Raw genomic sequence first — 144179 nt, forward strand, 5'->3', positions numbered from 1 at the left:
ATAAAATTATCTTAGTTGGTAAAACAGTAATAGCCCGGCATAATCTAAGGGTTGCGGGTTCGAATCCCCGTCACACCAAACATACTCCCCCTTTCAGCCGTGGGAGCGTTATAATGTTGCGGTCAATCTCATTATTCTTTGGTAAAAAAAGTAACCCAAGAGTTGGCGGTGGGTGGTCATGACTAGTTACCTTTCCTCTAGTTTTACACTGCTAAATCAGGGACGGCTAACGCAAATAGCCCTAGAGTAGCTTTGCGCGAAATACAAAACAAATCAAAACAATAATATTGTCCCCCAGAGGCACAGTGGTATGACTGCGGACTCGCACCGTTAGAAACTGGGTTTCGATACCCAAGGTGGGCAAAGCACAGAGAGTCCAGTGTGTAGCTTTGTGCTTAATTTCAAACAAACAAACAAATCCATTGTAAAACTAAAATCTTAAGATATAAAACAAAGTTGAACTTATCGACAAATTTATAAAAATAGTTTTGTTGTTAACCATAAATTTAGGCCCTAAGTAAGAGAGGCCTGGGTCTGTTGTATCTTTGAGGCCCTGATTATAATAATAATAAAATCATGACACATGAGAACGAAATAAAACAATAATTAGTTCGAAATACATGTTAATCAAAATTTCAATATTCGTTATTTAACATGTATTTATTAACGTTATTTAACAAGTCGCGAAACTTAGCAAATGCGAAAATTATAAGTGTCTTAATTTGAGGCTACCTTGAGCTAAGGCCCAGATTAAGTGGCCGTACACTAAACGGTATGTCTATTGTGTCTAACATGGGTAATGTTTGTATGTTTTGAATTTCGCGCAAAGCTAAACGAGGGCTATCTGCGCTAGTCGTCCCTAATTTAACAGTGTAAGACTAGAGGGAAGGTAGCTAGTCATCACCACCCACCACTCTTTGATTACTTTTTACCAACAAATAGCGGGATTGAGCGTTACATTATAACGCCCCCACTTCTGAAAGAGCAAGCATGTTTGGTGTGACGGAGGTTCAAATCCGCGACCCTCAGATTACGAGTCGAGTGCCTTAACTACCTGGCTGTGTCGGGCTGACATGGGTAATGAAAACAGATGTCCAGCGTTATAAGCCTCCAGATTTACAGTTCAGCCAGTGGGAAGTGCTAAATTAGGATACATTATGTTTAAATATAGAAAACCACCTGTTTCAATCTAGTTGCAACTGATAGAACTATAAAACTCGAAAGCCATCTGTACATCACGCTAGGAATACTGGACATCTGGCAAATTTATTTTGGAGTCTACATTTGTTTTGTATGTTTGTAGGATACACATAAACGTTTGATATATATGTAACAGAAAAATAATAATTTCCAAACTGAGTTAAAAGTGTTTAATGTGTATCTTAACTTCAAGTAGATCACACACAAACATAGCTTAAACACGAGGTGATCGTCGCAGTTAAAGAAAAAGAAATCAATACGATCCAGTCATCTCACGAAGATTAAATCCTAAGCCAACTGAAACAAAAAAAAAATGTCCGAACGTGTAAAACGCCTTCTTTTAACATCAAGTTGTCAATATTTGGGATCCCATACAGCTGTTACTCTATTGAGAGCTGGATTTGAAGTAGTAGCTATCGATAGCCTAGGCTTCAAAGGTAAGTATATTAGCTAAAGTGTGACTTGAGATCCTGGTAATATTGTATATTTATCGTTGGCTGTAGTTACAGTAAGTGAGTTTATGCCAGTAATTTATTTCCACTTGAACCTAAAACTAATTTTAATATCAGATATTTATAGAATCTTTTGCAAGCAGTTTTAACCATAATGAGCTATATACCATTTCACGTACATGTTAAAAAACACATTAACGTTATATATATATACACAAACACATACTTATTAAAATACCGACTGTGAAAAGTTTCACGTCATGATATAATTATTCTCAGCAATAAAACGTTCCTAAACTAACGTATTAAAAATTTACAAAAATTAAGTATGGCAATGTCAAAAAGTACAGAAACAAGGTAGGGATGAATACACAAAACTAGACACACTCCCTAATACAGAAAACTAGACACACTCCCTAATACAGAAAACTAGACACACTCCCTAATACAGAAAACTAGACACACTCCCTAATACACAAAACTAGACACACTCCCTAATACACAAAACTAGACACACTCCCTAATACACAAAACTAGACACGCTCCCTAATACACAAAACTAGACACACTCCCTAATACACAAAACTAGACACGCTCCCTAATACACAAAACTAGACAAAACTCTCTAATACACAAAACTAGACAAAACTCTCTAATACACAAAACTAGACAAAACTCTCTAATACACAAAACTAGACAAAACTCTCTAATACACAAAACTAGACACACCCCCTAATACACAAAACAAAACTCCCTAATACTACAAAACTCCCTAATACACAAAACTAGACAAAACTCTCTAATACACAAAACTAGACAAAACTCTCTAATACACAAAACTAGACAAAACTCCCTAATACACAAAACTAGACAAAACTCTCTAATACACAAAACTAGACAAAACTCCCTAATACACAAAACTAGACAAAACTCTCTAATACACAAAACTAGACACACTCCCTAATACACAAAACTAGACAAAACTCCCTAATACACTAACACACTAGACACAAAACTAGACACACTCCTAATACAGGAAACTAGACACACTCCCTAATACACAAAACTAGACACGCTCCCTAATACAGAAAACTAGACACACTCCCTAATACAGAAAACTAGACACGCTCCCTAATACACAAAACTAGACACACTCCCTAATACACAAAACTAGACACACTCCCTAATACAGAAAACTAGACAGACACAAAACTAGACAAAACTCTCTGTACACAAAACTAGACAAAACTCTTTAATACACAAAACTAGACACGCTCCTAATACAGAAAACTAGACAAAACTCTCTAATACACAAAACTAGACAAACTCTCTAATACACAAAACTAGACAAACTCCTAATACACAAAACTAGACAAAACTCTAATACACAAAACTAGACAAACTCTCTATACACAAAACTAGACAAAACTCACTAATACACAAAACTAGACAAAACTCTCTAATACACAAAACTAGACAAAACTCTCTAATACACAAAACTAGACAAAACTCTCTAATACACAACACTAGACACACTCCCTAATACACAAAACTAGACAAAACTCTCTAATACACAAAACTAGACAAAACTCTCTAATACACAAAACTAGACAAAACTCTCTACTACACAAAACTAGACAAAACTCCCTAATACACAAAACTAGACAAAACTCTCTAATACACAAAACTAGACACACCCCCTAATACACAAAACTAGACACACTCCCTAATACAAAAAACTAAACAAAACTCTCTAATACACAAAACTAGACAAAACTCTCTAATACACAAAACTAGACACACTCCCTAATACACAAAACTAGACAAAACTCTCTAATACACAAAACTCCCTAATACACAAAACTAGACAAAACTCTCTAATACACAAAACTAGACAAAACTCTCTGATACACAAAACTAGACAAAACTCTCTAATACACAAAACTAGACAAAACTCTCTAATACACAAAACTAGACAAAACTCACTAATACACAAAACTAGACAAAACTCTCTGTGACACAAAACTAGACAAAACTCCACAAAACTCTCTATAGACAAAACTCTCTTATACACAAAACTCTCTAATACACATAAAACTAGACAAAACTCTCTAATACACAAAACTAGACAAAACTCCTAATACACAAAACTAGACAAAACTCTCTAATACACAAAACTAGACAAAACTCTCTAATACACAAAACTAGACAAAACTCACTAATACACAAAACTAGACAAAACTCTCTAATACACAAAACTAGACAAAACTCTCTAATACACAAAACTAGACACACTCTCTAATACACAAAACTAGACAAAACTCTCTAATACACAAAACTAGACACACTCCCTAATACACAAAACTAGACAAAACTCTCTAATACACAAAACTAGACAAACTCTCTAATACACAAAACTAGACACACTCCCTAATACATAAAACTAGACAAAACTCACTAATACACACAACTAGACACACCCCTAATACACAAAACTAGACAAAACTCTCTAATACACAAAACTAGACAAACTTCCTAATACACAAAACCAGACAAAACTCCCTACATGCGTAGCTAGTGAAGTACAGAGTCAATCGTACAAGTTTATGGTTATTAGTTACTGTAAGGCTTTAAAACATTATATTGAGTTAAAATTATTTTATTTAAACTGAATTCATGCAACTGACGATAATTCAACACTTAGTTGTAGATCAAAGCTATTCTTGGAAAGATTTAGTTTCTTACATAGTGTTTGCTTGTTTTCGAATTTCGCGCAACGCCACGCGAGGACTATCTGTCTAGCCGTCCCTAATTTAGCAGTGTAAGATTAGATGGAAGGCAGCTAGTCATCATCACTCATTGTCATCTCTTAGGTTACTCTTTTACCAACGAATAGTGGGATTGACTGTCATATTACAACGTCCCCATGGCTAAAAGGACGAGCATGTTTGATGTGAGAGGGATTAGAGCTCATGAACCTTAGATTAAGAGTCGAGCGCCCTAATCACCTGGCCATGCTGGGCCTACACTTAAATAACAACTTTTAATGGTTCTGTGTATTCACTCCTACCTTGTTTCTGTACTTTATGACACTGTCATCTCTATATCAAAGTTAATTTTTGCAAACAGAAAACAACAATAACTTGTTTTCCTCTTTTATTTTCTTAACAATTTCATTAAAGTAGCTTGATAAGTCAATATTTATTTGATTTTTATAATTCAATGCTAATATGTATTATTAATATCTTATTAGTGATGTTAATTTCTTCATTGCATTTATAAAATGACCTCAGATACTGATGTTATGACATACAATTGGTTATGCTAGATTATTAATCATCACTGGTCATAACCTTGACTTCCTGGGACTAAATAGACGAAAAATTATAGCTGCATTATTTCCATATTCATGTTTACATTTGTTTTAGCACTGTAATCTATACGTCATTTTACATCACAAAATGTCTCTTATTACTTATCTTGTAACAATTTTTCACCTTACTGAAAGTTAGTGCAATAAAATTTCATACTATGTGTATTAATTTTTAAACGCCTTCACTTAATACATAATTTAGGGGTTGGCTCCCTAAAGTCATCGATTGTACAGTGTACAAAGCATTGAGTATTTTACTTGTTATAGCCCTCTAATGCTCATCTGTTATTGACTGGTAATTCCAGTTTCGCCCTTTACTTAAGTTTCTTACAGGAATACCAGATTTCTGTAAGAAAGATAACATGGTTTGCAACAGAATTATGATTTGTTTTAGTTTATACTAAGCACAGTAGCACTTAGCAATAGACTGTTCCCAAGTGCTCGTAATATACTTTTTCTGTTGTACTGTAGCGAAAATTTCACACATTTTTTGGCTAGCATGGGTAAAAAATAAATATAAACACTTTGTCTCTTTAGCGTGTTCCCTGTTCTCCACTTCAGCAACAGTTTTCGGTTATACTGGGAATATGAAAAGCTGTGAAACACTCGATAATGACAGTTAGGTACTCAAATAAGGCTATAACTCAGCTTTAGAAGTTACTTGTAAGTATCGAAGAGTAATGAATTGAGTGTAGCATTTTTTCTCGACAATCCGTACGGTAGTTTTTCAGGCCTTTTATAACCAGCAGAAAAAGAAAGCTGGATTATATGAAAAACAATATTTAAAGCTCAAACTAAAAGTATTGTTAGGATCGACTCAGTAGGCTTAATATAATCCTAAAATAGACGTTAATAATCATGTAATGTATAAAACTCGTGGATATTCCGTCACGTATGGCAAAAATAACTTCCAATTTTAGCATATGAACAAAATGTTTAGTTGCTATTGTTATATTCCTTCCTACAGGATATACAAAATTAAACCTACTGTTAGCTTGTAATACTAGGTTTAAGCTCTACCCAAAATTTGTGCAATTTTATGTCTCAAAAACTTATCAAATCAGGCTTATCCAAATTATCTCTGAAAACTTAAATTTCTTCAGCTTATAAAATTATGTCTGTTGAAATAACCATGCAATATATTTTTATTGCTTTATAAAACTGGGTTTACTCAGGCGTAATGTTAGCTGATAAGTTTATAAGCGGGAATATTTCTAGACTCCAACATTTACCTCATAAGAAATACTAAGTTTTATATATAAAACTAGTTGTACATGGATTAAAAAACGTCGGTCCTATTTACACGCTAATATCACTGCGCCGGAATTTTACTCAAAACGTGTACTTTGTGTGTGTACTGTACTTAGCAGCCAATCAGTGCACCGCACGAATGTCTGACTGTGAAGTATCTTACTGCTGCAGTTTTGGAGCGTTTATCCGTCACTGAGTGATGTGTTCTTGAATAGTTCCATCCAAAACACTTTTCATTTAGATAAGTACAACACTAAAAGTCAAAATTCCGATAATAAAAAAAGAAATTCCGTGGGCTGTTCGGAGCCTTAAGCAATTAATGGTCTGTTTATATCTGGTAACGCCACTAGGTTTACAGAAATGAACAAACATTTCTAGAATACTAGTACAACCTAAAGTAGGTTTGATCATTTGATGTGACTATATTTTAAATTTATCTGCATTTTTACCAATTTAATCTTACTCTAAAACTTTCTAAATGCACAATACTTAACTTAGCTGCATTGTTTCTCTCTTCTATTATTATTATTATTAACTTTCTAAAACGTTTCTAGCTGTACATTAATCACGGGTGTTACATTCTATCTTGTCCTATCCACTCCAGCCCAGCATGGCCAGGTGGTTAAGGCACTCGACTCGTAATCCGAGGGTCGTGGGTTCAAATCCCCGTCACACCAAACATGCTCGCCCTTGCAGCCGTGGGGGCGTTATAATGTAACAGTCAATCTCACTACTCATTGGTGAAAGAGTAGCCCAAGAGTTAGCAATTGGTGGTGATGACTAGCTGCCTTCTCTCTAGTCTTACGCTGCTAAGTTAGGGACGGCTAGCGCAGATAGCCCTCGTGTAGATTTGAGCGAAATTCAAAACAAACCAAGCCTATCCAGTCCATTGGTTCTCACGCCTGCTAACAACACTAGTTGCGTCACTGACAATAACGCCGGATGAACTATTTAAAGCTGCTCCTTAACAAATATTAATAATTAAAATATTTCTAGCCGCGGGATACTGGTTGATGAAATGTCTCTTGAGTTTTTAAAGTACAAACTTTTATCTTAAGCTCCGTCATCTCTTGACCCTTTTGAGATCTAATTACAATTTTGGACTCAGGAGGTCAAACTCTTTCAATTGATGCATTTGACCACGCTTGAGATCTCATAGGTTAATTTACTCTTATCATGTCTAAAAGAATTTCAAATACCTCGGCTATTGAGAATTCCCTCTTGATTTTGTTTTTTTAGACACAGCGTTGCCGGAATGTCTGAAACGAGTAGAAGAAATTACCAGAAAAATATTCACCGGATTTTACGCCGTAAATCTTTTTGAAATAGACGAACTCAGAGCAATATTCCGAAAGGTAAGCTTATTGTCTTTCCTCTTAAAATTTATTATTCTTATTGTTTAATAATTGAGGTTTGTAAGCCTCAGACGATTTTATTTTTACAAGAAAATAATAATGTTAGTGTGAGTTGAGGGTCATTAGCATGTATTCAATATTATTCCTCCAAGACATTTTAATACTGGTGATTATTACTATTAGCACAGCTGAATTTTATGATGTCAATAGTGAATGCAGAAACAAAAATGTCACAACTTGAAAATTCATGTTTATATATATATTTTTAAGGTTTTATTGAAGTTAAACTATTGGATTATTCCACTTATTCATGTAATGATTTTCTTTCATGCAGTAATGTGCAAAAGTGTTAGGACAAAGGCAAAAAATTACTTTTCAGGCTACTCACAAAGCACAGTAGAAACTAAATCACAGATATAACATTAAGAGTTTATTAATCATTGTTTTTTGTACAACAGTACCTCAGTGAAAGTGCTTCAGTTTAGCAAACAGTTAATATTTTGTATATCCCCCTCTGCTTTAATAACTACAGAGTCTTTGAGGCATTGTTGCAACATATTTGACTAAAGTGTCGTTTAGAATTTTACTCCAAATATCTCTTTGAAAGTAACTTTTGATTTGTCAAGTTTTTGACCTATCAAAACCCAGATCTGCTCAATTGGATTGAAATCGGGGCTATGAGTGGGCTATTGGAATGACTACAGCAGCTTCTTTCTTAGCTAAGTAATTCATGAATAGGTTGGATGAATGTTTAGGGTCATCATCTTCTTGGTAGTTGAATCCTTTACCTGGGTGTATCATAATGGATCAGTATCCAATGGCACTCGCTGGTCCATTATTCCTTCCATTTTACAAATATCTTCAACAGTAAAACACTCCCAAACCATCACACAGTCTTCCCCATGCTTTATGGTAGGTGCTATGTGTTGAGGTATCTTTCTTTCGCTGAACGTACAACCTACGCTTTGAACCAAGTGTTTAATACCCATGTGGGCAGAGCACAGATAGTCCTTTGTGTACCTTTGTGCATACCAAAAAACAAACGATTGAGCCAAATATTTAAAACTTGGACTCATCCGTTCATAATACCTTTTTCCAAACACCAACACTCCAATTTTTTGTAATTTTAGGCAAATTTCGTGATGACGAGAAACTCAATTGAAGTAAAAAATGTATTCTCAGGACGGCTGTTATGAGTATTAAACTGACCGACCGTTAAAAATTCATTTACAAAATCTCTTTGTTAACCTGAAGATGACCTAAGAAAGTCGAAATGTTGTTCTGTACTTTATTTTAAATAAAATTTCAATACCCTTACGAGCCATCTTGAGAACACATTTTTAAGCAAATTTGTCTCTTGACAGCATTTGGAAATCGAAGTAAAGGTTTTCCTAAAACTACTTCACGACCAAATATTCCATTCTCTTCTTGATGCTGTAGATCTGGACACTTTTCTGTTATTTGGTACATTATCATTTATTTAATGCTTGAGATTAGTAGTAGTCTTCCTCCTGTCCTGAAGGCTACATAAACAAAGATACTTAACATCAGTATCGTCGAGTTTAGGTATTCTGCCTCTTTCTTTCCTATTTTAAAATTTACCAGTCTTGATCTCACGATCTAGAGTGAACTTGACAGTGACTGGGGAGCATTTCAAGTCTACAGAAATTTGTCGAAGAGTCCAACCAGCATCAAGTGAAGCTTTTATGTGAACTTTCTGCTCTACTGACAACTCTCTACGCTTTATGGGTCGTGGCATGACAACAAACCTTAATATATAGTGGTAAACACTATTTTTATCAGGGTTTATCACTGGAGTGCTATTGAACTGATTTCTTCTGGCATATACCTGTACCACATGCTAGGTCCTTGCTAGCTTCTTTCTGTATAGTTAAGACACTGAATTAGGTACCAAGACAGTTACTTCATAGACTAAATTTGATCACTTTGTTCATTCAGTCAGAAACTTTATGGCATCCCCTTAATACAAGTATATAGAAATTATAAAGAATGATAAGTATTCTTACCTTATTTCACTCAACTATCATCAGGGATCAGTGAAGTATTTACACAGTGTTTAGGTGTATACGAATTATCCCCAAAAGATAGAAAGAATGACAAAATATTCTCGTGTCCTAACACTTTTGCACCATACTGTGTATATATATATATATATATATATGTTTAAAAAGAGCTATTAACACTCCTACGAAAAGTGGGGCCTAATAGGCCCCAGAGCAACTTGAAAGGTTATTAATATTAGGCTAATAATTTTGTATTTAAATCAAATTGCCATTTAAATCCATTAATGAATGAATTAACGAGATTCCCACTGTCCCTACCTACTATCTAGCGAAACCACAGCCAGGGGAACGGGCTTGGAGAAATCAGGACTAGAAACGTCTTTTCGTAGGAGTGTTAACTCTGCATTATATACGAATACATTTTCCAAATTAACAGACTGTTTAGAGAGTGTTGTTTGATCAAAAACCATGACTCTGTGAATCTTAATTAAGAAATGTTTAGATTAGTTGATTTGTTAGTAAATTTAATATATAATGTAAGAGAAGCCTGTTTGTTTTGGAATTTCGCACAAAGCTACTCGAGGGCTATCTGTGCTAGCCGTCCATAATTTAGCAGTGTAAGACTAGAGGGAAGGCAGCTAGTCATCACCACCCACCGCCAACTCTTGGGCTACTCTTTTACCAACGAATAGTGGGATTGACCGTCACATTATAACGCCTCCACGGCTGGGAGGGCGAGCATGCTTAGCGCGACGCGGGCGCGAACCCGCGACCCTCGGATTACGAGTCGCACGCTTTACGCGCTAGGCCATGCCGGGCCGAGTAAGAGAAGCCATCCAGGATTGTATTCCAAACTGATCTCGTGAGATCAGGTCAGAGGTAAAGCTATGTTCTTCAGAAGTAGCCTTGTTTCTCATTTACTATTTGTAGACATTTTCTTGTACAACAGTAATGGAAGTTCTGTTGTTAATGTAATGTTATGTAGTTTTCATATAATTTTACACAGCATGCATCGTCCTGTTTTTGTGATAAATAACTAAATTATAAATGGGTTTTGTTATATTAATTTACAATGTATTTGAGGATTAAGAAATTTGTGAGTTTGTTATTTCCAAAATTTGATTTGTATTGCTATTATAATACAGAGTTATTGCACAGCTGAAAGTTGACTTTAAGCATATGTAGGATCATGATCTCATAAATCTCTTGTTTTTCTATAGCATCAGTTTGATGCGGTGGTTCACTTTTCACAATTGAGGGGAGTCCGTGAATCCATTCTTGCCCCTCTGAAGTATTATTCTGAAAATGTTGCTGGTCTACTGTCTTTACTCCAGGTAAGCTGAATTATGATATGGGCACTGCGTGTTAACTCTAGTTAAGTTTAGTTTCAGAGGTGGACACAGGATTTTGGAAAAAAGGGGTGTGAATCCAACTCTTGGGCTAGAATACAAGTTTAATGATTTATATAATTTTTTTTTTATTTTAGAATTTCATTAACTGAGTAACAGTTAATTCATAATTACGAGAAACTCAGTTGTAGTAAAAATGAATTCTAAACACGGCTGGTATGGGTATTAAAACTTTAATTAAAATAAAGTACAGAACAACGCTTCGGCCTCCTTAGGTCATCTTTAGGTTAACAAAGAAAGTTTGAAACTGTCCATTGCTGGGCACATTTCTTAGGGACGAGAGTGTGAACTGGCACGAGACTGTAGGGGGCGTTGCAGTTAGATGTCAGGTTATTAATTAATATGGATATAAAGGAGTTCCTTTCTATTGGTTTAATTTTGGTTTGAGTTCTTGTATAAACTTCCAAAACGTACTAAACACTATTACGTAATGTATTCTCATACCTAAAAGCCCAACAAAGAAACAAACTACTAATAACAAAGCCTTAGAACCACAAACACTATGGTGGATAAACAGTTTAGAAAAATGTTATATATATATATATATGTATTATATGACATATAAGGAGGGATAATAAGGACAGCCTTCTGTATAACAGAACATTTTGTGCTGCCCACCTGTGAGTATCTAAACGTTTTATTAATATTATAATTCTTTAGACTTACTAATGAGCCAATGATATATTGGTCACACATCAAATTAGACAATATTCAATTCTAGTAGTTATTGGTGGGATCCATTATGTACTTTATAAACAGAATGAAAGGTTTAATTCAAGTTTTTATCAGCTCTTCGGATTGTGTGCCTTACCAGTCAAAACATAAAATTACTCAACGTAATGTAGTCTAGCAATGCCATTGGTAATAAACGGTATCAAAATAGGTTAGTGATTTGAAGTAGTTATTTATAAAAAGGAACTAAAAAAACAACAACAGATAACGCAAGTGACAATTTTAAATTTGCTAATGTTTTTATTTATTTATTTTTTGCCTTAGCCAATTATGCTCATTTCCAGCTCTTGTTACCTCAGGTCATGCATGAGTTTAGTGTCACAAAGATGGTTGTTGCTAGCTCTGCTACAGTGTACGGAGATCCGAAATACCTACCTATTGATGAGGATCATCCCGTGGGAGACTGCACCAGTCCATATGCTAGAACCATGTTGATGACTGAGAACATTCTTCAAGATATCACTGTGGCTGAGGTATTGTTTAGTTTTTATATTTTGTTACTTTCAACACGGTTCGTGAACAACTCGAGTAACACAAAGCTGCCAACGGGTTCAGTAGAGTATTAGTTTGTTAGTATCATTACAAAATGGAGTTTACGACATTTAATGCAGGCTCATAGCTGGTTTTTAGCTTGTATTTTGACAGGTTACAGTTAATTAGATTATCTATTTGCTTGTAGAACACTGGCTTCATTACAAGCTAGCATTTAAGATGACCAATACAAGTTTAGGCGTGGGTAAGCCTTGACCTAATGATTAGCATATAGGACTGTTATATGTTTGGTAATAATTTTAATTTTTTGATTTTTGTTACTACTAATTTTCTGTGTGTGTATCTCACATAATTAGATTTAATTGATATTTATTTATTATCCAGATAAATACAGCCATTATCATGAGAAATCTTGACGGATTGATTTTTTTTATATACCCTTTATGAGGATGGATTAATAAAGGAAAAAAAAAGGATAGAACTGTGAATTTCAATAATCATGGTTCGTATCTTGTTTTGGCTTCGGGACAAGGACAGAAATAATTGTAATATAATACAAGTTGAAGTCAGACAAATTGTCAAATGGTTCGGGATCCACTAATCATTTATTACCTTTAGGGTCTGGGCAAAAAAAGGTGACCCCGTTGAAAATGTTGTTAATTTGTTATATCTTTTATTAGATAACAGAAATATATGTGTATAACTTTTTTTTTTTAGAAAGCACTCGATGACATCTGTTCAAATATGACCCCAGCTCCTAACTTTAACACTTACCTTTGTGAATACCTGAACTTTTCATGATTTTAGTTAAACATTATCATACTGAGTGTTGTGCAACTGTTGTAGTTCCTTAGATCTTCTATTCCAGTAGGTCTTCATGGAATATCAGTATGCGAGTTGTGGCATTAACAGTTGCATTTATTCTGAAGTAAAGTTAAACCAATTTACTTACGGACAGGCAGAGACCATTGAACTAATTTTGTGTCCTTTCATACTAACCCTTTGCATCTGAACTTTATTTAAGGTTGCTGTAGCAAAGGGAGGATTGGATACTTATGTCGTTGAGGACATTTTAATTTCCTTCGAAAACCTAACTGATATAATATCAAGGTTTCTTAGCTTTCTCAGTTTAGATTAGATTGCGTAGATTCTATTTATGAAGTCCTATTTGAAAGGTTCATGATTGCAAGCTCAGACAGCAACAAAATGGGTAAATTTTGCAGGAGGTAGTGGTAGTTGAATAGTTTTTCATGGCACTGTACATGAGTGTAATAAACAAAATTAAAAATACTAATTAATAGGAAATATTTAGTAACTTTGTTTCATTTCATTATTTTATTTATTGTACGAAAATACTTGTTGGAAGGTTTGTCAGAATATATTATAAATTATTAGTTGCTTCTTTGTTTCAGTTATTTTATAAAAACAAATTATTAAATATTTATGGAAAATTATTTAATATGAAATTTAATGTTTCTAATCTGATAAGAACATAAATCTATCAATTTTTACAGTTTTTAACACTTGTTAAAAATTACTAAAGCAATCATAATTATTATAAAGTGTGTGTGTGCGTTTTTTCCCCTAAATCCACCAAGGGGAATCGAACCGCTGATTGTAGTATTGTATATTTGAATACTTACCATTGTTCTGTCGCTGGACTGTTATGAAGAATTATAAATACGTCTTTACAAAAATCGATAAGTCAGTATATAAAGGTAAAAGTTTGGAATGCTATATCCGTTAACATAAGACACAAGAAAGCAATAAAACAATTTGACTTTCAAAAATATTTTTTAAAATTTACTTGGTTATTTTTATGACAGAAATATTGTGATAGTATAATAAACTAGTAGTGCTATATAATATGTTTTGTGTTGATATTTTTTTTACATAAGTTTCTCTTTTTGTTTAAATTAATAATGTTCCCCCCCTTTGTATAAACATTTTCGTTTTGTTTTTGTCTCTATTTCATGTTCTAGATTGATTGTAATCGAAATGTTTCGTTATTTACAGCATATTGGATTATTTAATACGTGAATAAAATTCATCTAATCTAAAATTAGCAATGAATGTTTTATTTAACTTTCCGCAGAGAAGGAGAAAACGAATACTAAAACTCATAGAATGTTTTGACTGAAATGTAAAGTTTGTTCCTTTGAAATGTTTATTACCGCCATTGCTATTAGAGATTTGAAGGAAAGGGGTTGATTAAAATTATAAATAACGTATTTAGTAAACGTTTCTGAACAAATCTTTTTGTTCCACAAGTGAGTCAGCGGTCAGTTCAAGAACTTACAACGCAAAAATCTAAAGTTCTGTTCCTCACATTGGACACAGCAGATAGCCTAATTGGCCTTTAACTTAAAATACACATCTTTACAGCACAAGCAGCCAAATCTTTTTAAAATTTCAGAACAAACAAACGAACAAACATGCTCTTGGTTGAATATAACACTTTAATTAGATGTTTTTGTTTGTCTATAGAGTTGGAATACCATACATGTCGTTTTGGTTGTTAACAGCGCTGGAATGTTATGTTTGCCGTTTTGGTTATTTATGGGACAGGAATGTCTCTTTTTCAATTCTGGAACGACTCTTCTCTGCAAAACTTTGATGTACTGTGGTCCTTGCATCATACCTTCTACGATATGTAAGCCTCCGACGCCATAGTAGCTGAAAAAACCCCAAAACATCTTTTCAAGGGATGTTTTACGAACTGATTGATGTGAGATTCTTGAAGTTTCTCACCTGGAGATCTGCGAACATACAGACTTCTTTGACCATGTACAAAAAACTGAGTCTCGTCACTGAATAACACCTTCTTCCATTGTTCTTGCGTCCAGTTCTTGTATTTCAGACCCCATTGATACCGATTTTCTTCATTGAGTTTGTAAGAAGTTGTTTTTTGACTGGTCTTCTTGCCCTTCTAACGCAATTTAGAATGACGCAATATTCCTCAAAATTTCTTCATATATCCCAAAAATATATCGACTGTACTGCAAAACACAGCTAATGACGCCGTCTGTGTGAACAAATGACTATTAAAGGAAATCTGTGGGTCCAGCGAGCCCTCACCGGCCGCCATGCTGAAAATATTGTAAAATGACCATTTGTTTCAATCATTTTACACAAGGACGTGTTTCGTTTTGCAATTTTACAAGGTCGGAATGTCTTACATTTCGTTTGTTTTTTTACAGGGATGGAATGTCATACTTTTACGTTTCTTCAGTGAAGTCGGTGCACACGAATCAGGAAGGATTGGAGATGACTCCAAAGGTCCACCTCAGAACCTGATGCCCTTCGTGGCCCAAGTAGCCGCTGGGCAACGTGCTGAATTACAAGTGTTCGGAGATACTTTTAATACAAAGGATGGAACAGGTAAGTTAAGAAAAGTAGCCACAGTTGATTACGATTTAAACTAAAACAGTTGTGCTCAGGTTAACAAACTGTTTCAATCACAAAAGTAATTAAATGTGAGATATTTTAGTGTACTTTAGAAGAGAGAAAACAGTTATCCAAGCTACTTTCAAACAAGTAAAAAGTTCATTTGTTATTATAAAGTATGCAAATAGTTGTATTGCAGTGAATATAAAAGACGGGGGTTACAGGGAGGAGTGAAAGTTGCTCACCCAATTTTTTCTTTGCCTTCCCCCCATTTAACCCTACATACATAGAGTTAAAGAACTGTAATGTTTATAACAAAAAAAAAAACTTCTGATGTTTTTCGTGGATTTTAGAAGTCAACCAGATATATCCTACAATAAGTGGTATTCATTTTAACGCTACTTTTTATATCATTACTACTTCTGCACTAAATAATTATTTAGTTACTTAAATAATGCTCGAAAGAGCATTAGTCGTCACTCTACTTTTAAAGGGACTTGGTATATGCCCTAAACAAACAAAATAAACTAGAATGATCAAGAAACCTTCTTATCTTTTCTAAGGATTATAAGTACTTTTGGGTTTCAAAACTCAACAGAACTTGTCGAAACCAAACGTTGGCTCAGTTTAATTTAGCACGCTAAAATCTGGGGAATAACGAGCCACTTTAAAGTTACACGTGAATATAAGACGTCCCCTTCCCAGTGGCGTAGCTAGGGGGGGCAAGGGGATACATCTGTCCCCGGGCGCAGCATCAAGGGAGCCAAATTGATGTTACATAATTAGGAATGAATTTCAGAATGAAATGTTTTCCCTCTTAACCAATTAATGCCCAGTGTCCCAAAAATGGGAGTTTCAACGTTATGTGTTGCCACAACTTGGTTGTGATTTGTTCACGTTATATCATAACTCTGTCTAAACGTTGCGAAAACGTCGGATTGCAACGTCACTTCCTGACGAAAAATGAACGTTGCTATGTAACGTTGCCACAACGTCGTAATTGGTCACATTTTTCTGTTAAGTTGTCTAAACGTTATTGAAACGTCAAAATTCGATCACTTCATAGCGAATAACCAACGTTGTTATGTAACACTGTGTAATCGTTGTGAAATGTAACATTATATGCTGTAAATCAGTAATCATAACGCACATTACACGGATACTTCACCGAACAAAGCCGGTAAATTGTCTCTTACTTGATCCAGTTTTTGGAATGATACCATGGCCTCAGCGCTCTGTCCTTCTGGAGTAACCGAACGGCTATAACAGATAATTGAAATGGAGTTTAAATGACTTTACCAGACCCCCGCAAGTTTGGTAAAGCTGGAAACGAAGCCGAGGAAATCTGACTGAAGTATCTAAGCGAAGCCAAGAAAATCTAACACTGGACTAGATTGTGAATAGAAAATCTAACACTGGACTAGTATAGCAGATACGAGTCTGGACTTTTCGCGCCTTTTAGGCACTGATCTTAAAATTGAAACGGGTGAAGGCGCAACGGCTGATTTGGAATCTGCCTTACCAAGAGACCAGACATAAAGGAACTGATGTCCACAACTAATGAAAATAGCTTGAAACAGAGATGCATTTTTATGGGAAGCTCTAATGATACAGACTTGGACGGCTTGGAGATGTTCAGTAAAATAATGGACTGCCGAATGCTACTCACGACAATGGCTGATGTTAAGCTTTCGACGCCAGAGAACCTGCTTCGCTTCATTGTGCAGTATGGGGATGATGTATTTCCAAATCTGAGAGTTGGTCTGCAGATCTTACTGACTGTTGCAACATCTATTGCCAGTTGTGAAAGTCTTTTAGTAAGTTAAAACTTATCCTGTCTTACCTGAGATCATCCATGGGACAGGAAAGATTGTCAGCCTTGGCTTTGCTGAGTGTGGAGCGAGAGGTTACCGACATCATAAATTTTGAGAAACTAATCGATGAATTTGCAGCAGCAAAGGCAAGAATAATTTCTTTTAAAGTTACATAATTACATCCAAAGCATCATATCAAACTATTTCTTTTACTTTATGTTAACTTTTCAGGTTACTCTATCCAAAGTAATGTTTTAAGTTTTCGTAATGTTATATTTAACTAATATTTTAGTATAAAATAATTCTGCATTAATTTTTTTATATGCATTCTTGTTTCTGATTATGTCTTCTGTTATTCAATTATATCTTCAAAGTACCATTGTTGTCTCAATTATTTCACTTTTTTCATCTCCTTCATACTCTAAAAATACGCCACGAAATGCAGGTTTTCATGTTCTAAAACTCATAAATTTCCGGGAAAGCATGATGGACCCCCTTATGGCTTACATTTTGTCACGAGGGGCGCGAAAACTGACTTTGTCCCCGGGGAAAGCCCTAGCTACGCCTCTGCCCCTTCCCCTACACACACAATTTTGGTGCTGGCGCCGACATTTTGATTCGGTCACTTTGTCACTCTTTTAATAATAAACTTCAATAGAAAAACAAAAGGGAACATTCACTTAATGTGTAAACATTACTGTACGACCATACCATAAGATGTCCAAAAATTAATATTTTTAGTTCCATATTCAGTATTTAAAGCAGTATCAGCACTGTGGGACACATGGTGTATTTGTGGTAAACAAATGACTAAGCATTATTTAATGTTTTTTTTCCTGGTATTTTTCAATTTTTTATAGCATTGTTATTCGTGCATGCTGAAATAAAAATGAAATCAGCTTTTTGTTGCTATTAATTCAATTTAAATCGGTCACTTTCTTTAGTGGAGCGAGACTACCTCCATGTTATGGATCTTGCCGAAGCGCACATAGTAGCAGTGAAGAAATTACTGGAGCCGTCTTTTAAAGGTTGCCGAGTGCGTTTGGATAAGTATTAGATTCATGCATCATTTACGTTTCACATTCTCTATTGTAACGGCAAGATTAACAGCAACTCGTACGTAAAATACATCGCTCATTAGATGTCAGCTGGGAGACTTCTTTATAAGCCTAACAAATCTTAAGACATTATTCCTTAATATAAGGAAGTAGGAAACTATGATTGGTTTGTTTTGTTTTGAATTTCGTGCAAAGCTACACGAGGGCTATCTGCGCTAACCGTCCCTAACTTAGCAGTGTAAAACTAGAGGGAAAGCAACTAGTCATCACCACCAACCGCTAACTCCTGGGCTACTCTTTTATTAACGTATAGTGAGAATGAACGTGACATTTTAACGCCCCATGACTGAAAGAGCGAGCGTGTTCGGTGCGACGGGGATTCGTACCCGCGACCCTCGGAATTTTCCTAAATATTTTCTGTTAAGAATAAAGTACTACTTTCTTCCTTCATGATTGTTAAGACTAACGTTTTCCCCCAATGTATCAATAATCAGTCTGAAGGCTTATAACGCGAGACTGTGATAAACTTGTAACATGTATATTGTATTAAATTCATAAAATCTTTTCTGTACTTGACCTAAAAAACTTACGTTGTACTAACCCTAAAATCTACATCTTACTAAAAATCTTACTGTAGTCCCCCAGTGACATAGTGGTATGCACGCGGACTTAAACGCTAGAAACCGGGTTTCGATACCTGTGGTGGGCAGAGTACAGCTACCTAAATGTGTAGCTTTGTGGTTAATTACAAACAAAGTATTCTTGTGAAATCTATATTTATTAAATTTCTGATAAACCTCACCAGTAAACCAAACATTTAGATAAAGTAAAAAATAATAATACACTTCAAATATGTTAATTGTTTAATTTTTCTTTTAAAAATGCATCAACTCCTCATATTAAAGTAAGAGGATGTAATTAAGGTTGTTAAAATACTTTCTTATTTCAACTTGGATTCTAGTTTGTTTGTTTTCTTTTGCTATATTCATCAAATCACCACATTATCAATGTGGTGATATTTTACAGCTCTTATCACTTTGACACTTAGTTTAAAAAACTGTATTTGGTTTGGTTTGAATTTCGCGCAAAGCTACATAAGGGCTATTTGCGCTAGTCGTCCCTAATTTAGCAGTGTAAGACTAGAGGGAAAGCAGCTAGTCATCACCACCCACCGCCAAATCTTTTACCAACGAATATTGAGATTGACTGTCACTTTATAACGCCCCCACGGCTGAAAGGACGAGTATGTTTGGTGCGAAGGAGATTCGAATTACGAATCTCAAATTACGAGTCGAATGCCTTAACCACCTGGCCATGCCAGGCCTAAAGAACTGTAAAACTTTCGTTTCAGAATTTAATTAAGACCTGTACACAGAAGGAACATTTTATGACTTTTGATTCAAGAGGTCAACATTAATTTTTTAAAAAAATGTTCGTGTAAGTTTCGTCTTGAATGGTGGCATATGTGTGTGAGATTCTACTACAAGTTTTGTTTAGAATATCCAGTTGTTTTGGAGAGAATTAGAAAATACTTCTATGTAAAAAAAAAAATAAAAAAATGATAGCTTATCTACAGGATGTCAGCAAAGGTGACTCTGTATGTGGAAAATATTTTAGCCATCTTAAAGATATAGATTACACAATGTAATGTTCCCTTGACTATCACATATAATTAGGCATATGTAAAGTAACATATAAGGTGTTCCATAAAGGGCGATAATTTTGTTTCACATTCCATGTGGTTACCATTTTGCCAGAAGACACAGATTTTTGTTTGTTTCTTTTTAGTGCAAAGCTACACAATTGAACACGGTTCATTTTTGAGAATCAAACTCCGGATTTTAGCATTGTAAGTCCATAAACTTACCAACCACCCACTGGGTATCATGTATCTAAGTTGCATACTATATCTGAGATCCTTGGTTATAGAAGGATGTTTATGATACAAGGGTGAATACTTAGGCCTTAAAACCCATTTTTCTACTATTGTTGGTTTTCTGAGCAACGGCCTTATTGTTTCACAGCACAGTTTCTACTGTAGGAGGCCCTTCAAAAACAATTGGGGTCAGTGTAAATCCCTTCTCTTTTTCACATGCTTTCCAAACTTTATTGTTGTGCATAGACGTTATTTGAGCGATCCAAAAGCACCTGAAGTCCGCTGCACTCGCACATTGTGATGAAACTGACTTGTTGGCTTGGCTATATAACTAGATCCTTCTTTACAGAGTTGGTATTTTTGGTAGTATTGTAATGTTTACCGTAGCAATTATCAAGATTTTCCATGTTTAACTTACCATTGTAGCTATAACGAAATATTTCCGGTTGTATGTATCAAATGCCAATCTACAGTTTTTGACACGTACTTTTCCACTTGACTATATAATTTGAGAGAAGTTTGTGTGCACTGTTCTTATGTCGTTTTTATAAACCTAAATCCGTTTAAATGAACCGTTATTTTGATTACTGTCCAAGGAAAGTTCCTACTTACGCTGTAATGAGTCGCTGCGTTCTTGGGTTATTCGCAGGGGCAAGCAATTCAACTTGTTTTCACTACCTCCAGTTTGCAATTGATAACTAATACTGGAGTAACCTTTTTCTTTTCTCTTGCTGAACCAGTTGTTCTTTTGGTTTTGTGTTTTTAAATTTTGCGCAAAGCTACACGAGGGCTATCTGCTGTAGCCGTCCCTAATTTAGTAGTGTAAGACTAGAGAGAAGGCAGCTTGTCATCACCACCCACCGCCAACTGTTGGGTTACTATTTTACCAACGAATAGTGGGACTGATTGCACATGATAACACCCCCACGGCTGAAAGGGCGAGCATGTTTGGTGCAACGGGATTCGCACCCGCGATCCTCGGATTACGAATCGAGTGCCTTAACCCACCAGGCCTTCTTTTGGTTTATCGATATGTTTCAACACAAACAGATATTCCTTTTTTCGATTATTTAAAATTCGGAATCTTGCATGATTTTACAACTGCGAAATAGAAAAGTTTCGTAGCGGAAAGTTTTGTAACTTACGCTTCCGCAACGAGTAAGTGTGAATCACTCACCAATCATCAAAACTGAATTGTAACAGCATGGTTAGGCCTTTTAACATGTGTAGTGACAGTCCATAGAAATGCCCATAACCAATGTGGTCGGATGTGAAATTTATTCTCATTACCAACAATAGTGACACCAATTCATCAATTTCATTAAAATGTTTATTTTATGTCAAGGAGAAACTATTTACAAATCTTTGACGACTGTTTTCCAGGTATATAACTTAGGAACAGGAAAGCCTAATACTGTACTGGAGGTTATAAAAGCTTTCGAAAAAGTCGCGGGAAAGAAAATTCCATACAAGATAGGAAACAGCAAGCCGGGTGATGTGGCCAAGTTGTATGGTGATCCGAATCGTGCATTCACTGAGTTAGGATGGAAAGCTAGCCGCTCTCTTCTTGAAATGTGTAGGTAGAAGTGAAACATTTCCTACTTTACCCCTGCTTATTCATTATATATACGAGTGCAAACGCTGATATTATTTCACGTTATTGAACCATAACCATTGAATGGCTGTGTTTAACAACTGTCTCAATATTTGCTTGTTTTATGAATGTCTGTATCTGTAACCTAACTTTTGAATTCTAAATATCCGTTTATTTTTTGAACGTCTATACACATCAATTAGCTCCTAGTTTTTCAGTATCCTGTTTATGAATGGCTACATTAACTGATATTGTATAAAGCCTGTCTGTTGACATAATTAACGTTTCAACACGAAATACTACACACATTACAGAATTTCACAGCCAGTCTGCTTAGTCACATTGAATGACTCCATTTTGTTTTACGATAGTTTTGTTGTTGTTTTTTCGCACCATAACTGCAGCATTTAAGGGACGTAGAAAGATCACATTTTGGTTATTAAAATTCAAATGTTTCAAATTGTTATGCCTGAAACTGTATACAGTTTGAAAGAATATCTAAAACTGTTTACAATTTGAAAGAAAGCCTCATTGTATTTATTAAGATCATTATTTCTTCAGTGCATGCAGCTTAAATAACCAGAGAACATGACTAATAAAACGCCAACAAATTAAAGATGTATAGATTGTACTTGTTGTTGAATGGCCAGAGAACATGACTGATAAAAAGTCTACAAATTAAAGATGTATAGATTGTACTTATTGTTAAATGGCCAGAGAACATGACTAATAAAAAGTCTACAAATTAAAGATGTATAGATTGTACTTATTGTTAAATGACCAGAGAACATGACTAATAAAAACCTAACAAATTAAAGATGTATAGATTGTATGCACTGTTGAATGACCAGATAACATGACTAATTAACAGCTGCTATCAGTCATGATGTTTAGTCTGTACTTGCTGAGGATATGACCAGATAATTTATTTTTAATGAATATCATGCAGAATTGCTAGAACGTATTTTAAACAGATCATGTTACATTCAAGGTAGAATTTCTTTGCTAAGAAAACAAAGCTCAAACTTGCATCATATATAAACAGTTAAAACATTGTACAAGGAATGAAGACTATTTCAGTTAATTGGAACAAGTATGAAAATATTTGAATCAGTTTAAAAGTAATGAATTACAGAGAACAGCATTGTTTGTATATTAGTTAAATGAGTAATGTTTTGATTTAGGTGCTGACATGTGGCGATGGCAAACTATGAATCCCCAAGGCTATGAAAGGAAACAATGAAGACAGTCCAAGGAAACAAAACAAGTGAGAGGAACAAGAGGGAGAGAAAACAGTTCAAAAGTTGATAATACTTGCACAAGAGTTGCATACTGTAGTTTAGTAATTACACGTATTTTACACAAAGTGGCTAGTTTCAGTTAGCTTCTATCTTCAATGCTCCCCTACTATTCATATTGATGTGTCAAAAAATTAAATAAGTAAAAGAGTTTAAATAAAAATCCTAGTAAATCACATTTTGTCAAAAGTTTTATGGTATTCTGTGAAACTTAATTGGATAAGGAATTACGTGTAAAAAGAAGTTTTTTTTGTTTTTCATCTGATGGCACCCTACATATACAACGGGTTAATTTTGGTATTTAGAAATACAACTATAAAAATCTACAAAATATTTTTTCTATAGGGTGTTCGGAAAGTCACTGTGCAGTTGTGAAAGCAGCGATAACAGCATTCATTCAGTCAATTTCAAGCCAGCAACTGATAGCGGTGTTTAGAAACAACATAAGAAGGATCCAAGCCTGTATTGATGCCAACAGGGGTCACTTTCAACATTGTTTATAATTGTCATTCATATTTACAACCTGTATTCTATATTGAAACATATCTGTTAATAAATACATAAGTGCACGGTGACTTTCTGAACACCCTGTACATTCACATACAAATTTGGACTAGGGTTAAGATACACTCACGCTAGAAATAATGATCTAGGTAATAGTAACATCATTAAAAGATGAAATTCTGAAGATCAGCTACTATCAGTTAGGTCAGACCATTGTTGACTGATCGAGATCAGACAGGACCAGGCCTGTTTTGGACAGTTTCATCTGTTTGAAATCAGTCTAGTCCAGTTTGATTGGGTCTAGTCTGATCTGGATGTATGGTGAGAAGCTGATTGCGAAATATTGTCTTTTCATGATGTAGACAGTTACTTTTGGTTTCATGACTTTTTAGCTTTATGCTATCAGTAAATTTCCCACATGTATGTCTACAATTTTCCTAATACATATGGAATCAGTGCAAATTAAGTTATGGGATAGGATTAATGATAACAGACTATTACTTAGTCGTTGAGTCTGAAACAATTCAAAGTATCAGATGACTTAAGTATAACTCATGCAAGTTCAGTTATAGAATGTTACTGTTGGTAATAAACAACAAATTCAGTTTTTACATGACAGCACAGAAGCTACAACTTCTATGTATTTACTTTCAGCTAAGCATCCATTTGTGTAATTATCCTTTGCTTTTCAAGCTTCAATCGAGTAGCCAGTTAAGAGCAATCATTTAGGTTACTAACTGCTTGTCTTCTACTTGGTAAGCAGTTCTAAATTAAGGATAGCTTTGCCTTTGTCTGTACCTGGCCATTTACCTCAGTCTCTTTATCATATCTGAGTTTGTTTGTTTTGAATTTTGTGCAAAGCTACATGAGGGATATCTGCACTAGCCATTCTTAATCTAGATTTGGTCTACTCCTTTACCAACAGATAATGAGCTTAACCATAACATTATAACACATCAATGGCTGAAAGGGCGAGCATGTTTGGTGTGACAGGGATTCGAACACGCGACTTACAGATTACTGGTCAAGCTCCCTAACTACCTGGCCATCATATTTGAATAAAAAAGTGTAATAAAACATATACATTTGAATACTGTGTTATTATTACCTTTATTAAACAGAGAAACAAGTAACCAGTGAAGATTTTTTATATAATTATTGTTTCTTGACACTTCACCTTGCAGCTTTTATGAAATGACCCTATTGAACAAAGCAGTTTTCTTGAAACTACTGTCAAAGTTCATAAGGTAATTTCTCCAAAGAACAAAAATGCAAACTGTGAATTACCAAAGAAATTATTATAGCATAATAAATTTCACAAGTTACTACCTGTTTCTATTTCGACAAAATGTGTTTCCTGTCCAGTGTAAACAAATTCACCTTGATTTCACTGACAGACAGTTATTATAATGCAAGACAAATCATGTTAGTTCTGGGACACCCAGTTGATCAATTTATTTTTCAATTTAAACTTAATTCACTATGATAAATACTCAAAAACAGAGCTTATATAAACCATATCTATGTACTATTTGTATTTCTTATTTTCTTCCTAAAAGGTTCCAGAATTCATGATTTTACAGGAAGGTCAGGAAGTTTTCAACTGGACCATATTGACTGGTTCCAGCCAGATCAATCCAATTCTGACAGGATCCAACCAAGTGTGTGAATATTTTGCAACCGAAAGGGCTTCTACATAACTCTCTAAAAAGTCATAAATGTTAAGTGGTATCTCACTACATACATAACACTAAGTAACGTCAAACATAATTTTGATATATGCCACTTCATATTGGGTGGTTGTCTTGTGTCTTGCTAATTCCAAATATTCTTAAGATAACATATTATTATGTGCAACTAGCACTGGTAAAGTTTTATGTCTAAATTCAACCCATGCCTTGGCTGAAAACCCTGATGCAAACTCTACATTTACAAACTAGAGGTCAGCACTGACAGCATGTAGCAATTCCTAGAATGATAACCACCAGGGTGTGAAACTTATGTTTTAACTGCACTTCTTGAAATGTGTCAGACACTTATGAGAACACTTACCTGTTTAAAAATTGTTGTTAAAAAACTTGTACAGATAGACATAAGCTGTTCAAAATATATTTCACCAAATAAGGAATGCTACTTGCAACATCTAATGCCACCCAATAGCACACTGTGAAGATAGCTAAAGGAAGTTTCTTCCTTTGGTTTTGTTACTGTTCTAATCCTATTGGCTGCTCAAACCAGTATTTCAAGCCATCTAATTTAAATGCTGTCAGTTCTAATGAAATGTAAAGTATAAAAATAAAACTGTGCTCCTGTTTTACCTAGAAATTCTTAATGTAACTTGCACATCTTGTGGCAAGATGAAAAGCAAAAGAAGCAAAGGTGTTTTTTTACATGAGTGAGTATGCTAAACCAAAAATTTGCTAAGTTTTGCAAAACAGACACAAAAGGACTCAAGTGCAAGTTGTTTATGTGATTATTCATCATGATATGGTCAGAACTTTTCTATTATAAATTCTAAACACCAATATTTAAAGGGACTTTGTAATCATGTAGGATTCATAGATTATTAAATATCCAGGTCTTGGAATAATGGATTCATAGATTATTAAATATCCAGGTCTTGGAATAATGGATTTATAGATTATTAAATATCCAGGTCTTGGAATAATGGATTCATAGATTATTAAATATCCAGGTCTTGGAATAATGGATTTATAGATTATTAAATATCAGGTCTTGGAATAATCACTTTTACAACAGAAACTTGTTGCATTCTTTTGATAGGGAGGATTAATGATAGGTCTTACATTAGCTAAATCAGAAATTGGAGTCAAGGTCTCATAAATAATTCATACCAGTATGTTTTACATTTTACATCAGAAGTTAGAGTCAAGGTCTGATAAATAATTCACACCAGTATGTACAACTTTGAGATCAGAAGCTGAAGTCAGGCCTGATAAATAATTCATATCAGTAGGTACAACTTTAACATCAGAAGTTGGAGTTAAGGTCTGATAAATAATTCATACCAGTATGTACAACTTTGACATCATAAATTGGAGTTAAGGTCTGATAAATAATTGGATGTCAGTAGCGTAGTATGGACAGAAGTGTGGATGCCAGTAGTGTAACATGGTTTGACCAAAATGGATGTCAGTATTGTTGTATGGATAGAAGAGTGGATGTCAGTACTGTAGTGTGGATAAAAGACAGTGAATGTAAGTACTGTAGTGTGGATAAAAGAAAGTGGATGCCAGTACTGTAGTGTGGATAAAAGAAAGTGGATGCCAGTACTGTAGTATGGATAGAAGAGTAGATGTCAGTACTGTAGTGTGGATAAAAGACAGTGAATGTAAGTACTGTAGTGTGGATAAAAGAAAGTGGATGCCAGTACTGTAGTATGGATAGAAGAGTAGATGCCAGTACTGTAGTATGGATAGAAGAGTAGATGTCAGTACTATAGCAGTACTTACAACTTTGACATCAAAAGCTGGAGTCAAGGCCTTTTAAATAATTCATACCAGTATGTACAACTTTGACATCATAAATTGGACTTAAGGTTTAATAAATAATTGGATGCCAGTAGTGTAACATGGTTTGACCAAAATGGATGTCAGTATTGTTGTATGGATAGAAGAGTGGATGTCAGTACTGTAGTGTGGATAAAAGACAGTGAATGTAAGTACTGTAGTGTGGATAAAAGAAAGTGGATGTCAGTACTGTAGTATGGATAGAAGAGTAGATTTCAGTATTGTAGCAGTACTTACAACTTTGACATCAAAAGCTGGAGTCAAGGCCTTTTAAATAATTCATATCAGAATGTACAACTTTAACATCAGAAGTTGGAATTAAGGTCTGATAAATAAATAATTCATACTAGTATGTCTTACTTTTTACACCAGAAGCTGGAGTCAAGGTCTGATAAATAATTCATTCCAGTATGTCTTACTTTTTACACCAGAAGCTGGAGTCAAGGTCTGATAAATAATTCATTCCAGTATGTCTTACTTTTTACATCAGAAGCTGGAGTCAAGGTCTGATAAATAATTCATACCAGTATGTCTTACTTTTACACCAGGAGCTGGAGTTAAGGCCTAATAAATCACTTATATCATTATATTCTAAATATATGACTAGCACTGTGGAAAGAAACCTTTTAAAGACACTTGCATGTTGTATGGTAGATGTTATGACAGATTAAACCTGACAGATTTCAAGTTTAATTTTGATTTGAACTTTACATTATTTCCAAGATGCTACACCATCAGAACAGATCCATATCTATTCTCAATTCACCTATCATGTTAATTTCTATTAGCTAGAATATGATAGTGATTGTGAAGAAAACAACATTAAATGAAGAAAATAACATACATTTTCCATGATCTAACATCAGACTATAAAAACTATTCCATCATAATTAAAATGCCACTATTTAAATACTGTATATCATTAAAGAAAAAGTTTTAGTACTAATGATATACTTTCAGGTGTGAATTTGTGTATTTTTAAAAGTTAATCCATGATGAATACCTACCAGCACGCATTATATTTGCTCAAATGAATTTCTAGCCTACATAATGGTCACTTAAAAAAATAAATAAGATGTCTAACAATCACCCCTTCCTCACAGTGAAGTTATGTGCAGATACATCATAATATGGCATATTACACAAGTCTATTATTATTATTGTCACAAATACAAATGGATTTACAAACAAGTTGAGTACTTGTTATTTTTTCTCACATATGACACTAACCTTGTACATTTCACCAGGTGACTGTCAACTTTCCAGATTTCCTATCCAAATCTACAAACCATCTGCACTTGTGGAAAATGGGCAAGTACCAAGAAAGTGCATGTTTCAGAAGACTGGTATTTCTAGAAAATACATCTTTAAGGATTTGTTTGTTTTGCATGCTTGTTTTTCAATTTTGCATAAACCCACATAGAGGGCTATCTGCACTAGTCGTCCCTAATTTAGCAGTGTAAGATTAGAGGGAAGGCAGCTAGTCATCGCCACCCACTGCCAACTCTTTTACCAATGAATAGTGGGATTGACCACACATTATAACACGGCCATGCCAAGCTCCATCTTTAAGGAATATAATACATTTTGGAAGTATATTCAAAATTGGAAATTTAAAAAAAAATATTACTAAAAAGATGCAATATTTTACAAACATTTGTATATATCTTCACAATGTAGCATTTAAAAAAAATGATGGTAATTTATGCAAAGAATCTCTTGAATAATTAATTACAATCTTATCAGTGAGATATCAATTTATATTAATTATTAAGAATTGAGGGAAACTGTAAGATCCACTTTGTAAAGAAAGAATACAAACTTTAAAAAAAATTGTAATAATTTTATGAATAACAAATAAGTTGATCAATCAATCTCTATTGTATTCCTAAATGAAAATTTTTCACACAAACAGCTCCAAACTGAAAACATAAATCGTACATTTATAATCCTTTCAAGGCCTGTCATGATAAAATCTACATACAAATTTCACTATACACATGGATTCCACAGGTTTGAATCTCTTGGACAGAAATGTAATGATTTTCAAAAGAAGATGAACTTGCAATCTAGTTGTTCATACCATTGTAATAAACAGTACCAAATAATCCACTAAAACCAAATATTATGTCATTACAGTGTCCAATGTAGAAATACCAATGGATGACTATCTGTTCAAGCATCCTTCTTGTTATGCCAAGCACAACATTGCTGGAATGCTACTGTTTGTTCTGCCTCCTATTACCTCAAAGTTTCAGTTGTAGAACTACAGCTAATCACAATCAACTAATCACAAACAACCGATGTTACGTCGACTGAGTAATGCTTTGGATAACCCGCTGGCCCCAGAACAACTCCAAATCAAAAGGTTCAAATTCTAGAAAGAAAAAAAGAAGCATTCTGTCACTAGTGGGAAAAAAATCTTTATTATCATTTAATAAATTACAAAATTACATAAAAGTCTCGAACATGTTACAGGGATGTCTTGCAGTGAATAATGCTGAAGATATTGGAAAAATATCTTGTTAAATTAAAAATAAATACACATTTCAAGATATTTACTTAAAATGTAACAAATGTTCTGAACCAAAACCTAATTTCATGTTAGAAAGACAAAATATATTTTACTTATTGACACTTTAAAGTAATATGAGCGACAACCAGTACTCTGCACACCAACTATACGTGGCACACATTTAAATTGGTAATATACTAGCAGGGAAAAAGCACAATTTTTTTTCAAATGAAGCAGAAGGAGCCACCTTCTTTTTCATAATTTTCCTTTAAGCTGAAATTGGAGTTACATTTTGGTTTTGAAAGTTAGATTTATAAACTGGCTTGATGTGGTATGAAATACTTGCACACTTGTAAATTTGTAATAAAAGCTGCAATATAAATTATGAACAGAACAAGTTTATGATGGGCACTGTTTGTCACTTTACTGATTCATGTTGCTACTTCTCTAATCCTAGCCCCACGTATCCCTTTAAAAACACGAGTTCTAAATTTGAATGCCTGGAAATATAGATTTCATTACAGGAATGCTTGTAACAGAAAGAATTTGTTCAACTGCGTGAAAAAAAAAAAAAAGGTTAGTCACGACATTTGCTTATTCATGTGTTAGCAAGTTATTTGTTTGGACATGACTACATATAAAATTTTCTATTAAACTCATCTTTTCACACAATGAAACTTGAGTGAATGCTGTTACTTTCGAATATATTATTATGCAAAAAAAAAAAGAAAAAAAGAAGCCACTTTGTTCAATTTATTTCATAAGCATTAAGTCAGTATATTGAAACCATCTTAAAATATGTTGGATTTTATTTTGCATTAATTTGGAAAATTATCAACATTCCATACTGTAGTGTTCCAAAACACTTATCACTCCAATTACTCCAAAAGAATTAAGACATCTTACAAAAGCTTTCAACGCTTAGTTATAATTGCAGGTTTGATTGTTTTGTCAAGCCTATAAGCTTTAATGATAAACTATGAACTACATTTCTAGGCTGGCATGTGAATTTAATCCCCCCCCTGTGCTGATTTCAAAGTCTGGGACTAGTTAGTTGTCAAATAACTGAAAGCCATCATCGTTATTGTTATGTAAAGTTCCTGTGAAATACCCGCATTTTAACTTCATACCTTTTTTGTTAAAGAAACATGAGGGCTTTTGAGTTATTTTAACAACTTTAAAAAACTACACAAACAATCACAACATAAGGGTGAAAAAAACTTGACTTATTATAATTCAGTGAAAAATAGGAGAAACAAAATACCATCAAATGGAAGAATTACTTTTGGAATGCTTATGACAAATATTGCCTTAAGTTAATTTAATTCTACTTTTTGTTTTTTGTAATATTCTGGAGCTATGAAAATGATTCACCCTTGTTCTAGGATACACAAGAAAACTCCATAATGCAGCCTCAATCCAAGTCTTCTGTTAAGCACATTGTAACAGGATACAGCAGGTTAAAAAACAACAGGTATTTTATCTACTTATTTAGCTTCTACATATACATTACTTGCCTTTATCAAATAGAATATTATGACATAATCAGACCATTGTACTTTCTTTCTCTAACAAATTAATTTACTTAGCTTTTTCAACTAAAAAACAAGTCTTTGCACATTTTTACAATATCCCTGTACATACTGCATTATCACAGGTTTAGGAAGTTTGTTTTTTTTAATTTTGTGCACAGCTACACGAGGGCTATCTGTGCTAGCCATTCCTAATTTAGCAGTGAAGGAATAGAGGGAAGGCAGCTAGTCATCACTACCCACTGCCAACTCTTGGGCTACTCTTTTACCAATGAATAAAGGGATTGACTGTCACCTTATAATGCTTCCATAGTTGAAAGGGCAAGCATGTTTGGTGGGTCAGAGATTCAAACCTGTAACCCTCAGATTATCATGAGTGCCAGGTTTATTTAAGTAAATGTATGATAATGCAAGAACTTTAGTTACAAAAAGCTTATACAAGTTTGACTGTTTTACAAAATATATTTTTTTAAAATCCCATCTACATTATTTTTCAATTTCCGACTGAACAAAATATATTAATAATTTTAACTTTTCTACATCCATTTATCTAAGCTTTGCATATTAATTTGGCATTTGTAGTTTGTGATTTTTATAAATGTCTTTAGTAAATAAATAGACACATAGGCTGGTCAAAGAATCCAAAGGCTGGTGCACAGCTATCTTTAATTTAGAAGTACTGGCCAGAAAGAGGCACTGAATCAGTAACACCCAGCAAACTGGACATATTTAGCAGCATATTATTGCTTAAAGTTTGAGATTTTTTATCTAAAGCCCAGCATGGTCACTACTAGGTCAGATTTTACATTTAAAAGTAATGTTAGAAAAATTTTTAAACCCAAATATGTGAATGTGCTAGAAAAAGAAAAGATCAAGGTCTGAATGTTTTTACAATATTTTTTAAACATTTATTTTACAAACGAATACATAAAAAAGTTGACAATAAACTTTTATAAAACATAAGAAACAGCCCCTTATTTATTTACATGTATATTTTCAAAAACTAGATCACTCCCATATCAGTACTTTACATTCTCAAACATTTAGTATGCAAAGTTATTTATTATCCACAAAGTTAAAAGAAGTTTTTTCCAAACATTTTATATTCAGAATACACAAATTGTCATTTTATATGCACTTAAACATTTTAAATAACACCAAAATCATGACAATTCCTTTGTATTTTACAGTGGCATGTGTAACAGTGTCAAAGATAATTGTTTAAATGAAAATAAATATACACGTAATTTAACACAGATAACAGAACATGACACTGATTTAAAAACTTTTGTTACGAGCCATGTATTGCTTTGAAGAATGTTGTGTGATTTAACATACTGATTTTGATAAGATATTTGTGATCTTGTTTTTTATTAAGTGGGATACTTCACTTGTTTTTGCAATTATTCAATTATAATTTTAAGACCACTAAAAACCCAAGAACATTTTACAGATGGGACTTCTTGTAAAGAACTATAGAGATTTACACTGTACATTTATTTTATCAACTGTGCTTATAACATGACTTATAAAGCAGCGTTTCATATGAAACATAAAATCAACTGTTACAGTTTATGAAAAGTCTAAAGCAATATAGAAATTCAGTAGATAATTTATTTTTAAATATGTTGTCTTCTAATTAATAAAAGCAAACATTCTCTTTTCTATAAAATCTAATAAAAAACAACAACTTAATATAAAACTGAAATCTAAGTATTCTAAATACATTTCAACATTATTAAACCTTCCTATGTTTCTTATCATTTCATTAATAACTAAAAAATAACAACAAATGACTGACTTTGTTTAACAACTGAAACACACTACAAATAAACACATAGCTCCTGAAATAAAGAGGAAATAATAAAAAAAATTAACAACTTTTCTTTTTACAATATTCACATTATTTTGTATATCCATTGCCAGAAAACAAAAACTAATAATTGGTTATTCAAAACTGAACCAGGAGATTCTAAGATATGACAAGCATATCATTTGGGTTGAAAGATGGATCAACACTGAAATCTTCATTCTTGTGTAGGATATTATACTTCACAACACTTCTCTCTTCACAGAGTCCCAAACATTACCTATATCAAGCACACACTGTAGAACACAGGAAGGCATTCTACTTACTTGGGAGTTGGCTGGTCGAATAGTTGTCTTGATAATACACCACACTATTCACTGTAGATAAAAACATGCTATTCTTACTCTTTTAAACTGTATAGCCAAAACTCGTAAAGCTTTATCACATAACTATAAACCAACAAGAAAAATGAAAAAGTTCCATATGAGGCTATTTTTTATTACAACTTTTCAACATTACTGTAGCAACAGTATTACAGTTTGTGAACAAATGTCTCAACCACTCAAAATTAAACTGCACAGATAATTTTTATGGGCTATATTCAGTTTCTGATTTTAAAATGCTTTTCACATTAATTTTATGAACAGTTATACCTGAACAGTAACATTCATATTTCTACAAGAATATTATCACAAGGGACATGAAGCAATGCCTGAACAATAATATTCCTCACGTATTATGAGATACTAAAACAATACTGTAAAGCCATGGTGGCTACACAGAAATGGTCAAATAGTAATATTCATATTTCTACAAGAATATTATCACATATCATACAATCACAGGGGACATGAAGCAATGCCTGAACAATAATATTCCTCACGTATTATGAGATACTAGAACAATACTGTAAAGCCATGGTGACTACACAGGAAAGGTCAAACAGTAATATTCATCAAGTACTATGAAAATACCAACACACATCATACAGTTCTGAGGGCTATACTCCCTCACTTATTAAATATTAAGCAAAATTGACATACTCTATATCCAACATAATTTTTTGTTGAAATTCTCATATAAGCCTGATGTATCCAAAACATCAGTTGAATCCATCTACAAAATCACACTCTTTATATTTTCAAATGTACACCACAATGAGAGTTCATAGGTAACAACCTCAGTCAGGTTGCATGTTTTGTTTACAAAGATATTAAATTTATCACCCTGATAATCCTAACAAATTATAAATAGTGTCAAAAAAGATTAGAACTATAGACACTTCAACGAATTTTACACAATGTATTCCACATACTGTCTTTGTAACTTAAAAAGATTTGAATAAAAAGTAACTCAATCTTCTCATACTTTGACACCACCATAATCAGTTACACATCTGAAATTATGAAAAGATGCAAATCACCTATGGGTCCTGACATTTTGTACACCCTGTAGATACACCCTGTAGTAGTAACTTCACAAGAAAAATTAAAACTGTTGACCACTATGGTGCTCATGCAAAGAAGCTTCAATAACAGTTGATGGAACACAACACTCATGAGAACATCTCCATCATGGAAATAATTAACTAAAATTTCAGTTTTTAAAAGGACCTGGCTATCAAAACATTTGAAAAGCTATGTCAGTTACAGTTGGTTTGATTGGATTGTACTGCACCTTCGAATAACAACAACTGTGTGTGCATTAATTCAGGGCTGATCAATTAACATACAATGCCTTTTGCTCATATAAACTTCTAGAAAAAGCACCTAGCACCTGCTAATGTTCCCAGTTTTTAATGACAAAAATGTTGTAGTTTATTCAAGAATATGAGAGCAAATAAAAACTTCTTTAACCCTCAACAAATTGTAACTGAAATACCTTCAAGAAATAATTTGTTTATAATCTTACAGTTGTGAAATATACAACTGTTTCTGTTATTTTTTGCCTCACCATCAAAATACCTTCTGGTTGTGAATGTGTAAAAGAAATAATAATGATGTCAAAACAAAGTCATGTGAAAATAGGCAGGGTAATGAACACTTGGGGACAGCAGCTAACAATGTTTTAAGCCAATAAAAATAACATGAAGACATCTATAATAGTTTCAATCAGTAATACCTGGGTAGATCATCTTCCCTTGGAGGTGTACTAAAAACAATGAGAGGGGATGGGATGCCAAGCTTGGCTACCTATGAGTTTAGACAATATTAGTTATTATTATTACAAATAAAATACCAGACATCTCAGTGCCTGTGAAGGGCCTTTTAAATATAGGGTTCTCTCTGAAATAGAAATTTCCATGGAATGGCTATTTTCACTTCTACACTGTGGTTTATATACTGTAAATATAAATATATATATACACATACACGTACATAAAGTGTAAAATAGATGTACAGTGTGTCCATGAAATTATCAAAGAAATAATACTTGGCTCGACAAAACTTTTTTTTACATTAAATTCATTAAATATTTTCATAATGTCTGTTTGATAGATAATTTAATATAATTCAATCACAATATTCATACAAAATATGGATCAAACACCATATTTCACTTAACTGTAATTTGTTTTTACCACTTAAACTAAAATATACATTTAAAATTTAAATAAAAAAATGTTGCCTGGAGTTGTCATACTAGCAGCTGCATGTATAATCAAAATCTAAATGCATTTAATAAAAAAATTTCCACTTTACAAGTTTGACATGTGACTAATTGACATTGCAGAAGTACAGTGTAAATTAGAGTTGGGCTCTTTACAAACAGAAGTAATGAAATGATAATATCTTAAGCAACAGAGGAAAAAAAAAAAAGAACAAAACTATGACTATACCTTTTCCTTCTGCACCTGGTTGTTTAGCAGCCTCATATTCTCGACTCACTAGTTTCCATGCTGTAATTTGTACGAGTTAGGTATCATAATCCTGTTCAAAGTGTTATATAAATAAACAAAAAATGGTTTGTTTTTTTCTGAATAATCACAATGAGTATACTCTAGGCTTGTATCAAATGATTTAGAGATGTTTAATGAAATGAAAATACTATCACATCCTTTAAATGTACATTGGACATCTGGTTACTAATATAATCCTTTCAGCACATTACTAACCTACAAAGTCAGCAATCAAGATTCATGCAGCTTAAACATTAAAAATGTTAGCAAGACAAATGGACTGCTTGCACAATAGTGTTTTGTGATAATGTCCAGTTACTGACCATGATATATTTGTTATGTATATATACTAAAATCAATAACACTATTGTGTGAAATTTCTTTAAAACTTTCAACGTTGATTGTTTACTCACCTGAACTAAGTGAGTATCAAAGACTACTGTTTAGAAATGTTTATTTCAACGTTTTGTTGTAGATTTTCATTTAGTATTTAATTACTTTTTTAAGTAGAAATATAAAACTTTAATGGCTGATTTGGTCATTCGTATATCTTGTTTAGTTTGGTTGTTTCTAATTCTAAGTACAAAATGGGTCATCTATGTTCAGTACACTATGGGTCTTGAAACCCAATTTCCAGAGTTGTAAGTCTGCAGCCTGTGCCACACAAATTTGCCTTTAGGTAATATTTATTATGTTCTTATGAAATAATTCCTAGAAATAGTTTTGATAGTAGATGCACAAATAGAATTGCTTCAGTATGCAATACCACTCATATATCCTAACCCAAGGTATCAACACTAACATTTTCCAGAAAACTTAGAAAAAAAGCATTGCTTTGGTTTACATGTCATATTACAATAGTATGTACAAGTTTGGTTTACATGTCATATTACAATAGTATGTACAAGTTTGGTTTACATGTCATATTACAATAGTATGTACAAGTTTAGTTTACATGTCATATTACAATAGTATGTACAAGTTTAGTTTACATGTCATATTACAATAGTATGTACAAGTTTAGTTTACATGTCATATTACAATAGTATGTACAAGTTTAGTTTACATGTCATATTACAATAGTATGTACAAGTTTATTTACATGTCATATTACAATAGTATGTACAAGTTTAGTTTACATGTCATATTACAATAGTATGTACAAGTTTATTTACATGTCATATTACAATAGTATGTACAAGTTTAGTTTACATGTCATATTACAATAGTATGTACAAGTTTAGTTTACATGTCATATTACAATAGTATGTACAAGTTTATTTACATGTCATATTACAATAGTATGTACAAGTTTAGTTCACATGTCATATTACAATAGTATGTACAAGTTTAGTTTTACATGTCATATTACAATAGTATGTACAAGTTTAGTTCACATGTCATATTACAATAGTATGTACAAGTTTATTTACATGTCATATTACAATAGTATGTACAAGTTTAGTTCACATGTCATATTACAATAGTATGTACAAGTTTAGTTCACATGTCATATTACAATAGTATGTACAAGTTTAGTTTACATGTCATATTACAATAGTATGTACAAGTTTGGTTTACATGTCATATTACAATAGTATGTACAAGTTTGGTTTACATGTCATATTACAATAGTATGTACAAGTTTAGTTTACATGTCATATTACAATAGTATGTACAAGTTTAGTTTACATGTCATATTACAATAGTATGTACAAGTTTGGTTTACATGTCATATTACAATAGTATGTACAAGTTTGGTTTACATGTCATATTACAATAGTATGTACAAGTTTAGTTTACATATCATATTACAATAGTATGTACAAGTTTAGTTTACATGTCATATTACAATAGTATGTACAAGTTTAGTTTACATGTCATATTACAATAGTATGTACAAGTTTATTTACATGTCATATTACAATAGTATGTACAAGTTTGGTTTTACATGTCATATTACAATAGTATGTACAAGTTTGGTTTACATGTCATATTACAATAGTATGTACAAGTTTGGTTTACATGTCATATTACAATAGTATGTACAAGTTTGGTTTACATGTCATATTACAATAGTATGTACAAGTTTGGTTTACATGTCATATTACAATAGTATGTACAAGTTTAGTTTACATGTCATATTACAATAGTATGTACAAGTTTAGTTCACAAAAGAAACTGAATAAGTAATCTTTGACAGACTCTTTCTACTAAAAGCATCAAAACCACATTGATCTGCAAAGATTTTTCCATTTCTTTTTTTGAGACTGTCAATGTTTTCTTGTCTATATTTTCATACAGTCTTCTAAATTTGCCACTATTGTTACCCCTCACCCCAGCACTAATTTCCACCTAACGACACAAATTTTGTAACGGATCAGCATCCACAATTTAGGTTGATCTTTTCATAGAGTTTATATTGCAAGCTCTAAACATATCTTATCAATACAGCAATCAATAGAGCAAGTAAATATTTTTTTTTACTGTACTATAACTAGAACACAGAGATATTACTAATATTTTGCCAATAGGAGTTCAAATTATTACAGGTTTCTCTAGTAACATTATTTTGTTGTTGTTGGACATACATTTATAACTGGTATGCATGCTTGATGTGGCACAGGATTGTATATTTTTGTATATTTTAAAGTTAATGGTTTGTAATATCCAGGTATTTTTAGAGGAAGACAGGAAAATTATTGCCTCATAATCTCCAAATATATATATATAGAAAGCCAAAAACTAAGATTATGAAAAACAGTCACTGAAAAATGAAATATTTTGTTGGTGCTCAAAGAGCTCATAACATCTTAATTTGAAGATATCAAATTCTTATATTAAATCTCATAAAAAAACAAAAAGAAATTTCAACTTTATGAGTAGCAGAAAAGAAAAGAACATGTGTGTACTTTAAGTTTTTTTGTTGTGTACTAATTGCAGGACCAGCTGGAGGACTAAAATCAAAATTGAGTTATTAAAAATCAATGTATACTATTAAGTAATCTCATCTTCAATACTACTGTACAAATATTACAATCAAACAAGGGTTTCATTAAAGAATAAATTGGACTAGTTTATCCACTTAAAAAATCAATTTAAATAATTACTATAGAAACAATGTTTAAAAGTATGAGATAATCATGTTTAGCCACACAAAAATGAGGAGGCACCAGTTTGTGTAAATATCCAATAAGAAAAATCTAAGCAGGAAAGATCGTAAATAATGAATGAGCAGACACCTTTCTTTCATTATTTTAATCCCTAAAGACCAACAGTTTAGCTTGAAATAAATGGAATCAAAGACAATTACATTCAACTTGGCCTACTGAAATCATTTGTCAGTATAATACATTGTTAAATGATCAGCTGTAATGGTGGAGAGAATTTTTCAAACATTTTAAGTCGGGAATCAATGATTTCATGAAAATAAATCAGGAATGTGTACAAAATAACCTTGAAGAACCAAATGGTCCTTCATTACTCATGCAGAAATGCCAACTATTTCAAATGACTGAGTGTAATGATTGTAGACATTTAACATTTGCAGCTACTAGGCCTGACCAATGTCTCTCAGCTGTTTATTATTATATTATTATTATTATTACTTATTACTACTATAGATTGCTCATTTATGACTGTGTTTTGTGTATTTAATAAATAAATTAAAAAAAATTCTTTTGAAATTATGTCTTATTTAGTTCAGAGTAACAAACATACTGGTAAAACAACATTGAACATGCACAAACAGTAAGCAGAAAAAGCCTTTGTGTAAGGACTAGTTTATATCATGTTTATGACACTTATTGTAATAGTTTTGCAGCTGTTGCAACCTTTGCTTTCATGAGAATGTCTCTGGATGGTTGGGAGTTATAACAGCATTGTCCAATTGACTGCATACACATCTTGTGTGTTATAATACTGCTCAAAACTGAGGTGCTCAAGTTTGGTCTGAACTTACTTTTGTTTTTAGTCACTAAACTAAATATCCTTTCACTGTCAGCATTAGAATGGAAGATAGTAAGAATTCCAAGCATAACCCTACACAGAATGTCATACTTCTGGTTGCCATTTTCATCCTTAACTGAAGGACAGTTTCTGAGAAAGTATTAATTTGGTAGTTCAAATATTGCCCTTCCAACTTGTCAATAGTGTCGTGCTCATGTGTATTGACAAGGACAGGATACCTGTCTGTGAAGAAGCATAGAGAAAAGAAATCTTTGTTGACTTTCAGTTTTGGATCAGCAACCTCTGTGTGAATCAGAAATTCATCATATAGAGGGAAATGTTTCATCATGTAATTTGTAGCTGCAATATAGTATTTCTTGACACTGGTGTAGAAGCTGATCAGCATGTCCAATATTCTGTTGAGGCACACCCCAAGTGATAGCCATCTTGTGTTAACAAGTTGTAGAATTTTTCTTGTTTCTTTGTCACACAATCCTTGAAACTCTTTGAAATGTTGTTTTCTGCTAGCACTTTTGTCCAGAAAATAGTATACACCTATCAATATATCAGAAACTGGGCAGGGCAGTTCTCTGGAAGCTTTCTGGGCAGCAATATTCATGAGGTGACAGGCACAGCCCATGAAGTAAATGCTATGCTGTCGTCTTGAGATTTGTCCCATCACACCTTCACCTATACCAGACAAAACTGAGGCATTGTCTGAAGAAAAACTAAGACAGTTTTCCCATGGCATTTTCCTCTTTGTCAGTTCGTGGTCCAAAGGCTTGAAAATATTCTCTCCTGTTGAAGCTTCTTTCCATTCCACCATTGTCAAAAGAGAACAAACAATTTTTCCAAGCAAAGGGTCAAGATATTGTACAACCACTGGATACAGTTTTGAGTCATCCACATCTGTGGATCCATCTGTGGCTAAACTGTAAACACTGTTAGTAAGCATGCTTGAAATCATTTTGTCATCTTCACAACCAAACATTTGTACAATGGCTGTAGTTTTGGTTCTAGCACAGCCATATTTTTTTGCTCTATCAGAGTCTAGGAACATTTTTCTGAATAGATGTCCTGCATAATCTGCTACAGCTACAGGTAAATTATGAGCAATGACAAATTGCATGAACATGCGCGCCACAGAAAAATTGATGTGATAAACTGTTCAAAACGCATGACTGTCACTGACTTTTGATGCAATAACCAGATATTTTGCACTATACACTTTCCTAAATTTTTGATTCACAGTTTTAGTCCTTTTAGATTTGCCAGAAACAAGACAATCTGGTGATCGAGGCCTCTTTTCATCCATCTTGTGAACGATCACATTGGTGTTTCTATGCCACTTAGAAAACGAGAAATACCCATTCATGCGAGTCCTGATTGGCTGACAGCACTGATGATGTAACTATGGATTCCCCCATGTACCCAGTATGGAGAAGCACCACACTTAAATTATTAATAGACATCGGAGATACAAATATTTTTTATTATTTCAAGCACAAACATGGTTATGGCAAGTAGCCATTTCGACTATGTCTTTTATTTATTATCAAAATTTATTTGTATCTCACTAGAAATTTTCTTTTCACCCCTTTCAAGCCCTGGGGGAACAATTTATCACTTTATAATATAGGCCTATATAATATATAATAATTTGGGAGTTGCAACAAATCGTAACATTTGTCTGCGTGAGTGTATAGTTGTAATGTATACACAAAAATCGTAATAATTACGCTCAAATCATAATGGTTGGCATCTCTGCTCATGTGTTATACAATTCTAATGGTGTATAACAAACAACCTATTTTGGTTACTATACCTAAGTAATCTGGCCCACATGGAGAACTAGTATTGCTATATCTATTTTGGTCACTATACCTATGTAATCTGGCCCACATGGAGAACTAGTATTGCTACATCTATTTTGGTTACTATACCTAAGTAATATGGCCACATGGGGAACTAGTATTGCTACATCTATTTTGGTTGCTATTCCTAAGTAATATGGTCACATGGGAAACAAGTAATGCAACATCTATTTTGGCTACTATACCTAAGTAATATGGCCACATGGGGAACTGGTATTGCTACATCTATTTTGGTTACTATACCTAAGTAATCTGGCCCACTTGTAAAACTAGCATTGCTACATCTATTTTGGTCACTATACCTAAGTAATCTGGCCCACATGGAGAACTAGTATTGCTACATCTATTTTGGTTGCTATTCCTAAGTAATATGGCCACATGGGGAACAAGTAATGCAACATCTATTTTGGCTACTATACCTAAGTAATATGGCCACATGGGGAACTGGTATTGCTACATCTATTTTGGTTACTATAACTAAGTAATATGGCCACATGGGGAACTGGTATTGCTACATCTATTTTGGTTACTATACCTAAGTAATATGGCCACATGGGGAACTAGTATTGCTACATCTATTTTGGTTGCTATTCCTAAGTAATATGGCCACATGGGGAACAAGTAATGCAACATCTATTTTGGTTCCTATACCTAAGTAATATGGCCACATGGGGAACTGGTATTGCTACATCTATTTTGGTTACTATACCTAAGTAATATGGCCACATGGGGAACTGGTATTGCTACATCTATTTTGGTTACTATACCTAAGTAATCTGGCCCACTTGTAAAACTAGCATTGCTACATCTATTTTGGTCACTATACCTAAGTAATCTAGCCCACATGGCGAACTAGTATTGCTACATCTATTTTGGTTACTATACCTAAGTAATATGGCCACATGGGGAACTAGTATTGCTACATCTATTTTGGTTGCTATTCCTAAGTAATATGGCCACATGGGGAACAAGTAATGCAACATCTATTTTGTCTACTATTCCTAAGTAATATGGCCACATGGGGAACAAGTAATGCAACATCTATTTTGGCTACTATACCTAAGTAATATGGCCACATGGGGAACAAGTAATGCAACATCTATTTTGCCTACTATACCTAAGTAATATGGCCACATGGGGAACTGGTATTGCTACATCTATTTTGGTTACTATAACTAAGTAATATGGCCACATGGGGAACTAGTATTGCTACATCTATTTTGGTTGCTATTCCTAAGTAATATGGCCACATGGGGAACTGGTATTGCTACATCTATTTTGGTTACTATACCTAAGTAATATGGCCACATGGGGAACTGGTATTGCTACATCTATTTTGGTTACTATACCTAAGTAATCTGGCCCACTTGTAAAACTAGCATTGCTACATCTATTTTGGTCACTATACCTAAGTAATCTGGCCCACATGGCGAACTAGTATTGCTACATCTATTTTGGTTACTATACCTAAGTAATATGGCCACATGGGGAACAAGTATTGCTACATCTATTTTGGTTGCTATTCCTAAGTAATATGGCCACATGGGGAACAAGTAATGCAACATCTATTTTGGCTACTATACCTAAGTAATATGGCCACATGGGGAACTGGTATTGCTACATCTATTTTGGTTACTATAACTAAGTAATATGGCCACATGGGGAACTAGTATTGCTACATCTATTTTGGTTGCTATTCCTAAGTAATATCGCCACATGGGGAACTAGTATTGCTACATCTATTTTGGTTGCTATTCCTAAGTAATATGGCCACATGAGGAACTGGTATTGCTACATCTATTTTGGTTACTATACCTAAGTAATCTGGCCCACTTGTAAAACTAGCATTGCTACATCTATTTTGGTTACTATACCTAAGTAATCTGGCCCACTTGTAAAACTAGCATTGCTACATCTATTTTGGTCACTATACCTAAGTAATCTGGCCCACATGGCAAACTAGTATTGCTACATCTATTTTGGTTACTATACCTAAGTAATATGGCCACATGGGGAACTAGTATTGCTACATCTATTTTGGTTGCTATTCCTAAGTAATATGGCCACATGGGGAACAAGTAATGCAACATCTATTTTGGCTACTATACCTAAGTAATATGGCCACATGGGGAACTGGTATTGCTACATCTATTTTGGTTACTATACCTAAGTAATCTGGCCCACTTGTAAAACTAGCATTGCTACATCTATTTTGGTTACTATACCTAAGTAATCTGGCCCACTTGTAAAACTAGCATTGCTACATCTATTTTGGTCACTATACCTAAGTAATCTGGCCCACATGGCAAACTAGTATTGCTACATCTATTTTGGTTACTATACCTAAGTAATATGGCCACATGGGGAACTAGTATTGCTATATCTATTTTGGTTGCTATTCCTAAGTAATATGGCCACATGGGGAACAAGTAATGCAACATCTATTTTGGCTACTATACCTAAGTAATATGGCCACATGGGGAACTGGTATTGCTACATCTATTTTGGTTACTATAACTATGTAATATGGCCACATGGGGAACTAGTATTGCTACATCTATTTTGGTTGCTATTCCTAAGTAATATGGCCACATGGGGAACTGGTGTTGTTACATCTATTTTGGTTACTATAACTAAGTAATATGGCCACATGGGGAACTAGTATTGCTACATCTATTTTGGTTGCTATTCCTAAGTAATATGGCCACATGGGGAACTGGTATTGCTACATCTATTTTGGTTACTATACCTAAGTAATCTGGCCCACTTGTAAAACTAGCATTGGTACATCTATTTTGGTCACTATACCTAAGTAATCTGGCCCACATGGCGAACTAGTATTGCTACATCTATTTTGGTTACTATACCTAAGTAATATGGCCACATGGGGAACTAGTATTGCTACATCTATTTTGGTTGCTATTCCTAAGTAATATGGCCACATGGGGAACAAGTAATGCAACATCTATTTTGGCTACTATACCTAAGTAATATGGCCACATGGGGAACTGGTATTGCTACATCTATTTTGGTTACTATACCTAAGTAATATGGCCACATGGGGAACAAGTAATGCAACATCTATTTTGGTTACTATACCTAAGTAATATGGCCACATGGGGAACTGGTATTGCTACATCTATTTTGGTTACTATACCTAAGTAATATGGCCACATGGGGAACTAGTATTGCTACATCTATTTTGGTTGCTATTCCTAAGTAATATGGCCACATGGGGAACAAGTAATGCAACATCTATTTTGGCTACTATACCTAAGTAATATGGCCACATGGGGAACTGGTATTGCTACATCTATTTTGGTTACTATACCTAAGTAATCTGGCCCACTTGTAAAACTAGCATTGCTACATCTATTTTGGTCACTATACCTATGTAATCTGGCCCATATGGAGAACTAGTATTGCTACATCTATTTTGGTTACTATACCTAAGTAATATGGCCACATGGGGAACTGGTATTGCTACATCTATTTTGGTTACTATACCTAAGTAATATGGCCACATGGGGAACTGGTATTGCTACATCTATTTTGGTTACTATACCTAAGTAATCTGGCCCACTTGTAAAACTAGCATTGCTACATCTATTTTGGTCACTATACCTAAGTAATCTAGCCCACATGGCGAACTAGTATTGCTACATCTATTTTGGTTACTATACCTAAGTAATATGGCCACATGGGGAACAAGTAATGCAACATCTATTTTGGTTGCTATTCCTAAGTAATATGGCCACATGGGGAACAAGTAATGCAACATCTATTTTGTCTACTATACCTAAGTAATATGGCCACATGGGGAACTGGTATTGCTACATCTATTTTGGTTACTATAACTAAGTAATATGGCCACATGGGGAACTAGTATTGCTACATCTATTTTGGTTGCTATTCCTAAGTAATATGGCCACATGGGGAACTGGTATTGTTACATCTATTTTGGTTACTATAACTAAGTAATATGGCCACATGGGGAACTAGTATTGCTACATCTATTTTGGTTGCTATTCCTAAGTAATCTGGCCCACATGGAGAACTAGTATTGCTACATCTATTTTGGTTGCTATTCCTAAGTAATATGGCCACATGGGGAACAAGTAATGCAACATCTATTTTGGCTACTATACCTAAGTAATATGGCCACATGGGGAACAAGTAATGCAACATCTATTTTGCCTACTATACCTAAGTAATATGGCCACATGGGGAACTGGTATTGCTACATCTATTTTGGTTACTATAACTAAGTAATATGGCCACATGGGGAACTAGTATTGCTACATCTATTTTGGTTGCTATTCCTAAGTAATATGGCCACATGGGGAACTGGTATTGCTACATCTATTTTGGTTACTATACCTAAGTAATATGGCCACATGGGGAACTGGTATTGCTACATCTATTTTGGTTACTATACCTAAGTAATCTGGCCCACTTGTAAAACTAGCATTGCTACATCTATTTTGGTCACTATACCTAAGTAATCTGGCCCACATGGCGAACTAGTATTGCTACATCTATTTTAATTACTATACCTAAGTAATATGGCCACATGGAGAACTAGTATTGCTACATCTATTTTGGTTGCTATTCCTAAGTAATATGGCCACATGGGGAACAAGTAATGCAACATCTATTTTGGCTACTATACCTAAGTAATATGGCCACATGGGGAACTGGTATTGCTACATCTATTTTGGTTACTATAACTAAGTAATATGGCCACATGGGGAACTGGCATTGCTACATCTATTTTGGTTACTATACCTAAGTAATCTGGTCCACTTGTAAAACTAGCATTGCTACATCTATTTTGGTCACTATACCTAAGTAATCTGGCCCACATGGCGAACTAGTATTGCTACATCTATTTTGGTTACTATACCTAAGTAATATGGCCACATGGGGAACAAGTATTGCTACATCTATTTTGGTTGCTATTCCTAAGTAATATGGCCACATGGGGAACAAGTAATGCAACATCTATTTTGGCTACTATACCTAAGTAATATGGCCACATGGGGAACTGGTATTGCTACATCTATTTTGGTTACTATAACTAAGTAATATGGCCACATGGGGAACTAGTATTGCTACATCTATTTTGGTTGCTATTCCTAAGTAATATCGCCACATGGTGAACTAGTATTGCTACATCTATTTTGGTTGCTATTCCTAAGTAATATGGCCACATGGGGAACTGGTATTGCTACATCTATTTTGGTTACTATACCTAAGTAATCTGGCCCACTTGTAAAACTAGCATTGCTACATCTATTTTGGTTACTATACCTAAGTAATCTGGCCCACTTGTAAAACTAGCATTGCTACATCTATTTTGGTCACTATACCTAAGTAATCTGGCCCACATGGCAAACTAGTATTGCTACATCTATTTTGGTTACTATACCTAAGTAATATGGCCACATGGGGAACTAGTATTGCTACATCTATTTTGGTTGCTATTCCTAAGTAATATGGCCACATGGGGAACTAGTAATGCAACATCTATTTTGGCTACTATACCTAAGTAATATGGCCACATGGGGAACTGGTATTGCTACATCTATTTTGGTTACTATACCTAAGTAATCTGGCCCACTTGTAAAACTAGCATTGCTACATCTATTTTGGTTACTATACCTAAGTAATCTGGCCCACTTGTAAAACTAGCATTGCTACATCTATTTTGGTCACTATACCTAAGTAATCTGGCCCACATGGCAAACTAGTATTGCTACATCTATTTTGGTTACTATACCTAAGTAATATGGCCACATGGGGAACTAGTATTGCTACATCTATTTTGGTTGCTATTCCTAAGTAATATGGCCACATGGGGAACTGGTGTTGTTACATCTATTTTGGTTACTATAACTAAGTAATATGGCCACATGGGGAACTAGTATTGCTACATCTATTTTGGTTGCTATTCCTAAGTAATATGGCCACATGGGGAACTGGTATTGCTACATCTATTTTGGTTACTATACCTAAGTAATCTGGCCCACTTGTAAAACTAGCATTGGTACATCTATTTTGGTCACTATACCTAAGTAATCTGGCCCACATGGCGAACTAGTATTGCTACATCTATTTTGGTTACTATACCTAAGTAATATGGCCACATGGGGAACTAGTAATGCAACATCTATTTTGGCTACTATACCTAAGTAATATGGCCACATGGGGAACTGGTATTGCTACATCTATTTTGGTTACTATACCTAAGTAATATGGCCACATGGGGAACAAGTAATGCAACATCTATTTTGGTTACTATACCTAAGTAATATGGCCACATGGGGAACTGGTATTGCTACATCTATTTTGGTTACTATACCCAAGTAATATGGCCACATGGGAAACTAGTATTGCTACATCTATTTTGGTTGCTATTCCTAAGTAATATGGCCACATGGGGAACAAGTAATGCAACATCTATTTTGGCTACTATACCTAAGTAATATGGCCACATGGGGAACTGGTATTGCTACATCTATTTTGGTTACTATACCTAAGTAATATGGCCACATGGGGAACTGGTATTGCTACATCTATTTTGGTTACTATACCTAAGTAATATGGCCACATGGGGAACTGGTATTGCTATATCTATTTTGGTTACTATACCTAAGTAATCTGGCCCACTTGTAAAACTAGTATTGCTACATCTATTTTGGTCACTATACCTATGTAATCTGGCCCACATGGAGAACTAGTATTGCTACATCTATTTTGGTTACTATACCTAAGTAATATGGCCACATGGGGAACTGGTATTGCTACATCTATTTTGGTTACTATACCTAAGTAATATGGCCACATGGGGAACTAGTATTGCTACATCTATTTTGGTCACTATACCTATGTAATCTGGCCCACATGGAGAACTAGTATTGCTACATCTATTTTGGTTACTATACCCAAGTAATATGGCCACATGGGGAACTGGTATTGCTACATCTATTTTGGTTACTATACCTAAGTAATATGCCCACATGGGGAATTAGTATTGCTACATCTATTTTGGTCACTATACCTATGTAATCTGGCCCACATGGAGAACTAGTATTGCTACATCTATTTTGGTTACTATACCTAAGTAATATGGCCACATGGGGAACTGGTATTGCTACATCTATTTTGGTTACTATACCTAAGTAATCTGGCCCACATGGGGAATTAGTATTGCTACATCTCATCACCATGCTCATTAAGGAAGTGAAGAGTGGAGATTACATAAAAATATAAGTGTAAGCACTTACATTCATGGATATACCGCATTATTTCTTCATGCTGTGGTGTAATAGTGTCTTGGTTGCTTTTCTGATTATACGATCTCCTGCCGTTTACTTGCTGGAATACTGGTTTAGGAGAGCTTAAGGGTACAAAAACAAATTGTTACACATTCATTGCTAATTAGAAAATACAAAACTTTATGGTTGAATTAAGCACACATAATTGTTAACCTCTACTCATACATAAATGAGCAGTTAAGCTGAGGAAAGTGGTTAATGAAAATACACAAATCAGACTTGTGTCTTGTATACATATAGTATACAATAGTATATTTCTATAGTAGTAACTAATTCTATAGCTTTTCTAAGCTAAGTAACAGTAGAGAAGAACTGACCTCATAATTAAAGGTGCCTTGATATTTAAATCATGAATGTGTTGTGTGTATGTTTTCTTATAGGAAAGCCACATTAGACTGTCTGCTGAGTCCACCAAGAGCAATCAAACTCCTGATTTTAGCATTGTAAATCCACAGACTTATCACTATACCAATGGGGAACTCGCATATTGTGACCATACTTAGCTACATAAGTCACTTTTTGAGTTAATTTTTTGTTTCCACTTTATTGATGGTCATTTTGATTTTTACGTTTGGGTTTGGTTTATTTATGGTTTCTTCCTAAAGAGCAGTAGACTTTGCCTTACTATTTTACTCAGGAAAAAAACAAAACAACAACAACACTTTCAGCAGGAATGTTTCTATCCTTGCATGATTAGAAATACTGAATGAAAGTTGATTGCATGACATTAGGGGAGAAAAAGATGACATTGAGGGTCTTTACGCAGAAGTAATACTGAGATGAGTCGGCAAATTTTCACTATTATACAATAACTGCGGGATATTTGGTTCTTGCAGAAGGTTGATTGAGATCATAACATGGTATATATTACATTATAAAGCAAATGTGTGTTTCTCTAAGACAATGAATTGATATCCAAATCAGCAGGTTGTAATTCTTCTTGTGCAGAATAACAAGATGACAGGAAACAAGTTCAACACTTGAAAAACAACAACAACAGAACAGACTTCTAGATGATTAGCCTATGGAGAGAGTCACAATCACCTTATAATAGTTTGGGATAAGAATCAATGATTCCTCAAAAAATAAAAAGCAGATTTACATTTTACTGTTGTCAAGTGTGAATATGAAAGAACAGCTTTGAAGGACCCGATGGTCCTTCCCTACCATATTGTAGGGTTGCATATACACTTCTCCTCTCCCTCTTCAAACCATACATCTTTCCAAAGTTCCTCCTTGAGCATATTTAGTTAGGATGAACAGCTCAACTCATCAAATTTTTGGAACTGTTTAAAAATATAGGAAACAGAAGAGCTTAACATCTCTGGGAATTGTATGCAAGAGTTTTGTTCATAGGTGGTATAGAATAGCTATCTCAATGTTTTAACACTAATACTAGACGCTGTTACAACATATAGTTAGAACTGAAAGTATTGGTTGTTGTCACCATATTACACATCACTGGCATTTCAAGTTCTTGTTATAAATAAATATTGTGAAGATACCAAAAACAATTTTAAAGTTTTGTTATACAACAAAAATTTAAATATGGGGTACTGTGAAAGCTTCTGTAAGTATTGTGGTATTGTGGCAGTTAGTAAAAAACAATTTTTTTTGTTGAGAAGCCTGACAGAAAGAAGAGGGTAGAGAAAATGTAATTTTCTATTGATCAACTCAGTCACACTGACCAGAATATACAGAGGCAGTTTTGTCAGGTGTTGACACAGCAATTTGTAAGAAAAGATCTTTACCTTGGGAATTAATGAGAAATTTGTCTTCTTTGTGTGAGACAAAAGACTTGCTGTTGTTTTTGTTATTTTTTTTAATTTACCAAAAACCAAACTTTTCAGAGAAGATATTAGTTTAGGTTTTATTTTTAGTACTGAGAAAAATATTATTAAACATTTCTGAGCAATAGCATTTATGAATTATTGAATATTACAATTATTGTATATAACCAAATGAGTTACAGAACTAAAAATACAGCTTACCAATTCCATGAATGCACAATTTCAGCAGTCATATGAAATAATGACAGAGAAGAATGTTTGTTGCACATAAACAAGAACAAAAATGTAAATAAAGTGGGAAAAATGTTTGCAATATAACAGCAGGGAAATGAATTATTCTAAAATCTTGCATTAAAACTGAAAGCATATTTTTAATCAGAGAAGTAGAGGAATTAAACCATTAATTACAGAAATGTATTATGAAGATTTTAAAAATGAAAATTTATGTACAAGTTGGAGAATAATGGTGTTCATTTATAGTCTTGTTTTTGAATTTGGTGCAAAGCTACATGAGGGCTATCTGCAATAGCCATCCCGAAATTAGCAGTGTAATAAGACTAGAGGGAAGGCAGTTAGTCATCACCACCCACCTCCAACTTTTGGGCTACTCTTTTACCAATGAATAGTGGGATTGACCATAACATTATAATGTCCCCACGGTTGAAAGGGCAACCATATTTGGTGTAACAGGGATTCAAACCAACTACCCTCAGATTACGAGTCGAATGTCTTAACCCACCTGGCCATGCCGGGCATCATGGAGGCATTGCTATGCTGAGCCTGACATTTGTAGTGAATTGGTGATAGTGTGAAAATGAGCTTCAACAATACATAATGTCAGATACTACATGTGGATATGTAAACCTGAACATGCTTCTTAAATGAGGAATAATTGTGTTGTAATGAAAGAAATTATTTTGATGTGAACACTTTAATATACTTAAACTATGACTGTGGAAAAGATAAAAAAAAGAAATTATATTATGCTACATTATACAATCCATTTATCAAATTCTGAATTTAAGTGCAAGAAATACATTGTAACTGAAGTTTTGGTGAGACCATACTTGGCTATGTGTACAATTTTGGTTTCTTTATTTGTACAATAATTATTTTAACTATTAATTCTGATTTACAATTAAACTATACCAAAAAGTTTGAAGCTTGACTATATTATAAAATATATGATACAGTAATATACTTTATTGACAGTAATATATTTTTTAAAATTTTGAACCTGGAATAGAATATTCAATTATGAGAAATCAGATAGTGCCTCATGTTCATGAATTAATTTGATACTGGTTTTTCTTTCTTTCAGAAAACAAATTATTTGAGTAAAGAATTTGCTACAGGTCTCACAAGTTTCTTAGAAAGAAAATCTTACCTTTAGGCCATGTTTTACATGCACTTGATTGTACACTTCAATAAGTCAGTTGACCTTCTGTCATCTATGTTTTTTACAAGTTTCTTTTCTATTTAGTATTTTTTCAATATATAAAATCACTGAAAATTACACTTAAAAATAAAATTTCTGTATGCACTACTAAACTAACAGTTAAATAAATATGATTTACATTTATGCAAGCTTATAAGATGTAAAATTATTAATATAACACAGACTACCAATTTTAACGTTTTCTTTATCTTTGTTAAATGAGTTGCACAATATATCTTAACAGCAATGCACTACAAGTTTTTATAGGTGTAAAACAATCAGCCCCAGTCCTAAAGGAGGCTGCAGTTTGGCTAAATATAGCTTTGAATGAGAAATGTCTAATCCAGATTCCAGGCTAGTTATGCACACAAATTACAGATACCCTGGTAGGCTATGTATTCTGAATTTCTATATTTAGGCCCCATGTTAACTTATTATTTGGTACATCATACGAAGAAATAACTCAAATTTCCTATTTAATGTTGGCTAAAAATAAATTATATTATGTTTACATTAATACACTTTTCTAAACTTCAAACTTTAAGGTCGCTAAACTTAATTCTTTTTGTTAACAACTGAGTAATACACACAAAAAAGTAATAGTTTCCTAGCGCATTACACATTAGAATTTCTCTCAATAATAATACTTTATGATATGTTATTTCTAAAATGCGCTTAAAATAAATAATAAAAAACACGTTTTAGCCAATTAAAAACAACTTGACTTCAGCTCAGTCTTAGCTACCTCATATCAGCTGGGCCGTTAAGTTCCCCGGCGCGCTTGTTTGCAAAATCTCTCGGACTTTCAAGGCTATCCACCTTTTGCGTAAGCCCTGTGAAAATATATATAAGCACGTGAACTACAAAATTAATAAAAACACGATCGAGCAAGAAACATAACTAAATAAGCAATATATTGCATTAATAACTACATTCTACCATAGGATTGATAATCGATAGCTAGCTGTACATACCTCTCCTTGTCTTTGCTAAGATTTTACTTGGACCTTTGGACAATGTATACATTCCTATCGTTCAATTGCACAGATGAATCGTACTCGGAACACGAACACAGGCGACCTCCTCGCGCAATGAGCTATGGGATTTTTAAATCGTATTTTGTTTTCAACCATATCATTGCAACGCACATATAAAAACACTAATTTGAACATTAACTTCTGATACGATAAAAGGTTGTACGACATAACTCAGCAATTATGAACTCACTATATGTAACCGTCAGAATTCAACTCTTCTCCTTCTTAATAAATACACTAAATGAATAAAGTATTCATCAGAGGTCAACATTAAAAAGTGATACATAGATTTTTTTTTTGTTTTCTAAGCACAAACTATGGAATGGGCTATCTGTGTGCCGCCCACTGAAGGTACCAAAACTCAAATTTTTCTCTTATAATCCCGCAGAATTACTGCGGAGCTATCAGGGAGTGCATAGAAATTAAATAAGCAGAGCCTGTTTTGAATTTCGCGCAAAGTTACACGAAGGCTATCTGCGCTATCCTTCCCTAAGGGCCCGGCATGGCCAGGTGGGTTAAGGCGTTCGACACGTAATCAGAGAGTCGCGGGCTCGAATCCCGGTCGCACAAACAATACTCATCCTTTCAGCCATGTGGGTGTTATAATGTGACATTCAATCCCATTATTCGTTGGTAAAAGAGTAGCCCAAGAGTTGGCGGTGGGTGGCGATGACTAGCTGCGTTCCCTCTAATCTTACACTGCTAAATTAGTGACGTCTAGAATAAATAGCTCTCGTGTAGCTTTGCGCGAAATTAAAAAAAAAAAAAATCGTCCCTAATTTAGCAGTGTAAGATCAGAGGCAAGGCAGCTGATCATCACCTCCTCGGGTTTGAATCCCCGTCATATGAAACATGCTTGCCCTTTAGTCGTGAGGACGTTGTAATGTTCGGTCAATCCCACTATTTATTGATAAAAGAGTAGCCCAAGAGTTGGCGGTGGGGGGTGATGACTAGCTGCCTTCCCTCTAGTCTTACACTGCTAACATAGGGATGGCTAGCGCAGATAGTCCTCGTGTATCTTTGCGCTAAATTCAAAAACAAACAAACCAACATCACAACCCACCGAAAACTCTTGGACTTCTCTTTTACCAACGAAAAGCTGGACTGACCGTACCTTATAACGCCGCCACGGCCGAAGGGGCGATCATGTTTGGTGTGACGGGGATTCGAGCTCGTGATCCCCATATTTCGAGTCGAGTGAATGCCTTAAACACTGTCATCTAAACTATAACTTATTACTTAATGTAGTGATTACGGTGAAAATAGCACACGTTTTATTTTATAAATATAACTTTATTATGAAAGTGTTTTGATAAATATGTTTTATTACTACTTAAAATGTCTCGTAAGCGAACAAGCTCAGTACAAAAAACAAACAAACAAACTACTTAAAATGTCTCGTAAGCGAACAAGCTTACAAAAATGTTGCATAAACAACTACCGTTAAAGTTAAAATTAGCGTCATATTATTTCAAGAATTAGCAGTTGCCATGAGAGACCTGGAAGAAAAGCTTTACAGAAATTATCTAAAAATATCGTACGCAACTTGCAAAAAGAAGAATCTATTTTTTCGAAAAATTTTTTAGTTATTGTTTTGTTTATTTATGTAATTTAGCTCAAAGCTTCTCGAGAGCTATGTGCAGTATGCTTATCAAATTTGAAATGATAGGTTTGAAAAATTTGTTTGTTTGTTTTGAATTTCGCGCAAACCTATTCGAGGGCTATCTGCGCTAGCCGTCCCTAATTTAACAGTGTAAGACTGCTAGTAATCACCACCCACTACCAACTCTTGGGCTAGTTTTTCACCAACGAATAGTGGGATTGATCGTCACATTATAACGCCCCCAGGGCTAAAAGGGCGAACATGTTTGGCGCGACGGGGATGCGAACCCGCAACCCTCGTATTACGAGTCGCACGCCTTAACTCACCTGGCCATGCTGGACCTAGGTTTGAAGGAAGACAGCCAGTCAACACTTTTCACCGTCATCTTGAGTTACATTTTTACCAAAGAACAGCGAGATTAATCATCACAGCTGACAAGGAGAGAATGTTTAGTGGCAGGATTACAATCTGTGGCTTGCAGATTGCTAATCGAATGCCCTAACCACCAAACCATGCCAGACTTCTGTTTGAAAAAGGAAAATTATTTCGGCAGTTTTCATAGAAATCTTAATAATTTAGCAAAAATTCTATATGACAAATATATAACAAACATATGTACTAGGCCAATTTGGTTTGAATTTCGAGGGCTATCTGCGCTAGCCGTCCCTAATTTAGCAGTGTAAGACTAGAGGAAAGACAGCTAATTATCACCACTCACCGTCAACCCTTGAGCTACTCTTTAACCAACGAATAGTGAGATTGATCGTAACTTTATGACACCCCCACGTCTGAAATAACGAGCATGTTTGGTGTGACGAGGATTCGAACCCGCGACCCTCGGATTACGAGTCGAATTCCTTAATCACCTGGCCATGCCGGGCCCACTAGTTCAGTATCATGAAACATAATATAAACTTTACTATAATATTCTCCCCGTGTCTCATCCAACATGCTCGCCCTTTCAGCTGCAAGGGCGATATAATGTTTCGTTCAATCCCACTATTCGTTGGGAAGACAGCTAGTCTTACACTGCTAAAGTAGGGACGGCTAGTGCAGATACAAAACAGCAATCTTGAACCTCATGTAGCTTTACTCTTTGGCAAACAACATAAGGACATAGTCTATGAGAAACCGTTTCAGATACGAATTTTGAATAACATGATAATACTACAAAAGAGACAGTGGATGTCAATAGATCTACATAAGTATCTTTGGACACTTTCGAAAATAGCTCCTTATTTATCTGTTAATATTTTTAAATGAGAAAATATGCACAAAATGCGTTAAAATTTAGTTGTTTTTTACAATCCTTTTGACACAAAGGTATGCAAGATCTGTTTATTCATAAATGCCCACTATAGGTTGAGTTTTATATCAACATCAGTTCTAAATCAGAATTGAAAATGTTATATTCATCACAGGTATAGATACCCGATTTTGAGTGTTATAAGCATTTTTTATTCTCACCACGAAGACATGTGAAAATAAAATGTGTTATTTGTTTTTGAACATTGAAAAGCTGTAGTTTCCCGCTAGTACAGCGGTAAGTCTACGGATTTACAACGTTGAAATCAGGGGGTTCGATTATCCTGCGGTGGACTCAGCAGATAGTCCGATGTGGCTTTGCTATAATAAAACACATATAAATTTGTAAATATATATACTTTTAGCAAATCATACGTTTCATGCTTGATATGAATGAAGTTTGATATATATACAACTGAAAAATGATTTAGTTTGTATTTGAAATCTATATACTTCCCTAGTTAGCGTTTAAGAGAATTTATATACAATCTATAAAAGTAGTAGTTTTATATAAAAAATATCTTTTTAATGAATTTCCTTCTCGTTATTTATTTAGGTTTTGAAGTTTAACAGAATGACTGGTTATGACACCTGGTTTTGTAGTACAGTTACTACCCTATGTTTGATTGGATGAAAGAGAAAGGCGGAGATGATTGTTCACGTGACACGTCTAACATACAATGCAGCGATCACAAATCAGCTGGTGTGTTTAGGTTGCTTGTACGTCAGCAAGGCGAAGAGAAGCTTAGATTGAAAATGTTTTTTGTTTTGTTTTTGTCATTGGTCAAACAAAAACTTGCTAATATGTTGCAAGGCAACATAGCCTAAGCAATTAAGTAAAAAATTGAGGATAATTTCTTATAAAACTGAGCATGAAACCTAATGAAGGTGAGATTTCTTCTTTTTCATTATTATTATTTTTTCTTTGCGTGAAACTAAACACGAGCTACCAAGGGCAGTTACTACTTGTCAATGTCAAAAAGGTACTAGCTTTCATTAAGTTAATTCATATACAAGATGTAAAGAAAACTTGGTGTTTGTATATTAGCAGTCGTTTTGTTAAAATCCAAGATGACTTAATGGGTTCAACCTAGTTCTAGTCGAAGTTAGAGAGACAAATCTTTGTGGAAACTATTAGGTTTGGGAGCATTAAATTAAACGGACAAAACTTTTAGAAGTAACACTTAAAGAATAAAAAATAATTATAAAATGTACAAATTAAATTTTGTGCATATAATTTTTAAACATGGTATACCCTCATCATTAGTGTTATCAATGCATATGTATCTTTAATATATTTTTGTGCATTAAAGGTTATTTAAAGGTATTGATTGTACTTTATCAACAGAGGAGTGCTAAATATACTTGCTCTGTTGTCTTAAAGTAGGGTTTTAAGACTAATGTGATTCGATACAACAATGAAAGTAAAAACACTTAAAAAAATTGATAGTTGAGAAAGATTTTAAGCTGTGAAATATTATTCAGAGGTAAATTTTTAAATTTGTATTGAACAATAAGGTATTGTTTGTTTTATTCTGTTTTAGAGGGAAGTATTATGGCTCACATTTTTAACTTTTTGTGTCTTGAAAATAAAAAGCCAAGAAGGCAGATATTTAGCAGCATGAAAGAAAGCTTTTCCCCTATTAAGAATTTTTTAATATACTCCAAACCTTATTAAGCAAAAGCCAGTTTTTTTTATTGATTTTCACAAGGAAAGTATTTCTAATATAATTAAGATATCTTTCAATAATACTTAATTTTTTTTAAATTATGCATTTATCTTTGTATTATTTATAAAGTCTGGATAGCTGTTATTGGGAATTACTAAAAAATTGGTCAATCTCTACCTTTTCTCTAAAAAAAACTGCTTTATGATTATTATCAGCATTACTTAAGAGAATTAATATTTTTCAGAACTTTTTCCTCTTGCTTAGTTAATTTGGATCCATTTCAATTTTGTATGCTGTGTTTATCTTTTGTCAGTTTTTGCTTATGATAGAATTGGCACAGTTTATTAGTTTCATTCATTTCATATCCTAATTCTTTTAACATTTTGTTTTTGGATATTTTTTTTGTTTTTACTATTTTTGTTTACTGGGTTATTTTCCAGTGTTTTGACAGGTTCTTTTTATCTCTATTTATGAAAAATGTGTAAATTATTTAGTTTTGAATGGGCTTCATTTGTATAATCCTCTCCAGAATGGAATGTTAATTTATTTTTCAGCATTCTTTCTTTTCTCCACCTTTAATTTTTGAGTTTCTCTACATTTTTGAAGTTGATTCCTTTGTTTTTGCTGCTTTGCTCTTTTGTCCAACATAGCATAATGTTTCCTTAAGACAACAAAGCAGTGGATATCTGCGTGTGTGTGCCACTAAAGCTATCGAGTTAAATGTGTATTTCCTTGTATATGATCTTATCATAAAGCACTTGGACCATTCTAACTTGATCAGTCTTGATTTACAATTAATAAATGGGCAGCAAGATATTATGTGTTCCTTCAAGGCTGCATGCACACCTACCCACACACCCTACATAAAAAGTTGAACTCATCCATTATGTTTCAGAAAACTATTGATTTCTCTCTTAAACCAAAATATTTTAACAATGTTTCTAAACATGTTAATCTGTTTTTAGATGTGTGTGATTAGATGTAGACACGTCAAGCTAGTGGAAAGTTTCTCTGGTTGCCCAAACCGTTGTTTCCTTTTTTCTTGTTTTTTGTAAGTTCTTACACCAAACAGCTTTACTGTTCTTTCTTTGTTTGATAAAAGCTTAAACTTCAGTTCTTTATTCTAGTTGTACAATTCTTAGTTTGTTAGCTTATATGTAGTAAGTTTATGTTGGTATGCTGATGGACAAATATTTTTGGTGACATTGGAGTAGCTTGGGAATAGGATCAGGACCCATAAATTTTGTAATTGTAAGGTCAGTAGTACTTGCTGTCTCCAGAAGCATATGTACTTACTAACTGTCTCCAGAAGTATAAAGTGTATCAAACTTTATTTGATTTTAGTCATTGAATATGTATGGTACATTGGTTAGCTTATGGCAGTTCACAGATTATTTTGAGATTAAAAGAATTGACATTTTCATATTTCTATATGTTTGTGTAAATATATTAGAAAAAGCTGTACACATACTTATGGGAATTTCTGTGATAATAGTGTCCATTAAGAAGATGTATTTTATCTGAGCATACAGCTGTCAGTTCAACTTTTGAGCTCTACAGAAGAGCAATTTGCATCTGTGTTTGTGAAACGGCTTTGTAAACTTTGTGCAAATGCTTAACCAATGATGTACTTTAGCACTTGTTTATCAAATAGGTGTTTGAACTTACATACACAAGCTGTTAATTAGTGATAAAAATGTGAGTTATCACACACGTGCACACGTTTGAAAGATTATGTATAACTAAATTTTATTTTTTTACTTGTGATAGTTTTGTATCTATATATATGAAATTATATACATGTATATATTACAAATTATATAATACTTTGAATAGAAAAATAATAAAAGTCCATAGTTTTATAAACTAAAATCTATATAAAAAGAAACTTCTCCCTTACAAGATATGTGAGTTTCTAGGAAACATCTGAACATCAACCTAGCTAAAAATGAATGCAAAGTTATGAAGTTGAAAAGATATTGAATTTCTAAAATTTTGATAAAAAGAAGAATGAAATATTCTGCACTAATTAGTGAGCAAGCATAGTCTTTACAGAGTGTTGGTTTGTTCAGTACCAATTACAAAACAAAATGCAAAGCAACAACTAAATGAAAGGTTTCTGAAGCATATGAAGTCAACAAGCAAAAGTAAATAAATAACATGGGTAGCAAAAGCAAAAATATAATCTTAAGTTTTTCACTGGTGCTGTTTTTTTTTATTTTGGAATTAAACCAAACATACGTTTACCTACACAACTACTTTAATTACTGTGAATTATAGAGTTGATTTGAAAAAAACAAGAAAGTAAAGAACCATACAAACTACAGTCATTACCTCCTGAAGAAATGTAACTGATTTGTTTTATTTACACAATGAAAAGCTTAAAAAGTAGCATTAGAAATAAATTCAAAATTAGAATGCTGCTTAAAAGACAGGATGAGTTAAATGGCATTTCTTTTGAACAATATAGGTGCACATAAATGTTTGGTCTTTTTTTTTTTATCTGAGGAAGTACATTTATATGTTACTAATTTAAATCAAGAAATCAGAAATATTTTGAGGTAGATGAGAAATAACAAAGTTGGTATTGTTTTACGTGTAGATATGCATGGTGGTGCAGAAGAAGTAGATTTAGATCCATGTGATCTATATGTTTGTTTGGGAACACTGATTGTTGAAGGTCGACAACCGGGACTTGCAGAAAAAGGATATGGTGAAGGTCCTCACTGTTTACCACCTCATGGGCAAAACAGACATGAGTGTGACTTTTCATCAGAATCTGTAAGTGTTAGCCACATGACTTTGTGCTCTTTCATTGATTTTATTCACATATGTGTTTGTGTTTCTGTTATGGCTTTTCTTACAAGTTCTTTATAGTAAAGATGATTTTATTGTGTCCCAAGTTTTACATATATTACATTTATTCAGAATATTAGGATTAAAAGAAGATGAAATGTAAAAAAACAACAACAAAAGAATACATTGTGAATTACAGATAAGTTCATAGTAGCTCTGTTTTTGTTCAACTTATTGCATTGTGCTTTAAATCACTAGTGAGTTCATTATTACATGTATGACTCTATACCTACAGACAATGTATAAGAATGCAAGTAATTACAACTATATTGTACATGTTTATATACAACTCTGTTTAAATAAATTTTGTTTCCACTATGATTAGTAACTGTCATTTACAATTTAATTTTTGGTCTGGATGATTAAACATATTTTCAGTTAGCATTCTTTCTCCAAGTTTCAAAAAGCTTATTAGAGCTTTGGTTAACTAGAAAGCTATCAAATGCAGATAAAACAATGAAATGTGTTTTTAGAAGAAAAGAATTCTAATGACAATTATTTTATTTTATAATGTTAAGTTACAAATACATTTTTGTGGAATAATTTCTAATTGAGAAATGTTTATATTCAGAAGAGTTTTCATAGTTTTACTACTATTGTGACCTTTCTACCACATAAAGTACTTGTTAGTTAAACTTGTTACTTGTAATTGCAAAAATAAGTAAGCTTGTAACATCAAACAGAATTGTGTTGTATCATCATTGTAAACAATTTGAATTTTCATATTTTTACCTTTAAACATTTAATATTCACTGCTGAAATTTGATAGGCTATGTTGGAAACACTATTTATACTTTGGATATTTGTCGTTCATTTTAATTTAAATATGTTCTCAATAACATCTGATCAAAGCAGGCTACCTACATAAATTAGAAATAAAAATTAACTTGAACAACAATATAGCCAGCTCAGTATATTGGTTTGATTGAAAGTATGCTTTCTTAAAGCCTTTCACAAGGATTAAAAGTATGCAGTGGAGGCTCACTCCAAATTGCAAACTATCTGCTCAGAAAAAGAAACAAGTACAAGTTGACTAACATGGAGAATGAACTACCTAAAACTTTATAATGCTTTCTTTGTAACTTTGGTATTGTTTAACTATATAGACACCAATTTCTCTTAAAATATTCTGAAGTTAATATTTATATGCTTGTTTATGTACATAAACCATTTATCTTAATGTTGTGACAATGACAAAACGGAGGGGGTAAAAAGAGGTTACAGAAGTATTTAATATAGACAATGCATTGAGGGAAAGTTTGGAAAGTTTCTGTAACCTATTTCTGTAAGGCTTAATCAGATTACCCCCCAGTCTTATATTCTGTGTTATTATGTGTGCTTTACATTTCTAATTTAGTGGTTAAACAAGAACTGTTTGGTTTTTTTAACAAATTAGGAAAAGTTAATTTTGACATGTATATATAATTTTTTTTGTCAATTTTTAAAATCTAAAGTATAAGTAAAGTTATAAAAACTGAATTTATCTTAACATTTTTCAGTGTTCAAGATTTACCTCTGTGCTAAAAAAAAACCAGAAACAACCTTCATGGTCCTTTGAAAAGATTTAGTGACATTTTTCAGAGAGATGCTGATTTTTTCCATTTATAATTGTTAAGCCAACTCTAGTAATTCAGTACACTGTGAAAAAATTATTTTGATGAAAAATACTGTACTTCACTGTACAAAAAGTATTTGCTTATGAAGGTGTATGGACTTAAGATCAGTCACCATCAAATTATAAGAATTTTTGATGAAAGTAAGTTTACTACTTGGTTTAGAAGGTAACTTGTAAAACAATTAATAAAACCAATTTTGCTTGATTGAATACTGGAACCAATATAAAAACATTTGACTAGGCACTAGTTAAAGCTGTATTAGCTTTACAAATTAATGTAAAGAGTCAACTGTGAAGATGTCTTGGTGTAAGCTGTTACGAAGTGGTGGATTTGTGAGTTGACTGAGAAAATTATTAATATTGAAAGTTCACATTACATATTTGTATCAATGTCTCAGTTGAATTCCAAAATTCATTGTATTTCTTGATCAACATTTTCAAGCTGCTTAGACAAGTAAAACACATTTTAACAGTTCTTTACTTTGCTTATCAATCAAGCATTACACTCACATTTCAGCATTTTGGATTTTGTGTGGTGGAGCACTTATTTAAGTTTGTAATTTAAACAAATTATTACTAATCATATTTGTTACTGCTGTAACCTACTGTTTACTCAAGTGCTAGGAAGGTTTGTACCAAATATTAACAGAAATGTTACTTGAAGTGTCAAAACAAAAATATGAAGTGTATTATTTAATTCAATCCTGATGATGACAAGAAGTGTCACTGATAGTCTTTGTTATGTTATTTGAAGACAATTCTTTTTTTCTTCATTAGTATTTGTGTTACTTTAATTATCCAAACAGCAAAGAAATATGTATCTTTTTTAAAACATAAGTTACTATAATTTTTGAAAATTATTAAATAGAGATTAATTAAAGAATAACTAATTATGTGTAATGTCACTAGTGCCAGCGACAGGCTGTCTTTTTGAAACACATGCTACTTCTGTGGAGAAACAGCATTCCAATGTCCATTGAGGTTATTTTACATCCAGATTGTTGTAAGCCTGCAAATTTGGATAGTGTAAATGTTGAGGCTTCTTCTAATCCAGATACACCATCTTGTCTGTTGGAGCAATGGAATGTGCACATGTTACCAAAAAGGTAAATTTTAAGCTAATTGTAAATTTATGACAAAATATATTTTTGTAGAACCAAACTTTAATACAACTAACAGAAAAAATGAAATTTAAAATAGAAGAACTGACTTGTTCTGAATTTAAAATGTGCACAGTTACATTTTTGTAAATAGTAATGTTTGAAATTGTCTCAGTTAAAAATTCCTTCCTGATTTGTACTTTAAAATAACATTTTGAAAAATCAATCATAAAAAGAGCAATAAATAGTTATTCTGATATCAGAGTATTGTCAGTTTGACCAGTAAACCTAATATAATACTGTAATACCTAATATAATACTTTCTTTTTAAATTCTATTTAATGGTCAGAATTGAGCTTGATGAGTGGTTTATGATTGTATCATATTATCTAAAATATTTTAAAACTTTTAGTTTAATCTGTTTGAGTGTTAGCACAAATACAGCCAAAAAACTGATTGTTTCATTTAAGTTGCTTGCTTTTGTATTTTTTCCTTTATAAATAATATCTGCTCTACCCAAGGAGACATTGCAGTAACATTGCACATCTGTGTTGAAAAGTTCAATGACTGCAACATTCTTTGCTGGCTGAGTTGATGATGTTACAGCTGATGAATGCTGTTAGAGAATTACAAGTCATGTGGTGATACTATGGCAAGGAGAGCATATGTTTTCTTGTTACATTGGAATCTCTATGCTTTCAGAGTCCTGCTTGGCTAATTAGATGTTTAACTTGACAGAAATTTGTCTCTCTCTCTAGAGACAAAACTGTTGACTGGTTTACTGATCCAGTAGAGATGATTATCCATTCAGCTACACAAGTATTTGCACTGTTTTATGTCTTTAACATGTCCAGTCTGGTATTTCTCACACAGCATAAAACTCGGTCACGATTTCAAATTCAGTTTATTCTGTAAATTTTCTCTTCAGTCCTCCCGTTATTAAATGGACCTATCTAATACTTGCAAGAAAATCATTTGATCTCATAACACCACAGTAATCCACATAATTTCTACTTAACACTAAAGTAGCATTTAAAAAACAGTCATAAACTGCACAAGTATGTATTATACTCTTGCCCATATGAATTTTTGGGTGATTTAATTGTGATGATTGAAAGAAATAAAATGTGGTATTATTTAAGGGATATTTTTTTAAGTAGAAGAAATAGTTTGAAATAGCAAAATTAAACAAGAATTATAAAAACATCTTTCTAATAATTAATTATGACATAAAACTAAACACCAGGTTTCAATACCTGTGATGGGCACAGCACAGATAGATCAACATGTGCTTTGTAAGAAATAAAAAAAATGCTTTCAATTAGTTTTTGTATTAACTGTTACTGTGCTCATTCCAATGGAGTGTTGCAAATTCTATACATCAGTGAAGTAACTTTTTAAATTGCTTGTTGTGTAAGAAAGTAACTAATGATCAATACTGAACCAATATACACATGTACCAATTTAATAATAAAGGTAGGTGTAACTGTGGGATACTTGAAGCCTTTCCTTGTTGACCTTGCTGTTAATAGTAATGTGACTAAGTTCTGAATGCTTTCACTACCTTTACTTTCATGTGACTTATTGTGTGTGCATAAGAAAAAATGAATGTCAACTGCTAATGTTTCTGCCAATATCAGAAATTTGAAAATTTTCTTTTAGGTCTTACTTGTGTAGAATGTCTCTAGCATGTATTAGGAAGCTTGTTTGTTTGTTTGTTTTAGAATTTCGCACAAAGCTACTTGAGGGCTATCTGTGCTAGCCGTCCCTAATTTAGCAGTGTAAGACTAGAGGGAAGGCAGCTAGTCATCACCACCCACCGCCAACTCTTGGGCTACTCTTTTACCAACGAAAAGTGGGATTGACCGTCACATTATAACACCCCCACAGCTGAGAGGGCGAGCATGTTTGGCGCGACTGGGCGAACCAGCGACCCTCAGATTACTGGCATGCATATAGCAGCTAGGCCATGCCAGGCCTGTATTAGGAAGCAGTGGCTTTATTGCCAGCTCTTATTGGTCAATTTATTAAACGTGATGATCCAACATTATATATTGGATGTCACATTCATTTGTTAAAATCTTCCTCACTTTCATTATCTGAACTGCAGAATTTGTAAACTAACCCTAATTCTGAAGGAGCTGCTTCTGGTCTGACTCATTTTCCTGTTGTACCTGATGGTGCTAATGTTATGTTAAACAGTTCCATTTTAATCTCTCTATTTTCTATCTTCTCCTGAATATCAGGTTCTTGTTGATGTTATTAAAAATTAACTGAAACTTAATAGTTTTTATTGTAGTCATCTTCTTATCAAGTTCTTGACCCTCAGATAGATTTGGGGGGGAAGGCTTCCATTGGGCTTTACACTTTATCAGTTTTCTGCCTTGCTTGCTGTCAACTTTGTTCATACGAGACTTTCTTCTTTACAATAATTATTACACATAAGTTGTTCTCAGTTTCCTTATTCATTTAACCAAGATAAAGTTTTTACCACATAGTCTTCATTATCTGAGAATCTCATAGATATTATTCTTTTGTCATGTGGCTATACTTTATATCAAGATACATGAATTTCCTGAAATTTTTAGTGTTTTCATTTACTTCTATTAATCATGTCCCTCAAGACAACCAGCAAAAGTTTGTTCTCCTGCCATGCCTTCTTCAGCTATTTCAACCTATACTGCCAAGTTCTTCACTACCCATTCAATGATTGACTCTCTCATTTTGGGGATGAATATCCCATCTGCACTTGGGGGGGTTTGTTATGAATCATTGGTTCACCTGTGAGACTATTACATTTGAAACAATTTCATTCTGGTCACGGTGTCTTTTAATCCATTTGCTTAGAAATTCTAGATCAGGTTGACTCTTGAACTTCTTTAGAGTAGCAGTGAGACGTGCTTATGACACTTCTCTAAATTTTTTATTTCTATCATTTTTTTGATTCTGTAGAAACTTGAAATTGGAGACATATTAAAACATTTCATGATCTATCTCTTCTTGGAGATGTTTCATATTTAAATGGAGAACATAAGTGTGTTATGAAAGTTTTTCATCACAACTACTGAATGATGATGGTGGATGTACAGAATGTTTATCTATCAGTTGTATGCCATAAGGAGGTAGTTCATCAGTTTATTACCCTTTCCATCAGCTTCTAATGTTTTCTATTTAGTTTTCCTCTTTGTACAAACTCTAGAAAGTTCTGAAAAAGTATAAAATTTTAAAATGTTGTTTTCAATGCTGAAAAAGTCTTTTGGGAATAGAAATTTTCTGTTCAAGTATGGAAAATGTCCTGAGAAGGAAAAGTTCTGGAACATGCATATCTATCTGTTACAGTTCAGTGTGATTAAGTAGGCCTAGAAATATACTGCTTTGAGTTAACTACAAAATCCTCCTGGCAATCAGAAGAATGACATCTGTTACAGTTCAGTGTGATTAAGTAGGCCTAGAAATATACTGCTTTGAGTAACTACAAAATCCTCCTGGCAATCAGAAGAATGACATCTGTTACAATTCAGTGTGATTAAGTAGGCCTAGAAATATACTGCTTTGAGTAACTACAAAATCCTCCTGGCAATCAGAAGAATGACATCTGTTCCAATTCAGTGTGATTAAGTAGGCCTAGAAATATACTGCTTTGAGTTAACTACAAAATCCTCCTGGCAATCAGAAGAATGACATCTGTTACAGTTCAGTGTGATTAAGTAGGCCTAGAAATATACTGCTTTGAGTTAACTACAAAATCCTCCTGGCAATCAGAAGAATGACATCTGTTACAATTCAGTGTGATTAAGTAGGCCTAGAAATATACTGCTTTGAGTTAACTACAAAATCCTCCTGGCAATCAGAAGAATGACATCTGTTACAATTCAGTGTGATTAATTAGGCCTAGAAATATACTGCGTTGAGTTAACTACAAAATCCTCCTGGCAATCAGAAGAATGACATCTGTTACAATTCAGTGTGATTAAGTAGGCCTAGAAATATACTGCTTTGAGTAACTACAAAATCCTCCTGGCAATCAGAAGAATGACATCTGTTACAATTCAGTGTGATTAAGTAGGCCTAGAAATATACTGCTTTGAGTTAACTACAAAATCCTCCTGGCAATCAGAAGAATGACATCTGTTACAGTTCAGTGTGATTAAGTAGGCCTAGAAATATACTGCTTTGAGTTAACTACAAAATCCTCCTGGCAATCAGAAGAATGACATCTGTTACAATTCAGTGTGATTAAGTAGGCCTAGAAATATACTGCTTTGAGTTAACTACAAAATCCTCCTGGCAATCAGAAGAATGACATCTGTTACAATTCAGTGTGATTAAGTAGGCCTAGAAATATACTGCTTTGAGTTAACTACAAAATCCTCCTGGCAATCAGAAGAATGACATCTGTTACAATTCAGTGTGATTAAGTAGGCCTAGAAATATACTGCTTTGAGTTAACTACAAAATCCTCCTGGCAATCAGAAGAATGACATCTGTTACAATTCAGTGTGATTAAGTAGGCCTAGAAATATACTGCTTTGAGTTAACTACAAAATCCTCCTGGCAATCAGAAGAATGACATCTGTTACAATTCAGTGTGATTAAGTAGGCCTAGAAATATACTGCTTTGAGTTAACTACAAAATCCTCCTGGCAATCAGAAGAATGACATCTGTTACAATTCAGTGTGATTAAGTAGGCCTAGAAATATACTGCTTTGAGTTAACTACAAAATCCTCCTGGCAATCAGAAGAATGACATCTGTTACAATTCAGTGTGATTAAGTAGGCCTAGAAATATACTGCTTTGAGTTAACTACAAAATCCTCCTGGCAATCAGAAGAATGACATCTGTTACAATTCAGTGTGATTAAGTAGGCCTAGAAATATACTGCTTTGAGTTAACTACAAAATCCTCCTGGCAATCAGAAGAATGACATCTGTTACAATTCAGTGTGATTAAGTAGGCCTAGAAATATACTGCTTTGAGTTAACTACAAAATCCTCCTGGCAATCAGAAGAATGACATCTGTTACAATTCAGTGTGATTAAGTAGGCCTAGAAATATACTGCTTTGAGTTAACTACAAAATCCTCCTGGCAATCAGAAGAATGACATCTGTTACAATTCAGTGTGATTAAGTAGGCCTAGAAATATACTGCTTTGAGTTAACTACAAAATCCTCCTGGCAATCAGAAGAATGACATCTGTTACAATTCAGTGTGATTAAGTAGGCCTAGAAATATACTGCTTTGAGTAACTACAAAATCCTCCTGGCAATCAGAAGAATGACATCTGTTACAATTCAGTGTGATTAAGTAGGCCTAGAAATATACTGCTTTGAGTTAACTACAAAATCCTCCTGGCAATCAGAAGAATGACATCTGTTACAATTCAGTGTGATTAAGTAGGCCTAGAAATATACTGCTTTGAGTTAACTACAAAATCCTCCTGGCAATCAGAAGAATGACATCTGTTACAATTCAGTGTGATTAAGTAGGCCTAGAAATATACTGCTTTGAGTTAACTACAAAATCCTCCTGGCAATCAGAAGAATGACATCTGTTACAATTCAGTGTGATTAAGTAGGCCTAGAAATATACTGCTTTGAGTTAACTACAAAATCCTCCTGGCAATCAGAAGAATGACATCTGTTACAATTCAGTGTGATTAAGTAGGCCTAGAAATATACTGCTTTGAGTAACTACAAAATCCTCCTGGCAATCAGAAGAATGACATCTGTTACAATTCAGTGTGATTAAGTAGGCCTAGAAATATACTGCTTTGAGTTAACTACAAAATCCTCCTGGCAATCAGAAGAATGACATCTGTTACAGTTCAGTGTGATTAAGTAGGCCTAGAAATATACTGCTTTGAGTTAACTACAAAATCCTCCTGGCAATCAGAAGAATGACATCTGTTACAATTCAGTGTGATTAAGTAGGCCTAGAAATATACTGCTTTGAGTTAACTACAAAATCCTCCTGGCAATCAGAAGAATGACATCTGTTACAATTCAGTGTGATTAAGTAGGCCTAGAAATATACTGCTTTGAGTTAACTACAAAATCCTCCTGGCAATCAGAAGAATGACATCTGTTACAATTCAGTGTGATTAAGTAGGCCTAGAAATATACTGCTTTGAGTTAACTACAAAATCCTCCTGGCAATCAGAAGAATGACATCTGTTACAATTCAGTGTGATTAAGTAGGCCTAGAAATATACTGCTTTGAGTTAACTACAAAATCCTCCTGGCAATCAGAAGAATGACATCTGTTACAATTCAGTGTGATTAAGTAGGCCTAGAAATATACTGCTTTGAGTTAACTACAAAATCCTCCTGGCAATCAGAAGAATGACATCTGTTACAATTCAGTGTGATTAAGTAGGCCTAGAAATATACTGCTTTGAGTTAACTACAAAATCCTCCTGGCAATCAGAAGAATGACATCTGTTACAGTTCAGTGTGATTAAGTAGGCCTAGAAATATACTGCTTTGAGTTAACTACAAAATCCTCCTGGCAATCAGAAGAATGACATCTGTTACAATTCAGTGTGATTAAGTAGGCCTAGAAATATACTGCTTTGAGTAACTACAAAATCCTCCTGGCAATCAGAAGAATGACATCTGTTACAATTCAGTGTGATTAAGTAGGCCTAGAAATATACTGCTTTGAGTTAACTACAAAATCCTCCTGGCAATCAGAAAAATGACATCTGTTACAGTTCAGTGTGATTAAGTAGGCCTAGAAATATACTGCTTTGAGTTAACTACAAAATCCTCCTGGCAATCAGAAGAATGATATCTGTTACAATTCAGTGTGATTAAGTAGGCCTAGAAATATACTGCTTTGAGTTAACTACAAAATCCTCCTGGCAATCAGAAGAATGACATCTGTTACAGTTCAGTGTGATTAAGTAGGCCTAGAAATATACTGCTTTGAGTTAACTACAAAATCCTCCTGGCAATCAGAAGAATGACATCTGTTACAATTCAGTGTGATTAAGTAGGCCTAGAAATATACTGCTTTGAGTTAACTACAAAATCCTCCTGGCAATCAGAAGAATGACATCTGTTACAATTCAGTGTGATTAAGTAGGCCTAGAAATATACTGCTTTGAGTTAACTACAAAATCCTCCTGGCAATCAGAAGAATGACATCTGTTACAATTCAGTGTGATTAAGTAGGCCTAGAAATATACTGCTTTGAGTTAACTACAAAATCCTCCTGGCAATCAGAAGAATGACATCTGTTACAATTCAGTGTGATTAAGTAGGACTAGAAATATACTGCTTTGAGTTAACTACAAAATCCTCCTGGCAATCAGAAGAATGACATCTGTTACAATTCAGTGTGATTAATTAGGCCTAGAAATATACTGCTTTGAGTAACTACAAAATCCTCCTGGCAATCAGAAGAATGACAATCTGACATATACGTGCTGATGGAACATGTATTCATTTGACTAGTTTAAATATAAATATATTAAATGAACTTGTTTAAATGAATGTCGTTGCAAATTAATGTCTATAGCATTGTACATGATATGTAGTTATATGAATGTGCATTCATGGTCCCAAACAGCATGTGCATTTTAATGCTTGAAATGACACCACAGGTACTCATGTTACTTTCCAATTATTTTAATGTGTTATTTCCAAGGTGTCCAGAGTGAAGAGGTACCCTACTGGTTAGAGTTAACTTAGTTGTATGTATAGTGCATGCACACAAATCTGTTACAGGCTGTTTGTTTTGCATAAATATTAGATTCAGGCCTGGCTTGACCTCTGAATCTAAATTCACTTTAGATAATAGAGATCCAGATAAGGAAATGTAGGCTTTTGACCACTTTAGAAAGAATAAGAGAAGTACAAAGAATTGGTGGATGCTGATGAACCAAACAAAAGCATGCTGTGTTATGAGTCAAACAACTTATGTTACCAACATGGAAGATGCAGTTATGATAAGCCACATGAGTGAAGAAACAAAGGCTTGATAAAAACACCAGCTGGATGAAAAGAAAAGATAATGCAAGAATTGGTGGATGCTGATGAACCAAACAAAAGCATGCTGTGTTATGAGTCAAACAACTTATGTTACCAACATGGAAGATGCAGTTATGATAAGCCACATGAGTGAAGAAACAAAGGCTTGATAAAAACACCAGCTGGATGAAAAGAAAAGATAATGCATTTTTATGGTTCAACAATATATATTATGCTACTTTATATGATTCAAGGGTGGTTTTATTATTCAGACACAGTCCTCCTGTCACAAGAGCCAAAATTGTAAAAGGTTATTTTGCTATTATATAATAAAACAACCATGAACATGAATGGAATAATTAGTTGATGATTCCATGATTAGACCTAGGATTTTTGTACGTACAACCTTACTTAGGTAAACACCGAAAATGCAAGTAATGGTTTAAAGTAAAGCTGGCTGTAATTACCTGTATTAAAAGTAATATTAACAGTTTAGTGTTTAAAACATGTTAAACATACTTGCAAGCTTATTGTTAGTTTGTTTGTGTTGCTGCTAAGTACGTAATCTCTGTTATTAGTAACCCTAATGTAGATCTTGATATTGTTGCTTAGTATCATCCATTTTTGTATTTCTTACAGTTTGAAAATATTAATACACTGTGGACTTAATTTTTGAAGATAATATGCACACCACTTTTTGAACAATTTCTGCACTGGTGCTTCTAGATGTACTAATGGTACAATAAACATTTTGCTCCATATGAACATCCTTGTGTGGCATCTATGGCAAACCATTCATTTGTCATGCATACAGGAAAGGGAACACCTTACATTTTTATATTTTCCTTTTTTAATTTCTTTACCTTATTTGCATTGAACCACCTGACAGTTGTGGGTGGAGCCTATCCTTGGATCTGCCCAAGTCTTTTTGACTGTTCCCAGCTAACCAATGACTAGGCTTGTCTAATGGCTTGGCATTTCTTTTCAGCTCCCAGGAACATGTCCAGTCTTTAGTTATTACTTGTCTCTTCCTCTTGAGAATTATCCACCACAGGAACTGTATTTTGATTTTACAAACCTGTTATGCCACCATTTGTGTTGGCATCTGAGAATGTGCCATGGCTCTATGTACTTACGGTACCCATACCAGCTTTTTTAACATATTATTTTCAAGGTGAAGAGTTATCCTGCTGAGAAGAATGCCTCTTTCTGAGTGTCCTTACTTTACCCCAGGCTTTTATGAGAATGGTTTAGTCCACTTTATTTTCCAATGAATCCAGTTCATTGATCTTCACTCTGGTTCTAAATTCTCAATATTTTCATGGTTATCATGGCCTGTTTTGTTAACTTCCAACTTATGAGCCTGGCTTTCCCACACCCTCCTTTTCCATCTCATTGTGGGTATTCTGGATTTTAGTAATTCAACCTGATTTTAAATTATACATTTTCAGAATTAACAATAATTTCAAACAGATACCTACCCCTTAAGTACGTTCCCATTCACCTTTTCCATAGCTGCGAGATACACGTTGTCATGATTGCAAACAAGGAACTCTGGCTTATGGTGGTAAACCGAAGCTTGTGTACATTGTCTTGATGAATGTTTAGTAAGTCATAGTTTGTGTATATTCTATTGATGAATGTTTAGTAAGTCAGAAGATGGGAGGAAAAAAACTCTGGATAAGTTGATGCAATGCATGAGTCATAGATATTCATAACCTAAAGTAAAGTGATTATTGTCAGCATAAGAGCAAACTCAACAAAGAAATGCTGTTAGTATTATTAAAGAAAGTAGCTGCTTGAAATCCATTTTAATTCCAAAAATATAAAAGGTATGTTTTATTTCTAATTCTTTTGGAACATAAACGTTTATTTATAAAGAGGTAAAGTGGATTTAAGTCTTTCAACACCATGAATTGTTTTCCTGTGCCATTTAATATGTGAGTCTCTTAAAACAGGTCATTTACTCTTACCTCTATGTTAACCCTATTTTTTATGACGTGTTATTTTTTTATACATATGTTGTTTGAATACTATCATAGTGAGAGAATATCAACTTTGCAAACAACGTACTTTTTATATATAGCATGTAGTATACTAAGAATCATGGTGAGAGTATATTAAAACTTTGCAAACAGTTGTTTTTATATATAGCATGTAGTATACCAAGAATCATGGTGAGAGTATATTAAAACTTTGCAAACAGTTGTTTTTATATATAGTATGTAGTATACTAAGAATCATGGTGAGAGTATATTAAAACTTTGCAAACAGTTGTTTTTATATATAGCATGTAGTATACTAAGTATCGTGGTGAGAGTATATTAAAACTTTGCAAACAGTTATTTTTATATATAGTATGTTGTGTACTAACAATCATGGTGAGAGAATATCGACATTTTGCAAACAAAGTTGTTTTTATATATAGCATGTAGTATGCTAAGAATCATGGTGAGAGTATATTAAAACTTTGCAAACAGTTATTTTTATATATAGCATGTAGTATACTAAGTATCGTGGTGAAAGTATATTAAAACTTTGCAAACAGTTGTTTTGATATATAGCATGTAGTATACTAAGTATCGTGGTGAAAGTATATTAAAACTTTGCAAACAGTTGTTTTTATATATAACTTGTAGTATACTAACAATCATGGTGAGAGTATATTAAAACTTTGCAAACTTTATATGCAAAAAACGGCTCGTTTGGGCTGAGAAAACACTTTACATAGAAGAGCGAACAACGTTTCGACCTTCTATGTAAAGTGTTTTCTCAGCCCAAACGAGCCGTTTTTTGCATATAAATTTCTCAATAAGTGGGTTTCTCGTCATCACTGACTTTGCAAACTGCTTTTTCTTGTGTGAAAGCTCTTATTAGTAGTTCTTCTTTGACTTGTGATCTGTGATTTGAATATTGAAATGTAATTTATGAAATCATGCTTATTTAGGTCAAAAATATGGTTAATGGTTGAGATAAAAGATTACAGTTCAAACTTGTACATGTAAGAAGTTAAATTTGAATTGACTATCAACTGGTTAATATGGATTTAGAACTCTGTACTTTGTATTATAACCACTGTGATGAAGAATGTACAGTAAACATTTTTTTTGAGTGATTTGAATTGCTTTGGTGAAAGAGAAGAGATGTAAACTTTTTTATTATTGTAGAGTACAAGATGCGAATACAACTCCTCGTGGATTAATTCTCGCATTACGTTCATTTTTACACTTCTCACAACTAAGTGCCTGGCTTAGTCTCTCAGGAGGGAAGTCTCCAAAAAACATACAGTATAGGTGAGTGAAAACTTTGTTGTTAAGCAATTCAAATTTGTAGCAAAATAAGATTAGAAACTTAGTCAATTACCATTGATTTTATTGTGTTAATCGGCATTTTACTTCGAAAATTAATTTTGAAATTTCATAGTGAGGTAACCATGTAGTAATAATTATTTTTCAAATTGTGTTTAATTCAAATTTAATTACGGTCATTCTTCTGATGCTTTAAAAAAAAAAAAGTAAACTTGTAGTTGAAAGCTTTGAGGTGCTACTATCTTCAATCAGAAACTGTTTAGTTTTGAGTAACTAATAAATAGCAGAGCTTCACATATTAGATTGAGTAAACAAACCAATAACTCTTGTTATGCTGTTGTTAAATGTATTTTTAATGTGTTTTTATATTAACTCTTTTGAAGGAACTTTATGCACGTGCATGAACTTTGATTTAATAAAGATTTTTATTTTCATAACAATTATTTTATTTTCAGGATCTGCGTCCCAGGAGAAGCATTTTCAAACAAATTTTCCAGACCGCCTGAAATGCATGTTTTTCCTTTGGCAAATGTTGGGAAGAACAATGCAATGAAGGTGACCGTGAGAACTTTACCTCGTTACGTTCACACTACTTTAGTGTGCAGTGCTCATCACAAACAAGAACGTGAAATTGCAAAAGATTTTAAAAACATGAAAGTTGAAGATGAAGGTTCTTCAAGAAATAACAAAGACTTCATTGTGGATGATTGTAGATCAAGAATTGATAAACATCATAGAGGGAAAGTTTTTCAGCTGTTGGAGAAAAAGTCATCATGCACATCCAGTCCTGCTGATCCCATGATAGGAGACTGTCTTCTTGATCCACCACAGTCCTTGCAGATGTATCCCAAGAGATATCAATCTCCATCTCGCAGTGGGAGTCCCAGCCTTGAAGCTCCTGAACGACTTATGTTAGGTGCTACTTCTTGTAGAAAAGAAAATGTTAGACAGAAGTCTGATGCCTGTGAAAGGCACCAGCGCCGTCCAGTTGTTGAACGTTTCTTGAAAAAGGAATTTGGAGGGGTAGCTGCTAGCTTATCACCTACGAGATATAAAGGAATTGCTTCAGAGTTGAAGGAACCAGAATTAGCAGCAAAGCAAGATAGCAATTTATTATATAAAGACAAAGCAACTGAGTCAAGCTCTTATTTTTATAATAGAGGAATTGCATCATCTTTCCCAAGTGTAGAGATGCAGTTTGTTTTAGAAAGATTGCACCAACAATTTTCACACTGTAACCACATCTCTAAAACACGAAATTCACATCAGATTCCTTGTATGCAGAAAGATAACGTACATTCTACTGTACCAGATAAAAATATTCATCTACAGTCTTTGAAATGCTCATCTGTTACAAATAATGTTTGTGATAACTCCACTGTTCCATCAACTGAAAGCAAGCTAGCTAAATATCCTAACCAGTTTTACATGAATGGTGATTCTCCCTTATCTACTTTTAATTTCGAACCTTTGACTCACAAAAACTTGTCTAACTCTTTAGAAAAACTAACTTCTGTGCTACAAACCTGTGATGCTCCTTTAAAAAGTGATGAAATACAACAGGCTTGTGATACAATAAAAGTCTTGGAGGTAGAAAAAGAGTCTGGGGAGAAATCATGTAATCCAGAGATACAATCCCAGTCCATGTTTTATTTTCAGCATGACTGTGAAAGTCTTGAGCCAGATTCTTCTAGAGAATTTATAAACAATTCTGCTAATGGTCATGTATTAATAGAAGATGCAAATGACACAGAAAATGATGAAAATACAACCTCTTTCAATATAAAAGAGCACATAAAGGTTGATAAGAAAGACACAAAAATGAACCAAAAACTGAAATATAGTAAAACTTGGAGTGAAGGTTTGAGCCAACTTCGAATTAAAGCCACTATAGCAAAAAGTAACCATTTTTTGAACCATTTTTTCACAGAAGCTCAAAATGGTTCTTCTTTACATGACAATTGGAAGGTATGGATAATTTTATTAATTCTATTAAATTCAGAATTTCAGTATTGAAAGTTCCTGCAAATGTGTGTATATTTATATCTGTGAAGTTACAAGTAGAAAAATACGTTAAGGGTATGTTGTTGTCACTTGATTTTCTTTTCACTTCTCTAACATATACTATTTAATAGTATAAAAAATATAGTTTAGATATGATAATTTAATTAAGGCATCTTTTGCAAAAAGGTCAAATATAAAAGTAAGGACAATGTTTACAATGCACAATAATGTTATTTAGCTGACATCCAACATCAAAGGACAACTCTACTATACTGATTAAAAACACATCAGGCAGATAGTTTTATATAGAACATTTAATTAATTGTAAACTTCAAAAGTGGTATGAACATTCCACATAAGAAATTTAAATGTTATTTGTTATTTAATATTCAACTGACTTTAGGTATATTAGGTTAATTTAAAACTAATGTTTCAATGCCTTTGTATTAAATGAACTGTTTTGACAGTGTGGTCATTTGATACAAAATTCTATCAAAATGTTTACTTAGCTTTCTTTTGCAAAGTTTCTTTTTGGTACTTGTGTTTATTGAATGAACTGGTTTTGCAGGAGAGGAGAAAATATAGAGGTAATAATGTACCATCTGCAGAAGCGAAAGCTAAGTTCAGACGATCACTGGATAGTGCAACTAGTTTGGTATTTTACAAGTCTAGTGGGTTTGCTCTTACTTCAAGTCCTGTAAGTTATCAATATTTCTTGAATAGTAAAGTAATATAAAATGAATTATACATAGTATATCTGTTTATGCACACATATCCATCCAATGCAGCTATTAACTCCAAAACTGCATTGTGAAATATAAGTAGCTTATGATTTACTGAGAGCATGAACAAGTCTTCATTCCATTGTTGAGGATAAATTCAATTTTTGTATACATCTGGAGCAGTACATTATTATTTTTGTTTGTTTATTTTATCAGATCCTTTTTTGAAGGTAAGATCTTTTAATAATTTTTTCCCTATGTTTTGTTTGCTTATGTTTGATATTTCCTTTTCTTTATTTGATATTCCATAGTTTGAGCAAATAGAGAAAAAGTCTGAGAGTCAAAGTAATGAATTTGGCAGCTATGTAATTTTTGAGTCTTGCAAGATTTCAACTTTTTGTTAACTTTTAATAATAACTATTAGAGAACAGTCATTTATATTCAACATTATAAAAGTCTAGCTTTATATCCTTGTGGCTACTTTCTAGTCAGTTTCTTATACATGTATTTTGAAAGGGTATGCTTGTGTTCCTGTCTCTTTATGAGAAATTTATTCTTTCCCTTTAGTTGTACCTTTTCGGAATGCACCCTATGACTTTTTCCATTGTTACCTTTGCCTGTTTATGAATTGCATATTCAATCTATAAAAGTTACTTGAAGGACCTGTGCACCTAGTTATACAGTTTTTCTCGATGTTGTGGCAGACAATGAATCTTTCTTCTTGAAACAGTTTTTGAACTATAGCTACATAGGCATGAACATATGTTTGTGTGACAATTTTCCTTTGTTTATCCATCAATGTGTCTGTTTATTGTTGTCACATGTCAAAAACAAACATGCACAAGTATTTTCTTCAGTGAGTACATCTTTCATTGTTATGCCTTGTATCATTATAAATACTGGGTGACGGTTTCTCACTCCATGATTTATTTTATCGTCGTAATAAATTATTTTTTATGGATGTTTCATACTTGATACGATACTATGAAATAACAATACTTTATCATAATTTTTTTCAAATAAATTGATAAAAACCCTATAACCAGAGCACTTTTGAATGGTCAACTTTTTGAGAGTGCTTGAGTTCTAGGGTTTTTGTTATTTTATATTAACACTTCTTGCACCTAAGTATTTTTCTAACATCATTAATTTTCTCATAAATATTGCTACTATTTGCAAGTTTAAGAAAATTGTACTACAATATTTGATAATATATTTTTATTAGTGATGTATGAATTAATTTTGAACTTTATATTTTGTTTTAACTTTCTGTAAAACATCTTAAGAATGTTTGTACAATATTGCTTTATTAAAATAGAATCATGATAAATAAAAAGGTCCAGTATTCATAAAACTATTTCAAATTCAGTTTGATTAAATCTTTGGTGGACATTGGCTTGTGTTTTTTTTTTTAAGTTGAAAGTACTGTAGTTCGTCGTAATAGTGAGTATGATTGTAATAATTCATTAATACTTGATTTAATTTAAGCCCATGACATATTCCTAAACCATATTCAAAACAAGGTGATTTTTATTTCCTCTACAATTTTCATAATATAACGTAAATAATCTCATTAGATCCATGTTTTATCTTTTTAGTTATTAAAAATAATTTCTGATGATTTAAGGGTTACCTAACACTTATTAAAATTGATATGTGCATTTAAAAAAAATTCTTACTGATACTATTTATTTTCACCTTGCATATATATGTGTCTTAGTTGTTTATTTTAAGTCACTTAGTATTTCCTATATACATCTTGTTCATCAGTATTGCAAACCTTGTTTTAGGCTCCCATTCGAAAGTCAGGAACTTGCTTTGATTTTGACAGTTCTCTTACTTCAGTGTCAGCCATAAAAAGGTTTGTGAATGAATTTTTAAGTTTCATGTGTGAAAAGTAAATATTTTATCTAGACTGACTAAAACCAGTTTTTTTTTTAAGTGTATCATCAAAGAACATTTACAATAATTTAAATTATTTTACTATTAGATTGAACATGTAGTCTTGAAAAAAAAAAGAATATATTCTTGTGAAAATATGAGGCTGATTTCCTGGTAAGTTAGTTTTTATCATGACTTATTTTGTTTCAAAGGGTGTATTATGTGGATGATCATACAATTAGAAAGAAACATGGAAACTGACTCTTAAAAGAGCTGGAAGTAAAGCAAAAACAAATTGGAATATTTTATTACTGAGCAATACAAGTCTTACCTTTCTAAAATAAACACTGCTTAATATTTACTAGAAAGTCCCTCGTCCTTAAATAGTTAAGTGTACAGCATTTTAATGTATGAACATGTTTATTTTGCACACTATTCTCCTTTCTAGGGCATTATTTGAAAAGAACTCCGAAGATGATAACCAAAAAAATATTCTTAGTACCAGTGCTCCACCATCCACAACCACAAGTAGCCTATTGTGTAATTTTGAGGTATATATATTTTACATATATTTCAAAATAAAGAGCAGAATATTACAAGAATATTTTTTAAACTTACCTCCAAACAGTATTTCTTCTAAACTTTCAAGTCACAATTGTTGAGTACATAATTTACTAATCTTGAACTATGTATGACACACAAAAGTTGTGATTAGTTACAATTTTACAAGGTTTTGCTCTGTCTATAATCCATGTGCTACTGACAGATGTGCTCAAAAAATAACTGGGAAAAATGGTAAACATACTGGCAAGAAAGAAGGGGGGTGACTCATGATTTGAATACCATTAGCAGTTGTAACTTGTCAAATGATGTGAATTTACAGGAAACATCAAGTTATCAATTTCATGTTAAATATAATGTCAACTTTTAGATTTATATCTGTGGTGGTAATTACAAGTTGATAAAAGAAGACTTGAAACATGGCTTGAACATATACTGTTTTCACTTGCAATTTTAAACATGGGGAATTTCATTGAAAGATGTATGAGAATAATGTGCAGCCAACTACTGGAAAGGCATATTGCTAAACTACCATAGTGTACTTTTCTCATAAGTGTTGTGCTTCAAGTCAGCTTTGTTTTTTTCAATTTATTTAACCACTATTTACAACTGATACTACTATTCATAATCATGCTTGAATTATCAACTGACAAAAAAACTGCCACTGCTCTTTGATAGTTACTAGCTAAACAGGAGAACCTACTGGCTTTTTCTAGTTAGTAACTGTTTCTTTCTAGCTCTTTTTATAACCTACAGCCAAACAGCGTTCAGGAGAAGAGTAATATGTAATTTTTCCTTTGTTTTAAAGTTCATAATTATGTTTGTAACTCTCAACCACTTTACTCTCAACAGTCATGAGTTGACTTATATTATATGACAAATACTTAACATTTATTGTTTGGACAATTTTTCTATTTCTTTGCAAGTTAGAATCATGTGTGGTTGCAATCACTAACACGTTTACCATGTAAACTAGTTATTCAGTATGGATGAGTTGGTGTGTTTTTAATTGAGCTGCTCATAAATGTTTTGTTCATCATGTACTCACTTTCAGTTTTCTTGTTTGGACATGTTAACTTGCCTGGTGATTATTCAAAATTAGTAAGTATTTTACAAACATATTTTGAAATTTGTTTTTCCTATGAAAACCCAAATTAGCTTACAAATGGTTACGTATACAACATAAGAATGAAACTTTTCATCTAGATTAACCTTGTGGTATTCAGTATAAATGAACAGGAATTTTTTTTATAATATTTTTCTTTTTATAATGCTATAAAATATTGTTTTATACTTTACAGGAATCTGTTTTAAATGGATGTTTAGAGCCTGTTAGTACAGTGGAAGGTTTTACAGCAGAGATTGGTGCTAGTGGATCATTTTGTCCACGTCACAGAACTCTTCCAGTCACTGTATTTTTTTATACGTTAGAAGGAACTGATAAATTAATTTCTCCATATTTGGTAAGTATCAAAACCTTGTTACTGCATACGTTATTTGTGAGTACTGAACAAATACAAAGAGTTCCTGTATACAAGGATATGTCTTGTTTAAGAACAGATAATTGCATCTTGAATGTAAGATTTGATAATTGACCTTTTAAGGGAACCATACACACAAAATATTGTTTAATATTGCAACTGTGTATAATCAAAGGTTGCAAAAGTCCTTTAAAGATGGGGCTACTTGACTCGTAGCATCTTGTCTAAACATTACATAGAATAATACTTTGAGATGATAAAAATAAATATGGTGGACTAGTGACATCTCGCATAAAACATTACTAATATATGGACTAGATTTCTTTTATTTTATTTTTCAGAATTCTTTGGTTGCAAACAATTGACACAATTATTGTTCTAATAAATTATTATTTTTAACAGAACAACATATAGGAAAGATAAATTACTGTGGCAGTATTTTTATTTTTTGTGTTTGTATGTTAAAGATTTGGGATGTTTATACATTTTCTTGCTTTACTAAAAATACATTTTCATGCCCAACATCACTGGGTACTGGACCAATGTGATATTCTTGTATACTAGGATATATTTCACACTCTTTGGGAACAGGTATTCTTACCTTGAATGTAAGACTTACAATACTTACATATTATTGGAAGCATTGAAATATATAATTTTATTTTTTTACATACTACATTTTTCTTAAATATTTGCTCATTTTCATAACTTGCTAAAGCCATTATCTTTCTTAGCTGTGAATTTGTAACTACTAAATGTTGCAATGTATACATTGTGAATGGTAGTTTGTGGTGTTTAATTATGCTGATTATGAAAGTGTTTATATAATTGGTAAACGTTAAATCAGTTGACATTATGCCTATTTATTGTTGATCTCTGCCCAGTACTATTCAGCAAATATCTTTTAGCCAATAATATATGTTACACTGCTTAACACTTACCCAGCAAGGGGAATAAATAAGAATAATTTGCATAATAACATCTTTTCTGATATTTCTTGACACATAAAAAGTAAATAAATAAAAGTATTACTTTATGGTCATGACAAAATTATATGTGAAGAAACAAATACAATATAATAATTTCAGTTGGTTTTCATATTTCGTAAAGTCTTGCCAGAAAAACAATGGATAGTTTGCTTTTCATGTAACTTTTTACTTGACAAGAAATGTTTAGTATAGTTTAATTTTCATTCCCAGTACACTAAGGTAACCTACAAACATCATTGCAGTAAGATTTACCATTGGAAAAAGTGTTGTTGTTTTTGTTTAATATTTAATGTGTATTTTTAGCTTTCATTGAATGACAATGAAAATTTTCTTCACATTGTTTCATTGTACATTTTTAAAATGTTACCCTGAATTCATCTCCCTAAAACTAATTTGTTGTTTTTGGCGTGTGTATCAATTTTTTATTGTTATATCTAGGGTCATATCAGTCTAGGAAGGAAAGGCTATCATATTCCTAAACAAGGAACTGTACAAGTGGTATGTGTTTATTTTTTGACAGGGTTAATTTGGTAACACTTGCTGTGAATTAATATTGGTGTTTGTTATTAAAATTTAGTAAGAAATTGTCATTTTATCTTTCAGTCAAACACTGAACAGCTTAATTCTATTGGTGGTTCTATCTGTGAAAAATGATGGTTCTTGTCATACAGTTTTCTATGATATTTGGGTTTGTTCTGAAAGACACCTGTTAAAAAGAAAAACAGCTCAAAATGATCTGACAATTTGTAAGTTATTAAGTATGATAGTACTTAATAGTAGAGGTTGCCTAAGTTTCCAAATAAGTTGCACACTGAGAAATCGCTGTCAAATTCTTAAGCAAAGAAACTGACTTTTCAGAGTATTGGTTGCACATATACTTATGTCATGAGGGTTGCTAATATTTTTGGTATAACAAGTAAAAAATTCCTAAAACAGCAACTTTTTTTGTCTACTACCTAATCATGTTAGCAGTTCTAGCCCTTAAATAGCTCAGACTGTTGCTACAAGATTTCACCAGCTTACATAGCTGGTCTTTGAGTATCCACTTTTGATATATTAGAGATTTTTTTATAAATGATAAATGTATGCAAGTATTTAAAATCTTTTAATCTATTGATAGTCATGGGGCTGTTTCTAAAGGTAAAAGTAATCAAACAAGAGCTTTACAAAATTATGAACTTCAAAATGAGTATGGATCTTGCTGCAAAAAGTAATGAAACAAAAATTAGTCATAAATATACATTTAATTCCTACTTTTGCAACCTTATACACTTACCTGTAGGCCAAAGTAGGGGTTACATTTTATAAATTTGTGATTGTGGTTTTAATTCTTGTGAAAGTAGTAGCTCTCAGAGATATGACTATACTAAGAGTTTATAAATGTTGTGTCCATTCCATGGACCTATAAAAACAACAAATAAATTGGAAAAATGGGATCATTACTGCAATAAGAGGTAAACAAGTAAGTTGATACTAGTTGGATAGATTTTAAAACAATTTTAACTCCTCACTTTGACTGTCATTTTGATCCATATAGCTGAACGAAAGCAGTTTAAATGTTTCAACCATATTAAACTTTTATATAAAGAATTGAAACTGAGTCTGTAAATCCAGATAGGTAGTTGTGCAACTAATCTAAATTATTCTTTTTTTTATGTGCATGTTATAAATTGTTCTTTGCTTTCTTTTATTGGCATTTTCTAGCAAATTTTTATAATGCTCAATAATTTTTTTAAGACTCTATTCAATCCTCATCAAACTGTGGTCAAGATGTTTGTAGTGAGGTATAATATGTTTGATATGCCACCACATTGCCAAACTTTTCTGCGTCAACGGACACTGCACATGCCAGTAGGAGCTTCTCAAGATGACTCTGAAGCTCGAAAGTGGCTAAGATACCTCATACATCTCAGGTGTGTGAGCTGATTTAAGTAGCAAATCTTTATGATGTCTTTACAATAACTAGTAGACTTGTTGCAGTTTTTTTATTACTGTACAGTTAGTTATATTTGAAAAGATGCACTACAAAACTCACATTGCAAACAAATATTTAATTATTTCTTTTACCAACATTTGCTTTTCTTTTTAAAGCAAATTTGTTTAAATGTAATTGTGGGTTAATTGACAAGATTGGTGTGTGTGGTCTCAATGGAAGTGCAATCATTTAAAAATAGACATTGGAACATAGACTTGAATGAGGAAAACTAGACTTGTTTTCTTTATAGATCTGGGATTCTCAAGCTGTGATATGTGGAGTTAATGGTGGTTGTACAAAAACAAGTAGTTATTGTAAAAATTATAAAATATGTAAATAAGCTTAATTTGAGCTTTCTGCATTCTTATGTGCACCATTCTTTTCATTTGTAGATTTACTCTTTGCCGATGTTTCCTTTCTTTCAAATTGACAAAAAATCACACTATCATTTTTCCCAGAAAAAATAATCACATCCTCATTAATCGGTAGCTGTTAAAAATATTAATTTTTTTTAAAACTAGGTTTTTAAAAAAATTAGGTCTGAGTGATGATACAAAAAAAAATGGTATGCAAGCTTCAAATGTTTGAAGACCACTGTAAAAAGTTAATCCAAAAGTGAACTATTTAACAACAATCAAAAAGTTTGTTTAGCAGCAGATATGACAATCAAATACAACACCTACAGTGAAGCACGATAGGGAATGTTTGTTTTTGGTATAATCTCTGCTGGTGCTCTACAAAGAACTGATGGTACTCTGGTGACAGGTAAATGAAAAATCCTGAGACATCATGCCATTTCCCCAAGAACACATCTCATTTGATGAGGATTCATCTTCCAACAAAGCACTGACCTCAACTGTTTAGAAAATACAGTGACAGTAAAGAGGCATAAGAAATGCATCCGTTGTGAATTCCCAGTATGAATTGTTTTGTAGGCAGTGTGAAATAGTGACCAAACAATTTCGTTGAATTCTTGAGAGTAATACAGGATACTTAAAACAGTATTCTACAATCATACTTTGATAAACTATATGACAGCATGAAAACAAGATGTAATGTTCTGGGTGGAAAACATATGATTGACATGCACAATGGAACTGGATTATACAACTTATTCACTTTCTCGCATATTTTTTATGATAATATTTTGTATCAATAAGAAATTAATGATATTCTCCTCATTTGTTGGATTCTTAAACATGGTGCTCATGTGTTTCCTTGACTACTTCCACTATTGTATGTACATGTATCTTCATGTAGCACTCACCTTTAATAGAATTACTACAATGATCAACTGATAGCTTCAGATGTAAAATTCATAGTGGTTACTGGTACATGAAATCTACATAAAAGTATATATTTACTTTCTTCCAGGTTTTTTGTTATATTTAATGTATGCACTACTTTAACTTATGGTATAACATAAATATTTTGTACTTTTTCTTTCACTTGCAATATTCATATTAAGCCCCTCCAGTCAGTTTACCATGATGTGCCTTTGGATCTTGTCCGTACTCAAAACATTAAAACTTAGCACACACTTACCAAATCTTTTGAATTCTACTTTTAACCATTTTTTGCATGCATAAAAGCAATGGAAAAATACCTTTGAATGAGTCATGTTCTGTAGATTAAGAAACTTTTCAGTTATAAAGTTTATATTTCTCTGAATAGTTTTTTAATATGAATTACATTCACCTACATATTAATGATTTCCTTATAATTCTTTTCCATTATTATTATTAGTGGGTATAGTATTATATTATTGTTTTAAAAGTTTAAAGTGTTTTGGTAATAACTACAACTAACACTGAATGATTGAAATAGTTTTATTTCCAAGTGGTAGGCTTGAGGTGTTTTCTGAAGAACATTTTCAACATTTTTAAGTGCATACTATTTAGATTGTTAGCTGTCTTAAATTTATAGTTTCTTAAGTTGTCTTAAGGACTTATTTGATATACTGTGTATAGTGAGTAGAGTAACTGACATTGGAATTTTAAAAAATATTTGATTATGTTAACAGATTTTATTTTTTTAAAAAAAAGTAGACAGTTTCCTAATTTAATTTCCAACAGGTTTGCTAGTTCAAAATCAGGACGCATCTACCTCCACACAGATGTGCGTTTAATTATCTTCAGAAAGAGTGATGTTGATGCAGCCACTGTTCATGAAGACAAGCCATATGAACTCAGATCTTTCATTCAGGAGCCTTTGAATCCAAAATTTTCTCCTCGCAAATAATCGTAGTACTTTATAGGATGGTCTTTTATGTGATTTTATAAGAGAAAAATTTGATTTTGTACATATATATTTACATATATCTATGTATACATATATATTTGTTGTTTGATTAGACAGTGTGGTGTGAATCATGTTAAAGGTATGATTTTAAAAATATATGACGAGATATATCTCATTATTTATTGTACTTTTAGAGCAGTCTCAATAAAGTTAAACTGAAAAAATCTGACTTTTTTTTTTGTGCTGCAAGCATGTTAAATGGCAGTTATTACAAACTAAAACAGATTTAATAATATTCAGAACATGCACAGCTTCAGCCTAAAGGTTTATTTCTGTTTTGTTACTTTGACACTCTTATGACATAAATTCTAATGAAAAAGCTGTTTTATTACAGTGTTTGTATGCTAACTTATGGTACACAATCTTTAAAAGTATTTGCTTTAAATACTATTTTATGACCTCCACAGATATTGGTTAGTACATTAGAAAATTGCCAGCAGGTAGATCAATAGCATGGTGAAATACTTGTTTCCATTCTAAAATCTGTGCATATTTAATGAGCTTACTTGCAGTATTAGGTAATGCTGTGATCTTTTTATCTCCATATAGCATACTAAAGTTATATTTCTTACTTTGAATTGGATAATAAGTGCCCTGTCTTTTCAAACTAATTACTTAAGAACATACTGTTTTTAGCCATACATGTAAGCATACATTAATTATAAAAACAAAGAACCTTAACAGCTATAAAGGATTTGATCTCAGCTAACAGGTATGAAACACTAGTTTTTATTAAACTTGGTAAAAGAGAATAAGCCTACACTTGTATAAGTGTAGTAAATTTTATTCAAGAAAAAAACTATTACATGGATTTTTTTTTTACATCAAAGATGTATACAAATTCCTAGTTTTATCATTGGAAACCAGAAAGCAATAGTACTGAATTTTTTAAAATAAATTACAAGAAAACTAAAAATAGTAAATTGATTTTGAGATGAAATTCTTATAATACACAATCCAACACCAGACTGCTTCATAGACATCAACTCTCTTACTATGGGCTTAATTATGGACAAGCTGTAGTATATGAAGTATTCCTGCAAAAAAAACTTGTAGTACACCGATTTTCAAAAGAAAAGAAATACACAAACATTGTGAACTTCGTTTGTGACAGTTGGAAAAATGAGAATTATATTACCATGCAGTTGTTTTACTGTGAGGGTTTTAAATATGAGTGGGCCTAGAATTCTTCTTTGGCCGATGTCTGCAACTTGTTGGCAGCAAATGGACAGCACATAACCCACATTTTAAAATAATATATTCAAAGCAATTCAAATGTACAAAAATCCTTTATATCATAGGATAGCACAGTTTTATCTAAAACTCTAAGTAATTCCCATTTTGATAGGCTGATTCAATTAATCTAGAATCCAATTGAAAAGATGAACTGTTTCTCTATACTTTATCACAATAGCATTAATGAAAAATTTACTTACACTACCCTGTGAGTTATCAGTTATATTCTGAACTTCACGTAATTGTCTCCTTTTCGTCAGTCTGTGCTCACAGGTTCTAATTACTTTAGAACGTTTGCCAAATATTGCCCATTATTCACACTTTGACTAACTTCTTTCTGATTGAACTGTGCTTGCTTGGTTGCCCATATTTATACATTGCATACAAAGGCCTTAAAATTTCTCTTAATTATGCATGCCTTGCTTTAAGGTAACTACTCATTTAAGACCATGAGAAAAATACTGAAGACTCAAGTAACTTGGTATCTACAACAATTGAATCCCACACATAATGTACAATTCCTATGAAGTTACACAACCAAACTTTCCAGAACTGTCACCTTTGAAATAATTCTTTTGTGATGAAAAGTGAATAATAAGTAAATATTAAGTCAAAATAAATTACACACTAAAAAGTCTTGTATATTCAACATAAACTCTAAAAAAAAAACAAACTGAAAGCATTACTAAACATTGAGAAATTCTACTGTCATCCTTCTAAATGATTATTTTTGAAATTTGTTTTTTTTTTGTTAACAACAGAGCTACTGATGTGACCAAAATGGGTTCCCCATCAGTTATCTAAACCAGTTATGCAACAAAATGTTTCAAAACCCATGACTCTTGGTTATAGGTTGCCATAAGTTGCACGTAAAAATTAAAAACATCAATATTTCTATTAGTCATACTAAATTACTGCAGTAGTCATGTATGTTTTTTTTACACAGAAAATGATTTTGTAAACCTTTTTGGTCAGTTTTTTGTATTTAGTATCATAACAGGTTGCAACATTGTATCACTATGGTGCAATATGTAGACCCCATTCTTTAATGAACAGTAACTGGAGGGTTTAAATATAGTGATGAATAAAAATATTACAAAAAATATATATAAACCATTTTTATGGAAAACTAATTTTAAATACTCATGTTTCAAAAATGAAGATACTTCCTTTTTATATTTATTCTGAAGCCATCAGTTAGTGTATTATATTTACTTAGAATGCTTCGGAACAAGAAGTTTCCTTCAACTAGCCAGCACAATATGCAAGGACAATACACACTTGACTAACATGGAATTTTAATAACCAAGTCAGAGTAAGGAATGCTAATTTGATAACTAATTTATATTTAAAAAACAGATTCACATATTTATCATGATATAATTACTCCTACAAACTAAGTTGCTTAAAATACATTGTTTAAAGCATTTTAAAATACATTTCATATACATATATATTTATTCTTACACATTTATAACTTACTATATTCCCCTGGAAGTTGAGAAGTTTATTACTTTTTTAAATACTTGGAAGTTGAGGAGGACTGTTTGGTAGCGCCATCTCTCCTCTAGTCTAGCAAGTAACTGTTAGGCTCTTACAAGGTATGGATAAATACGACTTTTCACTAACAAGTTCCTAATTGCTGTGAAAGCAAAATGAGAAAATCTGAGTTTACTTCTCTACATATGTTTGTTGAGGCAAGCTTTTAGTATATATAAAATCAGAAACTGAACAATTTCTTCAATTAGAACCAGTATACAATGTTTCAATTTAAATCTTTTTAATTTCAGTGGTATTCTATGTAACTTTAACAGCAAAAATATCAATAATCTAACACAATCAATCCAATTGTGAGAGCAACCTTTTCCTTTATTACTACTCAACTAATGGTTTTACTGTTTAAGAAAGCACAGTTTTAACAATCCAAATGAAATGTTTCAACAGCTTAACCGCTGGCCAATCAGTGTAGAATGAAACAAGTATTCCGTTTGAATACACACTAGTCAAATTGCTATATTTCTAAGTGATACAACTGTTGAAATGGGAAACCGTTGTTCTCTCATGCTAAATGGATTATGGAAAGCATTATGGAGAAGTAGTGTTTTGAATATGACAACCTTTTGTAATGGAGACTATGCTATTGTCATATATTGTGAAATGGTTTGTTTTGAATTTTTATGCAAAGGTGCAGAAGGGCTATCTCCACTAGCCATACCTAATTTAGCAGTGTAAGACTAGAGGGAAGGCAGCTAGTCATCACCACCCACTGCCAACTCTTTTAATAACGAATAGTGAGATTGACCAACACATTATAACACACCCATGGCTGAAAGGGTGAGCATGATTGGTGTGACAGGGATTTCAAACCCGAGACCCTCAGATTAAAAGTTGAGTGCCTAAACCACCTGGTCATGCTGGGCCTCTTCATTAAAGTACTAGAAGATATGTTCAGTTTCAGTGCAAAGCTACACAATGGGCTAATAATGCCCTATCTACCACAGAGACTTGCACCCTAGATTTTAGTGTTGGAATTCCATGAACTTACCACTGACCCATTGGGAGGAACATTCTGTTTCATAGCTAACCCTCAATTGGCATCTAAATGTATTTGATTACACAAACTTTGAGGTAATCCTTTCATGTGCAAGTTTCTCCCATTATCATGGAGATCATTGAAGGTTCCCTGCTTTGATACATTGTGCCTTTTGACTTGTTACTGTTTAACAATCTTGCTCTATGAATATCATTCCTCAGAAAGAGCTGTGATATAGTATTTCAGCTATAAGTCTATCTGTAACTAAATAATATTTCTGAATGACCAGGAATTAGCCATGAAACAAACACAAGGATTCTAAACATATTCATGTCCGTCAACTGAGTGAGAATGTTATCACATGCAATTCGTTCTCATAAAGTTCAGTTAACACAAAGCACATGAAATTTGACACAAGATTTGTATTTGCTTAACACTGATATAAAAATGATAAAAATTTAAAATAATTCAAACAAGATAAACAAAAGCCCAAATATCATTATTAAAAGGATTTCACAGGACCTATTGTTGCACAAATGTACCATGTAATCAGGTTTCAGCTTGATTAAGCTTTGTTGTTCAGGTTTTGCTGCACTTAATAATAATATAATTCTCCAACTTTATATTGCTAACTATTATTTGGGCCAAAATGTAAATTCTCAGGTCTCATTCTTAGTAAAGTATCCAGTTTCTAGTAAGAACATTATATGAGTTGCTGACGGCAAGATAATAATAAACAATAATTGTCACATTATTCAGTTTGATTATATATTTGCAGAATCACTCCATGCATAGAATATATCACTAATTAATTGGAATTTATTAGGTTGTCAGCCACATATTTTACTTTTTTCAATTTTAACGTGTGTAGAAAATATGTACAAACTATCAGTAAAAGGTAAATGAAAATTAACACCACCTATGTTACATAACCCATAGATGCACTGTGAGACAATAATAATTTGTGTAATAATTTTAGTTTAACATTTTTCAGAAAAAAGATTAGTTGTTCAATGATTAGTTGTTTCTTGCTGTAAAATATTCTGTGGCACCTTATTGTTGCTGCTTTTCAACATTAAACTGCAAATTTTTGTTCCATCTTAAATTGGCATGACAAGCATAGTGCAGTCAATAAAGCAATCTAATTGTGCATAATTCAGTTAAGGCAAGTTTACCATATCTACAAGTTCATTTCAGAGGTCTCATTTGAGGGTAAAGGGCAGTCAGTACTTCTACTAAGACTACTTTTTCTGATACTTTAAATGACTTTCTCTAAAGGCTTTAAATATGTGCAATACTTAACTGCATCTTTTAAACAACTGTAACAATAAAAGAAAAAATTAGTGGCAGAAAGGCACTTTTAGATGTTTAATACTTTTGCATAATGTTATGAACAATGCAAACACTGTTGCTCTTACTAAATATTCTTGTACATTTTCCAAAAGGATGAAACTTCTGCAAGCTGCTTAGAAATATTTTTATTATTTGTTGATGGTTTGTTAGCTTTCTGTTCTTAAATGTTTTTATTTTTCTAATATAGTTTACACAAGAACTAAGTATACATTGCATTAAAAAACTATGGAAATAGTATGTAGGAAGAGACAGTAATTAATTTAAAAAAACGTTCAGGATGTTTATTAGCACCAAAACTTTAACTAGAAAAATCTGTTTATTATATACCCATTGCAGAGAGATGCTCAAGAACATTATCATCAGAAGATTTCACAGTATGATAAAGGTGTGTTTGACAAATAAATTACATTTCTTTTTAAATACACTAAAACTCATAAATGTCTAGCTAATCTTAAGTCATGTCTCAATATAAAGAACAATGATGGAAATAGGCTTTAGAAATTTTTCTTCTAAGAAGTACTGGTGTATTACTAACAGTGACATTTGTTTGCTGTTGGAGATGACCATCCCAGTTTCTAGTAGCAAGTAACATGATGTGGTATGATCTCTCATCTGTGACAATTCAGTGTTGTTTCTAAAATATTCCATTTCTAAGAGAAACAATATCAGCCAAACTATTCATTGTAAATTATACATATTTTTTGTGCCTTAAAAATAAATTTTTGCATGTAGTACATTTATACAAAAGACAATGCAATTGCCATGGAAATGATAAAATTCTGCACTTGCATACAAACTCTGAAACCTGTTCGAACAGTTAATTAACTTAAAAGTTTTGCTATGTAATAGGCACGTAGGGTTTGTATGCAGCTTAAAATAAAACTAAGAGTGAAACAAGTATAATGATTTAAAATTTATTGGCCATAGCTAGATGAATTATGATCACCTTTTACTACATTTCTTTGTTGTTTTTACATCACTAACACTAAAACTGCACAAGTTATGTGAAGTCTTTCTTGCATTCTTTTTTTGGTTCGACAGATCTTGCTCTGAGCAAATCCGTTTCTTTTTTGTCCTTATGTCTTTCAAGTCAGACACTCTATTCTTTTTCTTTTTTGCATACATTCTATTATCTTGTTGTTCCACTCTCACAGGAATCTCTTCTCCATTCTGTAAGGCCATATATGCTCTTTCTTGTTTCTCTATTCTCTTCAGTTTACCATTCATCTGGTATCCATGCCTTGCTGCTCTACAAAATGTATTTAGTTTTATGTTTCAAAATTGGTCCTTATTTCCATGATGTAATATATTTCACCAAAACATACACTCTCATTCTTTCTCTCTATTTGCCTCTACTACTTAATAGAAATATAGGGTTACCAAAATGTCTTGCTACTGAAATGGTTTGAAATCTATGAATTACTTTCTACAGATTATGAAGTTTCTGTAAATATATCTTATTTTTTTAAATGTAATGGCTGAATGAGTTTACAGCTTTGAAATTCTGAAAAGATTGCACTGTGATAATTTTTTTTTTAAGAAACAATTAAAAATACTTACCTTTGCTGAAGATTGTTTATTAACGTCTTCCCGCATTCATTTAAAAATTTTTATATACAAATTCTAACTGTATATTTTATTTGTTTTGAAAAACAAGGCACACAATTTTGCAGTGGTATATAATTTTTTATCCTACCATGCCAATATTATAAGCAAGACAACTTTTTTAACACTCCTACAAAAGACGTTTCCAGTCCTGATTTCCCCAAGCCCATTCCCCTGGCTGTGGTTTCACTAGATAGTAGATAGGGACAGTGGGAATCTCGTTAATCCATTCATTAATGGATTTAAATGGCAATTTCATTTAAATACAAAATTATTAGCCTAATATTAATAACCTTTCAAGTTGCTCTGGGGCCTATTAGGCCCCACTTTTCATAGGAGTGTTAAATATTAATTAGAAGGTTTTGTTTGATGTGAAATAGGTTTTAAACCCATTTATATTAATTTTATTTTTATCAATTCTTTTTGGTTATTTTGTTCCCCATTCAAGCAGTTATTTAGATTGATATGGCCTAATGCAATCAAAACCTAATACAAACTTATTAGTGAAACAAAACTTGTTACAGTAGAGAGTAATAAAAGGATTTAAAAAAGTTTATTTCATCTGTTTCACACACACACAAAACTTTTCTCACCATACTCCCACATTATAATTCAAATGTATTATATTATAAATCATGATTTTTGTAAACTTTATACAAAACAACTCAGAACTATTATTTTTTCTTGTCACATGTCACCATTACTTTTCTTCTACAGAAATCATGCTGCACAGATGTGTTATTACTCTCACAGTTCAAAAAATGGAAAACATTTTCATGACATGTCAAGGTCAGTAGCCTACAACCTTTTGAAGGAGAAACAGAGGCAATTACATCACACTACGATAACCAAGATTGAGGAGCAATGGCTCGCTAAAAATCAGTAAAACTACATTTATATTAAGGTTACCAAGACAAATTAGTGTTTTGTTCAAAACTATTATGAGTTGTGCTACAGGTGCTATGTCATCCATAGAGAAAACTGTAGAGTGAATGTTAAAAGTAAAGAAAGGTATTCTAGCAGTTGGAAACTTATACAAATAATAATAAACAAAATTCATAAGAACATGTAGAATTAGACAAAAACAACTTGTTCTTCAAATATTTTAGCAGAACAATCTTATACAATTCAGGATTAAGTATGTTTATGATTAAACAGCCACTAATAACATGGTATAAACTTAAAGCCAAATGAATAATATTTGAAACTTGGCCAAAATAAACTTGCACATTTTCTCCACAATGGATTTGCTAAATGCAAGTTTTCAAGTTCATTTAATAAATGCAACGTAAAATGAACCCAAAAGTTTACATCTGATAAACTGTTTCCCACAGCAGGTCTCAAACTATTGTTATTGCCCTATAAAAATATAGGAGTGATTTGTGTGTTTAACAGAAGCTTTGCACCAGTTCTAGTGCCAGAACACACATGGTTATTCCAATTAAATGTAAATTTTGCATCAAGTTTGTTCATAAATTTTATAAGAGATACAAATAAAACAGTTATCAAAAACCCAATCAAGATATTTTTATGTCAATTGTACAAGAAAGACAAATACAGGGTGTTCGGAAAGCCACTGTGCAGTTTTGTAATCATATTTTATTCAGTCTATTTCAAGCCAGCAACTGATAGCAGTGTTTAGAAACAAAATAAGAAGGATCCAGGCCTGTATTGATGCCAATGGGGTCACTTTCAACATTGTTTACAATTGCCATTCATATTTACCTCTTGTATTCTATATTGAAACATGTCTGTTAGTAAATATATAAGTGCACAGTGACTTTCCAAACACCCTGTATATTATTTCATATAAAATTTATGCAGAAAAGTTTGTTATACTACAAATAACTACAAAACAAGACTTAAAACTAGCCAAAAGTCATTATTTAGAAATATGAACCATTTTTCATATATGTAAGCATTTTCTTCACATTAAAATATAAATTGTTCAAGATTATATATTTAAAAATGGCTGATATTGGTGAAGAAGGCACTAGTAGAGGAGCGAACAACATTTCAACCTTCTTCGGTCATCATCAGGTTCACAAAGAAAGAAAGGGTTACTGACTGGTAGCTGACCACATGTTTGAAGGCAATTGTGTAACTGAGTGTAGGAATATAGAGGACATGCTTAGATGTTTGATTATGTTTATTAATATTGGTATAAAGGTGTTCCTTTGTTTATTTTGGGCTTTAGTTGTTGTATAAGTAAGGCTTCTTTGATTTTGCATTTGTTTCTTTATTTAGTATTTGGGTGTTTTCTATGGTTATGTTGTGTTAATTTGATTTCCAGTGTTTGAAACTGTGTGAGGGTGACTCTGTGTTCTTTGAATCTGGTTTCCATTTTGCTACTTGTTTCTCCAATATAGAAGTTGTGGCAGTTATCACATTGTATTTTATAAATAATATTGGTATTGTGTTTGTCAGTGTAGTTTTTAATAGTATAAACATTAGTTTTGTACCTGGTTTTGGAATAAATTTGGTTTTAATTGGAATGTCATATTTTGTTGCTGGTTTTTGCCAAATGTCAGTTACTTTTCTGCTCATGTTAGGAATATACGGTATGCAGCAGTATATGGTTTCATGAGTTTTTAAATCATGGGGTATATTTACTTTTGTTAGTTGATTTTGCTTTTTGTCTAGATGTGTGCGTATAATGTTTTGACATGTGAAAAAAGAGTAATCCAATGATGATAAGTTTGATGGTGAATTATAAAGATGGATATTTCATCTTTACCTGATAAATAGCTGTATTTACAAAGGTTTGACGAAAGTAGCTATTGCTATGCTGCACAAACCAAGTGCGGTGCAATGTTCTGTGGAGAGCATCCAATGGGGGAGTCATGTTATAATTCTACCATGGACCCTTTATTCACAAAACATCATGAGCACAAGGAATATTGTGTCAACATAGGCTGACCCCTCCCCTGTAATTTTAAACCAGATTTACATGAACCACATAAAATGACCCACATTATGAAGAAAAATTCAGAAAATTTGAAAAAACTTAACATTCCACTATGATTCATCAGCTAAACTGAATTTTCACTATTTTACTCACTTGTACATTTGCTTAAAATTTTCCAAATATATTTGGATTAATACAATAAAAGTATCAACCAATGTAAGTTACATAAATTAAAAGCACTCACGAAAAAAATTAAGTCATATATAGCAGTATTCTAGTAGAGGTTGAATCTGTCACAGGAATATATATACAGGGTGTTCAGAAGATCACTGTGCACTTATACATTTATTAACAGACATGTTTCAATATAGAATACAGGAGGTAAATATGAACGGCAAGTATAAACAATGTTGAATCAATACAGGCCTGGATCCTTCTTATTTTGTTTCTAAACACTGCTATCAGTTGCTGGCTTGAAATAGACTGAATAAAATATGATTACAAAAGTGCACAGTGACTTTCCAAACACCCTGTATAATCAATGTACATAAATTAGTCTTATTTAACCTTATGGCTACATGATTAAAGACAGATACTTCTCATATAGAGAATGATATACAATTCAACAACACTTACAATAACTAAGCTTTCTTAACATATCTTAACAACTGGTAAAGTTTTAAATACGTATTTTGTACAGCATGAGGGTATTTGAATTAAGTAATTTAACTAGAGATATTATATTTTTATATGGTAGTTATTTGCATTTAGATTCAATACTTCAAGAATTATCATCAATTACTTGTGTAATGAAATGTTTAAAATTAAAACCAGGGAAAAACACAAGTATCTTAATTTTTCATCTTGAAAAATATTCTTCATTTTATTAATTGTAAGTTTTACTTTTTCACAGATGGTTTAAATTTCATTTCCCTCTCCTATCCTTGGTTTGGGCAGTATTAGGGTATCACCGACAGACACTTTAGTCTTTATCAGAATGTTAGGCTATTTGCTTACTACACTAACTTGATAAACTACGGCAGTTTGGTTTATATTTCAAAAAAGTATTAAATCTTTCCAATACACATTTTAAAACATAACACATAATTAATACATAAAACTAAAACCTGAATAAAATTTAATTGTCTATCTAGCTAATATATTTATAGGTGAGAAATAACACTCACGTGCTAGCAAGGGAAAAAAAGTTGTAGCAATGCCAAGAGCAGTTTGACAAGTTTGGGATTCTTTAGGCCAATTTCAAAATAACTATCAGAGGACTGTATTTTAAAATATGTTGTTTCTTTTGGTTATAAATATCTAACTCAACTAAACATAATTAGTTAAGAAATTACAGCTCTATGTGTATCTGTTGAGAGCTGTATGAAACCACAGTTCTATGTGTAGAAAGCAGGCATAGTATCTGTTGAGAGCTGTATGAAACCTATTTACTTTTCTCCAAATGTGCTCTAAGAAACTTGAAAGAAGGATGTGTAAACAGAGCAATTAATCTAGATTATATGTATACGTGGAAGGTCAGTGTACATCAAGAAATATCCAAAGTGCAGAAGTAACATTTTGTTAACTTTTGAATGAAATTGAAATTTATGGACATTTCTTCATGGTTTCTTTTGAAATAAAGAAATTAAAACTTGGACAATATAAAACTTTGAACTGAAATGTAAAGTTTAATGCTAATTTCATTGGCATACATTGTTTGTAAGATTGCTTAACTGAATTTTGAACGTGACAAAGTGAAATCTTTTGACATGCACAGAACAAGGGTGCCAGTAATCACAGGGATAAAAGAAAAATGTTTGCAATGAAATACAGATAAACTTTCCTGATGTTAGAAAAACACGTAGGTTCAAGAAATCTTGACAGAAATGAAATAAAAAACTGATAAACCTTGTAGGGTTTTTATTTCATTTCTATTAGGATTTCAACGTGATATCTTAGTGGTGCTAAAATGTCACTATTATAAGATATATCAGTTATTTTGATATTTATGTGCTTATGTAGATATGGCTGATACCCAAGCTTTTTACACCAATTTTAAATGTTATTTACTGATTACTTTGAAATAAATCATTTTTTCACTTAATATACAACATCAAACCATCATGGTACACAACAATATAAAAGAAATGTGTTTGATTTTATATAATTCAACTATTTTATTACAAAATACCAAACTAGATGCACATATAAGAGATACATACTTGTGGGCAGTTCTTCCTTTACATTTTCTGAACACATCTTCATCAGTTTCTCTGTAGTAAACAATAAAGTGTTTTTATAACATTTCAATGTTTAGCTTACCATACATAATTAACCTTTTTTTTTTTCTTCCATAAATCTTTAAAAGTTTATCTTGCAATTAATCAAAACAACTAAAATAAAGCACTTTTGAAAAATATTATTTTGATGCAATACTTGATGAACAACCTTGGCACTAATTCTAATTTTAAACTGTAACACCTAATCATTGCTAACAGATTCATAGAATGTTTAGTACACAAACTAAATGTCATATTACAAAGCTTGACATCAAACATAAATTTGCACAATGGCTATCTGTGTTGTATCCATCTTAAGGTTTTAAAACCAGATTTTTAGTGTTATAAACCGTCAGACTTATGAGTGAACCACAGAGGGCCACAGGGGTGAAGAATAGAGCAATCAATTTTTAATTTAAAATCTTCATTAATTACTAAAAATGATATTCACTTGGAAATGAAATCTTCATCTTCACTCTTGTCTCCACCACCATCACATGGTGTGAATGTATTGTCATTCAGTGTACCTACCTATACAGAGAAATAGTGATAAATGTCAAAATGTATTACAATAAAAAATGTCTAATAAGCTTTTTCACTACTTCTTAACAACCAAAAATTCTACATTATAAACTGGAGTACAATTTTTGGAGTTAATGCTTGTACACAACATATTTCTCCAACAAAACTATATTTCTATTTTGATATTACCTGAACAACTTGTTAATGTTAAATGACCTCATACATTAAAACTTTTGATTTTCAAATAAAATGTTTATGCTGGTTACTAACACATTACCCATATGACAGAAGTATTAACATTTATAAACAATGAACATTTAAAACTCTGGCATCTATTAATTTGACACTAAAACATCAACTAAACAAGAACTTACGTTTCAATATGCAAGACAGAGATGAAAGTATAAATAGTACGCGAACCCTGGAGTGTAACCATGAACAGTATGTAAACCCTGGAGTGTAACCATAAATAGTACGCGAACCCTGGAGTGTAACCATGAATAGTACGCAAACCCTGGAGTGTAACCATGAATAGTACGCGAACCCTGGAGTGTAACCATGAATAGTACGCAAACCCTGGAGTGTAACCATGAATAGTATGTGAACCCTGGAGTGTAACCATGAATAGTATGTGAACCCTGGAGTGTAACCATGAATAGTATGTGAACCCTGAAGTGTAACCATGAATAGTATGTGAACCCTGAAGTGTAACCATATTTATTAATGTTTTTAATATTAGCAGTAGTTTTTCAAGAAGCTAAAAAAGTATGATTTCAAATTGAACAAATACATGTTATTTGTCCATAAACAAATATCTTAATTTTAATACATTAAAGTTAAAAGCTAAGACTTAAGCTTAATAATCAAATTCACTCTTATGTCATTTATATTTTCAGACACCTTTTTAAAAAAATTTGCATCATATAGTGATTCATTTTTTTCACCTTGGTGATAAAAATCTGATGTCATGTCTAGAGCCATTTCAAAATTACAAAAACTTGGAGTTGTTGCACACAGTTTGAACCAGTCACAATTTGCATTTGGTTAAATTTAAACTGTTAAATATTTTCTAGTTTATTTCATGCAAATGAGAGTTAAAAACAATGTATTTTCTTCAACTATATTAATTATTTTACTTAAAGAACACTTTAATTAGTAATTAATCCAGACCAAAAATAGAACAAGTCTAACCCACTAAAATGTGCAAATGTTTAACAATGACTGATGCAATGTTCAGTGAGTTAAGGAATTTAATGTAACAGACAGTGACAGATTTAAGCTTAGGCAGCTTAGGTAACTGTCAGTGTTCCATGATCTACAGGGATAAATAACAAAAAACAAACAAACAAAAAAATTATAAATCAAATGAAATATTTTATGTCAATTCTCTCAATATTGGTTTGGCCAGGGACTGACCCTTTGACAATTTGTACAAGTATATAGTTTTACTACTATAACTTTCAATACAGTGTGGTATATTTGACAGATGTTTCATAAATAGAGTAATTTTTAATGAAGTACCTTCACTAAAAATTTATCCATGAACATATACATAGTATTTTTTACTAGTCCAAGTGTAAAGTAATATTTATATTAAGATTAAAAGTACTTAGTGTCAAAAGTCTCAAATTTCAAAAGTATAATTATTAAAATCTCCTAAATAAATTTCAAACTTTTTTTTTTTTAATAAGTAAAATTTCACATCTTATCTGTTATATCCTCTACCCTAACTCTATACAGGACTGGTCAGTTTGACAGACCTTATAATTACCAAACAAAATTTAAATTACCTCTTTTTCTTTCTAGAATGACTTCAAATTGTAACATGAGACTACATTTGTTCATCCTAAGTAAACTCACAACAGTATACATCTATTTATAAATAAATATTGTTTTACTGCTCTTTGCACCATGTCAAACTACTACAGGAGCCATTAAAAGTTGTAGCTCTCTAATGAATGTACAGTTCATGTCATGCTATGAAATTATACTATGCACAAATTATTACTTTTGAGCACACCTCATGAAAAATTTCTATTATTATTACTTTTGTACCTAATTTAGCATTAAATAACTTGAAAAGATGAAAGTCAGAGAATATTGTCTGATAAATTTGATGACTAAGGTGCTGAATTATGTGGTCATAGTAAGTATAGTTCAATTCAGAAGCATGACCAGGTGCCCAATTTCATCATGATGATGAAGACACATGGGACACTACACAATCACCAAACAATAAAATCAGTGATGAAGTACTTCATGTTGTGGTTGACCAACCTGTCACTGCATTAAAATACAACCTTGATGCACACAAGTATGATACCTAATTTGAACTTCTTTGCAAATTAGTACATCTTTTGTGTCAAGAAATGTCTTGTCCAGTTTTTCCTGAATGGCATTGAAACCTGTACAGAAAAAGACTTGATCTAGTTTTCTACATTGGCAATTCCAGAGCTTCAATATTCATTCATATAATCTGATCCATTAAAATCAATGGAGTTAAGAATGTTCCTCTTTCTTCATACACATGCTCTTATCCAAACATTTTCTAATGTTGAAATAGTACTTAAAATAACTTGTCTATGATTATTTCAGACTACAGCAGGAAGTGATTGTTTATGAAATTGAAATGAATAAAAATTGAGCACAGGAACAGAATAGAACAAAGTAGACTAAATAGTCTGTCTATAATGAACATAGAATGTAACATACCTCAAACGCTATGCTTTTCAAACCTCATTATTGAATTCAGTTATAATAATGCCAAAAAAATATTTTATCTTTATACACATATATGGCAGCAGGTTCTAATAAAGTTCACTGACAAATGAATAATATATGTTTGCACACGTATTTGGTTTACCTAGATTATTTTTAGTGTTACAAGTCTATGTGTATCATTAAACTGTTCTCAGGAGTATATGCTTATTATTATGATTTTGACAGCAAAGTTGACTCAGTTTGCTAGAGATCAATAGGTTTATGATGAGAAAAGAGATGGCTTCTCTTCTTCTACCATCCAGGGTCCAAGCCATCTTTAGTCTATCATCAATAAAGGTAATATTAAAATCATCATAAATGGAACTGCTGAAGTTCTACTCTGATGGAAAAATCAAATGATCATATTGAGTAATAAAATATAGATTAGTAAGTTACACATGAAAATTCACATAACTGGTTTGGTTTGCTTTGAATTTCATGCAAAGCTACACAAAGGTTATCTGTGCTAGCTGTTCCTAATTTAGCAGTGCAAGACCAGAGAGAAGGCTGCCAGTCATCACCACCCATCGCCAACTCTTGGGCTACTCTTTTACCAATGAACAGTGGGATTGACCATCACATTATAACACCTCACACAGCTGAAAGGGCAAGCATGTTTGGTGTGACAGGGAGTCGAACCCGAGAACCTCGGATTACAAGTCGAGTGCCCTAACCACCTGGCCATGCTGGGCCAAAAATTCACATGAAACGAACTACACAAGTAATTTTAAACATCATATTTTGTATGACCACGTATTAGCTTTCACAGTCTTTTTGTCTCAAGTCCCTACTAGCCAAACTGATGATTTTTCAGAGTATCTATACTCTAGACATGACATTTCATCACATTTATGGGACTAATGGCATGATGATAGGCTTTAAATGTCCTAAATTTTTATAAAATACTGTGGAATAAAAAGGTAACATTTTCCTTACATAAAAATATATTTCAGGTCGATACTTACCTTCCTTCATCACAAAGAGCAATGACCTCAAACACAGTCCCTTAACATTTTTGTCCATGCCATAAGACATAGACAAAGTTCCTACTCCTTCCTACATGTGGTAATTTGTACTGTGCGAGCATTACTAGACTACAGCACTACATCAATAGGAGGCCAACACATTCTCCATGTGCAGTAATACCTGTGAGCACTAACTAGTAGGTGAACAAATGCTCATTCTTGACTAGACAAAGAAAATGCAATGCAAGTGAGGAGAAAGTGGGTGAGTGGTATAAAGAAGTATCTGAAATACATTTGTGGATAAAGAAAATGCTTATTTCAGAAATGTTACCGACTCGCTTTCCTACACCACTGAGAGCTTGAATCACGCACTGAAGATGGTGGAGGGACTGGTGCAGACACATTACAAGATTAGCTTTTAATGAAAACAGCATCAAAAAGGGAAAGCCCAAAGTGTGACATCTATGAAGCAAAGGATAACCTAGTTGCGAGCAGCAATCGGTGTGAAACCACATCCACCTCAAGCAGAGAATATTCTTTGTCCCACAGGGGTAGCAGAGCAAAATATATTGTTCTAGGGACCTTTTGCTTTGTTCGAAGGTGTCACTGAGGTGGACAGAATGTCAGATTGCTTCAACCATTGATAATTTCACAGGCAGCCATTTGAGCATGTGTGTGCAGTGCAGCTTGGGCTTTAAGTCAGGCCATTCCATATCGGAGAAATATGCAAGATACTCAACAAAAACAATCAAGTGTAGAAAGTAGTATCCCAGACTTGTTCCCCAAGATGAACCAAAGACCCTTATAGTTTCACCTAACCACTAGGAATGCCTTAGTTCATGTCCTGCACTGCACTACCAAGTAATTCCCCAACTCTACTTTCCAAACAAGAGGAGCATCTATGTAGTTTTTTACTAGTGCATGTGAGGTAATACTTGTTTGTGGTCCAGAAAGATGAGTAGTGTTTCTGAATAATGCTTGATTTAATTGGTCTGATAATTTTGTTTTTGTTTATAATATTTGGAATAGCTGTTATTTTTAAATGTATGGATAAAATATCTATAAACGTTTTTCAAGTACTGATGGTTTTCTAGTTTTAAATACAGAAGATGAACAGCAATCAGTCTGCAACTAGCATTATTTTAAACTATAATATTCTAGTCCACTGTCACATTTTAGTTTGTCTCTTTATCAAATATACATGTCAATATATAAAATGGGTAGTTCCACACTTCAGGAGTGGGTCTAATCCAAATTACTACACAAATCAGACAGGAATGACATTTTTAGCTTTGAATGATATTCATAATATCATAATGATGTTAATCAATGACAAAATTTAAAATTACTTATGATTAAAGTTTGACATTTTGTTGAGGAAAATTATCTAGCTTTAAGTGTAAACAAATCTAGAACATTGTGGAAAAATACAGAACTTTTGGGTTCTTGCACTAATCTAATTTGGGAGGAGTTAACTTACAACAAGTTTGTACTAAACTAATTAGAACATTTTTATCAACTTATGACAGTTGCTTTATTACTTACCTTTATAAAATTTACATAAACCTTTTCTTTCTTTTGGACTTTTTTTTTGGTAGAAATTTCAAAGGATTTGTTTCTCCTTTTCACAGACACTCCTTTCTAAAACAAAAAAATCCAAGACATGTCTATTTCTTCACCTCCAATATTCAAGATAATAACTATTGTAGTTTCAAACTTTGAATTTGTTTTTACACAGTTTCAAACCCATGACCTCTCACATACAAAAAGAATGCTCTACCAATCGAGTTACAAAGCTAACCCATAGCAACTGCTAGTAAGGCACTTTTTTTTTTTCAGTAATACAAGCACAATCAGATATTGAGTGCCAGTGTGGTTATCCTAAACTTATTATTTCCTCAGCTTGGGTTCAAACCCAAACCTCTCACATACTGGGGGTAATTTACTAGAAATTGCTCATAAGTCACTTTTCAACAACGTTGTTATGACAGTTGATTAAAAAAAAACACAAAACTACTGGAAATGCATAAAAGTGACATATAATAAAATATTTCAGGAATATATATATCAAATATACCTTCTCTAATTTGCAGTTTAAATATAAAAATATTATTTGTGTGCGTTTTATTTTGAATTTTGTACAAAATCATACAAGGGCTACCTGCATTAGCTGGCCCTAATTTAGTAGCATAAGAAAAGTAGTCACTCATCATCACCAGCTCTTGGGCTATTCTTTTACCAATGAATAGTGGGACTGACCATCACAATAACACCATTACAACTGAAAGGGTGAATATGTTTGATGTGACAGGAATTATTTGTGTATGTTACACACAAATATTTTTCATGACTTAATAGTTTTTACTTAGAATAAAGTTTTATAATATTAAGTTCTTTCTTAATGAAAGAATAAACTTTAAACTGCCTTTATTCTGAATGTATATTGTATGAAACATGTTTACTATATTACCAAAAATACTGAAAGAGTGCTTTGAGAAAGATATCTGATAGAATGCACTATTATTCCTTTTGAAATCAGTTCTTTCTGTTCAAAATATTTCACTAATTTTAAAGTTCAGTTTAGGGTTTTTTTGCCTAACAAAGATAGAATTTGGATGTTAGTTATCATAAACCTTGATGTGCAGTTTGACACTGGATATGGCCCATTCCCCCAATGCAGACAGCTATAATACAATGTGGCCTTACTAATTCTAGCAACTATTACCAGTAAGCCACACTTAGACAAGATAAAACTAGCCTATTCCATGACATCACCCTCTACTTTTCATGACTGGAATGACAACTGCTGTGCAGTCATATCCAAAGTGTTTACCAGGTTGCCAAGAATTTCAGACCCATTTATGGAAAGCAAACAGTGAATATCAGAATTCAATGTTCCATTTGTTAGGTTTTCAAAATGATCAAGGTTCCGTGAAAGCTAGTGCTTTGCATATCAAAGCTTGTATTGAATAAGGAGTTGTAAGTTTAAAGAAGCTACACTGCCATTTCTTTAATAAATTATCCATGCTGGACATAAATATGTAAATGTGGCCTGAAATATCCCAGAGAGTAACGAAACATAAACCTTATAACCCAAGCACTTTTGAAAGAGATTGGTTTATAGGGTTTCTATCAAGACTTCTTGAACCTACATGTTTTTCTAACATCATGAATGTCCCAGACAATAGTATTACCAGAAGTGCCTCAACTTACCATTCCTGTTTTAAAATCCTGGAGATGTTTTTCTTTCGTCATTTTGACTACAGTTAATTGTCTATATCAGCTGCTGACCTTCCGGGCTTAAAAATAAAATCTTTGTTTCCAGTTTACAATCAATACTATTTTATCACTGAGACACATTGTTTGTTTTTTAACCAATAAAATGTTGATAGGGGTTTAAATATCTTGAAACCTTATAGTTACTTCATCAATCTCTACCACTGACATAACACATTGCATGTTTGTTCAGCTATTATTATAACTCCTTGAAATATTCAGAATACATCATTGCCATTCATAACACTTCAACAATCTTTTTTTTAGGTCTTATAAATACTAAACAGTACTACAACATGGAACTGACAGCATATTTAGTAGTGATTTTTCCATTACTAGCTGATGCAATGTTCTAGTACTTCTAATATTGAAATCTAATGTCAGTATTCTTCAGAATACAAGATAAGAAAAATATTTTGAGCTTTCTTGCCTCCTGAGGCTAATAAAATTTAGAAAGTAATTGTCTTTTAAGAAACAACATTAAAACAATATTGTAACTGCATACCCAAAAATATTAAGTGAAAATTTCACCTACCTCTGAATTAATGAAATCAAAGCTTTTTGCAGCATTGTTGAAGACCTGATCCCACCATTTAAAACTGAACTGTTCACCTGGTTTATGGCCTACCTAAAATCCAAACAAGTCATGATCTTACGTAATACTCAAACACAGGAAATGTCAATAATATACTTGACTTGTTTAAAATTTGAAATAGCTGTCTGGTTAGCCAATTTTATTTAATTAAATAAAATACAACCTGATCATTCCACACAAATAATGTAATGCAATTCATCACACATACACATCTATTGAATATTCACTTACAATTTACACATACAAGGTTAAATATAAAAATAAAAAAACACCATGCTAGGAGCCCACCTGTTTGAAATTTGTTTGTTGTTAAGTGCAAAGCTACACAGTGGCCTATCTGGGCTGCATTCCCCACAGGATCTAAATCTGGATTTTACTGTTATAAGCCTTCAGATTTACTAATAAACCACAGATGGGCCCTGTTTATAATAAGTTATTCTTAATTCCATGAAATTTTCATGTTTAATACATGCTACTAATTAGAAACCGAGATAATTAAGTATTTATAAAAAAAACTCAACAGAAACGTTCCTGACATCCATTGTTCTCCAATCCCTGGACATTTATAAAATAACTCTTCATATTACATAAGCAATGTATGAGGATTCACAGAAAATTTTAAATAACACAATAAGATTTAAGAATTCTTTGATATGCAAGACTAATTAATATAAACTTTCAGTTATTTTAACAAACTATTACAGTAACTATAAAGTGTTGAAGTTTAATATTTTGCACAGAAGCAAACCAAGTTAATTATTTGAAGTTTCACACAGTCTTTGGGTGAATCTATTACATTCACATGTACATTCTTAAGGCTGAAACTGTTTGTTCATGTCAAATTATGAATTTGAAATAGCTTTACTAATATGGATGACATATTAGTAAATAATGTTTAAAATGGCATTTTTTTCAATGTATATTACAGTATTTGAATTAATTAACATACCACAGATCCAACAAGCTTGGAATGGGATATGTTTCAAATTCTGATCCTGAAGTAAAAACTGAGCTAATTAGTTTACACTTGTATTGTTTCTTACCATCAAATTTCAACCTTTCAACAGAAGCATAAGCAAGAATTCATAGTGTGAGAAATACACCCAAAAATAAATAACTTAATTTGTTACTAATAACTTTCATTATTACTAAGTTAAAAATATAACAGCCTTTCATTATAGAAATAGATTACAAGGTTATTAACATTCAAACTGTGAACCATGCTCCAATTATCAATAACTGAGGAACTGCTATAAAATTAGGTATAATTTCATATGAAAAGTTTATTATAATGCATGTTCCAATTTACTGGTGTTTGAAAGTGTTTTAAGTATTATTGCTTGCTCTAATTAATAATACTATTTGCATATATTACTTTTAAAATACTTACAGTTTCCTATCTATGGAGTTGTCTTAAATGGTTAACACAATGAACCATATAGCAACAGCCACATGGCTATATACAGTAAGCTTACTTTGCAGAAGCACTATTGTAGTCAATTACGAAAAATTTAAGCAAAACAAATCTTCAACTAGTCTAACACCAAGCAGGTAAATATTTACAGCCTATTTAATATAAAGTTATTGATGCCAAATAAAATAAACATAATAATAAACAAAGAGCAAAACAGAAAAGAGTGACGTTAACAAATCAGTAAGAAAATAAATACATACCTTCAACTGTAACAAAACGTTACAAGAGAGAATTATCATCAAATACATCTTTCAAACAACATTGTTGATTAATTAAAACACACACTTTGGACAAAAGCATTGGTCAAATGAATAAATACTAATTATGAAAGAAAACAATATATAAACAAAGAGAAAAAAGAATAGAGTAACAGCAATACTTTGGCTGGAAAATAAATATGGAATTTCTCACATCTTGTACATTAGCCCTTTTGTATATTTTATTGATGTGACACAGCTGATAAATATACATCCTCACCCTGGCTCCATCATAATGGTCTGCCTTAGTGCATGGATAAAGCTGCTTCGTGTAACTTTTTTTTTCAATACAACAAACTTTTTCAAATAAAAGTATAAAAGTGTAAAGATAAAATTTTTAATGCAAATTATATTTAATGCGTGATTACTGTTTACCACCTCATTTCTGTTAACGAGAAAAAAACCTCCGACTGCTTAAATGTTAACCTAATGAACCTTCAACTGTTTAGAATTATCTTCAAATTTCTAGCTAGTGAATGAACATTCAAACAGTTCTGTATAAAACGGGCATTCCACATCACTTTGAATTGTGGTTCAACATCATTTACAAAGTTATGGCATTTTTAACAGTTGAGAGTATTCCATGTTAGCTGAACTTTAAACAATCAATGGTTATGTCCAAGTTACATTAATTAGCAAGGCCAAACTTTAAACAATCAGTGGTTATGTCCAAGTTACATTAATTAGCAAGGCCAAACTTTAAACAATCAGTGGTTATGTCCAAGTTACATTAATTAGCAAGGCCAAACTTTAAACAATCAGTGGTTATGTCCAAGTTACATTAATTAGCAAGGCCAAACTTTAAACAATCGGTGGTTATTTCCAAGTTACATTAATTAGCAAGGCCAAACTTTAAACAATCAGTGGTTATGCCCAAATTACAAATTATTACCTACTTATTCAATATGAAAATATAAAACACATGGCATTTATTAATATTACAGACATAACATAAAATACTTTAAGAAAATAACTGTAAACAAACATTTACATTAACTCAGTATGACTGAAAAGAAAAACTTACCCCATAAGTATCAAATTTCAGTTTTGGTTTCAAAGCAGTGGAAATGCCATTTTCATTTTTCCCAAGTCCTTTACCTATATTATAAAATCTATTTGTGTATTTTTCACTCAATAATTACATATATTGTTTTTGTAAATATTTGGAGAACAACTCCACAACTATCATAAGACATACATGCAAATGTTTTATTTTTGTATGACCTGATGATACAAAAATAAAACAATGATATTCCCATGATCTGATTATTTAAGAAGTTATCTATAATTCACACTAATTATAAAAAAAATAAGTCCTCAGTTCCAGTTCTTGTAATTCAGGAATTACAGATGTGTAAAAATTGTATTTTTCCTAAACTTAAAAAACAAAAGCCTGTACAATACGAATCAGCCTTATTACACTAGTAAATTATAACCATGGTAAAAGCAACATTCAATTTTTTACATACCAATATAATCATTCAACAAAATATTGTGAATTACAGCTAACGTAGTAAGGTTTTAAAACTGCAGTGAAACTTGAAAGCTGTTGTAACTTATAAATCGTTAAATATAGTTAATTTTTTTCGACTTCGGGTCTAAATGATATTAGATTTTCCCCCACACTCTAACAGTAACATCGTCATAAGTATTAAGTTATGTCCGTGAAACCCTAACTTAAAAAAAAATAAAAAAAATGCGTCGTTTAAGATTTAAATTTCTTACCACACCGTCTCAGTGTCTTTAATTTGCAAGTGAGATCCGAATATGATTGTCTCACTCTCATTGGTTTTAATTTAATTTGAATATGCTTCTATAATCAGACCATCATAAAATACCTATAAATTATACAAAGTTTCTAATGCTATTACAATAAAATGTAAAACTTCATAAAAAGGTAAAAAAGAAAAAAAAAATTACCTTCTACCCATCCAAATCTTTTCAACTGTTCTCGTGCAAAATCAGCCATTCTCGCTGATTTTAACGCTCTCTAGTGGAATAGATATTTCTTGATGACAAGAAACCCACTCGTAATAAAAATGTATCTCAGAACGGCTGGTATGGATATTAACACTTTTATTGATAAGGAGAGAGCAGCGTTTCGACCTTCCTAGGTGATCTTCAGGTTAAGTTGTTCTAGGAGTAGATATATAAATCTCTAAAAACATATACTGAATATTTCTTCACTTCTCCTATATCTAATAAAGCTGAAATTAATGATAACATACGTCAAATTAAAAAGCAAAATGTATGTACCGTTAACAAGTACTAATTAAGAAACACAGTTACTTACGGCTTTGATCTTAAATCATATAAATAGCATTCATATTACAAAGTGAACACAACCCGAGATACATGTGCTTTGTTTACCGCGGGTTTTGAAATCCAACATTTTTTATGCTATAAGCTCTTAACTTTACGACGGACCCACCTTTGGGTTCTGGCAAATGAAAGTAGTTGGATCAACTGAAAGCGAATTAATTGTTTATAAAACGTTATATATACATTGTAACTGCTGTAAAAATCATAACTTTATATAAAAAGAGCAAACATGAATATAATACAATGGTGGGGTATCAGTTTAAGCGCAGAAGGCCGGCGAAATGTTGTTATTTTTTACACTCACCTCTGACCTCGAGCCACACTTAAGAGGAATATAAAAAAAGCAATTAATGTTAGTATTTTTCATAACAATGTTATAAATAATTAGTTTAAGTTTTAATAAACAAGCAATAAAAATGGAGTGTTTCGCTTTTGAAACTTAGCTCATGTGGCACAGAAGAACCTGTGAACTGAAGATAATGATGACATTTGAATTTCAAAAGTAGAAAAATGACAAATTAATAATACGCGTGGTGAATTGATAAAAGAATTGTTTGTTTTGAATCTTCGCGCAAAGCTACACAACGCCTATCTGCGCTAGTCTGTTACTTTAAAATGTGTAAAAATGTATCAAGTGTATAAAGTTATTGCTACACGTTACCGTTTAATGCACAATCATCGTGATTTTGTTAATTTTGTTTGTTATTAAGCTGCATAATGGATTACATGTATTTTGTCCACTTCAAGTATCAAAACACGATTTTAGAGTTATAAGCTGTGAGATTTGAGGTATTTAGGGGTGATCATCATAGTTTGTAGTAAAGCACAAATCTACACAGTGGGTTCCTGTGCTCTGCCTACCACGAGTATCGAAACCTGAGGGGCCATCATAGACATCCTTCGTATGGACATTTATATTTCATCTAAGTTAAGCCTCTTTCATGTGCAGTTGTGATATGGAGGTATATCATATGTTTTCTATTTACTCTAGAAATCTTTAAATTGTGAGGTTATTTTGTTTCTACATTATAATGGTGGCATCACCTGATCCAGAAAACCATTGATATTGTCTTAATCTTTCTTTAACCAATTTTGCTAACAGATAGTGGACAGAAGGTCATGCTTAACGAGCTAAACACATTTCAATACAATCGACTGTGACTCTATCTGGGCAGGTATATACACACACACACACACATACATTGACGTTGTTTTTCTCTTTATAGCAAAGTTAAATCGGGCTATCTGCTGTGTCCGTCAAGAGGAAGTAAACCCTTAATTTTAGCGTTGTAACTCCAAAGACTTACTGTTGTGCCGCTTGGGGGACCATACACATAGAACTTTCTGTTTGGTTATTATAATAAATAATTTGTTAATTTATTCACATTTTATTTGTTTGATTTGAATTTCACGAAAAATAAATTACACGAGGGCTATCTGCGCTATCCAAAAAATTAGCATCACCACCCACCACCAATTCGTGGGCTACTTTTTCACCAACGAATAATGGGATTAACCATTAAATTATAATGCTCCCACGGCTGAAAGAGCGAGTATTGGGGCGGGGATTCAAACCCGACACCCTCAGATTGCCAGTCAAGCGCCCCTAACTGCCTGGTCGTTCCAGGCCCTTATTCACATTTGCCCCGTTACATTATTTTACACTTAAAGAAATTCAGTCAAATTATTAAATATAGAACACTCGGCCTTATTTATTGACCCAAATCTGTTGTTATTTACAGGATTACTTATGTGATGCATGTCGAAAATTGGTTTTTACCTGGAAGTACCTCATGACTAAGTATCAATCTATAAAATGGTTACAAATTAAATACTCTTTTTTTTTTCTATTAAGAGTATGATGATAGAATTAATAAAAATCCACAGCTTCAAAGAAATATAAAATATTAGAATTATTACTACGAGTGTGTTTTCTTACAGAAAGTCACATGAGGCTATCTGCTGTGCCCACAGACGGGAATTAAACTCCCGATTTCTGGCGTTGTAAGTCAGAATACTTACCGTTGTCTGATGGGGGCGAGGCTCATTATTATGACCCAAAAATTATCAGGAATATTAGTTTATAATATTACTTAAAACAACAAAAGTGAGAATCAAAAACATTTTTTTATTCATGGTAAGTCGAGTTCACCAGCGCTTCATGTACAATATTATTCTAATTAATAATAACAAATGCATATTTTTGTTGCTGTCGAACTTCACATATATTTAGGTCAAGTGTTAGATTGATGTTTTCTAAAATTATAAAGAATGGATTTTCAGTAGATATAAAAGTACAATGCTTTGCAGTTACATCTAATAGTGTGTGTGTAGCCTTGAACGTATAAGCAACAGATCCATGCTTGCTGTTAACTAACTTTCATTATACATCTATTGTTTTTATCTCGTTCATATTGTTGTGTAAGCAATAAGAACATGCACTGTTTTACTGCACCTTTAGACATCTTTTCCATTATTTTTACATTGTCAGGCATAGCTAGCTAAACGAAGGCTATTTGCGCATAGCCATTTTTTATTTTAAGTTGATAGACTAGAAAGAAGTCACTAAATTATTATTGGACGTTATAATATACGTTATAAAAGTTGCGAATGTGAAAAATAGCTGTTCTTATGTATATGCAGATTCTCACGAATTTCATCCTAAGAATATTTTTTTTTCTGAAAAAACAAAACATTTAACTTTTAAATGGTCAAAAAAGTTAGTTTTTTTAAGATATTCTATTACACAGGTTTGGGATGAGTTTATTGTCTTGAAATTTGTACATGTTCTGCAGTAATTCCTGAACTTTAAATTCGAAAATAATATCTGTATTTATCTATCACGTACAACTTTTTTTTTACGAGACATCGCATGTACTTTTATGTGAATTAATCATATTTATTGAAATCGGGCCACATTTTGTTATGCTTCAAATGTTGACAATCACTGGCTTTTAATATCTATAGATCAAACGCGATGTGAAACTCTTATCGATCGTTAATAGAACCCTCGAGAAACACATCGCGTGTATATTAACGGTTAAAAGGCTGCATGACGTGTCATCACTTCTGGATAGTTTCTTTGTGCATATACCTTGACTTTTTTATCTTTTTTAATATTAATTATTCGTCGCTGAGGCAACAAGAGGTTGTTTAAATGACCTAATCGTATTCTGTTATATTTTTTACTAAATCTGCTGCTAATTTGATCAAAATAAAACTGTTTTTTCTCAATGATTTGAAAAAAAAATCTTACGTGATAAAGAAAGGAATATTATTTTTGTAGTCTGCATAACTGAATTATGGAAAATTCTGTTATTAAAACTAAAACAACTTTTATGAAGTTCAGGTTCGCAGGCCTGTGTTATTGGTGTTACGTGTTGTTGTAATCATTGTACTACTTGCTGTTCACAGTCACCACAACAACATTATATTTTTTGTCTTTTCAGAGACGTTAGGCCATATTCTTGGTGTTCCTTATCAGTGACATAACTGTAAAAGTTGACCTCTCTACAGCCTAAAATGTAATTGGGCCCCATATATTTATTGCCCTATAATTTTAATTGCGTATTTCTAGCTGATTTATATCATTGATTTAACAGAATAGTGTAGACACCCTTTAGCTCAAACGAATTAAATTTTATGTGTCTTTCCTTCCAGGCAGTTCTTAGGTTTATTAGGCCTACTTTCGGCTCAGGCTACTTTACAACTGCATTGGCTGTAGGGGCATGCTCACGCCACTGCTCCCTATTTTTAATAGTATGTGAAATAATATACGTACAGAGATGCAAACGTTAATTTTCTTGTGTTATTTACAAATAATCAGTCACTATATTATATAATTAATGATAATACCTAAATAAGTTTGTAGTTGAATATTGTTTTACCGTATATGTGTTTGTGCATTGTTTTTTTCTCATAGCAAAGACACATGAGGCTGTCTGCTATGTCCACCGAGAGGAATCGAACTCCTTATTTCAGTGTTGTAAATCCATATATTTATTGTTGTTTCAGTTGGGGACTTTTTATGGTAATAAGTATTTCACTATAGTGGCCAAAATGAGGATTTTATCCACAAATAATTGTTATTTTCTTTAAAACAATATGCTAAAAATTGTATTTTCAAAAGTAAACTTGTGTTTGGAAAGTTGTCATTTTATATTTTTTCAATCCGCAGCGCCATCTTTAGCTAAAAAAAGATTAATTCAATATATTTTACAGTTTCATTTCAAAGTGCATGCATGTAAAATATATACATAATACAGTTCAATTAAAATTTAATCAAATAAAGAGGAGCTCTTTTTTTACCCAATTTTGTTGCTTATCTAAGTTAGTTCGATTTTATCAATTAAAAACATAAAAGTCGCTAAAAATTTAAATATTTTATTCAATCTCGGTGTTCTTTCAAACATTTTTACCACAATTAAAGATATTCCTTTTTTACCAAAAAGACTTGACAATTATAAAACATTAATGAACAAATCACACTTTAATTAAGGTTTAAAGTATAAGATATGAATCTTAATGGCCTGATGGTGAGGCCACTCGACTCACAAATTATGATTCACGGGATCGCAACTCATCGCCAAACATGTTCTCCCTTTAAGCTACGGGGCGTTATAACACCACGACTAATCCCATTATTGGACGTTGAAGGGTAGCACGAGAGTTGTTGGTATACGGTGATTACTAGCTGTCTTCCTTCTAATCTACCACGTAAAATAAGGAATGGGTAGCACAGATAGCAATTGCATAGCTTTGATTAAAGCTCATAAATACAAACACAATTTAAATAATCTATACTCGGATTATTTCATAAAAGTGACTACACTTAGTGTACTTTTTTACCATTTAGGTTAAAATTATTACAACATCATAAGTCAAATTTCCATTCTAAGGAGTTTTTAATGAGGCCAACTAAGGTTAAATAAAAAGAACAACTCAATGAAATAGGAACTAAAATTAGTTGGAATTTTCAGTAAATAGAAAACCCAGATTTAAAACCACAAAACAATTGATAATATTTGAAAGTGGAAGCACACATTGTAACTTAAAAAGTTATTAAATGTCACTTTGTAAAGCATGTGAAACTGTCTTCAGTGTGTTATTTACCTATATATACATAAAAGCCAAGTGTCGGTCATGTTCGATTTCTCCGAATATCGGGAATTACACTTGTCCCATTCTACTTTTTCTTCTATAATACTTTCTCTTTGGAATGCCCGTTTCCATTTTAGTTTAATGTAATCTCTACCATAAACATAAATAAATCCTAAATTTCTGCACTTTATCTGCTAATATAAAAGCCTATTTCCAGGACAGATCAGGCATGGCGTTATGTGTGTGACATCACATCCTCCACGTTATTATGACGTCAAGCTAGGTAGAATCCGAATGGGAAAGCCAGAAAGACTCCTGTAAAAAATAAGTTAAGAGTCATCGCAAATCTAAGTTTGGGAATTATTAAGACAAACACTTTGTTAGAACAGACCAGAGACAACAATTACTTATAAGTAAAAGGACGACTTCTCCTCAGAAAAGGAACAGGTGTGAAAACAATTATATGATCATCGTATGTTTTTATCTGCCATATAAAGGTACCAGTATATTGCACGTTTACTCAGTTATATGTAATGAATTCAAGAACAATACGTAGCATGTTCCTGAGAAGAGATTCTTTATATATATATATTATTTCATTTCTTTCGTGCATTGCTAGTTTTAACATAACATAATTTTCTGGTACAACATGGATCTAGTGGTCTATCTCGGCTGTTACACATTCTAAACTAAATTAACTAAAAAACAACATAACTTAAAACCAGACCTTACCATTCATATACTTATCAATATTATTTTTAAATACATTCAAATTTACTGCCTCTACAACATTTGAAAGCAACCCACTCCAAAGACCAATCTCCTTGTTAGAAAAATAAAACTGCTTTAACTAAAGATGATACCTACTCTGCCAAAATTTATACTTGTGTCCTACTTATTTCATGTTTAATAAGGTAAAAGATGATGCATTAGCACTACCAGTTCCTTTGACAATCTTAAAATGTCTCAATCAGATTCCTCTAACTCTTCTCAGTTTGAAAGATTTCAGCCTATCCTCATATGACAACTCCTTCATCTCAGGCACCATTCTAATAATTCTTCTCTGAACCCTTTCCAACAATTCGATGCCTTCCTTAAAGTAAGTAGCTGAAGAGTGAACATGATTTTCCAGATATGGCCTAACCAGTTACTTATATAACGAAAGTATAACTTCTTTAGACTTTTATTCCCCATCTACATACCTGAAATTAAAATCACCCATAATTATGACATCATTAACAGCTGAAATAGGCCCGGCATGGCCAAGCGTGTTAAGGCGTTCGACTCGTCATCCGAGGGTCGCGGGTTCGAATCCCGGTCGCACCAAACATGCTCGCCCTTTCAGCCGTGACGATCAATTCCACTATTCGTTGGTAAAAGAGTAGCCCAAGAGTTGGCGGTGATTGGTGATGACAAGCTGCCTTCCTCTAGTCTTACACTGCTAAATTAGGGAGGCTAGCGCAGATAGCCCTCGAGTAGCTTTGAGCGAAATTCAAAATACAAGCAAAACAAAGAAAGAGCTGAAATATTAATTTCATTGTAAAGTTTCTTACTAATTTCATCACTATCGTTTAATGGTCTGTAACAAATTCTCACTAAAACCATTTTCCCTTTATATTCACTAACAGAAATCAAAATGGCCTGAATCTCTTTGCTGTTGTCTTTGAGATCCTTAACTTCCACAGACTGTAACTTATAAAGACACAACCTTCTTTTTTGTACTCTCTTCCTATTAAAGAGCCTGTAACCCTATATTTCAAAGAAACTTCTGTCATCAAAATCATTTATGTTTAACCATGTTTCAGTTATTCCCATTACATCATCAACATCCATTCCTACTGTTGCTCAAAAGTCATCTATTTCATCAGTGATATTTGTAGCATTACAATAGTAACAATTAAGCCTATTCTTATAACTATTTCTATACTCATTTCTTAAGTGAAACATTTCTTTGTCTCTTAATTTTGCGTTTAGTTTTTCCTGACCCTCAACACTACCTAGTCCTAGTTTAAAACTTCCATTCAGATAAGTTAAAAGCCATAGCAAACAAGCCAGCCTCTACTATATTAAAATGTAAATTATCCATTTCAAAAAAGCTCTTTTCTTCCATTGAACCGACCGCAGAAATCCCACCAGCCTGTCTGCTCATATGTTACATAATAACTCAAACCTAGCATTTAATCCTAGTGACCTACTTACAACTTTATCTCCGCAGTTTATTCTGGGAAGTATCCATGAAAAATTAAATTATGTTTTTTTTAAATGCCTTTATCAACCATTTGAACTTATTAATTAACTCCTTTGACCTACCTTTCCCTATATTATTAGCCCCTACTTGCGCTACAAAAACTATATCTCTGCTAGCCTCTTTTAATATATCTCGTGTCTCATCAGTTAATATCTTCCATTTGTGCCTTTTGTTAGCATAATCTAACTCTTTTTCTCCCTATCAATACAAGCCAAGGGCTAAAATCTGTTGCTCAAAAGAAATGGTTCATTATAAACACATCCACTACTTTTAACCCTAATAATACTATTTATAACCTCCTGAAGGTCATTGTCAGTTGATTTATCCTTTGCATATAAAAGATTAAGCTTCTCCTGAAATCCTGCTACCATTTCCCACAGTCCACAGTTACCTTTATCTATTACCTCAACTTTAATTAGGATAACCTCCAACCTATCAACTCTACATAAAAATTGCACATCTTGTGCAGAATAGCTCTGTTTTCTCGGCATATTTTATGAGTTTTTACGCTAGTTTTAACATATTCGTTAAAATCGGATAATATCTACTTCTCATTTCAGTTATAACTTATGTGAACGAGAGTCTAGCCTTCAAACAAAATATAATCATAGGTAATTTGTGAATACATTAGAAAAGCCTTATTCGGGTCACCAAGGGAAACTGAGATTTAAATAATATGTTATATCATTGTTCGTTTGTTTGTTTTGAATTTCGCGCAAAGCTACACGAGGGCTATCTGCGCTAGCCGTCCCTAATTTAGCAGTGTAAGACTAGAGGGAAGGCAGATAGTCATCACCACCTACCGCCAACTCTTGGGCTACTCTTTTACCCACAAATAGTGGGATTGACAGTCACAGTATAACGCCCATACGTATGAAAGGGTGAACATGTTATACCATAGAAGATAACGAGGACAAGAGTTCTCAGTTTTTTCTCACTATTTTCTAATCAAAACCTTTATTACTTTCCATTGTGTAAGCTTTATTAATCATTGGTACATTGTGAAATATTGTTTGGTATCTAATATTATTTTTTTTAGCTTTAACTGTAAATTTGTTTTTTATTTGTTTATTTAAAGTTACGTACAAAGCTACACATTAGGCTATCTGTGCTCTGCCCACCAAGGGTGTCGAAACCCGGTTTCCAACATTGTAAGACCGCAGACATACCGCTGTTTCACTGGTAGGTTTACCTCTATTACCGAATATTTTGAAATTTATTAAATTACAGAAAATATTAATTCGATGTTAAAAAAGCAACAAAATTCCTATTACAGATCTATACGGTAGTACACATTGATGTAAAACATGTAAAAAAAACCCTCACTGGCAGTAACACATGGATGTAAAACATATAAAGAAACCCCTCAGTGGCAGTACACATGGATGTAAAACATATAAAGAAAGCCCTTACTGGCAGTACACATGGATGTAAAACATGTAAAGAAACCCCTCACTGGCAGTACACATGGATGTAAAACATATAAAGAAAGCCCTCACTTGCAGTACACATGGATGTAAAACATATAAAGAAAGTCCTCGCTGGCAGTACACGTTGATGTAAAACATATAAAGAAAGCCCCTCACTGGCAGTACACATGGATGTAAAACATATAAAGAAAGCCCTCACTGGCAGTACACATGGATGTAAAACATATAAAGAAAGTCCTCACTGGCAGTACACATGGATGTAAAACATATAAAGAAAGTCCTCGCTGGCAGTACACGTTGATGTAAAACATATAAAGAAAGTCCTCGCTGGCAGTACACGTTGATGTAAAACATATAAAGAAAGCCCTCGCTGGCAGTACACATGGATGTAAAACATATAAAGAAACCTCTCGCTGGCAGTACACGTTGATGTAAAACATATAAAGAAAGCCCTCACTGGCAGTACACATGGATGTAAAACGTATAAAAAAAGCCCTCACTGGCAGTACACATGGATGTAAAACATATAAAGAAACCCCTCACTGGCAGTACACATGGATGTAAAACATATAAAGAAAGCACTCGCTGGCAGTACACATGGATGTAAAACATATAAAAAAACCCCTCACTGGCAGTACACATGGATGTAAAACATATAAAGAAAGTCCTCGCTGGCAGTACACGTTGATGTAAAACATATAAAGAAAGTCCTCGCTGGCAGTACACGTTGATGTAAAACATATAAAGAAAGCCCTCGCTGGCAGTACACATGGATGTAAAACATATAAAGAAAGTTCTCGCTGGCAGTACACGTTGATGTAAAACATATAAAGAAAGTCCTCGCTGGCAGTACACATTGATGTAAAACATGTAAAGAAAGCCCTCACTGGCAGTACACATGGATGTAAAACATATAAAAAAAAACCTCACTGGCAATACACATGGATGTAAAACATAAAAAGAAAGTCCTCGCTGGCAGTGCACATGGATGTAAAACACAAAAAGAAAGTCCTCGCTGGCAGAACACATTGATGTAAAACATATAAAGAAAGTCCTCGCTGGCAGTACACGTTGATGTAAAACATATAAAGAAAGCCCTCGCTGGCAGTACACATGGATGTAAAACATATAAAGAAACCTCTCGCTGGCAGTACACGTTGATGTAAAACATATAAAGAAAGCCCTCACTGGCAGTACACATGGATGTAAAACATATAAAGAAAGCCCTCACTGGCAGTACACATGGATGTAAAACATATAAAGAAAGCCCTCACTGGCAGTACACATGGATGTAAAACATATAAAGAAAGCACTCGCTGGCAGTACACATGGATGTAAAACATATAAAGAAACCCCTCACTGGCAGTACACATGGATGTAAAACATATAAAGAAACCTTTCGCTGGCAGTACACGTTGATGTAAAACATATAAAGAAGCCTCTCACTGGCAGTACACATGGATGTAAAACATATAAAGAAAGTCCTCGCTGGCAGTACACGTTGATGTAAAACATATAAAGAAAGTCCTCGCTGGCAGTACACGTTGATGTAAAACATATAAAGAAAGCCCTCGCTGGCAGTACACATGGATGTAAAACATATAAAGAAACCTCTCGCTGGCAGTACACGTTGATGTAAAACATATAAAGAAAGCCCTCACTGGCAGTACACATGGATGTAAAACATATAAAAAAAGCCCTCACTGGCAGTACACATGGATGTAAAACATATAAAGAAACCCCTCACTGGCAGTACACATGGATGTAAAACATATAAAGAAAGCACTCGCTGGCAGTACACATGGATGTAAAACATATAAAAAAAACCCTCACTGGCAGTACACATGGATGTAAAACATATAAAGAATCCTCTCGCTGGCAGTACACGTTGATGTAAAACATATAAAGAAAGCCCTCACTGGCAGTACACATGGATGTAAAACATATAAAGAAACCCCTCACTGGCAGTACTCGTTGATGTAAAACATATAAAGAAACCCCTCACTGGCAGTACACATGGATGTAAAACATATAAAGAAAGCACTCGCTGGCAGTACACATGAATGTAAAACATATAAAAAAAAACCCTCACTGGCAGTACACATGGATGTAAAACATATAAAGAAAGTCCTCGCTGGCAGTACACGTTGATGTAAAACATGTAAAGAAAGTCCTCGCTGGCAGTACACGTTGATGTAAAACATATAAAGAAAGCCCTCGCTGGCAGTACACATGGATGTAAAACATATAAAGAAAACCCTCACTGGCAGTACACATGGATGTAAAACATATAAAGAAAGTCCTCGCTGGCAGTACACATGGATGTAAAACATATAAAGAAAGTCCTCGCTGGCAGTACACGTTGATGTAAAACATATAAAGAAACCCCTCACTGGCAGTACACATGGATGTAAAACATATAAAGAAAGCCCTCGCTGGCAGTACACATGGATGTAAAACATATAAAGAAAGCCCTCGCTGGCAGTACACATGGATGTAAAACATATAAAGAAACCTCTCGCTGGCAGTACACGTTGATGTAAAACATATAAAGAAAGCCCTCACTGGCAGTACACATGGATGTAAAACATATAAAAAAAGCCCTCACTGGCAGTACACATGGATGTAAAACATATAAAGAAACCCCTCACTGGCAGTACACATGGATGTAAAACATATAAAGAAAGCACTCGCTGGCAGTACACATGGATGTAAAACATATAAAAAAACCCCTCACTGGCAGTACACATGGATGTAAAACATATAAAGAAAGTCCTCGCTGGGAGTACACGTTGATGTAAAACATTTGAAGAAAGTCCTCGCTGGCAGTACACATAGATGTAAAACATATAAAGAAAGCCCTCACTGGCAGTACACATGGATGTAAAACATATAAAGAAAGTCCCTCGCTGGCAGTACACATGGATGTAAAACATATAAAGAAAGTCCTCGCTGGCAGTACACGTTGATGTAAAACATATAAAGAAAGCCCTCGCTGGCAGTACACATGGATGTAAAACATATAAAGAAAGCCCTCACTGGCAGTACACATGGATGTAAAACATATAAAGAAAGTCCTCGCTGGCAGTACACATGGATGTAAAACATATAAAGTCCTCGCTGGCAGTACACGTTGATGTAAAACATATAAAGAAAGCCCTCGCTGGCAGTACACATGGATGTAAAATATATAAAGAAAGCCCTCTCTGGCAGTACACGTTGATGTAAAACATATAAAGAAAGCCCTCGCTGGCAGTACACATGGATGTAAAACATATAAAGAAAGCCCTCGCTGGCAGTACACATGGATGTAAAACATAAAGAAAGCCCTCACTGGCAGTACACATGGATGTAAAACATATAAAGAAAGTCCTCGCTGGCAGTACACATGGATGTAAAACATATAAAGAAAGTCCTCGCTGGCAGTACACGTTGATGTAAAACATATAAAGAAAGTCCTCGCTGGCAGTACACATGGATGTAAAACATATAAAGAAAGCCCTCGCTGGCAGTACACGTTGATGTAAAACATATAAAGAAAGCCCTCGCTGGCAGTACACATGGATGTAAAACATATAAAGAAAGCCCTCACTGGCAGTACACATGGATGTAAAACATATAAAGAAAGTCCTCGCTGGCAGTACACATGGATGTAAAACATATAAAGAAAGTCCTCGCTGGCAGTACACGTTGATGTAAAACATATAAAGAAAGCCCTCGCTGGCAGTACACATGGATGTAAAACATATAAAGAAACCTCTCGCTGGCAGTACACGTTGATGTAAAACATATAAAGAAAGCCCTCACTGGCAGTACACATGGATGTAAAACATATAAAGAAACCCCTCACTGGCAGTACACATGGATGTAAAACATATAAAGAATCCTCTCGCTGGCAGTACACGTTGATGTAAAACATATAAAGAAAGTCCTCGCTGGCAGTACACGTTGATGTAAAACATATAAAGAAAGCCCTCACTGGCAGTACACATGGATGTAAAACATATAAAAAAAGCCCTCACTGGCAGTACACATGGATGTAAAACATATAAAGAAACCCCTCACTGGCAGTACACATGGATGTAAAACATATAAAGAAAGTTCTCGCTGGCAGTACACGTTGATGTAAAACATATAAAGAAAGTCCTCGCTGGCAGTACACATTGATGTAAAACATGTAAAGAAAGCCCTCACTGGCAGTACACATGGATGTAAAACATATAAAAAAAAACCTCACTGGCAATACACATGGATGTAAAACATATAAAGAAAGTCCTCGCTGGCAGTGCACATGGATGTAAAACATATAAAGAAAGTCCTCGCTGGCAGTACACGTTGATGTAAAACATATAAAGAAAGTCCTCGCTGGCAGTACACGTTGATGTAAAACATATAAAGAAAGCCCTCGCTGGCAGTACACATGGATGTAAAACATATAAAGAAACCTCTCGCTGGCAGTACACGTTGATGTAAAACATATAAAGAAAGCCCTCACTGGCAGTACACATGGATGTAAAACATATAAAAAAAGCCCTCACTGGCAGTACACATGGATGTAAAACATATAAAGAAAGCCCTCACTGGCAGTACACATGGATGTAAAACATATAAAGAAAGCACTCGCTGGCAGTACACATGGATGTAAAACATATAAAGAAACCCCTCACTGGCAGTACACATGGATGTAAAACATATAAAGAAACCTTTCGCTGGCAGTACACGTTGATGTAAAACATATAAAGAAGCCTCTCACTGGCAGTACACATGGATGTAAAACATATAAAGAAAGTCCTCGCTGGCAGTACACGTTGATGTAAAACATATAAAGAAAGTCCTCGCTGGCAGTACACGTTGATGTAAAACATATAAAGAAAGCCCTCGCTGGCAGTACACATGGATGTAAAACATATAAAGAAACCTCTCGCTGGCAGTACACGTTGATGTAAAACATATAAAGAAAGCCCTCACTGGCAGTACACATGGATGTAAAACGTATAAAAAAACCCTCACTGGCAGTACACATGGATGTAAAACATATAAAGAAACCCCTCACTGGCAGTACACATGGATGTAAAACATATAAAGAAAGCACTCGCTGGCAGTACACATGGATGTAAAACATATAAAAAACCCTCACTGGCAGTACACATGGATGTAAAACATATAAAGAATCCTCTCGCTGGCAGTACACGTTGATGTAAAACATATAAAGAAAGCCCTCACTGGCAGTACACATGGATGTAAAACATATAAAGAAACCCCTCACTGGCAGTACTCGTTGATGTAAAACATATAAAGAAACCCCTCACTGGCAGTACACATGGATGTAAAACATATAAAGAAAGCACTCGCTGGCAGTACACATGAATGTAAAACATATAAAAAAAAAACCCTCACTGGCAGTACACATGGATGTAAAACATATAAAGAAAGTCCTCGCTGGCAGTACACGTTGATGTAAAACATGTAAAGAAAGTCCCTCGCTGGCAGTACACGTTGATGTAAAACATATAAAGAAAGCCCTCGCTGGCAGTACACATGGATGTAAAACATATAAAGAAAACCCTCACTGGCAGTACACATGGATGTAAAACATATAAAGAAAGTCCTCGCTGGCAGTACACATGGATGTAAAACATATAAAGAAAGTCCCTCGCTGGCAGTACACGTTGATGTAAAACATATAAAGAAACCCCTCACTGGCAGTACACATGGATGTAAAACATATAAAGAAAGCACTCGCTGGCAGTACACATGGATGTAAAAGATATAAAGAAAGCCCTCGCTGGCAGTACACATGGATGTAAAACATATAAAGAAACCTCTCGCTGGCAGTACACGTTGATGTAAAACATATAAAGAAAGCCCTCACTGGCAGTACACATGGATGTAAAACATATAAAAAAAGCCCTCACTGGCAGTACACATGGATGTAAAACATATAAAGAAACCTCTCGCTGGCAGTACACATGGATGTAAAACATATAAAGAAAGCACTCGCTGGCAGTACACATGGATGTAAAACATATAAAAAAAACCCTCACTGGCAGTACACATGGATGTAAAACATATAAAGAAAGTCCTCGCTGGGAGTACACGTTGATGTAAAACATTTGAAGAAAGTCCTCGCTGGCAGTACACATGGATGTAAAACATATAAAGAAAGCCCTCACTGGCAGTACACATGGATGTAAAACATATAAAGAAAGTCCTCGCTGGCAGTACACATGGATGTAAAACATATAAAGAAAGTCCTCGCTGGCAGTACACGTTGATGTAAAACATATAAAGAAAGCCCTCGCTGGCAGTACACATGGATGTAAAACATATAAAGAAAGCCCTCACTGGCAGTACACATGGATGTAAAACATATAAAGAAAGTCCTCGCTGGCAGTACACATGGATGTAAAACATATAAAGAAAGTCCTCGCTGGCAGTACACGTTGATGTAAAACATATAAAGAAAGCCCTCGCTGGCAGTACACATGGATGTAAAATATATAAAGAAAGCCCTCTCTGGCAGTACACGTTGATGTAAAACATATAAAGAAAGCCCTCGCTGGCAGTACACATGGATGTAAAACATATAAAGAAAGCCCTCGCTGGCAGTACACATGGATGTAAAACATAAAGAAAGCCCTCACTGGCAGTACACATGGATGTAAAACATATAAAGAAAGTCCTCGCTGGCAGTACACATGGATGTAAAACATATAAAGAAAGTCCTCGCTGGCAGTACACGTTGATGTAAAACATATAAAGAAAGTCCTCGCTGGCAGTACACATGGATGTAAAACATATAAAGAAAGCCCTCGCTGGCAGTACACGTTGATGTAAAACATATAAAGAAAGCCCTCGCTGGCAGTACACATGGATGTAAAACATATAAAGAAAGCCCTCACTGGCAGTACACATGGATGTAAAACATATAAAGAAAGTCCTCGCTGGCAGTACACATGGATGTAAAACATATAAAGAAAGTCCTCGCTGGCAGTACACGTTGATGTAAAACATATAAAGAAAGCCCTCGCTGGCAGTACACATGGATGTAAAACATATAAAGAAACCTCTCGCTGGCAGTACACGTTGATGTAAAACATATAAAGAAAGCCCTCACTGGCAGTACACATGGATGTAAAACATATAAAGAAACCCCTCACTGGCAGTACACATGGATGTAAAACATATAAAGAATCCTCTCGCTGGCAGTACACGTTGATGTAAAACATATAAAGAAAGTCCTCGCTGGCAGTACACGTTGATGTAAAACATATAAAGAAAGCCCTCACTGGCAGTACACATGGATGTAAAACATATAAAAAAAGCCCTCACTGGCAGTACACATGGATGTAAAACATATAAAGAAACCCTCACTGGCAGTACACATGGATGTAAAACATATAAAGAAAGCACTCGCTGGCAGTACACATGGATGTAAAACATATAAAAAAAACCCTCACTGGCAGTACACATGGATGTAAAACATATAAAGAAAGTCCTCGCTGGCAGTACACGTTGATGTAAAACATTTGAAGAAAGTCCTCGCTGGCAGTACACGTTGATGTAAAACATATAAAGAAAGCCCTCGCTGGCAGTACACATGGATGTAAAACATATAAAGAAAGCCCTCACTGGCAGTACACATGGATGTAAAACATATAAAGAAAGTCCTCGCTGGCAGTACACATGGATGTAAAACATATAAAGAAAGTCCTCGCTGGCAGTACACGTTGATGTAAAACATATAAAGAAAGCCCTCGCTGGCAGTACACATGGATGTAAAACATATAAAGAAACCTCTCGCTGGCAGTACACGTTGATGTAAAACATATAAAGAAAGCCCTCACTGGCAGTACACATGGATGTAAAACATATAAAGAAACCCCTCACTGGTAGTACACATGGATGTAAAACATATAAAGAATCCTCTCGCTGGCAGTACACGTTGATGTAAAACATATAAAGAATCCTCTCGCTGGCAGTACACGTTGATGTAAAACATATAAAGAATCCTCTCGCTGGCAGTACACATGGATGTAAAACATATAAAGAAACTCCTCACTGGCAGTACACATGGATGTAAAACATATAAAGAATCCTCTCACTGGCAGTACACATGGATGTAAAACATATAAAGAAAGCACTCGCTGGCAGTACACATGGATGTAAAACATGTAAAGAAACCCCTCACTGGCAGTACACATAGATGTAAAACATATAAAGGAATCCTGCACAGGCAGTGTGTATATATACACATTCATAAATGTAAATATTCTTGTGTGTGTAGAAAAATATTTTAACTTTAAACTAAGATAAAGAACCTAACGAGACTGATAGTGTTATTAGAACTATAAATTACTTGTGTGAAAGTGAAAAACTGTAAATTTTGGAAAGCGTTTTCCTTTTGTCCGAACTTTATAGTGTTGACCAGGGTTTTACGGAGACACCTGGATATTCCTGAACACGTACAACAAGATGGCGTTAGTTCTGCCAACGTAGGTGGTTTTGTCAAACCAACCTTGGGTGGTGCAGTCGCCGCACGTTTATTTGTACATAACCCGTAAGCGCAGAGGCGAGTGGCTGTTTGTATGGTTACGCAAATAAGGCTTTTTTTTTAAAAAAAGGTCTAAACGGTTATTTGAAAACAAACTACCCCGGATTTAAGTTACGGGTAGTGTCTGTGCGTTAACTTTTCTTTTACTAGCAGACTTTGTTTGTCAGTTGGTGGTTTTGACATGTCGTTTGAGAGAGAGTTTGTTATATTCAGAAAGTTACGTGTTGTTTTGTTTTTTATTATTATTCCTATACTTACCAGGCAGCATAAAATATAAGCTCCCCTAGTTGCGCCCTACGTCATGAAGGGCGAAAAAGGTCAAAGCTGAACCAGATATTGCATAGCCACCTTGTTTTGACCCAAACCACAGAATACACAATGGCGGGTCTGGCTTACACTTCGTGGTCAAGACGTTAGGAGTGATATTTTCTGACAAACCTTGGTGGTATTCTTCGAGATGTTATGCGTGTAGGTCATTTCAATGTAGAAAATCTGGTGGGTCGAGAAGACTGGACAATCTTTGTTATGTAGAATAAACAATAAGATTTTTGTTCATATACGAGAGGAAATAAAACTGTCAAAAGCCATGAAAAGACCAATAAAAGTTTTATTACGGTGAACAGAGGCTGGTAAGACATTAAGGTTTCTTGTTACAAGGACGTTTAGAAAAGAGAGATTTGGTTGTTTTATATTTCACCCGTACATCGTATGTTATCAGGTGTGTATGTTTGTTTTGTTATTAAGCACAAAGCTACACAAAGGGATATCTGTGCTCTGCCCATCATGGAAATCGAGACCCGGTTTCTAGCAATATAAGTCCGCAGACATACCGCTTTATCAGGTGCGTTCTTCAGAAATTTTTACAGGACGTTTCTGAAATCTATATCACATGTAGTCCTAAGAAAGCCGTGAGTTCAATGCACGGTTTATAGCAGAGTTCATATCCGACTGAAGAAACACGTTAGGAAACAGAAAGGTTTATGAATACGAAGTACAGACGTTACATTCAGGCTTTCCTAGAATTAGATTTAATTTTCCTGTCTTTCCACGCACCCTTTCTCTTGGAAGCACCTGTGATTTTTTTAATTTTTTTTTTGAAGGGGAAATTGTTGTGAATTTAGGTGAGTCTAAAGTATGTTCTAACCTTACGACTTACTTTCCATTCATAGATTTTTGTTCTCACCCCCAGTGGAAAAGCGGTGTGGCTGCGCTAAAAACCAGGTTTCTATATTAGTGGTGAGCAGAACACAGATAGTTTATTGTGTATCTTTGTGCTTAACTAGAGAAAAAAAAACAAGTAAAAAGAACAAAGCAAAAACGGATTCTATGTTTCAAAAAACAAGTTATACTTCGAGGAATGATCATCACTGTCATGGTCGTTTAATTTTATTTTCATTGAGAAATATTAACCACACACCATTAGATAAAAAACCTACATAAACAACTTTAGCTCTTGTACTGGTACTTTTTAAGCATGGTTAGTTTAACTGATATAAAACATTATAATACATAGCCATATTCCAAAGTTAATGGTTTGTAGGCATTGTTCGTTTCTGAATTTTACTCAAACCTACCACGACGGCTGTCTGCGCTAGCTGTTCCTAATTTAGCATCATAAGACCAGAGAAAAGGCAGCTAGTCATCACCATTCACCGTCAACTTACGGGATACAAACGAATAGTGGAATTGACCGTCACATTATAATGCCACCACAGCTGAAAGTGCGAGCTTATTTGGTGTGACGAGGATTCGAACCCGCGACCCTCTGATTACGAGTGGAGTTTTTTTGTTTTTTTCTTCTCTTTATTCATCCTACCTCAAAGAGGGGGTATAAACATAAATACATGAAATAAAACACTAGTTAAATAATTAGCATATGGAGAGAAAACATTGCAAGATACCACCTTATTAAAAAATTACAACAAAAGGTATAAAGTGGAGTGCTTTAACCATCTGGCCATACCGGGCCCATTAAGTTTGTCCCGACTTTATTTTTATACAGTTTTTATTGTCGTTAAGCACAAAGGGCTATCTGTCCTTTGCTAACAGCAGGTACCGAAACTAAATTTTTAGTAATTTAAACCCTCAGACTTACCGGATAGTTGGTCTACATAGGAAACGAAATTGGAATACATTTAGGGTAGAAGAAATATACTTATTATTTAAGATTTTCAAATTTGACTCTTCTGTCTATTCATTGAATGTGAACCATAAACAATTCTTTTGTTCGTTTAATGAACTACTGAACGTTATTTATTAATCAAAGTAAATAAACCCCATCTCATCTTGATGAGTTCATGTTGAACCTTATTACAAGAAGAAATTCAATAGTATGGAACAATTTAACCAAAGTAGTGTTATTCACTGTTCTGAATATTTTTTATACACAGATGCACGGTAGTACACGTTGTCGAGCAAAGTTACGTTTAAAATTGAAGTTAAAATAACTGCTGAGGTACCACGTGGATTGGTTTCTGAAACTTCGTTTTCGAAGTTGGGCCAATCATAGACGACGTACAAGGTTATGTTAGGTCAAATTAATTCCGGATCGATCTGACTCCGGCATACATCCATGTAAATTTGATGAAGACAAACAAAGTATACCAAAACGCTGTTCTGAGCGAACCTATGAGGCTGAATTTCTGAGCAGTCAGTGAACTTTAAAGGATCCATAAAATAAATAATTTTTACGTGAATAGGTAACGCAGCCTGCGCAATCTACATGCTAAAAGTTGCATCGTTACCAGATAATAACATTCAGGTGTTTAGATCGATAAATCTTCATTCTTACTTCGTAAGTAAAATTATATATGTATGTATATATGCAATACGCATAAAAGTGTAATTTATTTACAGGATATTATATCCATATACATTTCAAACAATAATATCAAACACAATAAGTTACATTTAGCCAGCTAAGCCAAATTACAAGTGATACCAGGCGGTATACAGGTAATGTCTCACCAGGTTTTAGAAAAAAAAATTACAACATCTTACCCAAACGCTCCCCGCTAGTACAGAGGTAAGTCTACGAAGTTACAACATTAAAATCAAGGGTTCGATTCCTTCCTGTGGGCTCAACAGATAGCCCAATGTGGCTTTGCTATAAGAAAAACACACACTAACTCAAATATTCTTTTATATGGTTAATTGTTTATTTATTTTCTATTCCATTTTTGAAGACATCTTGAAAGTTTGTTTGCTTTTGTTTTTGGTTTGAACTGAGAATCTAATTAGGAAGGTAGTTTGGTAATTATAGCTTGTATTTTTTCTAGAAACAAATTACACATTGTTACAAAAATTCGGCACTTTATAACATAAAACTGCCGTCTCATTAGAAAGAAATAATTCTATTTCAATAAACAATCATCAAATATATTTTTCAATCGAATACAATAAACTAAACATTTTCAAAAAATGATTGGGAAATACGAAAAAAACAACAACAATTTGTTTTCTGAACATGAAACAAAAAAAAAATAAAGATTCAACTCATGTTGAGAAAAGATTTCCCAGAATTGAAACATCGTGGAAAAAAAGAATTTCTTGAATATTTATAAAAACTAGAGAAATTTTGGTGGTCGACTTTATTTAATTACTTCATTCAAGTCTTATTGTTGTAATATTTCATAAAGTATGCATCTTGTGATTTATTAAAGTAACGCTAAATTTTTATAAAACTCTGTATTTATGAACAGGAATGCAACATCAAAAGTTAGTTTGTTTTAATGCAAGAGTTAGTAATTATAGAGGTGAGACATTGTTCTGAATCCAATACCAGCAGTTATGTATTCAACTCGATATCTTGTGATTATTATAAGGTTGAAGAGTCAATAATGATGTAATTATAGTGTTGTTTTTTTCAATAATATGTGGCATTTTTTTAACACAGTAATTATGATTAGTTTAGTATCTGAAGAAACATCACAGAACAGTATCTACATGCTTTCGGTCATATTGTCTTTTGCCTCAAAACAAATGAGTTTAGCTAAAAACACAAAGAGTATGTGTAATGCAGTTAGTGCTAACTACAAGTCAGATGATAAAAACACTTTAACACTCCAAGTAAGTACTTTAATAATTCTTTTTCTTTTATAATTCAAGAGGGCACTTTAGAAAAAATTGAATAAACAATTCGACGTACATTGATTTACATTTTTAGCACAAATAGCTTCTTTGTTTCAGGATTTCGTATCGAGCTACACAATGTGGTTCTGCATATAGTCGTACATAAGTTTGACCTGATAGACTAGAATAGAGCTCTCGAACCAAGGGCCCCAGAAAAGAGTCAAGAGGACTATATTTAGTACACAAAATACATGAAACTTTCAAGGTACTCAGTAGCTATAAATTCACTAAGTGGGACCCTCAGTTAAGATGCGCTGGAGAGCCCTGTGCTAAGAAAGTTTGGGGAATACTAGACTAGGAAAGGGCAGCTAGTTAACAGCACCCACTGCCAGTTGGACTACTCTAGATTGACCGAATGGTGGAATTTGATCTTGGCTTTTGTAACGCGTCTACGGCCAACAAGTGAGAAGAAACTTTCGGGGCAGTGGGGAGGCAAACCACGAACTCTAGGATTCACAATTTCTATTTCCGTTTGTTGTTGAGCACAGAGCTACACAATGGATATTTTCGCTGTTCCCACCGCGGATATCGAAACCCGTTTTGTTTTTTAGTGTTTTAAGCTTTCATACTTGTCGTTGAGCCGCTAGTTGGCTCGAATTCAGAGTTCGAGAATGCTAATTCATAGACTGCAGCCACTCACCCTGAAAGAAAAAACACTTTGTTCAACATTTTACGTAAGGCTTATAACGAGTTTCGGCCCGGCATGGCCAAGCATGTTAAAACGTGCGACTCGTAATCTGAGGGTCGCGGGTTCGCATCCCTGTGGCGCCAAACATGCTCGCCCTTTCAGCCGTGGGGGCATTATAATGTGACGGTCAATCCCACAATTCGTTGGTAAAAAGTAGCCCAAGAGTTGGCGGTGGGTGGTGATGACTAGCTGCCTTCCCTCTAGTCTTACACTGCTAAATTGGGACGGCTAGCACAGATAGCCCTCGAGTAGCTTTGTGCGAAATAAAAAAACAAAACAAAAACAAACCAAACATGCTAAATGTCTTAGCTACGCCAAGTTTGTCATCACATTCGGTAAGTGGTTAACGTCATTAGCGATTCGTTTGTTTGGTCGAAGTTAAACAAAGAGCTACACAACTGTTTTTAGCCACCACGGGTATCAAACCCAGATTTCTAGCGTTACAAGTCCACAGATATATCACTGAGGGGCATGATTAGTAAATGTGGATTATTGTATAACAGTAATTGCATATATTTTTTTTTTTTTTACTGAAGAAAATAGTGGTCACGTAGTTCATCTGGAGACAAAATTAAACAATGACTACGTTTATTCGCTCAGGACACTCGACATAGATAACTAGAATTATGTAACAGAGTTCCCCGATGAAACAGCGGGTGAGTTTACGGAATTACAACGCTAGAATGTAGGGTTTGATTCCCAACGGTAGACACAGCATATAACTCAATGTGAATTTGATCTAAAAACAGTCTATTAGTATCTAAGTAGAAAATACGATGTTTTTTTTTATGAAAATATCCAAACCACAGAAAATTTAAGATTTCCAAGTTATATTATACCTGTCAGTTTAAGTAAATCCAACTGTACCATGTTTAATTTGACTATTTTAGGTGCTGAATAAATTTATGGCTTCCATTTTATTTTCGACTTTTCAACTTTTTTGTTTTTTTTATTATATCTCTCGGTTGGACAGACAAGTTGATAATACCGACCGCTCCTTATTTTCTCCCTCCCTCCAGGTAGCTCAGCGGTAAGTAGACGGATTTGTGATTTTGGAAAAAAATCTGTTTTCAAACTCCTGGTGTACACACCACGAATAGTTAGTTCATTTTGTAGTTTTGTGCTCAGCTGGAACAAACAAATAAACCTTATTTATACAACAATTTAAATTTTAGCCGCACCATCTAGTGGCTAGTTTCATGAAACTTTTCAAAACCTTATTTAATTTATATTTTATACGTTTGGGAGCTTATAGCTTACAATTATTAATATGTTATTTATATATATATATAAGATTGTACTGTCAGGTGAAGTGACTTAATATCTGAGTATTGTTTGCGCTTTGGTGTGTAGAAGATTAAATAAGTGGCCACAATTCATGGTAAATATTAAGAAGTTTGTAGGCCCGGCATGGCTAAGCGTGTTAAGGTGCGCGACTCTTAATCTGAGGGTCGCAGGTTCGCATCCCAATCGCGCCAATCATGCTCGCCCTTTCAGTCGTGGGGGCGTTATAAAGTTATAATCAATCCCACTATTCGTTGGTAAAATAGTAGCCCCAGAGTTGGTGGTGGGTGGTGACGACTAGCTGCCTTCCCTCTAGTCTTACACTGCTAACTTACGGACGGCTAGCACAGATAGCCCTCGAGTGGCTTTGTGCGAAATTCAAAAACAAACAAACAAGACGCTTGTAAGTTGTATTATGGATCCCTATGGTGTCAGGATCAACAGAACATCACATTACATGCAGGCACATGAAACTGTTTGTTTGTAGTAAACAAGAGAGAAACACGTCAAGAATTATATTGAATATTTTTATTTATGTTTATAAAATAGGCATAGTATTTAATACTATGCATAGACATCAACGTGTTTGTCTATTATAAAATACACCATTAAAGTTTACGAATAAAAACAAATTATTCAATGGAGAAATCACTGATACAGGAAATTAAATGCAACATAAAGAATTTTCACTCTTTGCGCTTCTACGAACCGTTGGTGAAACACAATCAACGGTTAAGCAACATTGGAAGCCAACAACAACAAAAGTTGACTTTAGTAATAGACTTTGCTGCAACTCTGGATGCCAGTGTTAAATTTTGGAACACGACTTATCTGATATATGAAAATGATTTGTTTGTTTGTTTGTAAATAACGATAAAGATAAACAATGGGCTGTCTGTGCTTTATCAATCATAAGTATCGAAACCCGATTTATAGCGTTGTAATTCCGCAGACAACGCTGTGCCACCTGGGTGCGTAAGATTTTCTTTGTTTGTTTTTTTAATTTTGTGTAAAGCTATACGAAGGTTATCTGCGTCAGCCGTCCCTAATTTTGCAGACTAGTGGGAAGGTAGCTAGTCATCACCGCCAACTCTTGGGCTACTCTTTTACCAACGAATAGTGGGATTGACCGTGACATTATAACGCCCCCACGGCTGAAAGAGCGAGCATATTTGGCGCGACGGGAAAGCGAACCCGCGACCTTCAGATTACGAACATTTAAATAATCTAATATATTCACTATATCGTTTTACCTTTTTATGATCATATAGGTTTCTTGACGACCTTTTACTCGGTATATTAACTTCTCCTGAAGTTGTATCACTTAGTGGATTTAGTGTTTGGAAATGTTGATGTGTGTGTATTTTTTTTAATAGTAAATTTATATTTCTTCAAATGTTGTTAAAACCCAAAATATTCAAAACAAATAATAAAATGTCCAACATTACCTTAGAGATAGAGTGATCAAATATGCCCAAACGACTTTTTATAATCATCGCATATGTATATGTAAAAATATTTTCTGGACACAACAGCACTCTTTCTGAGGAAAATGCAAACCTCCGCCATTTTGTTTTACTGGCCCTATTTAACTGTAATTGGTGTGAAACAATTCTACTTATTCGGCGTATTTAAATTAGATGCTACTATAGTAGTTAATCGTAGTGTTTGTGTAGTGATTTTATTTTAAAGAAAAAAATGTTGAACGCACATTCACGGTAAACTGGAAGTCACCAGTCAATGTTGAACGCACATTCACGGTAAACTGGAAGTCACCAGTCATAGTCTCGAGTTCCTCGTGCAAGTTGTCATATTACATTTCTCATTCTCTGCACTTCTTGAATAGTAACTCTAATGCTGACTTTTCCTCTCTGGTTTGACCAATTCTCCTTCGTACACAACAGGAAACAACTAAGTGGGAATAAGATAGGTTTACTGTAAACGGTATTTAAATAAATCAAGTTATTTGTTCTGAACTGAGAGTTTGAAGTATTGGGAGTTTATTACGCGCTATTTGCTGAATTGATTGAATAAAATATTGGCTAAAAACAAAAACACTGAACAGGTATTTCATATAGGCTTATTAGTTGATCTGCTGTCCAATGGTTACCGCGATAGATTGTGTGTGTTTGTGTTTTCTTATAGCAAAACCACATCAGGCTGTTTGCTGTGTCCACAGTTCGCACTTTCAGGTGATGGGTACGTAACGATCCGATCTCCAAGAGTTGGTGGTGGATAGTGTGAACTATCCGGTTTGTCCCATCAAAAGTATGGATGGCTAGCGCAGACAGTCCTGGTGTAGCTTTATGTACAACTCAACAATCAAGCAAATTAGTTGCCTTACAGTAAAACTGACGGAAAATATAATTGTTGCGTTTTTTTGTAAAATAGGAAAAAAAGCAAACTCTGTTCTGCACTTTTGTGTACTGTAAGGTACTTAATTAATGATTGATTGTTTATTTGTTTGTTTTTTAATTTCGCACAAAGCTACTCGAGGGCTATCTGTGCTAGCCGTCCATAATTTAGCAGTGTAAGACTAGAGGGAAGGCAGCTAGTCATCACCACCCACCGCCAACTGTTGGGCTACTCTTTTACCAACGAATAGTGGGATTGACCGTAATATTATAACGCCCCCACGGCTGAAAGTACGAGCATGTTTGGCGCAAAGGGGATGCGAACCCGTGACCCTCAGATTACGAGTCACACGCCTTAACGCGCTTGGCCATGCCGAGCCAAGTTTGTTTGTTATTAAGCACAAAGCTTACACAATGGGCTATCTGTGCTCTGCCCACCACTAGTATCGAAACACAGTTTCTAGCGGTGTGAATTTGCAGACACACTGCTGTGCCATTGTAGGGCGTAAGGTAGTTAAAGACCACTAATAACAGCCAGTGATTTATCAGAGTTGTACATCTGATGATAAACAGAACCCTCCTCACTTACTGTCATTTTTTTAAATGTAAACTTCCTGTACATAGTGTGTTTGTGTGTTTTTTTATAGCAAAGCCACTTCGGGCTATCTGCACAAGGTAATAGACGACTTCTTAAGATAAGATGCGATTTTTAAAATGATAAGGAAAGAAACAAATGTCAGCTTTTGAACAACAGTCACATAACTTTAGTCTTCAACCACATTCTTCGGTAGATTGAAGTCAAAGTTAGATAAAATAATAGCTGGCTAATTTAAATCACGTGACAAATTATTTAACATGTTGGTAGAAAGGTTGAAAAAGTACTTTTAGGAGTTAAGAATTTCCATCTTTTTGTACGTTAAATGAAGCCGTGTTAAAATATCATGTTAAGATACTAAAGACATGTTCATATATAGGTGATACTTTAACATTTTTAATAAGCTACATTTGTAATCACGACGTTCGTGTATGAATTGTTAAACAGACAACCTTAGCTAGTCTCTCTTTTCTTTTACACAATATCCACTGTCTTGCTTGATTCTAATCAGGCTAACGTGAATTAATCGACTCAGTTCAATGGATCCGTGAAATTCTGTCACGAATACGTATTTAACTATACCAAGAGGCCAGACACAAGGCGGCGGTGCCAAAATCACAGTAATATTTATGAGTCTTCCCGGAATCGAATGTTTACGCCTCCCTTGATGTTTTTCAAACTCATTTCATCATATATTACTAAATCCTGCCCTTACACAACACTAGAGGGCAGTTTAACGTTTGGCTTTGCCAACGGGGAGTCCTTCACACATTCACTGCAGTGAGGCAATATGAATTGTGACATCTAGTTTAACGTTAACCAAAACAAGCCCACAAGTATAGCTTACAACATACATATTAATCATCTAGGTGGGATGAAACTAATGGGGTGGAGCTAAGCCAAAACCTCGCTGATGTAGGAGAACGCGCTATGTAGTAGTATTAGTAATGTTTAATATGTTAAAGGTTCGCAAGTGGTCTAAAGACAGAGCATCTGATTACAAAAATGTAATAAGGACAAAGAGGGTTGATCATTAATAAATATATTTTAATTGTTCAATACAGGCTAGTAAAGCATCTTAAACTTTCTTCACACATTGGAAGCTATCGTTCGAGATGTTATTTCATTACAAAATGATTCTTCACACATACTGAAAGCTGTTGTTCAAAATGTTATTATCGTTACAAGATGATTCATCTTACCGCCACAAAAAAAAATAAAAAACTTAGCCAGATTGAAAACACACGATTCGAAGATAAGCGTTTGAACGTATTTTTTTTCTATCTAGTTCAACCTTCACAGAGAGTTAGTTGTGTGTGACGAAACATTCTGGAGACATGAATCTGCGAAAGTAAACAAGACATATGTATGTATCTGCACGTGTTTCCAACGCGTGTTTGTTTTACATCTCAACAATAGCAATGAATGACTGAAGACAAATGTTTCCGTCTCAGGTTTTGGGTATTGTTCTCATGTAGGTTTTGCTTGTTTGTTTTTGAATTTCGCGCAAAGCTACACCAGGGCTATCAGCGCTAGCCGTCCCTAATTTAGTAGTGTAAGACTAGAGGGCAGGCAGCTAGTCATCACCACCCACCGCCAACTCTTGGGCTACTCTTTTACCAAAGAATAGTGGGATTGACCGTCACATTATAACGCTCCCACGACTGAAAGGGCGAGCATGTATGGCGTTACGGGGATTCGAACCCGCGACCCTCGGATTGCGAGTCGAGTGTCTTAAACATCCGGCCATGTCGGGCCCTCATGTAGGTAATAGGCATATTTCATTAAAATAACCGTCAACTAAAACAAATTGTGTTATATATATTGTATTAACTGCAACACAAACTATACAGTACTACAGAAGTCGAACACATTTAATATGTTCTGTCCAAACTTTGCACAGCTGATCGACATCTCAGAAAATTGCTAATAAAAAAAGTACTCAAACTGTTTACTTGTTGTTTATTACATATTCTTGATGTAATTGCCATGAAGTTTTGTTTGTGTTTTTACTTACTACTGACAAACATATTTTACTCTCTCTATGGAAGTTTAAGATTATGAATGATATTAACTGATTTTAATTACGTTTTAATGGAACATTAAGAAACATTACCCGTTAGTCGTGTAATTAGCTTATTCTGACAAGGAAAACCAACACTCAGAGCTGTTTTCTACTCTTACAAACAAACTAAAGACTGGTAAATGTTAATGGAGTCTCAATGAATAAGTGATTATTTCCGTAATCATGAACGTAATTATAAAATCAGTAAACTGGAATTATATAATGTACGTCCACGCATTGTTATGCATGCAATTGAAAAACAGTTGCTGGAACATGGCTACGAAAACAGATTAATGATTAGTTGCTAATACATGGCTCTTCTACGCATGCAATTAATTATCGTAAATAGTTGAGAAAATGTAAGTATCGGATTAAAATTCATTTTAAACAATAAAAGACGGAAGTATTTGAACATTCAGAGTGACACGAGTGACCCTTGAAGGACTGAGGTCAGTGGTAGAGGTTTTAGTCATGAGTCATGTAGCATCTACCTGTGATGAAACTGGATCAGGTGGGTGTATCAGGCCCCGGCATGGCCAGGTGGTTAAGGCACTCGACCCAAATTCCGAGGGTCGCGAGTTCGAACCCCGTCACACTAAATATGAAATATGTGGCTGTTAAACTGTTCATTAGAAAAATCATTAAATTAATTTCAACCTAACATTAGTTTCTACTTTTCGATTGTCGTATTATGTAATAGGCCGAAATTTCTTTTTTATTTTAGAAATTTTTGTGAAAGAAAAATAATAAAATTTTCCTTAATCTTTTTGTCTTTTTGAGCTATTCTTATAGGGTCAACTTAATATGGATATTATTTCCTGTTCATTGTTTTATTTTCATTCCTTTATATTATAAGATTTTAGGTATTGTTTGTGTAATAACAGGTTTTAAAGAACACTTTAACTTAAACATATTTTCAACATAAACGACAACTTTCATGCAGATTGTTGAAACATCCGAATCACTTTGTCTGAATACTAACCAGAAAATGGTGGCTCGTCGGTACAACTCATAATATATTTGTGCATCTCCTGATGTAGAATAAGATGGTTACCTGTTTCGTTTATAATACACCCGCAGCCAAATTATGTAGTGTGTTTAGTGGAACTACGTTATCCGTGATGACGAGAAAACCCACTTGTAGAGAAAAATATATATGTAAAAATATATATGGATAGAGAAAACTTTATGTAGAGGAGCGAACAACGTTTCGAACTTCTTCGGTCATCGTCAGGTTCACAAAGATAGAAAGAGGTAACTGACCGATAGCTGACCACATGTTTGAAGGCGGTTGTGTGATTGAGTGTAGGAATGTAGAGGGCGTGCTTATATCAGTGTAATTACGGTTCGAATCTTGGACTTTACGATACGCAGCTCGGCACGTCAGCTAACGCAAACACTCAATAAAACACCAGATTTTACAAATGTGAAAATACTTAAAACATGCATTATAGCCACTTATTACAACAAATTATGTTTTATATGAAGCTGTATTTCACATGTTTATGTAAAAAATATGTACCACGTATTTCACACTGTATCCAGGAAACGTATCATTCTGAATTCATAGACAGGTCAAGTGGTGTTAAATATGATTTGCGTAAAGTAAATATTGCAAACTGTTCCAAGGCTCAGATAACAAAAGATACTCTTATGCGTTAGAATTAACTTATTCTTTAAGCTGTTCTGTTGTCCTCTTCCCAGTTGTAGAGAGATAAGCATGAAGATTTATATGTTGCCAAATTGGGGTCGATACCCCTGCGGTGGGTACAGTGTAGATAACTCATTTTATAGCCTTGCGCTTAAACACAAATAAGCAACTATGTTGATGCAAAGTAAAATCAGAAATGGGTAAAACGTCGAGTGATTAACAAAAGTTTTAAAGTCACATGAGCAAGCCATGAAATATTTTTATTATTATTTCGTTTTCAGCTCACAGATATATACGTCGGGTTTTACTTCAGAAAAAGTTGCTGTTTTGTTGTGCTCGTCTTAATTTAAAACTTTAAAATATATCAGTACATTATGAACATTTATTTACTTTTCGTGGTTATAATGCTGATTCGATAAGTTACTTTTTACGTGTACAAGTTCTGAAATAAGATAATAAGGACGGTGATAATTTTAATAGCTTTTTACTTGTGCACACTGAACAGCTTGTTTCCATTAATAACGCCATCTAGACAGAATTTATCTTTTATTACATTTAAAACAGAGAATTCATCTGTGGCAGTTAGGAATTGAAGTAACGATTTGTAATTACAGTTAATAATATATAATTACACCCAATTTTTAATTATTTATTGTAATACTTTATTCTGCAGGGATAAACTTGGGGGGCTTAAAACTTTGAAATTTGGGGTTCGATTATCCTCTGTACAAAAAACTTTGCAGGGCTACTCGTAATGGCTTCAGGCCCAGCATGGCCTGGTAGTTAGAGCACTCGACTCATAGTCTGCGGGCTTCGGGTTCGAATCCCCGTCCCACCAAACATTCTTACCCTTTCAGCCGTGGGACATAATAACGTAACGGTCAATCCCACTGTTTGTTCGTAAAATAGTACCTCAAGAGTTAGCGGTGAGTGATAATGACTAGCTGCCTTTCCTCTAGTCTTACACTGCTAAATTATGGACAGCTAGCGCAGATAACCCTTGTGTAGCTTTACGTGAAATTCAAAACAAATGTTACGTTACAAATTACTCAAACACGTCCCATGACCATTGTACAACAAAAAATAATAATAAATAAATCTCTTCATTATTTTTATAAATCATTGTTTGGTTATTTGATATTATTTTAGCATAACGTCCTTTTTTTTTATCAAGTTACAAGACGTGATAAGAAGCTTGACATATTCATTAACTTTCAATTTTACAGCTTGGGGCTGTTTGGTCAGGAACTTAATCTCACGTGCGCTTACTACTTTTTTTTGTATTTTATAATTTCATTTCTGAATGATTAATGACAAACAGTATAATGCTTAGGAGAATAAATGAAATGAAATGTATTTCAAGTTGATAAGAAATATTTAAAACGAAGGTTTTTGTTTCATGGATAAATTGTTAATATCATATTTCAAAAAATTCGTAAGTCTTTTACTTCGAAACATTAATTTAATTCGTGTTTCTATGACCCGACTGTTAAAATTATGTAAGTTAATTTATTTTCTGACAAATTTTATTGAATAGAGGCACTTTATATTTGTACAAGATGTTAAACTTTGTTTTATTATTTTGAGAAAACAAACTTAAATACTTGCTTATTAGTTTTTATAATTAAGTGTTTCAACTTCTGTCGATAGATGCCGCTAGTTCCTAACAATGTTATATGATGGTCACACTCGGAATTTATTTTTTTACCAGGTTTTAAATAAACAACCAAAGATAGTCAGAGATGAAGCCCTACTCTAAAGAATCCGAGAGAGGTAAAATTATATGACAATATAAAAATATAAAAATAAAACGGTAAAAGATGTTTAAATTGAGCTTAGGTAAGCTGGAAAGGCAAAGTAAAATTGAGAACAAACGGCTCAATCCAGTATTGAAGGGCGCCAAAAGGATAAAATACTGAGGCCAAGAGGTCGAGAAATAGGCATGGAAGAGAGAAGATATTCGTACAAAGGTAGTGTATAAATAAAAGGTTTATCAGTATACTACGAAAATGTTTAAAAGTTTCTTAGTCACGTCTTTACAAGTAAGTTAAATACATAGTACAGAAATAAGTTGAACTGAATAAAGCAGTAATTAGTAGTAACGACTGGATAAGAAATTAATGAATAATCTGTGGAAAAGTTGCAGAGTAAGTTATTGTATTAGAGGTCAAATATTACCACTGTTTAGACCTAAAGTTAAACAATACAACAGTGTATTATCGTGTCAGCTTTACAGAACTAGACTTTCATTAAGCCTAATCAGTATTCCAGATGTTTGGAAGCTCACTGCATAATTTACACTGATGATTTGAATAAATGTACCCATCAGTGCTCAACGGTAACCTCAAATTACACGCTAAAATTCAAGGTTTGATTCTTGTGGTATGTATAGGATAGATATCCATTGGTCAGATTTGTGATTCACAAAAAGGAAATAAAAAAGAAGAGAAAATATAACCACAGTTTTTTTTTTAAAGTAACTTTATGTTTCTATATAGGTATGCTTCTATTTTACAGTTCTTAAATGACCCAGCTGAAAGCCCAATATACACAAGCAAATAAATTGCATTAGATAAATAATATGCAGTAAATGGAAATAGTCTATTTCAAGTAATGAAACATAGTTCTTAGAAATATTCAAATAATGTAATTTTTGTTATGACAGAAAAAAAACACGTGTAATGTTCACTTTTATGAAACGTAGTATATATATACTATATATATATATGTATATAATTGCTATTTTATTTCTTCAAAAACCCATTCGTATAGATTTCCACTCATAAAACTCATATCAATTACTCGTGTAAACTTTGCTGAGTTATGATAAGAAGGCCTACACACATTATTATAACTTTGCTGAGTTATGATAAGAAGGCCTACACACATTATTATAAACACTGAATGGTGATTAAAACTAACACTTATTGTTTGACGTTGTTTCAGTTTCCTGCGTTCTCTGAAACTGAGCAAAATATCTTCAAAGGAAGTAATAGGAGTTTTACCAGTAACTATAGACCAGTTAGTCTTATATCAGTTGTGAGAAAAGTTTTGCAAATTGTGATAAAAGATACTTTACAGCCACATAAAATGATTGTAAAGAAACTAATCTCTG

At 33.3% G+C, this 144179-nt stretch overlaps 4 protein-coding genes and 2 long non-coding RNA genes across 14 annotated transcripts; 3 read left to right on the top strand and 3 right to left on the bottom strand.

Moving 5' to 3' along the window:
• Positions 1–1262: 1262 nt before the first annotated feature.
• On the top strand, positions 1263–23493 carry LOC143225027 (UDP-glucose 4-epimerase-like). Its single transcript, XM_076453683.1, has 8 exons — positions 1263–1637; positions 7516–7631; positions 10876–10989; positions 12096–12269; positions 15489–15669; positions 18434–18525; positions 21807–21999; positions 23202–23493. The coding sequence occupies exons 1-8, from the start codon at positions 1514–1516 to the stop codon at positions 23258–23260; spliced, it is 1053 nt and encodes a 350-aa protein (XP_076309798.1). The 5' UTR covers positions 1263–1513; the 3' UTR covers positions 23261–23493.
• A 1762-nt stretch (positions 23494–25255) lies between these two features.
• On the top strand, positions 25256–27041 carry LOC143225029 (uncharacterized). The gene is made up of 3 exons (XR_013013572.1): positions 25256–26397; positions 26553–26739; positions 26797–27041. It is a non-coding gene; the product is annotated as an uncharacterized LOC143225029 (long non-coding RNA).
• A 975-nt stretch (positions 27042–28016) lies between these two features.
• On the bottom strand, positions 28017–53624 carry LOC143225028 (MAPK regulated corepressor interacting protein 2-like). 3 transcript variants are annotated; one of them, XM_076453684.1, is made up of 6 exons: positions 53470–53624; positions 53241–53328; positions 49217–49329; positions 36046–36105; positions 33533–33583; positions 28017–29726 (listed from the first exon to the last, which is right to left on the bottom strand). In XM_076453684.1, exons 1-6 carry the CDS (start codon positions 53519–53521, stop codon positions 29656–29658), a joined length of 435 nt encoding a protein of 144 aa, XP_076309799.1. In that variant the 5' UTR covers positions 53522–53624; the 3' UTR covers positions 28017–29655. The 3 variants fall into 3 exon arrangements, with proteins under 3 accessions (XP_076309799.1, XP_076309801.1, XP_076309802.1); XM_076453687.1 differs by lacking the exon at positions 28017–29726 and adding an exon at positions 35328–35398 and having other exon boundaries at positions 29757–33583; XM_076453686.1 differs by lacking the exon at positions 33533–33583.
• A 3451-nt stretch (positions 53625–57075) lies between these two features.
• LOC143225030 (atos homolog protein A-like) lies at positions 57076–87043 on the top strand. 3 transcript variants are annotated; one of them, XM_076453688.1, is made up of 12 exons: positions 57076–57328; positions 60713–60891; positions 63491–63687; positions 74825–74950; positions 75421–76933; positions 77538–77666; positions 79482–79552; positions 80021–80123; positions 81435–81596; positions 83042–83101; positions 84341–84516; positions 86654–87043. In XM_076453688.1, the coding sequence occupies exons 1-12, from the start codon at positions 57313–57315 to the stop codon at positions 86817–86819; spliced, it is 2898 nt and encodes a 965-aa protein (XP_076309803.1). In that variant the 5' UTR covers positions 57076–57312; the 3' UTR covers positions 86820–87043. The 3 variants fall into 3 exon arrangements, 2 of the variants coding, with proteins under 2 accessions (XP_076309803.1, XP_076309804.1); XR_013013573.1 differs by lacking the exon at positions 83042–83101 and adding an exon at positions 83207–83349 and having other exon boundaries at positions 57086–57328; XM_076453689.1 differs by lacking the exon at positions 84341–84516 and having other exon boundaries at positions 57086–57328; positions 86654–86796.
• A 603-nt stretch (positions 87044–87646) lies between these two features.
• On the bottom strand, positions 87647–110710 carry LOC143225031 (G patch domain-containing protein 4-like). Of its 5 annotated transcripts, XR_013013574.1 has the most exons (8): positions 110563–110709; positions 109667–109740; positions 106852–106944; positions 104586–104681; positions 99245–99324; positions 98737–98787; positions 89598–89757; positions 87647–87916 (listed from the first exon to the last, which is right to left on the bottom strand). XR_013013574.1 is itself a non-coding variant. In XM_076453693.1 (7 exons), the coding sequence occupies exons 1-7, from the start codon at positions 110609–110611 to the stop codon at positions 89751–89753; spliced, it is 450 nt and encodes a 149-aa protein (XP_076309808.1). In that variant the 5' UTR covers positions 110612–110709; the 3' UTR covers positions 87647–89750. The 5 variants fall into 5 exon arrangements, 4 of the variants coding, with proteins under 4 accessions (XP_076309808.1, XP_076309805.1, XP_076309807.1 ...); XM_076453693.1 differs by having other exon boundaries at positions 87647–89757; XM_076453690.1 differs by having other exon boundaries at positions 87647–93250.
• A 5139-nt stretch (positions 110711–115849) lies between these two features.
• Positions 115850–131403, bottom strand: LOC143225034 (uncharacterized). Its single transcript, XR_013013577.1, has 2 exons — positions 131297–131403; positions 115850–116379 (listed from the first exon to the last, which is right to left on the bottom strand). It is a non-coding gene; the product is annotated as an uncharacterized LOC143225034 (long non-coding RNA).
• Between the last annotated feature and the right edge of the window lie 12776 nt (positions 131404–144179).

Source organism: Tachypleus tridentatus, chromosome 9, assembly GCF_004210375.1.
Source record: "Tachypleus tridentatus isolate NWPU-2018 chromosome 9, ASM421037v1, whole genome shotgun sequence".
Classification (NCBI taxonomy): domain Eukaryota; kingdom Metazoa; phylum Arthropoda; class Merostomata; order Xiphosura; family Limulidae; genus Tachypleus; species Tachypleus tridentatus.

Bases quoted from the DNA above. Each gene is read 5' to 3' on its own strand.
- LOC143225027 (XM_076453683.1), top strand. From the start codon at position 1,514: ATGTCCGAACGTGTAAAACGCCTTCTTTTAACATCAAGTTGTCAATAT. The intron at 10,990-12,095 runs GTAAGCTGAATT...TTGTTACCTCAG, and splicing joins GTCTACTGTCTTTACTCCAG to GTCATGCATGAGTTTAGTGT. The intron at 12,270-15,488 runs GTATTGTTTAGT...GTTTTTTTACAG, and splicing joins AAGATATCACTGTGGCTGAG to GGATGGAATGTCATACTTTT.
- LOC143225028 (XM_076453684.1), bottom strand. From the start codon at position 53,521: ATGTATACATTGTCCAAAGGTCCAAGTAAAATCTTAGCAAAGACAAGG. The intron at 49,330-53,240 runs GTAGCTAAGACT...TGTACCCTTAAG, and splicing joins AACGGCCCAGCTGATATGAG to CTCTCCTAAACCAGTATTCC. The intron at 33,584-36,045 runs GTATAGTCATAG...TTTTATCTACAG, and splicing joins ACCAGGTGCAGAAGGAAAAG to TGAATAGTGTGGTGTATTAT.
- LOC143225030 (XM_076453688.1), top strand. The intron at 63,688-74,824 runs GTAAATTTTAAG...TTATTATTGTAG, and splicing joins GTGCACATGTTACCAAAAAG to AGTACAAGATGCGAATACAA. The intron at 80,124-81,434 runs GTATATATATTT...TATACTTTACAG, and splicing joins GCCTATTGTGTAATTTTGAG to GAATCTGTTTTAAATGGATG.
- LOC143225031 (XM_076453690.1), bottom strand. From the start codon at position 110,611: ATGGCTGATTTTGCACGAGAACAGTTGAAAAGATTTGGATGGGTAGAA. The intron at 109,741-110,562 runs GTAATTTTTTTT...TTTATAATATAG, and splicing joins AAGATTTGGATGGGTAGAAG to GTAAAGGACTTGGGAAAAAT. The intron at 104,682-106,851 runs GTAGGTGAAATT...TTTTTGTTTTAG, and splicing joins TTGATTTCATTAATTCAGAG to AAAGGAGTGTCTGTGAAAAG.